Here is a 144,179-nt window from a genome sequence, read left to right as displayed (position 1 = left end):
TGATGTCACAATGAATCATTTGATTCTTGGCCTCCATGGTGACATAATAGATCCTTGCTTCTATTGGTCCCCGTGCTGTAACAATTCATCCCTGGCCCTTTTTATAGCCCCTGGTGCCACAAGGGATCATTAGATTGTTAGCCTGCATTGGGTCACAATGGTTCCTTGCTTCTCTTAACCTCTGTGGTGTCACAATGCATCCCATGCCCTTTTAGGCCACTTGGTCTTACAATGAACCATTTGATTCTTGGCCTTCATGGTGTCATAATGGTTCCTTGTTTCTATTGGTCCCCATGCTGTCACAATTCATCCCTGGCCCTTTTACGCCCCCTGGTGTCAAATGGGATCCTGGGATTATTAGCCTCCATTGGGTCACAATGGATCCTTGCTTCTCTTAACCCCTGTGGTGTCACAATGCATCCCATGCCCTTTTAGGCCACTGGATGTCACAATGAATCATTTGAGTCTTGGCCTTCATGGTGGCATAATTGTACCAGGTTTTAATTGGGCCCCATGCTTTCACAATTCATCCCTGGCCCTTTTAGGCCCATTGGTGTCACAAGGGACCATTAGATTGTTAGCCTCCATTGGGTAACAATGGTTCCTTGCTTCTCTTAACCTCTGTGGTGTCACAATGCATTCCATGCCATTTTAGGCCACTTGATGTCACAATGAATCATTTGATTCTTGGCCTCCATGGTGTCATAATGGTTCCTTGTTTCTATTGGGCCCCATGCTGTCACAATTCATCCCTGGCCCTTTTGCGCCCCCTGGTGTCAAATGGGATCCTGGGATTATTAGCCTCCATTGGGTCACAATGGATCCTTGTTTCTCTTAACCCCTGTGGTGTCACAATGCATCCCATGCCCTTTTAGGCCACTTGATGTCACAATGAATCATTAGATTCTTGGCCTCCATGGTGGCATAATAGATCCTTGCTTCTATTGGTCCCCGTGCTGTAACAATCCATCCCTGGCCATTTTAGGCCCCCTGGTGTCACAAGGGATCATTAGATTGTTAGCAAGCATTGGGTCACAATGGTTCCTTGCTTCTCTTAACCTCTGTGGTGTCACAATGCATCCCATGCCCTTTTAGGCCACTTGATGTCACAATGAATCATTTGATTCTTGGCCTCCATGGTGACATAATAGACCGTTGCTTCTATTGGTCCCCGTGCTGTAACAATTCATCCCTGGCCCTTTTTATACCCCCTGGTGCCACAAGGGATCATTAGATTGTTAGCCTGCATTGGGTCACAATGGTTCCTTGCTTCTCTTAACCTCTGTGGTGTCACAATGCATTCCAAGCCCTTTTAGGCCACTTGGTCTTACAATGAACCATTTGATTCTTGGCCTTCATGGTGTCATAATGGTTCCTTGTTTCTATTGGTCCCCATGCTGTCACAATTCATCCCTGGCCCTTTTACGCCCCCTGGTGTCAAATGGGATCCTGGGATTATTAGCCTCCATTGGGTCACAATGGATCCTTGCTTCTCTGAACCCCTGTGGTGTCACAATGCATCCCATGCCCTTTTAGGCCACTTGATGTCACAATGAATCATTTGATTCTTGGCCTCCATGGTGGCATAATAGATCCTTGCTTCTATTGGTCCCCGTGCTGTAACAATCCATCCCTGGCCATTTTAGGCCCCCTGGTGTCACAAGGGATCATTAGATTTTTAGCCTGCTTTGGGTCACAATGGTTCCTTGGTTCTCTTAACCCCTGTGGTGTCACAATGCATCCCATGCCCTTTTAGGCCACTTGATTTCACAATGAATCATTTGATTCTTGGCCTCCATGGTGACATAATAGATCCTTGCTTCTATTGGTCCCCGTGCTGTAACAATTCATCCCTGGCCCTTTTTATACCCCATGGTGCCACAAAGGATCATTAGATTGTTAGCCTGCATTGGGTCACAATGGTTCCTTGCTTCTCTTAACCTCTGTGGTGTCACAATGCATTCCAAGCCCTTTTAGGCCACTTGGTCTTACAATGAAACATTTGATTCTTGGCCTTCATGGTGTCATAATGGTTCCTTGTTTCTATTGGTCCCCATGCTGTCACAATTCATCCCTGGCCCTTTTAAGCCCCCTGGTGCCAAATGGGATCCTGGGATTATTAGCCTCCATTGGGTCACAATGGATCCTTGCTTCTCTGAACCCCTGTGGTGTCACAATGCATCCCATGCCCTTTTAGGCCACTTGATGTCACAATGAATCATTTGATTCTTGGCCTCCATGGTGGCATAATTGTACCAGGTTTTAATTGGGCCCCATGCTTTCACAATTCATCCCTGGCCCTTTTAGGCCCATTGGTGTCACAAGGGACCATTAGATTGTTAGCCTCCATTGGGTAACAATGGTTCCTTGCTTCTCTTAACCTCTGTGGTGTCACAATGCATTCCATGCCATATTAGGCCACTTGATGTCACAATGAATCATTTGATTCTTGGCCTCCATGGTGTCATAATGGTTCCTTGTTTCTATTGGGCCCCATGCTGTCACAATTCATCCCTGGCCCTTTTACGCCCCCTGGTGTCAAATGGGATCCTGGGATTATTAGCCTCCATTGGGTCACAATGGATCCTTGCTTCTCTTAACCCCTGTGGTGTCACAATGCATCCCATGCCCTTTTAGGCCACTTGATGTCACAATGAATCATTTGATTCTTGGCCTCCATGGTGGCATAATAGATCCTTGCTTCTATTGGTCCCCGTGCTGTAACAATCCATCCCTGGCCATTTTAGGCCCCCTGGTGTCACAAGGGATCATTAGATTGTTAGCCTGCATTGGGTCACAATGGTTCCTTGCTTCTCTTAACCCCTGTGGTGTCACAATGCATCCCATGCCCTTTTAGGCCACTTGATGTCACAATGAATCATTTCATTTTTGGCCTCCATGGTGGCATAATTGTACCAGGTTTTAATTGGGCCCCATGCTTTCACAATCCATCCCTGGCCCTTTTAGGCCCATTGGTGTCACAAGGAACCATTAGATTGTTAGCCTCCATTGGGTAACAATGGTTCCTTGCTTCTCTTAACCTCTGTGGTGTCACAATGCATTCCATTGCATTTTAGGCCTCTTGATGTCACAATGAATCATTTGATTCTTGGCCTCCATGGTGTCATAATGGTTCCTTGTTTCTATTGGTCCCCATGCTGTCACAATTCATCCCTGGCCCTTTTACGCCCCCTGGTGCCAAATGGGATCCTGGGATTATTAGCCTCCATTGGGTCACAATGGATCCTTGCTTCTCTTAACCCCTGTGGTGTCACAATGCATCCCATGCCCTTTTAGGCCACTTGATGTCACAATGAATCATTTGATTCTTGGCCTCCATGGTGGCATAATCGATCCTTGCTTCTATTGGTCCCCGTGCTGTAACAATCCATCCCTGGCCATTTTAGGCCCCCTGGTGTCACAAGGGATCATTAGATTTTTAGCAAGCATTGGGTCACAATGGTTCCTTGCTTCTCTTAACCTCTGTGGTGTCACAATGCATCCCATGCCCTTTTAGGCCACTTGATGTCACAATGAATCATTTGATTCTTGGCCTCCATGGTGACATAATAGATCCTTGCTTCTATTGGTCCCCGTGCTGTTACAATTCATCCCTGGCCCTTTTTATAGCCCCTGGTGCCACAAGGGATCATTAGATTGTTAGCCTGCATTGGGTCACAATGGTTCCTTGCTTCTCTTAACCTCTGTGGTGTCACAATGCATCCCATGCCCTTTTAGGCCACTTGGTCTTACAATGAACCATTTGATTCTTGGCCTTCATGGTGTCATAATGGTTCCTTGTTTCTATTGGTCCCCATGCTGTCACAATTCATCCCTGGCCCTTTTACGCCCCCTGGTGTCAAATGGGATCCTGGGATTATTAGCCTCCATTGGGTCACAATGGATCCTTGCTTCTCTTAACCCCTGTGGTGTCACAATGCATCCCATGCCCTTTTAGGCCACTGGATGTCACAATGAATCATTTGAGTCTTGGCCTCCATGGTGGCATAATTGTACCAGGTTTTAATTGGGCCCCATGCTTTCACAATTCATCCCTGGCCCTTTTAGGCCCATTGGTGTCACAAGGGACCATTAGATTGTTAGCCTCCATTGGGTAACAATGGTTCCTTGCTTCTCTTAACCTCTGTGGTGTCACAATGCATTCCATGCCATTTTAGGCCACTTGATGTCACAATGAATCATTTGATTCTTGGCCTCCATGGTGTCATAATGGTTCCTTGTTTCTATTGGGCCCCATGCTGTCACAATTCATCCCTGGCCCTTTTACGCCCCCTGGTGTCAAATGGGATCCTGGGATTATTAGCCTCCATTGGGTCACAATGGATCCTTGTTTCTCTTAACCCCTGTGGTGTCACAATGCATCCCATGCCCTTTTAGGCCACTTGATGTCACAATGAATCATTTGATTCTTGGCCTCCGTGGTGACATAATAGATCCTTGCTTCTATTGGTCCCCGTGCTGTTACAATTCATCCCTGGCCCTTTTTATAGCCCCTGGTGCCACAAGGGATCATTAGATTGTTAGCCTGCATTGGGTCACAATGGTTCCTTGCTTCTCTTAACCCCTGTGGTGTCACAATGCATCCCATGCCCTTTTAGGCCACTTGATGTCACAATGAATCATTTGATTCTTGGCCTCCGTGGTGGCATAATAGATCCTTGCTTCTATTGGTCCCCGTGCTGTAACAATCCATCCCTGGCCATTTTAGGCCCCCTGGTGTCACAAGGGATCATTAGATTGTTAGCCTGCATTGGGTCACAATGGTTCCTTGCTTCTCTTAACCTCTGTGGTGTCACAATGCATCCCATGCCCTTTTAGGCCACTGGATGTCACAATGAACCATTTGATTTTTGGCCTCCATGGTGGCATAATTTTACCAGGTTTTAATTGGGCCCCATGCTTTCACAATCCATCCCTGGCCCTTTTAGGCCCATTGGTGTCACAAGGAACCATTAGATTGTAAGCCTCCATTGGGTAACAATGGTTCCTTGCTTCTCTTAACCTCTGTGGTGTCACAATGCATTCCATGCCATTTTAGGCCACTTGATGTCACAATGAATCATTTGATTCTTGGCCTCCATGGTGTCATAATGGTTCCTTGTTTCTATTGGTCCCCATGCTGTCACAATTCATCCCTGGCCCTTTTACGCCCCCTGGTGCCAAATGGGATCCTGGGATTATTAGCCTCCATTGGGTCACAATGGATCCTTGCTTCTCTGAACCCCTGTGGTGTCACAATGCATCCCATGCCCTTTTAGGCCACTTGATGTCACAATGAATCATTTGATTTTTGGCCTCCATGGTGGCATAATTGTACCAGGTTTTAATTGGGCCCCATGCTTTCACAATCCATCCCTGGCCCTTTTAGGCCCATTGGTGTCACAAGAGACCATTAGATTGTTAGCCTCCATTGTGTAACAATGGTTCCTTTCTTGTCTTAACCTCTGTGGTGTCACAATGCATTCCATGCCATTTTAGGCCACTTGATGTCACAATGAATCATTTGATTCTTGGCCTCCATGGTGTCATAATGGTTCCTTGTTTCTATTGGTCCCCGTGCTGTAACAATTCATCCCTGGCCCTTTTTATAGCCCCTGGTGCCACAAGGGATCATTAGATTGTTAGCCTGCATTGGGTCACAATGGTTCCTTGCTTCTCTTAACCTCTGTGGTGTCACAATGCATTCCAAGCCCTTTTAGGCCACTTGGTCTTACAATGAACCATTTGATTCTTGGCCTTCATGGTGTCATAATGGTTCCTTGTTTCTATTGGTCCCCATGCCGTCACAATTCATCCCTGGCCCTTTTATGCCCCCTGGTGTCAAATGGGATCCTGGGATTATTAGCCTCCATTGGGTCACAATGGATCCTTGCTTCTCTGAACCCCTGTGGTGTCACAATGCATCCCATGCCCTTTTAGGCCACTTGATGTCACAATGAATCATTTGATTCTTGGCGTCCATGGTGGCGTAATAGATCCTTGCTTCTATTGGTCCCCGTGCTGTAACAATCCATCCCTGGCCATTTTAGCCCCCCTGGTGTCACAAGGGATCATTAGATTGTTAGCCTGCATTGGGTCACAATGGTTCCTTGCTTCTCTTAGCCCCTGAGGTGTAACAATGCATCCCATGCCCTTTTAGGCCACTTGATTTCACAATGAATCATTTGATTCTTGGCCTCCATGGTGACATAATAGATCCTTGCTTCTATTGGTCCCCGTGCTGTAACAATTCATCCCTGGCCCTTTTTATACCCCATGGTGCCACAAGGGATCATTAGATTGTTAGCAAGCATTGGGTCACAATGGTTCCTTGCTTCTCTTAACCTCTGTGGTGTCACAATGCATTCCAAGCCCTTTTAGGCCACTTGGTCTTACAATGAACCATTTGATTCTTGGCCTTCATGGTGTCATAATGGTTCCTTGTTTCTATTGGTCCCCATGCTGTCACAATTCATCCCTGGCCCTTTTACGCCCCCTGGTGTCAAATGGGATCCTGGGATTATTAGCCTCCATTGGGTCACAATGGATCCTTGCTTCTCTGAACCCCTGTGGTGTCACAATGCATCCCATGCCCTTTTAGGCCACTTGATGTCACAATGAATCATTTGATTCTTGGCCTCCATGGTGGCATAATTGTACCAGGTTTTAATTGGGCCCCATGCTTTCACAATTCATCCCTGGCCCTTTTAGGCCCATTGGTGTCACAAGGGACCATTAGATTGTTAGCCTCCATTGGGTAACAATGGTTCCTTGCTTCTCTTAACCTCTGTGGTGTCACAATGCATTCCATGCCATATTAGGCCACTTGATGTCACAATGAATCATTTGATTCTTGGCCTCCATGGTGTCATAATGGTTCCTTGTTTCTATTGGGCCCCATGCTGTCACAATTCATCCCTGGCCCTTTTACGCACCCTGGTGTCAAATGGGATCCTGGGATTATTAGCCTCCATTGGGTCACAATGGATCCTTGCTTCTCTTAACCCCTGTGGTGTCACAATGCATCCCATGCCCTTTTAGGCCACTTGATGTCACAATGAATCATTTGATTCTTGGCCTCCATGGTGGCATAATAGATCCTTGCTTCTATTGGTCCCCGTGCTGTAACAATCCATCCCTGGCCATTTTAGGCCCCCTGGTGTCACAAGGGATCATTAGATTGTTAGCAAGCATTGGGTCACAATGGTTCCTTGCTTCTCTTAACCTCTGTGGTGTCACAATGCATCCCATGCCCTTTTAGGCCACTTGATGTCACAATGAATCATTTGATTCTTGGCCTCCATGGTGACATAATAGATCCTTGCTTCTATTGGTCCCCGTGCTGTAACAATTCATCCCTGGCCCTTTTTATAGCCCCTGGTGCCACAAGGGATCATTAGATTGTTAGCCTGCATTGGGTCACAATGGTTCCTTGCTTCTCTTAACCTCTGTGGTGTCACAATGCATCCCATGCCCTTTTAGGCCACTTGGTCTTACAATGAACCATTTGATTCTTGGCCTTCATGGTGTCATAATGGTTCCTTGTTTCTATTGGTCCCCATGCTGTCACAATTCATCCCTGGCCCTTTTACGCCCCCTGGTGTCAAATGGGATCCTGGGATTATTAGCCTCCATTGGGTCACAATGGATCCTTGCTTCTCTTAACCCCTGTGGTGTCACAATGCATCCCATGCCCTTTTAGGCCACTGGATGTCACAATGAATCATTTGAGTCTTGGCCTCCATGGTGGCATAATTGTACCAGGTTTTAATTGGGCCCCATGCTTTCACAATTCATCCCTGGCCCTTTTAGGCCCATTGGTGTCACAAGGGACCATTAGATTGTTAGCCTCCATTGGGTAACAATGGTTCCTTGCTTCTCTTAACCTCTGTGGTGTCACAATGCATTCCATGCCATTTTAGGCCACTTGATGTCACAATGAATCATTTGATTCTTGGCCTCCATGGTGTCATAATGGTTCCTTGTTTCTATTGGTCCCCATGCTGTCACAATTCATCCCTGGCCCTTTTACGCCCCCTGGTGCCAAATGGGATCCTGGGATTATTAGCCTCCATTGGGTCACAATGGATCCTTGCTTCTCTTAACCCCTGTGGTGTCACAATGCATCCCATGCCCTTTTAGGCCACTTGATGTCACAATGAATCATTTGATTCTTGGCCTCCATGGTGGCATAATAGATCCTTGCTTCTATTGGTCCCCGTGCTGTAACAATCCATCCCTGGCCATTTTAGGCCCCCTGGTGTCACAAGGGATCATTAGATTTTTAGCAAGCATTGGGTCACAATGGTTCCTTGCTTCTCTTAACCTCTGTGGTGTCACAATGCATCCCATGCCCTTTTAGGCCACTTGATGTCACAATGAATCATTTGATTCTTGGCCTCCATGGTGGCATAATAGATCCTTGCTTCTATTGGTCCCCGTGCTGTAACAATCCATCCCTGGCCATTTTAGGCCCCCTGGTGTCACAAGGGATCATTAGATTGTTAGCCTGCATTGGGTCACAATGGTTCCTTGCTTCTCTTAACCTCTGTGGTGTCACAATGCATCCCATGCCCTTTTAGGCCACTGGATGTCACAATGAACCATTTGATTTTTGGCCTCCATGGTGGCATAATTTTACCAGGTTTTAATTGGGCCCCATGCTTTCACAATCCATCCCTGGCCCTTTTAGGCCCATTGGTGTCACAAGGAACCATTAGATTGTTAGCCTCCATTGGGTAACAATGGTTCCTTGCTTCTCTTAACCTCTGTGGTGTCACAATGCATTCCATGCCATTTTAGGCCACTTGATGTCACAATGAATCATTTGATTCTTGGCCTCCATGGTGTCATAATGGTTCCTTGTTTCTATTGGTCCCCATGCTGTCACAATTCATCCCTGGCCCTTTTACGCCCCTTGGTGCCAAATGGGATCCTGGGATTATTAGCCTCCATTGGGTCACAATGGATCCTTGCTTCTCTTAACCCCTGTGGTGTCACAATGCATCCCATGCCCTTTTAGGCCACTTGATGTCACAATGAATCATTTGATTCTTGGCCTCCATGGTGGCATAATTGATCCTGGCTTCTATTGGTCCCCGTGCTGTAACAATTCATCCCTGGCCCTTTTAGGCCCCCTGGTGTCACAAGGGATCATTAGATTTTTAGCAAGCATTGGGTCACAATCGTTCCTTGTTTCTCTTAACCCCTGTGGTGTCACAATGCATCCCATGCCCTTTTAGGCCACTTGATGTCACAATGAATCATTTGATTCTTGGCCTCCATGGTGACATAATAGATCCTTGCTTCTATTGGTCCCCGAGCTGTAACAATTCATCCCTGGCCCTTTTTATAGCCCCTGGTGCCACAAGGGATCATTAGATTGTTAGCCTGCATTGGGTCACAATGGTTCCTTGCTTCTCTTAACCTCTGTGGTGTCACAATTCATTCCATGCCATTTTAGGCCACTTGATGTCACAATGAATCATTTGATTCTTGGCCTCCATGGTGTCATAATGGTTCCTTGTTTCTATTGCTCCCCATGCTGTCACAATTCATCCCTGGCCCTTTTACGCCCCCTGGTGCCAAATGGGATCCTGGGATTATTAGCCTCCATTGGGTCACAATGGATCCTTGCTTCTCTTAACCCCTGTGGTGTCACAATGCATCCCATGCCCTTTTAGGCCACTTGATGTCACAATGAATCATTTGATTCTTGGCCTCCATGGTGGCATAATAGATCCTTGCTCCTATTGGTCCCCGTGCTGTAACAATCCATCCCTGGCCATTTTAGGCCCCCTGGTGTCACAAGGGATCATTAGATTGTTAGCCTGCATTGGGTCACAATGGTTCCTTGCTTCTCTTAACCTCTGTGGTGTCACAATGCATCCCATGCCCTTTTAGGCCACTGGATGTCACAATGAACCATTTGATTTTTGGCCTCCATGGTGGCATAATTTTACCAGGTTTAATTGGGCCCCATGCTTTCACAATCCATCCCTGGCCCTTTTAGGCCCATTGGTGTCACAAGAGACCATTAGATTGTTAGCCTCCATTGTGTAACAATGGTTCCTTTCTTGTCTTAACCTCTGTGGTGTCACAATGCATTCCATGCCATTTTAGGCCACTTGATGTCACAATGAATCATTTGATTCTTGGCCTCCATGGTGTCATAATGGTTCCTTGTTTCTATTGGTCCCCGTGCTGTAACAATTCATCCCTGGCCCTTTTTATAGCCCCTGGTGCCACAAGGGATCATTAGATTGTTAGCCTGCATTGGGTCACAATTGTTCCTTGCTTCTCTTAACCTCTGTGGTGTCACAATGCATTCCAAGCCCTTTTAGGCCACTTGGTCTTACAATGAACCATTTGATTCTTGGCCTTCATGGTGTCATAATGGTTCCTTGTTTCTATTGGTCCCCATGCTGTCACAATTCATCCCTGGCCCTTTTATGCCCCCTGGTGTCAAATGGGATCCTGGGATTATTAGCCTCCATTGGGTCACAATGGATCCTTGCTTCTCTGAACCCCTGTGGTGTCACAATGCATCCCATGCCCTTTTAGGCCACTTGATGTCACAATGAATCATTTGATTCTTGGCGTCCATGGTGGCGTAATAGATCCTTGCTTCTATTGGTCCCCGTGCTGTAACAATCCATCCCTGGCCATTTTAGCCCCCCTGGTGTCACAAGGGATCATTAGATTGTTAGCCTGCATTGGGTCACAATGGTTCCTTGCTTCTCTTAGCCCCTGAGGTGTAACAATGCATCCCATGCCCTTTTAGGCCACTTGATTTCACAATGAATCATTTGATTCTTGGCCTCCATGGTGACATAATAGATCCTTGCTTCTATTGGTCCCCGTGCTGTAACAATTCATCCCTGGCCCTTTTTATACCCCATGGTGCCACAAGGGATCATTAGATTGTTAGCAAGCATTGGGTCACAATGGTTCCTTGCTTCTCTTAACCTCTGTGGTGTCACAATGCATTCCAAGCCCTTTTAGGCCACTTGGTCTTACAATGAACCATTTGATTCTTGGCCTTCATGGTGTCATAATGGTTCCTTGTTTCTATTGGTCCCCATGCTGTCACAATTCATCCCTGGCCCTTTTACGCCCCCTGGTGTCAAATGGGATCCTGGGATTATTAGCCTCCATTGGGTCACAATGGATCCTTGCTTCTCTGAACCCCTGTGGTGTCACAATGCATCCCATGCCCTTTTAGGCCACTTGATGTCACAATGAATCATTTGATTCTTGGCCTCCATGGTGGCATAATTGTACCAGGTTTTAATTGGGCCCCATGCTTTCACAATTCATCCCTGGCCCTTTTAGGCCCATTGGTGTCACAAGGGACCATTAGATTGTTAGCCTCCATTGGGTAACAATGGTTCCTTGCTTCTCTTAACCTCTGTGGTGTCACAATGCATTCCATGCCATATTAGGCCACTTGATGTCACAATGAATCATTTGATTCTTGGCCTCCATGGTGTCATAATGGTTCCTTGTTTCTATTGGGCCCCATGCTGTCACAATTCATCCCTGGCCCTTTTACGCCCCCTGGTGTCAAATGGGATCCTGGGATTATTAGCCTCCATTGGGTCACAATGGATCCTTGCTTCTCTTAACCCCTGTGGTGTCACAATGCATCCCATGCCCTTTTAGGCCACTTGATGTCACAATGAATCATTTGATTCTTGGCCTCCATGGTGGCATAATAGATCCTTGCTTCTATTGGTCCCCGTGCTGTAACAATCCATCCCTGGCCATTTTAGGCCCCCTGGTGTCACAAGGGATCATTAGATTGTTAGCCTGCATTGGGTCACAATGGTTCCTTGCTTCTCTTAACCCCTGTGGTGTCACAATGCATCCCATGCCCTTTTAGGCCACTGGATGTCACAATGAATCATTTGATTTTTGGCCTCCATGGTGGCATAATTTTACCAGGTTTTAATTGGGCCCCATGCTTTCACAATCCATCCCTGGCCCTTTTAGGCCCATTGGTGTCACAAGAGACCATTAGATTGTTAGCCTGCATTGGGTCACAATGGTTCCTTGCTTCTCTTAACCTCTGTGGTGTCACAATGCATTCCATGCCATTTTAGGCCACTTGATGTCACAATGAATCATTTGATTCTTGGCCTCCATGGTGTCATAATGGTTCCTTGTTTCTATTGGTCCCCATGCTGTCACAATTCATCCCTGGCCCTTTTACGCCCCCTGGTGCCAAATGGGATCCTGGGATTATTAGCCTCCATTGGGTCACAATGGATCCTTGCTTCTCTTAACCCCTGTGGTGTCACAATGCATCCCATGCCCTTTTAGGCCACTTGATGTCACAATGAATCATTTGATTCTTGGCCTCCATGGTGGCATAATAGATCCTTGCTTCTATTGGTCCCCGTGCTGTAACAATCCATCCCTGGCCATTTTAGGCCCCCTGGTGTCACAAGGGATCATTAGATTTTTAGCAAGCATTGGGTCACAATGGTTCCTTGCTTCTCTTAACCTCTGTGGTGTCACAATGCATCCCATGCCCTTTTAGGCCACTTGATGTCACAATGAATCATTTGATTCTTGGCCTCCATGGTGACATAATAGATCCTTGCTTCTATTGGTCCCCGTGCTGTAACAATTCATCCCTGGCCCTTTTTATAGCCCCTGGTGCCACAAGGGATCATTAGATTGTTAGCCTGCATTGGGTCACAATGGTTCCTTGCTTCTCTTAACCTCTGTGGTGTCACAATGCATCCCATGCCCTTTTGGGCCACTTGGTCTTACAATGAACCATTTGATTCTTGGCCTTCATGGTGTCATAATGGTTCCTTGTTTCTATTGGTCCCCATGCTGTCACAATTCATCCCTGGCCCTTTTACGCCCCCTGGTGTCAAATGGGATCCTGGGATTATTAGCCTCCATTGGGTCACAATGGATCCTTGCTTCTCTTAACCCCTGTGGTGTCACAATGCATCCCATGCCCTTTTAGGCCACTGGATGTCACAATGAATCATTTGAGTCTTGGCCTCCATGGTGGCATAATTGTACCAGGTTTTAATTGGGCCCCATGCTTTCACAATTCATCCCTGGCCCTTTTAGGCCCATTGGTGTCACAAGGGACCATTAGATTGTTAGCCTCCATTGGGTAACAATGGTTCCTTGCTTCTCTTAACCTCTGTGGTGTCACAATGCATTCCATGCCATTTTAGGCCACTTGATGTCACAATGAATCATTTGATTCTTGGCCTCCATGGTGTCATAATGGTTCCTTGTTTCTATTGGGCCCCATGCTGTCACAATTCATCCCTGGCCCTTTTACGCCCCCTGGTGTCAAATGGGATCCTGGGATTATTAGCCTCCATTGGGTCACAATGGATCCTTGTTTCTCTTAACCCCTGTGGTGTCACAATGCATCCCATGCCCTTTTAGGCCACTTGATGTCACAATGAATCATTTGATTCTTGGCCTCCGTGGTGACATAATAGATCCTTGCTTCTATTGGTCCCCGTGCTGTTACAATTCATCCCTGGCCCTTTTTATAGCCCCTGGTGCCACAAGGGATCATTAGATTGTTAGCCTGCATTGGGTCACAATGGTTCCTTGCTTCTCTTAACCCCTGTGGTGTCACAATGCATCCCATGCCCTTTTAGGCCACTTGATGTCACAATGAATCATTTGATTCTTGGCCTCCATGGTGGCATAATAGATCCTTGCTTCTATTGGTCCCCGTGCTGTAACAATCCATCCCTGGCCATTTTAGGCCCCCTGGTGTCACAAGGGATCATTAGATTGTTAGCCTGCATTGGGTCACAATGGTTCCTTGCTTCTCTTAACCTCTGTGGTGTCACAATGCATCCCATGCCCTTTTAGGCCACTGGATGTCACAATGAACCATTTGATTTTTGGCCTCCATGGTGGCATAATTTTACCAGGTTTTAATTGGGCCCCATGCTTTCACAATCCATCCCTGGCCCTTTTAGGCCCATTGGTGTCACAAGGAACCATTAGATTGTTAGCCTCCATTGGGTAACAATGGTTCCTTGCTTCTCTTAACCTCTGTGGTGTCACAATGCATTCCATGCCATTTTAGGCCACTTGATGTCACAATGAATCATTTGATTCTTGGCCTCCATGGTGTCATAATGGTTCCTTGTTTCTATTGGTCCCCATGCTGTCACAATTCATCCCTGGCCCTTTTACGCCCCCTGGTGCCAAATGGGATCCTGGGATTATTAGCCTCCATTGGGTCACAATGGATCCTTGCTTCTCTTAACCCCTGTGGTGTCACAATGCATCCCATGCCCTTTTAGGCCACTTGATGTCACAATGAATCATTTGATTCTTGGCCTCCATGGTGGCATAATAGATCCTTGCTTCTATTGGTCCCCGTGCTGTAACAATCCATCCCTGGCCATTTTAGGACCCCTGGTGTCACAAGGGATCATTAGATTTTTAGCAAGCATTGGGTCACAATGGTTCCTTGCTTCTCTTAACCTCTGTGGTGTCACAATGCCTCCCATGCCCTTTTAGGCCACTGGATGTCACAATGAACCATTTGATTTTTGGCCTCCATGGTGGCATAATTTTACCAGGTTTTAATTGGGCCCCATGCTTTCACAATCCATCCCTGGCCCTTTTAGGCCCATTGGTGTCACAAGAGACCATTAGATTGTTAGCCTCCATTGTGTAACAATGGTTCCTTTCTTGTCTTAACCTCTGTGGTGTCACAATGCATTCCATGCCATTTTAGGCCACTTGATGTCACAATTAATCATTTGATTCTTGGCCTCCATGGTGTCATAATGGTTCCTTGTTTCTATTGGTCCCCGTGCTGTAACAATTCATCCCTGGCCCTTTTTATAGCCCCTGGTGCCACAAGGGATCATTAGATTGTTAGCCTGCATTGGGTCACAATTGTTCCTTGCTTCTCTTAACCTCTGTGGTGTCACAATGCATTCCAAGCCCTTTTAGGCCACTTGGTCTTACAATGAACCATTTGATTCTTGGCCTTCATGGTGTCATAATGGTTCCTTGTTTCTATTGGTCCCCATGCTGTCACAATTCATCCCTGGCCCTTTTATGCCCCCTGGTGTCAAATGGGATCCTGGGATTATTAGCCTCCATTGGGTCACAATGGATCCTTGCTTCTCTGAACCCCTGTGGTGTCACAATGCATCCCATGCCCTTTTAGGCCACTTGATGTCACAATGAATCATTTGATTCTTGGCGTCCATGGTGGCGTAATAGATCCTTGCTTCTATTGGTCCCCGTGCTGTAACAATCCATCCCTGGCCATTTTAGCCCCCCTGGTGTCACAAGGGATCATTAGATTGTTAGCCTGCATTGGGTCACAATGGTTCCTTGCTTCTCTTAGCCCCTGAGGTGTAACAATGCATCCCATGCCCTTTTAGGCCACTTGATTTCACAATGAATCATTTGATTCTTGGCCTCCATGGTGACATAATAGATCCTTGCTTCTATTGGTCCCCGTGCTGTAACAATTCATCCCTGGCCCTTTTTATACCCCATGGTGCCACAAGGGATCATTAGATTGTTAGCAAGCATTGGGTCACAATGGTTCCTTGCTTCTCTTAACCTCTGTGGTGTCACAATGCATTCCAAGCCCTTTTAGGCCACTTGGTCTTACAATGAACCATTTGATTCTTGGCCTTCATGGTGTCATAATGGTTCCTTGTTTCTATTGGTCCCCATGCTGTCACAATTCATCCCTGGCCCTTTTACGCCCCCTGGTGTCAAATGGGATCCTGGGATTATTAGCCTCCATTGGGTCACAATGGATCCTTGCTTCTCTGAACCCCTGTGGTGTCACAATGCATCCCATGCCCTTTTAGGCCACTTGATGTCACAATGAATCATTTGATTCTTGGCCTCCATGGTGGCATAATTTTACCAGGTTTTAATTGGTCCCCATGCTTTCACAATTCATCCCTGGCCCTTTTAGGCCCATTGGTGTCACAAGGGACCATTAGATTGTTAGCCTCCATTGGGTAACAATGGTTCCTTGCTTCTCTTAACCTCTGTGGTGTCACAATGCATTCCATGCCATATTAGGCCACTTGATGTCACAATGAATCATTTGATTCTTGGCCTCCATGGTGTCATAATGGTTCCTTGTTTCTATTGGGCCCCATGCTGTCACAATTCATCCCTGGCCCTTTTACGCCCCCTGGTGTCAAATGGGATCCTGGGATTATTAGCCTCCATTGGGTCACAATGGATCCTTGCTTCTCTTAACCCCTGTGGTGTCACAATGCATCCCATGCCCTTTTAGGCCACTTGATGTCACAATGAATCATTTGATTCTTGGCCTCCATGGTGGCATAATAGATCCTTGCTTCTATTGGTCCCCGTGCTGTAACAATCCATCCCTGGACATTTTAGGCCCCCTGGTGTCACAAGGGATCATTAGATTGTTAGCCTGCATTGGGTCACAATGGTTCCTTGCTTCTCTTAACCCCTGTGGTGTCACAATGCATCCCATGCCCTTTTAGGCCACTGGATGTCACAATGAATCATTTGATTTTTGGCCTCCATGGTGGCATAATTTTACCAGGTTTTAATTGGGCCCCATGCTTTCACAATCCATCCCTGGCCCTTTTAGGCCCATTGGTGTCACAAGAGACCATTAGATTGTTAGCCTGCATTGGGTCACAATGGTTCCTTGCTTCTCTTAACCTCTGTGGTGTCACAATGCATTCCATGCCATTTTAGGCCACTTGATGTCACAATGAATCATTTGATTCTTGGCCTCCATGGTGTCATAATGGTTCCTTGTTTCTATTGGTCCCCATGCTGTCACAATTCATCCCTGGCCCTTTTACGCCCCCTGGTGCCAAATGGGATCCTGGGATTATTAGCCTCCATTGGGTCACAATGGATCCTTGCTTCTCTGAACCCCTGTGGTGTCACAATGCATCCCATGCCCTTTTAGGCCACTTGATGTCACAATGAATCATTTGATTCTTGGCCTCCATGGTGGCATAATAGATCCTTGCTTCTATTGGTCCCCGTGCTGTAACAATCCATCCCTGGCCATTTTAGGCCCCCTGGTGTCACAAGGGATCATTAGATTTTTAGCAAGCATTGGGTCACAATGGTTCCTTGCTTCTCTTAACCTCTGTGGTGTCACAATGCATCCCATGCCCTTTTAGGCCACTTGATGTCACAATGAATCATTTGATTCTTGGCCTCCATGGTGACATAATAGATCCTTGCTTCTATTGGTCCCCGTGCTGTAACAATTCATCCCTGGCCCTTTTTATAGCCCCTGGTGCCACAAGGGATCATTAGATTGTTAGCCTGCATTGGGTCACAATGGTTCCTTGCTTCTCTTAACCTCTGTGGTGTCACAATGCATCCCATGCCCTTTTAGGCCACTTGGTCTTACAATGAACCATTTGATTCTTGGCCTTCATGGTGTCATAATGGTTCCTTGTTTCTATTGGTCCCCATGCTGTCACAATTCATCCCTGGCCCTTTTACGCCCCCTGGTGTCAAATGGGATCCTGGGATTATTAGCCTCCATTGGGTCACAATGGATCCTTGCTTCTCTTAACCCCTGTGGTGTCACAATGCATCCCATGCCCTTTTAGGCCACTGGATGTCACAATGAATCATTTGAGTCTTGGCCTCCATGGTGGCATAATTGTACCAGGTTTTAATTGGGCCCCATGCTTTCACAATTCATCCCTGGCCCTTTTAGGCCCATTGGTGTCACAAGGGACCATTAGATTGTTAGCCTCCATTGGGTAACAATGGTTCCTTGCTTCTCTTAACCTCTGTGGTGTCACAATGCATTCCATGCCATTTTAGGCCACTTGATGTCACAATGAATCATTTGATTCTTGGCCTCCATGGTGTCATAATGGTTCCTTGTTTCTATTGGGCCCCATGCTGTCACAATTCATCCCTGGCCCTTTTACGCCCCCTGGTGTCAAATGGGATCCTGGGATTATTAGCCTCCATTGGGTCACAATGGATCCTTGTTTCTCTTAACCCCTGTGGTGTCACAATGCATCCCATGCCCTTTTAGGCCACTTGATGTCACAATGAATCATTTGATTCTTGGCCTCCGTGGTGACATAATAGATCCTTGCTTCTATTGGTCCCCGTGCTGTTACAATTCATCCCTGGCCCTTTTTATAGCCCCTGGTGCCACAAGGGATCATTAGATTGTTAGCCTGCATTGGGTCACAATGGTTCCTTGCTTCTCTTAACCCCTGTGGTGTCACAATGCATCCCATGCCCTTTTAGGCCACTTGATGTCACAATGAATCATTTGATTCTTGGCCTCCATGGTGGCATAATAGATCCTTGCTTCTATTGGTCCCCGTGCTGTAACAATCCATCCCTGGCCATTTTAGGCCCCCTGGTGTCACAAGGGATCATTAGATTGTTAGCCTGCATTGGGTCACAATGGTTCCTTGCTTCTCTTAACCTCTGTGGTGTCACAATGCATCCCATGCCCTTTTAGGCCACTGGATGTCACAATGAACCATTTGATTTTTGGCCTCCATGGTGGCATAATTTTACCAGGTTTTAATTGGGCCCCATGCTTTCACAATCCATCCCTGGCCCTTTTAGGCCCATTGGTGTCACAAGGAACCATTAGATTGTTAGCCTCCATTGGGTAACAATGGTTCCTTGCTTCTCTTAACCTCTGTGGTGTCACAATGCATTCCATGCCATTTTAGGCCACTTGATGTCACAATGAATCATTTGATTCTTGGCCTCCATGGTGTCATAATGGTTCCTTGTTTCTATTGGTCCCCATGCTGTCACAATTCATCCCTGGCCCTTTTACGCCCCCTGGTGCCAAATGGGATCCTGGGATTATTAGCCTCCATTGGGTCACAATGGATCCTTGCTTCTCTTAACCCCTGTGGTGTCACAATGCATCCCATGCCCTTTTAGGCCACTTGATGTCACAATGAATCATTTGATTCTTGGCCTCCATGGTGGCATAATAGATCCTTGCTTCTATTGGTCCCCGTGCTGTAACAATCCATCCCTGGCCATTTTAGGCCCCCTGGTGTCACAAGGGATCATTAGATTTTTAGCAAGCATTGGGTCACAATGGTTCCTTGCTTCTCTTAACCTCTGTGGTGTCACAATGCATCCCATGCCCTTTTAGGCCACTTGATGTCACAATGAATCATTTGATTCTTGGCCTCCATGGTGACATAATAGATCCTTGCTTCTATTGGTCCCCGTGCTGTAACAATTCATCCCTGGCCCTTTTTATAGCCCCTGGTGCCACAAGGGATCATTAGATTGTTAGCCTGCATTGGGTCACAATGGTTCCTTGCTTCTCTTAACCTCTGTGGTGTCACAATGCATTCCATGCCATTTTAGGCCACTTGATGTCACAATGAATCATTTGATTCTTGGCCTCCATGGTGTCATAATGGTTCCTTGTTTCTATTGGTCCCCATGCTGTCACAATTCATCCCTGGCCCTTTTACGCCCCCTGGTGTCAAATGGGATCCTGGGATTATTAGCCTCCATTGGGTCACAATGGATCCTTGCTTCTCTTAACCCCTGTGGTGTCACAATGCATCCCATGCCCTTTTAGGCCACTGGATGTCACAATGAACCATTTGAGTCTTGGCCTCCATGGTGGCATAATTTTACCAGGTTTTAATTGGGCCCCATGCTTTCACAATCCATCCCTGGCCCTTTTAGGCCCATTGGTGTCACAAGGAACCATTAGATTGTTAGCCTCCATTGGGTAACAATGGTTCCTTGCTTCTCTTAACCTCTGTGGTGTCACAATGCATTCCATGCCATTTTAGGCCACTTGATGTCACAATGAATCATTTGATTCTTGGCCTCCATGGTGTCATAATGGTTCCTTGTTTCTATTGGTCCCCATGCTGTCACAATTCATCCCTGGCCCTTTTACGCCCCCTGGTGTCAAATGGGATCCTGGGATTATTAGCCTCCATTGGGTCACAATGGATCCTTGCTTCTCTTAACCCCTGTGGTGTCACAATGCATCCCATGCCCTTTTAGGCCACTTGATGTCACAATGAATCATTTGATTCTTGGCCTCCATGGTGGCATAATTGATCCTGGCTTCTATTGGTCCCCGTGCTGTAACAATTCATCCCTGGCCCTTTTAGGCCCCCTGGTGTCACAAGGGATCATTAGATTTTTAGCAAGCATTGGGTCACAATCGTTCCTTGTTTCTCTTAACCCCTGTGGTGTCACAATGCATCCCATGCCCTTTTAGGCCACTTGATGTCACAATGAATCATTTGATTCTTGGCCTCCATGGTGACATAATAGATCCTTGCTTCTATTGGTCCCCGAGCTGTAACAATTCATCCCTGGCCCTTTTTATAGCCCCTGGTGCCACAAGGGATCATTAGATTGTTAGCCTGCATTGGGTCACAATGGTTCCTTGCTTCTCTTAACCTCTGTGGTGTCACAATTCATTCCATGCCATTTTAGGCCACTTGATGTCACAATGAATCATTTGATTCTTGGCCTCCATGGTGTCATAATGGTTCCTTGTTTCTATTGCTCCCCATGCTGTCACAATTCATCCCTGGCCCTTTTACGCCCCCTGGTGCCAAATGGGATCCTGGGATTATTAGCCTCCATTGGGTCACAATGGATCCTTGCTTCTCTTAACCCCTGTGGTGTCACAATGCATCCCATGCCCTTTTAGGCCACTTGATGTCACAATGAATCATTTGATTCTTGGCCTCCATGGTGGCATAATAGATCCTTGCTCCTATTGGTCCCCGTGCTGTAACAATCCATCCCTGGCCATTTTAGGCCCCCTGGTGTCACAAGGGATCATTAGATTGTTAGCCTGCATTGGGTCACAATGGTTCCTTGCTTCTCTTAACCTCTGTGGTGTCACAATGCATTCCAAGCCCTTTTAGGCCACTTGGTCTTACAATGAACCATTTGATTCTTGGCCTCCATGGTGTCATAATGGTTCCTTGTTTCTATTGGTCCCCATGCTGTCACAATTCATCCCTGGCCCTTTTACGCCCCCTGGTGTCAAATGGGATCCTGGGATTATTAGCCTCCATTGGGTCACAATGGATCCTTGCTTCTCTGAACCCCTGTGGTGTCACAATGCATCCCATGCCCTTTTAGGCCACTTGATGTCACAATGAATCATTTGATTCTTGGCCTCCATGGTGGCATAATAGATCCTTGCTTCTATTGGTCCCCGTGCTGTAACAATCCATCCCTGGCCATTTTAGGCCCCCTGGTGTCACAAGGGACCATTAGATTTTTAGCCTGCATTGGGTCACAATGGTTCCTTGCTTCTCTTAACCCCTGTGGTGTCACAATGCATCCCATGCCCTTTTAGGCCACTTGATGTCACAATGAATCATTTGATTCTTGGCCTCCATGGTGACATAATAGATCCTTGCTTCTATTGGTCCCCGTGCTGTAACAATTCATCCCTGGCCCTTTTTATAGCCCCTGGTGCCACAAGGGATCATTAGATTGTTAGCCTGCATTGGGTCACAATGGTTCCTTGCTTCTCTTAACCTCTGTGGTGTCACAATGCATTCCAAGCCCTTTTAGGCCACTTGGTCTTACAATGAACCATTTGATTCTTGGCCTTCATGGTGTCATAATGGTTCCTTGTTTCTATTGGTCCCCATGCTGTCACAATTCATCCCTGGCCCTTTTACGCCCCCTGGTGTCAAATGGGATCCTGGGATTATTAGCCTCCATTGGGTCACAATGGATCCTTGCTTCTCTTAACCCCTGTGGTGTCACAATGCATCCCATGCCCTTTTAGGCCACTTGATGTCACAATGAATCATTTGATTTTTGGCCTCCATGGTGGCATAATTGTACCGGGTTTTAATTGGGCCCCATGCTGTAACAATTCATCCCTGGCCCTTTTAGGCCCATTGGTGTCACAAGGGACCATTAGATTGTTAGTCTCCTTTGGGTAACAATGGTTCCTTGCTTCTCTTAACCTCTGTGGTGTCACAATGCATTCCATGCCATTTTAGGCCACTAGATGTCACAATGAAGCATTTGATTCTTGGCCTCCATGGTGTCATAATGGTTCCTTGTTTCTATTGGGCCCCATGCTGTCACAATTCATCCCTGGCCCTTTTACGCCCCCTGGTGTCAAATGGGATCCTGGGATTATTAGCCTCCATTGGGTCACAATGGATCCTTGCTTCTCTGAACCCCTGTGGTGTCACAATGCATCCCATGCCCTTTTAGGCCACTTGATGTCACAATGAATCATTTGATTCTTGGCCTCCGTGGTGACATAATAGATCCTTGCTTCTATTGGTCCCCGTGCTGTTACAATTCATCCCTGGCACTTTTTATAGCCCCTGGTGCCACAAGGGATCATTAGATTGTTAGCCTGCTTTGGGTCACAATGGTTCCTTGCTTCTCTTAACCTCTGTGGTGTCACAATGCATCCCATGCCCTTTTAGGCCACTTGTTGTCACAATGAATCATTTGATTCTTGGCCTCCATGGTGGCATAATAGATCCTTGCTTCTTTTGGTCCCCGTGCTGTAACAATCCATCCCTGGCCATTTTAGGCCCCCTGGTGTCACAAGGGATCATTAGATTGTTAGCCTGCATTGGGTCACAATGGTTCCTTGCTTCTCTTAACCTCTGTGGTGTCACAATGCATCCCATGCCCTTTTAGGCCACTGGATGTCACAATGAACCATTTGATTTTTGGCCTCCATGGTGGCATAATTTTACCAGGTTTAATTGGGCCCCATGCTTTCACAATCCATCCCTGGCCCTTTTAGGCCCATTGGTGTCACAAGAGACCATTAGATTGTTAGCCTCCATTGTGTAACAATGGTTCCTTTCTTGTCTTAACCTCTGTGGTGTCACAATGCATTCCATGCCATTTTAGGCCACTTGATGTCACAATGAATCATTTGATTCTTGGCCTCCATGGTGTCATAATGGTTCCTTGTTTCTATTGGTCCCCGTGCTGTAACAATTCATCCCTGGCCCTTTTTATAGCCCCTGGTGCCACAAGGGATCATTAGATTGTTAGCCTGCATTGGGTCACAATTGTTCCTTGCTTCTCTTAACCTCTGTGGTGTCACAATGCATTCCAAGCCCTTTTAGGCCACTTGGTCTTACAATGAACCATTTGATTCTTGGCCTTCATGGTGTCATAATGGTTCCTTGTTTCTATTGGTCCCCATGCTGTCACAATTCATCCCTGGCCCTTTTATGCCCCCTGGTGTCAAATGGGATCCTGGGATTATTAGCCTCCATTGGGTCACAATGGATCCTTGCTTCTCTGAACCCCTGTGGTGTCACAATGCATCCCATGCCCTTTTAGGCCACTTGATGTCACAATGAATCATTTGATTCTTGGCGTCCATGGTGGCGTAGTAGATCCTTGCTTCTATTGGTCCCCGTGCTGTAACAATCCATCCCTGGCCATTTTAGCCCCCCTGGTGTCACAAGGGATCATTAGATTGTTAGCCTGCATTGGGTCACAATGGTTCCTTTCTTCTCTTAACCTCTGTGGTGTCACAATGCATCCCATGCCCTTTTAGGCCACTTGATGTCACAATGAATCATTTGATTCTTGGCCTCCATGGTGACATAATAGATCCTTGCTTCTATTGGTCCCCGTGCTGTAACAATTCATCCCTGGCCCTTTTTATACCCCATGGTGCCACAAGGGATCATTAGATTGTTAGCAAGCATTGGGTCACAATGGTTCCTTGCTTCTCTTAACCTCTGTGGTGTCACAATGCATTCCAAGCCCTTTTAGGCCACTTGGTCTTACAATGAACCATTTGATTCTTGGCCTTCATGGTGTCATAATGGTTCCTTGTTTCTATTGGTCCCCATGCTGTCACAATTCATCCCTGGCCCTTTTACGCCCCCTGGTGTCAAATGGGATCCTGGGATTATTAGCCTCCATTGGGTCACAATGGATCCTTGCTTCTCTGAACCCCTGTGGTGTCACAATGCATCCCATGCCCTTTTAGGCCACTGGATGTCACAATGAATCATTTGATTCTTGGCCTCCATGGTGGCATAATTTTACCAGGTTTTAATTGGGCCCCATGCTGTAACAATTCATCCCTGGCCCTTTTAGGCCCATTGGTGTCACAAGGGACCATTAGATTGTTAGTCTCCTTTGGGTAACAATGGTTCCTTGCTTCTCTTAACCTCTGTGGTGTCACAATGCATTCCATGCCATTTTAGGCCACTAGATGTCACAATGAAGCATTTGATTCTTGGCCTCCATGGTGTCATAATGGTTCCTTGTTTCTATTGGGCCCCATGCTGTCACAATTCATCCCTGGCCCTTTTACGCCCCCTGGTGTCAAATGGGATCCTGGGATTATTAGCCTCCATTGGGTCACAATGGATCCTTGCTTCTCTGAACCCCTGTGGTGTCACAATGCATCCCATGCCCTTTTAGGCCACTTGATGTCACAATGAATCATTTGATTCTTGGCCTCCGTGGTGACATAATAGATCCTTGCTTCTATTGGTCCCCGTGCTGTTACAATTCATCCCTGGCACTTTTTATAGCCCCTGGTGCCACAAGGGATCATTAGATTGTTAGCCTGCTTTGGGTCACAATGGTTCCTTGCTTCTCTTAACCTCTGTGGTGTCACAATGCATCCCATGCCCTTTTAGGCCACTTGTTGTCACAATGAATCATTTGATTCTTGGCCTCCATGGTGGCATAATAGATCCTTGCTTCTTTTGGTCCCCGTGCTGTAACAATCCATCCCTGGCCATTTTAGGCCCCCTGGTGTCACAAGGGATCATTAGATTGTTAGCCTGCATTGGGTCACAATGGTTCCTTGCTTCTCTTAACCTCTGTGGTGTCACAATGCATCCCATGCCCTTTTAGGCCACTGGATGTCACAATGAACCATTTGATTTTTGGCCTCCATGGTGGCATAATTTTACCAGGTTTAATTGGGCCCCATGCTTTCACAATCCATCCCTGGCCCTTTTAGGCCCATTGGTGTCACAAGAGACCATTAGATTGTTAGCCTCCATTGTGTAACAATGGTTCCTTTCTTGTCTTAACCTCTGTGGTGTCACAATGCATTCCATGCCATTTTAGGCCACTTGATGTCACAATGAATCATTTGATTCTTGGCCTCCATGGTGTCATAATGGTTCCTTGTTTCTATTGGTCCCCGTGCTGTAACAATTCATCCCTGGCCCTTTTTATAGCCCCTGGTGCCACAAGGGATCATTAGATTGTTAGCCTGCATTGGGTCACAATTGTTCCTTGCTTCTCTTAACCTCTGTGGTGTCACAATGCATTCCAAGCCCTTTTAGGCCACTTGGTCTTACAATGAACCATTTGATTCTTGGCCTTCATGGTGTCATAATGGTTCCTTGTTTCTATTGGTCCCCATGCTGTCACAATTCATCCCTGGCCCTTTTATGCCCCCTGGTGTCAAATGGGATCCTGGGATTATTAGCCTCCATTGGGTCACAATGGATCCTTGCTTCTCTGAACCCCTGTGGTGTCACAATGCATCCCATGCCCTTTTAGGCCACTTGATGTCACAATGAATCATTTGATTCTTGGCGTCCATGGTGGCGTAGTAGATCCTTGCTTCTATTGGTCCCCGTGCTGTAACAATCCATCCCTGGCCATTTTAGCCCCCCTGGTGTCACAAGGGATCATTAGATTGTTAGCCTGCATTGGGTCACAATGGTTCCTTTCTTCTCTTAACCTCTGTGGTGTCACAATGCATCCCATGCCCTTTTAGGCCACTTGATGTCACAATGAATCATTTGATTCTTGGCCTCCATGGTGACATAATAGATCCTTGCTTCTATTGGTCCCCGTGCTGTAACAATTCATCCCTGGCCCTTTTTATACCCCATGGTGCCACAAGGGATCATTAGATTGTTAGCAAGCATTGGGTCACAATGGTTCCTTGCTTCTCTTAACCTCTGTGGTGTCACAATGCATTCCAAGCCCTTTTAGGCCACTTGGTCTTACAATGAACCATTTGATTCTTGGCCTTCATGGTGTCATAATGGTTCCTTGTTTCTATTGGTCCCCATGCTGTCACAATTCATCCCTGGCCCTTTTACGCCCCCTGGTGTCAAATGGGATCCTGGGATTATTAGCCTCCATTGGGTCACAATGGATCCTTGCTTCTCTGAACCCCTGTGGTGTCACAATGCATCCCATGCCCTTTTAGGCCACTGGATGTCACAATGAATCATTTGATTCTTGGCCTCCATGGTGGCATAATTTTACCAGGTTTTAATTGGGCCCCATGCTTTCACAATTAATCCCTGGCCCTTTTAGGCCCATTGGTGTCACAAGGGACCATTAGATTGTTAGCCTCCATTGGGTAACAATGGTTCCTTGCTTCTCTTAACCTCTGTGGTGTCACAATGCATTCCATGCCATATTAGGCCACTTGATGTCACAATGAATCATTTGATTCTTGGCCTCCATGGTGTCATAATGGTTCCTTGTTTCTATTGGGCCCCATGCTGTCACAATTCATCCCTGGCCCTTTTACGCCCCCTGGTGTCAAATGGGATCCTGGGATTATTAGCCTCCATTGGGTCACAATGGATCCTTGCTTCTCTTAACCCCTGTGGTGTCACAATGCATCCCATGCCCTTTTAGGCCACTTGATGTCACAATGAATCATTTGATTCTTGGCCTCCATGGTGGCATAATAGATCCTTGCTTCTATTGGTCCCCGTGCTGTAACAATCCATCCCTGGCCATTTTAGGCCCCCTGGTGTCACAAGGGATCATTAGATTGTTAGCCTGCATTGGGTCACAATGGTTCCTTGCTTCTCTTAACCCCTGTGGTGTCACAATGCATCCCATGCCCTTTTAGGCCACTGGATGTCACAATGAATCATTTGATTTTTGGCCTCCATGGTGGCATAATTTTACCAGGTTTTAATTGGGCCTCATGCTTTCACAATCCATCCCTGGCCCTTTTAGGCCCATTGGTGTCACAAGAGACCATTAGATTGTTAGCCTGCATTGGGTCACAATGGTTCCTTGCTTCTCTTAACCTCTGTGGTGTCACAATGCATTCCATGCCATTTTAGGCCACTTGATGTCACAATGAATCATTTGATTCTTGGCCTCCATGGTGTCATAATGGTTCCTTGTTTCTATTGGTCCCCATGCTGTCACAATTCATCCCTGGCCCTTTTACGCCCCCTGGTGTCAAATGGGATCCTGGGATTATTAGCCTCCATTGGGTCACAATGGATCCTTGCTTCTCTGAACCCCTGTGGTGTCACAATGCATCCCATGCCCTTTTAGGCCACTTGATGTCACAATGAATCATTTGATTCTTGGCCTCCATGGTGGCATAATAGATCCTTGCTTCTATTGGTCCCCGTGCTGTAACAATCCATCCCTGGCCATTTTAGGCCCCCTGGTGTCACAAGGGACCATTAGATTTTTAGCCTGCATTGGGTCACAATGGTTCCTTGCTTCTCTTAACCCCTGTGGTGTCACAATGCATCCCATGCCCTTTTAGGCCACTTGATGTCACAATGAATCATTTGATTCTTGGCCTCCATGGTGACATAATAGATCCTTGCTTCTATTGGTCCCCGTGCTGTAACAATTCATCCCTGGCCCTTTTTATAGCCCCTGGTGCCACAAGGGATCATTAGATTGTTAGCCTGCATTGGGTCACAATGGTTCCTTGCTTCTCTTAACCTCTGTGGTGTCACAATGCATTCCAAGCCCTTTTAGGCCACTTGGTCTTACAATGAACCATTTGATTCTTGGCCTTCATGGTGTCATAATGGTTCCTTGTTTCTATTGGTCCCCATGCTGTCACAATTCATCCCTGGCCCTTTTACGCCCCCTGGTGTCAAATGGGATCCTGGGATTATTAGCCTCCATTGGGTCACAATGGATCCTTGCTTCTCTTAACCCCTGTGGTGTCACAATGCATCCCATGCCCTTTTAGGCCACTTGATGTCACAATGAATCATTTGATTTTTGGCCTCCATGGTGGCATAATTGTACCGGGTTTTAATTGGGCCCCATGCTGTAACAATTCATCCCTGGCCCTTTTAGGCCCATTGGTGTCACAAGGGACCATTAGATTGTTAGTCTCCTTTGGGTAACAATGGTTCCTTGCTTCTCTTAACCTCTGTGGTGTCACAATGCATTCCATGCCATTTTAGGCCACTAGATGTCACAATGAAGCATTTGATTCTTGGCCTCCATGGTGTCATAATGGTTCCTTGTTTCTATTGGGCCCCATGCTGTCACAATTCATCCCTGGCCCTTTTACGCCCCCTGGTGTCAAATGGGATCCTGGGATTATTAGCCTCCATTGGGTCACAATGGATCCTTGTTTCTCTTAACCCCTGTGGTGTCACAATGCATCCCATGCCCTTTTAGGCCACTTGATGTCACAATGAATCATTTGATTCTTGGCCTCCGTGGTGACATAATAGATCCTTGCTTCTATTGGTCCCCGTGCTGTTACAATTCATCCCTGGCACTTTTTATAGCCCCTGGTGCCACAAGGGATCATTAGATTGTTAGCCTGCTTTGGGTCACAATGGTTCCTTGCTTCTCTTAACCTCTGTGGTGTCACAATGCATCCCATGCCCTTTTAGGCCACTTGTTGTCACAATGAATCATTTGATTCTTGGCCTCCATGGTGGCATAATAGATCCTTGCTTCTTTTGTTCCCCGTGCTGTAACAATCCATCCCTGGCCATTTTAGGCCCCCTGGTGTCACAAGGGATCATTAGATTGTTAGCCTGCATTGGGTCACAATGGTTCCTTGCTTCTCTTAACCTCTGTGGTGTCACAATGCATCCCATGCCCTTTTAGGCCACTGGATGTCACAATGAACCATTTGATTTTTGGCCTCCATGGTGGCATAATTTTACCAGGTTTAATTGGGCCCCATGCTTTCACAATCCATCCCTGGCCCTTTTAGGCCCATTGGTGTCACAAGAGACCATTAGATTGTTAGCCTCCATTGTGTAACAATGGTTCCTTTCTTGTCTTAACCTCTGTGGTGTCACAATGCATTCCATGCCATTTTAGGCCACTTGATGTCACAATGAATCATTTGATTCTTGGCCTCCATGGTGTCATAATGGTTCCTTGTTTCTATTGGTCCCCGTGCTGTAACAATTCATCCCTGGCCCTTTTTATAGCCCCTGGTGCCACAAGGGATCATTAGATTGTTAGCCTGCATTGGGTCACAATTGTTCCTTGCTTCTCTTAACCTCTGTGGTGTCACAATGCATTCCAAGCCCTTTTAGGCCACTTGGTCTTACAATGAACCATTTGATTCTTGGCCTTCATGGTGTCATAATGGTTCCTTGTTTCTATTGGTCCCCATGCTGTCACAATTCATCCCTGGCCCTTTTATGCCCCCTGGTGTCAAATGGGATCCTGGGATTATTAGCCTCCATTGGGTCACAATGGATCCTTGCTTCTCTGAACCCCTGTGGTGTCACAATGCATCCCATGCCCTTTTAGGCCACTTGATGTCACAATGAATCATTTGATTCTTGGCGTCCATGGTGGCGTAGTAGATCCTTGCTTCTATTGGTCCCCGTGCTGTAACAATCCATCCCTGGCCATTTTAGCCCCCCTGGTGTCACAAGGGATCATTAGATTGTTAGCCTGCATTGGGTCACAATGGTTCCTTTCTTCTCTTAACCTCTGTGGTGTCACAATGCATCCCATGCCCTTTTAGGCCACTTGATGTCACAATGAATCATTTGATTCTTGGCCTCCATGGTGACATAATAGATCCTTGCTTCTATTGGTCCCCGTGCTGTAACAATTCATCCCTGGCCCTTTTTATACCCCATGGTGCCACAAGGGATCATTAGATTGTTAGCAAGCATTGGGTCACAATGGTTCCTTGCTTCTCTTAACCTCTGTGGTGTCACAATGCATTCCAAGCCCTTTTAGGCCACTTGGTCTTACAATGAACCATTTGATTCTTGGCCTTCATGGTGTCATAATGGTTCCTTGTTTCTATTGGTCCCCATGCTGTCACAATTCATCCCTGGCCCTTTTACGCCCCCTGGTGTCAAATGGGATCCTGGGATTATTAGCCTCCATTGGGTCACAATGGATCCTTGCTTCTCTGAACCCCTGTGGTGTCACAATGCATCCCATGCCCTTTTAGGCCACTGGATGTCACAATGAATCATTTGATTCTTGGCCTCCATGGTGGCATAATTTTACCAGGTTTTAATTGGGCCCCATGCTTTCACAATTAATCCCTGGCCCTTTTAGGCCCATTGGTGTCACAAGGGACCATTAGATTGTTAGCCTCCATTGGGTAACAATGGTTCCTTGCTTCTCTTAACCTCTGTGGTGTCACAATGCATTCCATGCCATATTAGGCCACTTGATGTCACAATGAATCATTTGATTCTTGGCCTCCATGGTGTCATAATGGTTCCTTGTTTCTATTGGGCCCCATGCTGTCACAATTCATCCCTGGCCCTTTTACGCCCCCTGGTGTCAAATGGGATCCTGGGATTATTAGCCTCCATTGGGTCACAATGGATCCTTGCTTCTCTTAACCCCTGTGGTGTCACAATGCATCCCATGCCCTTTTAGGCCACTTGATGTCACAATGAATCATTTGATTCTTGGCCTCCATGGTGGCATAATAGATCCTTGCTTCTATTGGTCCCCGTGCTGTAACAATCCATCCCTGGCCATTTTAGGCCCCCTGGTGTCACAAGGGATCATTAGATTGTTAGCCTGCATTGGGTCACAATGGTTCCTTGCTTCTCTTAACCCCTGTGGTGTCACAATGCATCCCATGCCCTTTTAGGCCACTGGATGTCACAATGAATCATTTGATTTTTGGCCTCCATGGTGGCATAATTTTACCAGGTTTTAATTGGGCCCCATGCTTTCACAATCCATCCCTGGCCCTTTTAGGCCCATTGGTGTCACAAGAGACCATTAGATTGTTAGCCTGCATTGGGTCACAATGGTTCCTTGCTTCTCTTAACCTCTGTGGTGTCACAATGCATTCCATGCCATTTTAGGCCACTTGATGTCACAATGAATCATTTGATTCTTGGCCTCCATGGTGTCATAATGGTTCCTTGTTTCTATTGGTCCCCATGCTGTCACAATTCATCCCTGGCCCTTTTACGCCCCCTGGTGCCAAATGGGATCCTGGGATTATTAGCCTCCATTGGGTCACAATGGATCCTTGCTTCTCTTAACCCCTGTGGTGTCACAATGCATCCCATGCCCTTTTAGGCCACTTGATGTCACAATGAATCATTTGATTCTTGGCCTCCATGGTGGCATAATAGATCCTTGCTTCTATTGGTCCCCGTGCTGTAACAATCCATCCCTGGCCATTTTAGGCCCCCTGGTGTCACAAGGGATCATTAGATTTTTAGCAAGCATTGGGTCACAATGGTTCCTTGCTTCTCTTAACCTCTGTGGTGTCACAATGCATCCCATGCCCTTTTAGGCCACTGGATGTCACAATGAATCATTTGATTCTTGGCCTCCATGGTGTCATAATGGTTCCTTGTTTCTATTGGTCCCCGTGCTGTAACAATTCATCCCTGGCCCTTTTTATAGCCCCTGGTGCCACAAGGGATCATTAGATTGTTAGCCTGCATTGGGTCACAATTGTTCCTTGCTTCTCTTAACCTCTGTGGTGTCACAATGCATTCCAAGCCCTTTTAGGCCACTTGGTCTTACAATGAACCATTTGATTCTTGGCCTTCATGGTGTCATAATGGTTCCTTGTTTCTATTGGTCCCCATGCTGTCACAATTCATCCCTGGCCCTTTTATGCCCCCTGGTGTCAAATGGGATCCTGGGATTATTAGCCTCCATTGGGTCACAATGGATCCTTGCTTCTCTGAACCCCTGTGGTGTCACAATGCATCCCATGCCCTTTTAGGCCACTTGATGTCACAATGAATCATTTGATTCTTGGCGTCCATGGTGGCGTAGTAGATCCTTGCTTCTATTGGTCCCCGTGCTGTAACAATCCATCCCTGGCCATTTTAGCCCCCCTGGTGTCACAAGGGATCATTAGATTGTTAGCCTGCATTGGGTCACAATGGTTCCTTGCTTCTCTTAGCCCCTGAGGTGTAACAATGCATCCCATGCCCTTTTAGGCCACTTGATTTCACAATGAATCATTTGATTCTTGGCCTCCATGGTGACATAATAGATCCTTGCTTCTATTGGTCCCCGTGCTGTAACAATTCATCCCTGGCCCTTTTTATACCCCATGGTGCCACAAGGGATCATTAGATTGTTAGCAAGCATTGGGTCACAATGGTTCCTTGCTTCTCTTAACCTCTGTGGTGTCACAATGCATTCCAAGCCCTTTTAGGCCACTTGGTCTTACAATGAACCATTTGATTCTTGGCCTTCATGGTGTCATAATGGTTCCTTGTTTCTATTGGTCCCCATGCTGTCACAATTCATCCCTGGCCCTTTTACGCCCCCTGGTGTCAAATGGGATCCTGGGATTATTAGCCTCCATTGGGTCACAATGGATCCTTGCTTCTCTGAACCCCTGTGGTGTCACAATGCATCCCATGCCCTTTTAGGCCACTTGATGTCACAATGAATCATTTGATTCTTGGCCTCCATGGTGGCATAATTTTACCAGGTTTTAATTGGGCCCCATGCTTTCACAATTAATCCCTGGCCCTTTTAGGCCCATTGGTGTCACAAGGGACCATTAGATTGTTAGCCTCCATTGGGTAACAATGGTTCCTTGCTTCTCTTAACCTCTGTGGTGTCACAATGCATTCCATGCCATATTAGGCCACTTGATGTCACAATGAATCATTTGATTCTTGGCCTCCATGGTGTCATAATGGTTCCTTGTTTCTATTGGGCCCCATGCTGTCACAATTCATCCCTGGCCCTTTTACGCCCCCTGGTGTCAAATGGGATCCTGGGATTATTAGCCTCCATTGGGTCACAATGGATCCTTGCTTCTCTTAACCCCTGTGGTGTCACAATGCATCCCATGCCCTTTTAGGCCACTTGATGTCACAATGAATCATTTGATTCTTGGCCTCCATGGTGGCATAATAGATCCTTGCTTCTATTGGTCCCCGTGCTGTAACAATCCATCCCTGGCCATTTTAGGCCCCCTGGTGTCACAAGGGATCATTAGATTGTTAGCCTGCATTGGGTCACAATGGTTCCTTGCTTCTCTTAACCCCTGTGGTGTCACAATGCATCCCATGCCCTTTTAGGCCACTGGATGTCACAATGAATCATTTGATTTTTGGCCTCCATGGTGGCATAATTTTACCAGGTTTTAATTGGGCCCCATGCTTTCACAATCCATCCCTGGCCCTTTTAGGCCCATTGGTGTCACAAGAGACCATTAGATTGTTAGCCTGCATTGGGTCACAATGGTTCCTTGCTTCTCTTAACCTCTGTGGTGTCACAATGCATTCCATGCCATTTTAGGCCACTTGATGTCACAATGAATCATTTGATTCTTGGCCTCCATGGTGTCATAATGGTTCCTTGTTTCTATTGGTCCCCATGCTGTCACAATTCATCCCTGGCCCTTTTACGCCCCCTGGTGCCAAATGGGATCCTGGGATTATTAGCCTCCATTGGGTCACAATGGATCCTTGCTTCTCTTAACCCCTGTGGTGTCACAATGCATCCCATGCCCTTTTAGGCCACTTGATGTCACAATGAATCATTTGATTCTTGGCCTCCATGGTGGCATAATAGATCCTTGCTTCTATTGGTCCCCGTGCTGTAACAATCCATCCCTGGCCATTTTAGGCCCCCTGGTGTCACAAGGGATCATTAGATTTTTAGCAAGCATTGGGTCACAATGGTTCCTTGCTTCTCTTAACCTCTGTGGTGTCACAATGCATCCCATGCCCTTTTAGGCCACTTGATGTCACAATGAATCATTTGATTCTTGGCCTCCATGGTGACATAATAGATCCTTGCTTCTATTGGTCCCCGTGCTGTAACAATTCATCCCTGGCCCTTTTTATAGCCCCTGGTGCCACAAGGGATCATTAGATTGTTAGCCTGCATTGGGTCACAATGGTTCCTTGCTTCTCTTAACCTCTGTGGTGTCACAATGCATCCCATGCCCTTTTAGGCCACTTGGTCTTACAATGAACCATTTGATTCTTGGCCTTCATGGTGTCATAATGGTTCCTTGTTTCTATTGGTCCCCATGCTGTCACAATTCATCCCTGGCCCTTTTACGCCCCCTGGTGTCAAATGGGATCCTGGGATTATTAGCCTCCATTGGGTCACAATGGATCCTTGCTTCTCTTAACCCCTGTGGTGTCACAATGCATCCCATGCCCTTTTAGGCCACTGGATGTCACAATGAATCATTTGAGTCTTGGCCTCCATGGTGGCATAATTGTACCAGGTTTTAATTGGGCCCCATGCTTTCACAATTCATCCCTGGCCCTTTTAGGCCCATTGGTGTCACAAGGGACCATTAGATTGTTAGCCTCCATTGGGTAACAATGGTTCCTTGCTTCTCTTAACCTCTGTGGTGTCACAATGCATTCCATGCCATTTTAGGCCACTTGATGTCACAATGAATCATTTGATTCTTGGCCTCCATGGTGTCATAATGGTTCCTTGTTTCTATTGGGCCCCATGCTGTCACAATTCATCCCTGGCCCTTTTACGCCCCCTGGTGTCAAATGGGATCCTGGGATTATTAGCCTCCATTGGGTCACAATGGATCCTTGTTTCTCTTAACCCCTGTGGTGTCACAATGCATCCCATGCCCTTTTAGGCCACTTGATGTCACAATGAATCATTTGATTCTTGGCCTCCGTGGTGACATAATAGATCCTTGCTTCTATTGGTCCCCGTGCTGTTACAATTCATCCCTGGCCCTTTTTATAGCCCCTGGTGCCACAAGGGATCATTAGATTGTTAGCCTGCATTGGGTCACAATGGTTCCTTGCTTCTCTTAACCCCTGTGGTGTCACAATGCATCCCATGCCCTTTTAGGCCACTTGATGTCACAATGAATCATTTGATTCTTGGCCTCCATGGTGGCATAATAGATCCTTGCTTCTATTGGTCCCCGTGCTGTAACAATCCATCCCTGGCCATTTTAGGCCCCCTGGTGTCACAAGGGATCATTAGATTGTTAGCCTGCATTGGGTCACAATGGTTCCTTGCTTCTCTTAACCTCTGTGGTGTCACAATGCATCCCATGCCCTTTTAGGCCACTGGATGTCACAATGAACCATTTGATTTTTGGCCTCCATGGTGGCATAATTTTACCAGGTTTTAATTGGGCCCCATGCTTTCACAATCCATCCCTGGCCCTTTTAGGCCCATTGGTGTCACAAGGAACCATTAGATTGTTAGCCTCCATTGGGTAACAATGGTTCCTTGCTTCTCTTAACCTCTGTGGTGTCACAATGCATTCCATGCCATTTTAGGCCACTTGATGTCACAATGAATCATTTGATTCTTGGCCTCCATGGTGTCATAATGGTTCCTTGTTTCTATTGGTCCCCATGCTGTCACAATTCATCCCTGGCCCTTTTACGCCCCCTGGTGCCAAATGGGATCCTGGGATTATTAGCCTCCATTGGGTCACAATGGATCCTTGCTTCTCTTAACCCCTGTGGTGTCACAATGCATCCCATGCCCTTTTAGGCCACTTGATGTCACAATGAATCATTTGATTCTTGGCCTCCATGGTGGCATAATAGATCCTTGCTTCTATTGGTCCCCGTGCTGTAACAATCCATCCCTGGCCATTTTAGGACCCCTGGTGTCACAAGGGATCATTAGATTTTTAGCAAGCATTGGGTCACAATGGTTCCTTGCTTCTCTTAACCTCTGTGGTGTCACAATGCATCCCATGCCCTTTTAGGCCACTTGATGTCACAATGAATCATTTGATTCTTGGCCTCCATGGTGACATAATAGATCCTTGCTTCTATTGGTCCCCGTGCTGTAACAATTCATCCCTGGCCCTTTTTATAGCCCCTGGTGCCACAAGGGATCATTAGATTGTTAGCCTGCATTGGGTCACAATGGTTCCTTGCTTCTCTTAACCTCTGTGGTGTCACAATGCATCCCATGCCCTTTTAGGCCACTGGATGTCACAATGAACCATTTGATTTTTGGCCTCCATGGTGGCATAATTTTACCAGGTTTTAATTGGGCCCCATGCTTTCACAATCCATCCCTGGCCCTTTTAGGCCCATTGGTGTCACAAGAGACCATTAGATTGTTAGCCTCCATTGTGTAACAATGGTTCCTTTCTTGTCTTAACCTCTGTGGTGTCACAATGCATTCCATGCCATTTTAGGCCACTTGATGTCACAATGAATCATTTGATTCTTGGCCTCCATGGTGTCATAATGGTTCCTTGTTTCTATTGGTCCCCGTGCTGTAACAATTCACCCCTGGCTTTTTTTATAGCCCCTGGTGCCACAAGGGATCATTAGATTGTTAGCCTGCATTGGGTCACAATTGTTCCTTGCTTCTCTTAACCTCTGTGGTGTCACAATGCATTCCAAGCCCTTTTAGGCCACTTGGTCTTACAATGAACCATTTGATTCTTGGCCTTCATGGTGTCATAATGGTTCCTTGTTTCTATTGGTCCCCATGCTGTCACAATTCATCCCTGGCCCTTTTATGCCCCCTGGTGTCAAATGGGATCCTGGGATTATTAGCCTCCATTGGGTCACAATGGATCCTTGCTTCTCTGAACCCCTGTGGTGTCACAATGCATCCCATGCCCTTTTAGGCCACTTGATGTCACAATGAATCATTTGATTCTTGGCGTCCATGGTGGCGTAATAGATCCTTGCTTCTATTGGTCCCCGTGCTGTAACAATCCATCCCTGGCCATTTTAGCCCCCCTGGTGTCACAAGGGATCATTAGATTGTTAGCCTGCATTGGGTCACAATGGTTCCTTGCTTCTCTTAGCCCCTGAGGTGTAACAATGCATCCCATGCCCTTTTAGGCCACTTGATTTCACAATGAATCATTTGATTCTTGGCCTCCATGGTGACATAATAGATCCTTGCTTCTATTGGTCCCCGTGCTGTAACAATTCATCCCTGGCCCTTTTTATACCCCATGGTGCCACAAGGGATCATTAGATTGTTAGCAAGCATTGGGTCACAATGGTTCCTTGCTTCTCTTAACCTCTGTGGTGTCACAATGCATTCCAAGCCCTTTTAGGCCACTTGGTCTTACAATGAACCATTTGATTCTTGGCCTTCATGGTGTCATAATGGTTCCTTGTTTCTATTGGTCCCCATGCTGTCACAATTCATCCCTGGCCCTTTTACGCCCCCTGGTGTCAAATGGGATCCTGGGATTATTAGCCTCCATTGGGTCACAATGGATCCTTGCTTCTCTGAACCCCTGTGGTGTCACAATGCATCCCATGCCCTTTTAGGCCACTTGATGTCACAATGAATCATTTGATTCTTGGCCTCCATGGTGGCATAATTTTACCAGGTTTTAATTGGGCCCCATGCTTTCACAATTCATCCCTGGCCCTTTTAGGCCCATTGGTGTCACAAGGGACCATTAGATTGTTAGCCTCCATTGGGTAACAATGGTTCCTTGCTTCTCTTAACCTCTGTGGTGTCACAATGCATTCCATGCCATATTAGGCCACTTGATGTCACAATGAATCATTTGATTCTTGGCCTCCATGGTGTCATAATGGTTCCTTGTTTCTATTGGGCCCCATGCTGTCACAATTCATCCCTGGCCCTTTTACGCCCCCTGGTGTCAAATGGGATCCTGGGATTATTAGCCTCCATTGGGTCACAATGGATCCTTGCTTCTCTTAACCCCTGTGGTGTCACAATGCATCCCATGCCCTTTTAGGCCACTTGATGTCACAATGAATCATTTGATTCTTGGCCTCCATGGTGGCATAATAGATCCTTGCTTCTATTGGTCCCCGTGCTGTAACAATCCATCCCTGGCCATTATAGGCCCCCTGGTGTCACAAGGGATCATTAGATTGTTAGCCTGCATTGGGTCACAATGGTTCCTTGCTTCTCTTAACCCCTGTGGTGTCACAATGCATCCCATGCCCTTTTAGGCCACTGGATGTCACAATGAATCATTTGATATTTGGCCTCCATGGTGGCATAATTTTACCAGGTTTTAATTGGGCCCCATGCTTTCACAATCCATCCCTGGCCCTTTTAGGCCCATTGGTGTCACAAGAGACCATTAGATTGTTAGCCTGCATTGGGTCACAATGGTTCCTTGCTTCTCTTAACCTCTGTGGTGTCACAATGCATTCCATGCCATTTTAGGCCACTTGATGTCACAATGAATCATTTGATTCTTGGCCTCCATGGTGTCATAATGGTTCCTTGTTTCTATTGGTCCCCATGCTGTCACAATTCATCCCTGGCCCTTTTACGCCCCCTGGTGCCAAATGGGATCCTGGGATTATTAGCCTCCATTGGGTCACAATGGATCCTTGCTTCTCTTAACCCCTGTGGTGTCACAATGCATCCCATGCCCTTTTAGGCCACTTGATGTCACAATGAATCATTTGATTCTTGGCCTCCATGGTGGCATAATAGATCCTTGCTTCTATTGGTCCCCGTGCTGTAACAATCCATCCCTGGCCATTTTAGGCCCCCTGGTGTCACAAGGGATCATTAGATTTTTAGCAAGCATTGGGTCACAATGGTTCCTTGCTTCTCTTAACCTCTGTGGTGTCACAATGCATCCCATGCCCTTTTAGGCCACTTGATGTCACAATGAATCATTTGATTCTTGGCCTCCATGGTGACATAATAGATCCTTGCTTCTATTGGTCCCCGTGCTGTAACAATTCATCCCTGGCCCTTTTTATAGCCCCTGGTGCCACAAGGGATCATTAGATTGTTAGCCTGCATTGGGTCACAATGGTTCCTTGCTTCTCTTAACCTCTGTGGTGTCACAATGCATCCCATGCCCTTTTAGGCCACTTGGTCTTACAATGAACCATTTGATTCTTGGCCTTCATGGTGTCATAATGGTTCCTTGTTTCTATTGGTCCCCATGCTGTCACAATTCATCCCTGGCCCTTTTACGCCCCCTGGTGTCAAATGGCATCCTGGGATTATTAGCCTCCATTGGGTCACAATGGATCCTTGTTTCTCTTAACCCCTGTGGTGTCACAATGCATCCCATGCCCTTTTAGGCCACTGGATGTCACAATGAATCATTTGAGTCTTGGCCTCCATGGTGGCATAATTGTACCAGGTTTTAATTGGGCCCCATGCTTTCACAATTCATCCCTGGCCCTTTTAGGCCCATTGGTGTCACAAGGGACCATTAGATTGTTAGCCTCCATTGGGTAACAATGGTTCCTTGCTTCTCTTAACCTCTGTGGTGTCACAATGCATTCCATGCCATTTTAGGCCACTTGATGTCACAATGAATCATTTGATTCTTGGCCTCCATGGTGTCATAATGGTTCCTTGTTTCTATTGGGCCCCATGCTGTCACAATTCATCCCTGGCCCTTTTACGCCCCCTGGTGTCAAATGGGATCCTGGGATTATTAGCCTCCATTGGGTCACAATGGATCCTTGTTTCTCTTAACCCCTGTGGTGTCACAATGCATCCCATGCCCTTTTAGGCCACTTGATGTCACAATGAATCATTTGATTCTTGGCCTCCGTGGTGACATAATAGATCCTTGCTTCTATTGGTCCCCGTGCTGTTACAATTCATCCCTGGCCCTTTTTATAGCCCCTGGTGCCACAAGGGATCATTAGATTGTTAGCCTGCATTGGGTCACAATGGTTCCTTGCTTCTCTTAACCCCTGTGGTGTCACAATGCATCCCATGCCCTTTTAGGCCACTTGATGTCACAATGAATCATTTGATTCTTGGCCTCCATGGTGGCATAATAGATCCTTGCTTCTATTGGTCCCCGTGCTGTAACAATCCATCCCTGGCCATTTTAGGCCCCCTGGTGTCACAAGGGATCATTAGATTGTTAGCCTGCATTGGGTCACAATGGTTCCTTGCTTCTCTTAACCTCTGTGGTGTCACAATGCATCCCATGCCCTTTTAGGCCACTGGATGTCACAATGAACCATTTGATTTTTGGCCTCCATGGTGGCATAATTTTACCAGGTTTTAATTGGGCCCCATGCTTTCACAATCCATCCCTGGCCCTTTTAGGCCCATTGGTGTCACAAGGAACCATTAGATTGTTAGCCTCCATTGGGTAACAATGGTTCCTTGCTTCTCTTAACCTCTGTGGTGTCACAATGCATTCCATGCCCTTTTAGGCCACTTGATGTCACAATGAATCATTTGATTCTTGGCCTCCATGGTGTCATAATGGTTCCTTGTTTCTATTGGTCCCCATGCTGTCACAATTCATCCCTGGCCCTTTTACGCCCCCTGGTGCCAAATGGGATCCTGGGATTATTAGCCTCCATTGGGTCACAATGGATCCTTGCTTCTCTTAACCCCTGTGGTGTCACAATGCATCCCATGCCCTTTTAGGCCACTTGATGTCACAATGAATCATTTGATTCTTGGCCTCCATGGTGGCATAATAGATCCTTGCTTCTATTGGTCCCCGTGCTGTAACAATCCATCCCTGGCCATTTTAGGCCCCCTGGTGTCACAAGGGATCATTAGATTTTTAGCAAGCATTGGGTCACAATGGTTCCTTGCTTCTCTTAACCTCTGTGGTGTCACAATGCATCCCATGCCCTTTTAGGCCACTTGATGTCACAATGAATCATTTGATTCTTGGCCTCCATGGTGACATAATAGATCCTTGCTTCTATTGGTCCCCGTGCTGTAACAATTCATCCCTGGCCCTTTTTATAGCCCCTGGTGCCACAAGGGATCATTAGATTGTTAGCCTGCATTGGGTCACAATGGTTCCTTGCTTCTCTTAACCTCTGTGGTGTCACAATGCATTCCATGCCATTTTAGGCCACTTGATGTCACAATGAATCATTTGATTCTTGGCCTCCATGGTGTCATAATGGTTCCTTGTTTCTATTGGTCCCCATGCTGTCACAATTCATCCCTGGCCCTTTTACGCCCCCTGGTGTCAAATGGGATCCTGGGATTATTAGCCTCCATTGGGTCACAATGGATCCTTGCTTCTCTTAACCCCTGTGGTGTCACAATGCATCCCATGCCCTTTTAGGCCACTGGATGTCACAATGAACCATTTGAGTCTTGGCCTCCATGGTGGCATAATTTTACCAGGTTTTAATTGGGCCCCATGCTTTCACAATCCATCCCTGGCCCTTTTAGGCCCATTGGTGTCACAAGGAACCATTAGATTGTTAGCCTCCATTGGGTAACAATGGTTCCTTGCTTCTCTTAACCTCTGTGGTGTCACAATGCATTCCATGCCATTTTAGGCCACTTGATGTCACAATGAATCATTTGATTCTTGGCCTCCATGGTGTCATAATGGTTCCTTGTTTCTATTGGTCCCCATGCTGTCACAATTCATCCCTGGCCCTTTTACGCCCCCTGGTGTCAAATGGGATCCTGGGATTATTAGCCTCCATTGGGTCACAATGGATCCTTGCTTCTCTTAACCCCTGTGGTGTCACAATGCATCCCATGCCCTTTTAGGCCACTTGATGTCACAATGAATCATTTGATTCTTGGCCTCCATGGTGGCATAATAGATCCTTGCTTCTATTGGTCCCCGTGCTGTAACAATCCATCCCTGGCCATTTTAGGCCCCCTGGTGTCACAAGGGATCATTAGATTTTTAGCAAGCATTGGGTCACAATGGTTCCTTGTTTCTCTTAACCCCTGTGGTGTCACAATGCATCCCATGCCCTTTTAGGCCACTTGATGTCACAATGAATCATTTGATTCTTGGCCTCCATGGTGACATAATAGACCCTTGCTTCTATTGGTCCCCGTGCTGTAACAATTCATCCCTGGCCCTTTTTATAGCCCCTGGTGCCACAAGGGATCATTAGATTGTTAGCCTGCATTGGGTCACAATGGTTCCTTGCTTCTCTTAACCTCTGTGGTGTCACAATGCATTCCAAGCCCTTTTAGGCCACTTGGTCTTACAATGAACCATTTGATTCTTGGCCTTCATGGTGTCATAATGGTTCCTTGTTTCTATTGGTCCCCATGCTGTCACAATTCATCCCTGGCCCTTTTACGCCCCCTGGTGTCAAATGGGATCCTGGGATTATTAGCCTCCATTGGGTCACAATGGATCCTTGCTTCTCTGAACCCCTGTGGTGTCACAATGCATCCCATGCCCTTTTAGGCCACTTGATGTCACAATGAATCATTTGATTCTTGGCCTCCATGGTGGCATAATAGATCCTTGCTTCTATTGGTCCCCGTGCTGTAACAATCCATCCCTGGCCATTTTAGGCCCCCTGGTGTCACAAGGGACCATTAGATTTTTAGCCTGCATTGGGTCACAATGGTTCCTTGCTTCTCTTAACCCCTGTGGTGTCACAATGCATCCCATGCCCTTTTAGGCCACTTGATGTCACAATGAATCATTTGATTCTTGGCCTCCATGGTGACATAATAGATCCTTGCTTCTATTGGTCCCCGTGCTGTAACAATTCATCCCTGGCCCTTTTTATAGCCCCTGGTGCCACAAGGGATCATTAGATTGTTAGCCTGCATTGGGTCACAATGGTTCCTTGCTTCTCTTAACCTCTGTGGTGTCACAATGCATTCCAAGCCCTTTTAGGCCACTTGGTCTTACAATGAACCATTTGATTCTTGGCCTTCATGGTGTCATAATGGTTCCTTGTTTCTATTGGTCCCCATGCTGTCACAATTCATCCCTGGCCCTTTTACGCCCCCTGGTGTCAAATGGGATCCTGGGATTATTAGCCTCCATTGGGTCACAATGGATCCTTGCTTCTCTTAACCCCTGTGGTGTCACAATGCATCCCATGCCCTTTTAGGCCACTTGATGTCACAATGAATCATTTGATTTTTGGCCTCCATGGTGGCATAATTGTACCGGGTTTTAATTGGGCCCCATGCTTTCACAATTCATCCCTGGCCCTTTTAGGCCCATTGGTGTCACAAGGGACCATTAGATTGTTAGTCTCCATTGGGTAACAATGGTTCCTTGCTTCTCTTAACCTCTGTGGTGTCACAATGCATTCCATGCCATTTTAGGCCACTTGTTGTCACAATGAATCATTTGATTCTTGGCCTCCATGGTGGCATAATAGATCCTTGCTTCTTTTGGTCCCCGTGCTGTAACCATCCATCCCTGGCCATTTTAGGCCCCCTGGTGTCACAAGGGATCATTAGATTGTTAGCCTGCATTGGGTCACAATGGTTCCTTGCTTCTCTTAACCTCTGTGGTGTCACAATGCATCCCATGCCCTTTTAGGCCACTGGATGTCACAATGAATCATTTGATTCTTGGCCTCCATTGTGGCATAATTTTACCAGGTTTTAATTGGGCCCCATGCTTTCACAATCCATCCCTGGCCCTTTTAGGCCCATTGGTGTCACAAGAGACCATTAGATTGTTAGCCTCCATTGTGTAACAATGGTTCCTTTCTTGTCTTAACCTCTGTGGTGTCACAATGCATTCCATGCCATTTTAGGCCACTTGATGTCACAATGAATCATTTGATTCTTGGCCTCCATGGTGTCATAATGGTTCCTTGTTTCTATTGGTCCCCGTGCTGTAACAATTCATCCCTGGCCCTTTTTATAGCCCCTGGTGCCACAAGGGATCATTAGATTGTTAGCCTGCATTGGGTCACAATTGTTCCTTGCTTCTCTTAACCTCTGTGGTGTCACAATGCATTCCAAGCCCTTTTAGGCCACTTGGTCTTACAATGAACCATTTGATTCTTGGCCTTCATGGTGTCATAATGGTTCCTTGTTTCTATTGGTCCCCATGCTGTCACAATTCATCCCTGGCCCTTTTATGCCCCCTGGTGTCAAATGGGATCCTGGGATTATTAGCCTCCATTGGGTCACAATGGATCCTTGCTTCTCTGAACCCCTGTGGTGTCACAATGCATCCCATGCCCTTTTAGGCCACTTGATGTCACAATGAATCATTTGATTCTTGGCGTCCATGGTGGCGTAATAGATCCTTGCCTCTATTGGTCCCCGTGCTGTAACAATCCATCCCTGGCCATTCTAGCCCCCCTGGTGTCACAAGGGATCATTAGATTGTTAGCCTGCATTGGGTCACAATGGTTCCTTGCTTCTCTTAGCCCCTGAGGTGTAACAATGCATCCCATGCCCTTTTAGGCCACTTGATTTCACAATGAATCATTTGATTCTTGGCCTCCATGGTGACATAATAGATCCTTGCTTCTATTGGTCCCCGTGCTGTAACAATTCATCCCTGGCCCTTTTTATACCCCATGGTGCCACAAGGGATCATTAGATTGTTAGCCTGCTTTGGGTCACAATGGTTCCTTGCTTCTCTTAACCTCTGTGGTGTCACAATGCATTCCAAGCCCTTTTAGGCCACTTGGTCTTACAATGAACCATTTGATTCTTGGCCTTCATGGTGTCATAATGGTTCCTTGTTTCTATTGGTCCCCATGCTGTCACAATTCATCCCTGGCCCTTTTACGCCCCCTGGTGTCAAATGGGATCCTGGGATTATTAGCCTCCATTGGGTCACAATGGATCCTTGCTTCTCTGAACCCCTGTGGTGTCACAATGCATCCCATGCCCTTTTAGGCCACTTGATGTCACAATGAATCATTTGATTCTTGGCCTCCATGGTGGCATAATTGTACCAGGTTTTAATTGGGCCCCATGCTTTCACAATTCATCCCTGGCCCTTTTAGGCCCATTGGTGTCACAAGGGACCATTAGATTGTTAGCCTCCATTGGGTAACAATGGTTCCTTGCTTCTCTTAACCTCTGTGGTGTCACAATGCATTCCATGCCATATTAGGCCACTTGATGTCACAATGAATCATTTGATTCTTGGCCTCCATGGTGTCATAATGGTTCCTTGTTTCTATTGGGCCCCATGCTGTCACAATTCATCCCTGGCCCTTTTACGCCCCCTGGTGTCAAATGGGATCCTGGGATTATTAGCCTCCATTGGGTCACAATGGATCCTTGCTTCTCTTAACCCCTGTGGTGTCACAATGCATCCCATGCCCTTTTAGGCCACTTGATGTCACAATGAATCATTTGATTCTTGGCCTCCATGGTGGCATAATAGATCCTTGCTTCTATTGGTCCCCGTGCTGTAACAATCCATCCCTGGCCATTTTAGGCCCCCTGGTGTCACAAGGGATCATTAGATTGTTAGCCTGCATTGGGTCACAATGGTTCCTTGCTTCTCTTAACCCCTGTGGTGTCACAATGCATCCCATGCCCTTTTAGGCCACTTGATGTCACAATGAATCATTTGATTCTTGGCCTCCATGGTGGCATAATAGATCCTTGCTTCTATTGGTCCCCGTGCTGTAACAATCCATCCCTGGCCATTTTAGGCCCCCTGGTGTCACAAGGGATCATTAGATTTTTAGCAAGCATTGGGTCACAATGGTTCCGTGCTTCTCTTAACCTCTGTGGTGTCACAATGCATCCCATGCCCTTTTAGGCCACTTGATGTCACAATGAATCATTTGATTCTTGGCCTCCATGGTGACATAATAGATCCTTGCTTCTATTGGTCCCCGTGCTGTAACAATTCATCCCTGGCCCTTTTTATAGCCCCTGGTGCCACAAGGGATCATTAGATTGTTAGCCTGCATTGGGTCACAATGGTTCCTTGCTTCTCTTAACCTCTGTGGTGTCACAATGCATCCCATGCCCTTTTAGGCCACTTGGTCTTACAATGAACCATTTGATTCTTGGCCTTCATGGTGTCATAATGGTTCCTTGTTTCTATTGGTCCCCATGCTGTCACAATTCATCCCTGGCCCTTTTACGCCCCCTGGTGCCAAATGGGATCCTGGGATTATTAGCCTCCATTGGGTCACAATGGATCCTTGCTTCTCTTAACCCCTGTGGTGTCACAATGCATCCCATGCCCTTTTAGGCCACTTGATGTCACAATGAATCATTTGATTCTTGGCCTCCATGGTGGCATAATAGATCCTTGCTTCTATTGGTCCCCGTGCTGTAACAATCCATCCCTGGCCATTTTAGGCCCCCTGGTGTCACAAGGGATCATTAGATTGTTAGCCTGCATTGGGTCACAATGGTTCCTTGCTTCTCTTAACCTCTGTGGTGTCACAATGCATCCCATGCCCTTTTAGGCCACTTGATTTCACAATGAATCATTTGATTCTTGGCCTCCATGGTGACATAATAGACCCTTGCTTCTATTGGTCCCCGTGCTGTAACAATTCATCCCTGGCCCTTTTTATAGCCCCTGGTGCCACAAGGGATCATTAGATTGTTAGCCTGCATTGGGTCACAATGGTTCCTTGCTTCTCTTAACCTCTGTGGTGTCACAATGCATTCCAAGCCCTTTTAGGCCACTTGGTCTTACAATGAACCATTTGATTCTTGGCCTTCATGGTGTCATAATGGTTCCTTGTTTCTATTGGTCCCCATGCTGTCACAATTCATCCCTGGCCCTTTTACGCCCCCTGGTGTCAAATGGGATCCTGGGATTATTAGCCTCCATTGGGTCACAATGGATCCTTGCTTCTCTGAACCCCTGTGGTGTCACAATGCATCCCATGCCCTTTTAGGCCACTTGATGTCACAATGAATCATTTGATTCTTGGCCTCCATGGTGGCATAATAGATCCTTGCTTCTATTGGTCCCCGTGCTGTAACAATCCATCCCTGGCCATTTTAGGCCCCCTGGTGTCACAAGGGACCATTAGATTTTTAGCCTGCATTGGGTCACAATGGTTCCTTGCTTCTCTTAACCCCTGTGGTGTCACAATGCATCCCATGCCCTTTTAGGCCACTTGATGTCACAATGAATCATTTGATTCTTGGCCTCCATGGTGACATAATAGATCCTTGCTTCTATTGGTCCCCGTGCTGTAACAATTCATCCCTGGCCCTTTTTATAGCCCCTGGTGCCACAAGGGATCATTAGATTGTTAGCCTGCATTGGGTCACAATGGTTCCTTGCTTCTCTTAACCTCTGTGGTGTCACAATGCATTCCAAGCCCTTTTAGGCCACTTGGTCTTACAATGAACCATTTGATTCTTGGCCTTCATGGTGTCATAATGGTTCCTTGTTTCTATTGGTCCCCATGCTGTCACAATTCATCCCTGGCCCTTTTACGCCCCCTGGTGCCAAATGGGATCCTGGGATTATTAGCCTCCATTGGGTCACAATGGATCCTTGCTTCTCTGAACCCCTGTGGTGTCACAATGCATCCCATGCCCTTTTAGGCCACTTGATGTCACAATGAATCATTTGATTTTTGGCCTCCATGGTGGCATAATTGTACCGGGTTTTAATTGGGCCCCATGCTTTCACAATTCATCCCTGGCCCTTTTAGGCCCATTGGTGTCACAAGGGACCATTAGATTGTTAGTCTCCATTGGGTAACAATGGTTCCTTGCTTCTCTTAACCTCTGTGGTGTCACAATGCATTCCATGCCATTTTAGGCCACTTGATGTCACAATGAAGCATTTGATTCTTGGCCTCCATGGTGTCATAATGGTTCCTTGTTTCTATTGGGCCCCATGCTGTCACAATTCATCCCTGGCCCTTTTACGCCCCCTGGTGTCAAATGGGATCCTGGGATTATTAGCCTCCATTGGGTCACAATGGATCCTTGCTTCTCTGAACCCCTGTGGTGTCACAATGCATCCCATGCCCTTTTAGGCCACTTGATGTCACAATGAATCATTTGATTCTTGGCCTCCGTGGTGACATAATAGATCCTTGCTTCTATTGGTCCCCGTGCTGTTACAATTCATCCCTGGCACTTTTTATAGCCCCTGGTGCCACAAGGGATCATTAGATTGTTAGCCTGCTTTGGGTCACAATGGTTCCTTGCTTCTCTTAACCTCTGTGGTGTCACAATGCATCCCATGCCCTTTTAGGCCACTTGTTGTCACAATGAATCATTTGATTCTTGGCCTCCATGGTGGCATAATAGATCCTTGCTTCTTTTGGTCCCCGTGCTGTAACAATCCATCCCTGGCCATTTTAGGCCCCCTGGTGTCACAAGGGATCATTAGATTGTTAGCCTGCATTGGGTCACAATGGTTCCTTGCTTCTCTTAGCCCCTGAGGTGTAACAATGCATCCCATGCCCTTTTAGGCCACTTGATTTCACAATGAATCATTTGATTCTTGGCCTCCATGGTGACATAATAGATCCTTGCTTCTATTGGTCCCCGTGCTGTAACAATTCATCCCTGGCCCTTTTTATACCCCATGGTGCCACAAGGGATCATTAGATTGTTAGCAAGCATTGGGTCACAATGGTTCCTTGCTTCTCTTAACCTCTGTGGTGTCACAATGCATTCCAAGCCCTTTTAGGCCACTTGGTCTTACAATGAACCATTTGATTCTTGGCCTTCATGGTGTCATAATGGTTCCTTGTTTCTATTGGTCCCCATGCTGTCACAATTCATCCCTGGCCCTTTTACGCCCCCTGGTGTCAAATGGGATCCTGGGATTATTAGCCTCCATTGGGTCACAATGGATCCTTGCTTCTCTGAACCCCTGTGGTGTCACAATGCATCCCATGCCCTTTTAGGCCACTTGATGTCACAATGAATCATTTGATTCTTGGCCTCCATGGTGGCATAATTGTACCAGGTTTAATTGGGCCCCATGCTTTCACAATTCATCCCTGGCCCTTTTAGGCCCCCTGGTGTCACAAGGGACCATTAGATTGTTAGCCTCCATTGGGTAACAATGGTTCCTTGCTTCTCTTAACCTCTGTGGTGTCACAATGCATTCCATGCCATATTAGGCCACTTGATGTCACAATGAATCATTTGATTCTTGGCCTCCATGGTGTCATAATGGTTCCTTGTTTCTATTGGTCCCCATGCTGTCACAATTCATCCCTGGCCCTTTTACGCCCCCTGGTGTCAAATGGGATCCTGGGATTATTAGCCTCCATTGGGTCACAATGGATCCTTGCTTCTCTTAACCCCTGTGGTGTCACAATGCATCCCATGCCCTTTTAGGCCACTTGATGTCACAATGAATCATTTGATTCTTGGCCTCCATGGTGGCATAATAGATCCTTGCTTCTATTGGTCCCCGTGCTGTAACAATCCATCCCTGGCCATTTTAGGCCCCCTGGTGTCACAAGGGATCATTAGATTGTTAGCCTGCATTGGGTCACAATGGTTCCTTGCTTCTCTTAACCCCTGTGGTGTCACAATGCATCCCATGCCCTTTTAGGCCACTGGATGTCACAATGAATCATTTGATTTTTGGCCTCCATGGTGGCATAATTTTACCAGGTTTTAATTGGGCCCCATGCTTTCACAATCCATCCCTGGCCCTTTTAGGCCCATTGGTGTCACAAGAAACCATTAGATTGTTAGCCTCCATTGGGTAACAATGGTTCCTTGCTTCTCTTAACCTCTGTGGTGTCACAATGCATTCCATGCCATTTTAGGCCACTTGATGTCACAATGAATCATTTGATTCTTGGCCTCCATGGTGTCATAATGGTTCCTTGTTTCTATTGGTCCCCATGCTGTCACAATTCATCCCTGGCCCTTTTACGCCCCCTGGTGCCAAATGGGATCCTGGGATTATTAGCCTCCATTGGGTCACAATGGATCCTTGCTTCTCTTAACCCCTGTGGTGTCACAATGCATCCCATGCCCTTTTAGGCCACTTGATGTCACAATGAATCATTTGATTCTTGGCCTCCATGGTGGCATAATAGATCCTTGCTTCTATTGGTCCCCGTGCTGTAACAATCCATCCCTGGCCATTTTAGGCCCCCTGGTGTCACAAGGGATCATTAGATTTTTAGCAAGCATTGGGTCACAATGGTTCCTTGCTTCTCTTAACCTCTGTGGTGTCACAATGCATCCCATGCCCTTTTAGGCCACTTGATGTCACAATGAATCATTTGATTCTTGGCCTCCATGGTGACATAATAGATCCTTGCTTCTATTGGTCCCCGTGCTGTAACAATTCATCCCTGGCCCTTTTTATAGCCCCTGGTGCCACAAGGGATCATTAGATTGTTAGCCTGCATTGGGTCACAATGGTTCCTTGCTTCTCTTAACCTCTGTGGTGTCACAATGCATCCCATGCCCTTTTAGGCCCCTTGGTCTTACAATGAACCATTTGATTCTTGGCCTTCATGGTGTCATAATGGTTCCTTGTTTCTATTGGTCCCCATGCTGTCACAATTCATCCCTGGCCCTTTTACGCCCCCTGGTGTCAAATGGGATCCTGGGATTATTAGCCTCCATTGGGTCACAATGGATCCTTGCTTCTCTTAACCCCTGTGGTGTCACAATGCATCCCATGCCCTTTTAGGCCACTGGATGTCACAATGAATCATTTGAGTCTTGGCCTCCATGGTGGCATAATTGTACCAGGTTTTAATTGGGCCCCATGCTTTCACAATTCATCCCTGGCCCTTTTAGGCCCATTGGTGTCACAAGGGACCATTAGATTGTTAGCCTCCATTGGGTAACAATGGTTCCTTGCTTCTCTTAACCTCTGTGGTGTCACAATGCATTCCATGCCATTTTAGGCCACTTGATGTCACAATGAATCATTTGATTCTTGGCCTCCATGGTGTCATAATGGTTCCTTGTTTCTATTGGGCCCCATGCTGTCACAATTCATCCCTGGCCCTTTTACGCCCCCTGGTGTCAAATGGGATCCTGGGATTATTAGCCTCCATTGGGTCACAATGGATCCTTGTTTCTCCTAACCCCTGTGGTGTCACAATGCATCCCATGCCCTTTTAGGCCACTTGATGTCACAATGAATCATTTGATTCTTGGCCTCCGTGGTGACATAATAGATCCTTGCTTCTATTGGTCCCCGTGCTGTTACAATTCATCCCTGGCCCTTTTTATAGCCCCTGGTGCCACAAGGGATCATTAGATTGTTAGCCTGCATTGGGTCACAATGGTTCCTTGCTTCTCTTAACCCCTGTGGTGTCACAATGCATCCCATGCCCTTTTAGGCCACTTGATGTCACAATGAATCATTTGATTCTTGGCCTCCATGGTGGCATAATAGATCCTTGCTTCTATTGGTCCCCGTGCTGTAACAATCCATCCCTGGCCATTTTAGGCCCCCTGGTGTCACAAGGGATCATTAGATTGTTAGCCTGCATTGGGTCACAATGGTTCCTTGCTTCTCTTAACCTCTGTGGTGTCACAATGCATCCCATGCCCTTTTAGGCCACTGGATGTCACAATGAACCATTTGATTTTTGGCCTCCATGGTGGCATAATTTTACCAGGTTTTAATTGGGCCCCATGCTTTCACAATCCATCCCTGGCCCTTTTAGGCCCATTGGTGTCACAAGGAACCATTAGATTGTTAGCCTCCATTGGGTAACAATGGTTCCTTGCTTCTCTTAACCTCTGTGGTGTCACAATGCATTCCATGCTATTTTAGGCCACTTGATGTCACAATGAATCATTTGATTCTTGGCCTCCATGGTGTCATAATGGTTCCTTGTTTCTATTGGTCCCCATGCTGTCACAATTCATCCCTGGCCCTTTTACGCCCCCTGGTGCCAAATGGGATCCTGGGATTATTAGCCTCCATTGGGTCACAATGGATCCTTGCTTCTCTTAACCCCTGTGGTGTCACAATGCATCCCATGCCCTTTTAGGCCACTTGATGTCACAATGAATCATTTGATTCTTGGCCTCCATGGTGGCATAATAGATCCTTGCTTCTATTGGTCCCCGTGCTGTAACAATCCATCCCTGGCCATTTTAGGCCCCCTGGTGTCACAAGGGATCATTAGATTTTTAGCAAGCATTGGGTCACAATGGTTCCTTGCTTCTCTTAACCTCTGTGGTGTCACAATGCATCCCATGCCCTTTTAGGCCACTTGATGTCACAATGAATCATTTGATTCTTGGCCTCCATGGTGACATAATAGATCCTTGCTTCTATTGGTCCCCGTGCTGTAACAATTCATCCCTGGCCCTTTTTATAGCCCCTGGTGCCACAAGGGATCATTAGATTGTTAGCCTGCATTGGGTCACAATGGTTCCTTGCTTCTCTTAACCTCTGTGGTGTCACAATGCATTCCATGCCATTTTAGGCCACTTGATGTCACAATGAATCATTTGATTCTTGGCCTCCATGGTGTCATAATGGTTCCTTGTTTCTATTGGTCCCCATGCTGTCACAATTCATCCCTGGCCCTTTTACGCCCCCTGGTGCCAAATGGGATCCTGGGATTATTAGCCTCCATTGGGTCACAATGGATCCTTGCTTCTCTTAACCCCTGTGGTGTCACAATGCATCCCATGCCCTTTTAGGCCACTTGATGTCACAATGAATCATTTGATTCTTGGCCTCCATGGTGGCATAATAGATCCTTGCTTCTATTGGTCCCCGTGCTGTAACAATCCATCCCTGGCCATTTTAGGCCCCCTGGTGTCACAAGGGATCATTAGATTTTTAGCAAGCATTGGGTCACAATGGTTCCTTGCTTCTCTTAACCTCTGTGGTGTCACAATGCATCCCATGCCCTTTTAGGCCACTTGATGTCACAATGAATCATTTGATTCTTGGCCTCCATGGTGACATAATAGATCCTTGCTTCTATTGGTCCCCGTGCTGTAACAATTCATCCCTGGCCCTTTTTATAGCCCCTGGTGCCACAAGGGATCATTAGATTGTTAGCCTGCATTGGGTCACAATGGTTCCTTGCTTCTCTTAACCTCTGTGGTGTCACAATGCATCCCATGCCCTTTTAGGCCACTTGGTCTTACAATGAACCATTTGATTCTTGGCCTTCATGGTGTCATAATGGTTCCTTGTTTCTATTGGTCCCCATGCTGTCACAATTCATCCCTGGCCCTTTTACGCCCCCTGGTGCCAAATGGGATCCTGGGATTATTAGCCTCCATTGGGTCACAATGGATCCTTGCTTCTCTTAACCCCTGTGGTGTCACAATGCATCCCATGCCCTTTTAGGCCACTTGATGTCACAATGAATCATTTGATTTTTGGCCTCCATGGTGGCATAATTGTACCGGGTTTTAATTGGGCCCCATGCTTTCACAATTCATCCCTGGCCCTTTTAGGCCCATTGGTGTCACAAGGGACCATTAGATTGTTAGTCTCCATTGGGTAACAATGGTTCCTTGCTTCTCTTAACCTCTGTGGTGTCACAATGCATTCCATGCCATTTTAGGCCACTTGATGTCACAATGAAGCATTTGATTCTTGGCCTCCATGGTGTCATAATGGTTCCTTGTTTCTATTGGGCCCCATGCTGTCACAATTCATCCCTGGCCCTTTTACGCCCCCTGGTGTCAAATGGGATCCTGGGATTATTAGCCTCCATTGGGTCACAATGGATCCTTGTTTCTCTTAACCCCTGTGGTGTCACAATGCATCCCATGCCCTTTTAGGCCACTTGATGTCACAATGAATCATTTGATTCTTGGCCTCCGTGGTGACATAATAGATCCTTGCTTCTATTGGTCCCCGTGCTGTTACAATTCATCCCTGGCACTTTTTATAGCCCCTGGTGCCACAAGGGATCATTAGATTGTTAGCCTGCTTTGGGTCACAATGGTTCCTTGCTTCTCTTAACCTCTGTGGTGTCACAATGCATCCCATGCCCTTTTAGGCCACTTGTTGTCACAATGAATCATTTGATTCTTGGCCTCCATGGTGGCATAATAGATCCTTGCTTCTTTTGGTCCCCGTGCTGTAACAATCCATCCCTGGCCATTTTAGGCCCCCTGGTGTCACAAGGGATCATTAGATTGTTAGCCTGCATTGGGTCACAATGGTTCCTTGCTTCTCTTAGCCCCTGAGGTGTAACAATGCATCCCATGCCCTTTTAGGCCACTTGATTTCACAATGAATCATTTGATTCTTGGCCTCCATGGTGACATAATAGATCCTTGCTTCTATTGGTCCCCGTGCTGTAACAATTCATCCCTGGCCCTTTTTATACCCCATGGTGCCACAAGGGATCATTAGATTGTTAGCAAGCATTGGGTCACAATGGTTCCTTGCTTCTCTTAACCTCTGTGGTGTCACAATGCATTCCAAGCCCTTTTAGGCCACTTGGTCTTACAATGAACCATTTGATTCTTGGCCTTCATGGTGTCATAATGGTTCCTTGTTTCTATTGGTCCCCATGCTGTCACAATTCATCCCTGGCCCTTTTACGCCCCCTGGTGTCAAATGGGATCCTGGGATTATTAGCCTCCATTGGGTCACAATGGATCCTTGCTTCTCTGAACCCCTGTGGTGTCACAATGCATCCCATGCCCTTTTAGGCCACTTGATGTCACAATGAATCATTTGATTCTTGGCCTCCATGGTGGCATAATTGTACCAGGTTTAATTGGGCCCCATGCTTTCACAATTCATCCCTGGCCCTTTTAGGCCCCCTGGTGTCACAAGGGACCATTAGATTGTTAGCCTCCATTGGGTAACAATGGTTCCTTGCTTCTCTTAACCTCTGTGGTGTCACAATGCATTCCATGCCATATTAGGCCACTTGATGTCACAATGAATCATTTGATTCTTGGCCTCCATGGTGTCATAATGTTTCCTTGTTTCTATTGGTCCCCATGCTGTCACAATTCATCCCTGGCCCTTTTACGCCCCCTGGTGTCAAATGGGATCCTGGGATTATTAGCCTCCATTGGGTCACAATGGATCCTTGCTTCTCTTAACCCCTGTGGTGTCACAATGCATCCCATGCCCTTTTAGGCCACTTGATGTCACAATGAATCATTTGATTCTTGGCCTCCATGGTGGCATAATAGATCCTTGCTTCTATTGGTCCCCGTGCTGTAACAATCCATCCCTGGCCATTTTAGGCCCCCTGGTGTCACAAGGGATCATTAGATTGTTAGCCTGCATTGGGTCACAATGGTTACTTGCTTCTCTTAACCTCTGTGGTGTCACAATGCATCCCATGCCCTTTTAGGCCACTGGATGTCACAATGAACCATTTGATTTTTGGCCTCCATGGTGGCATAATTTTACCAGGTTTTAATTGGGCCCCATGCTTTCACAATCCATCCCTGGCCCTTTTAGGCCCATTGGTGTCACAAGGAACCATTAGATTGTTAGCCTCCATTGGGTAACAATGGTTCCTTGCTTCTCTTAACCTCTGTGGTGTCACAATGCATTCCATGCCATTTTAGGCCACTTGATGTCACAATGAATCATTTGATTCTTGGCCTCCATGGTGTCATAATGGTTCCTTGTTTCTATTGGGCCCCATGCTGTCACAATTCATCCCTGGCCCTTTTACGCCCCCTGGTGCCAAATGGGATCCTGGGATTATTAGCCTCCATTGGGTCACAATGGATCCTTGCTTCTCTTAACCCCTGTGGTGTCACAATGCATCCCATGCCCTTTTAGGCCACTTGATGTCACAATGAATCATTTGATTCTTGGCCTCCATGGTGGCATAATAGATCCTTGCTTCTATTGGTCCCCGTGCTGTAACAATCCATCCCTGGCCATTTTAGGCCCCCTGGTGTCACAAGGGATCATTAGATTTTTAGCAAGCATTGGGTCACAATGGTTCCTTGCTTCTCTTAACCTCTGTGGTGTCACAATGCATCCCATGCCCTTTTAGGCCACTTGATGTCACAATGAATCATTTGATTCTTGGCCTCCATGGTGACATAATAGATCCTTGCTTCTATTGGTCCCCGTGCTGTAACAATTCATCCCTGGCCCTTTTTATAGCCCCTGGTGCCACAAGGGATCATTAGATTGTTAGCCTGCATTGGGTCACAATGGTTCCTTGCTTCTCTTAACCTCTGTGGTGTCACAATGCATTCCATGCCATTTTAGGCCACTTGATGTCACAATGAATCATTTGATTCTTGGCCTCCATGGTGTCATAATGGTTCCTTGTTTCTATTGGTCCCCATGCTGTCACAATTCATCCCTGGCCCTTTTACGCCCCCTGGTGCCAAATGGGATCCTGGGATTATTAGCCTCCATTGGGTCACAATGGATCCTTGCTTCTCTTAACCCCTGTGGTGTCACAATGCATCCCATGCCCTTTTAGGCCACTTGATGTCACAATGAATCATTTGATTCTTGGCCTCCATGGTGGCATAATAGATCCTTGCTTCTATTGGTCCCCGTGCTGTAACAATCCATCCCTGGCCATTTTAGGCCCCCTGGTGTCACAAGGGATCATTAGATTTTTAGCAAGCATTGGGTCACAATGGTTCCTTGCTTCTCTTAACCTCTGTGGTGTCACAATGCATCCCATGCCCTTTTAGGCCACTTGATGTCACAATGAATCATTTGATTCTTGGCCTCCATGGTGACATAATAGATCCTTGCTTCTATTGGTCCCCGTGCTGTAACAATTCATCCCTGGCCCTTTTTATAGCCCCTGGTGCCACAAGGGATCATTAGATTGTTAGCCTGCATTGGGTCACAATGGTTCCTTGCTTCTCTTAACCTCTGTGGTGTCACAATGCATCCCATGCCCTTTTAGGCCACTTGGTCTTACAATGAACCATTTGATTCTTGGCCTTCATGGTGTCATAATGGTTCCTTGTTTCTATTGGTCCCCATGCTGTCACAATTCATCCCTGGCCCTTTTACGCCCCCTGGTGTCAAATGGGATCCTGGGATTATTAGCCTCCATTGGGTCACAATGGATCCTTGCTTCTCTTAACCCCTGTGGTGTCACAATGCATCCCATGCCCTTTTAGGCCACTGGATGTCACAATGAATCATTTGAGTCTTGGCCTCCATGGTGGCATAATTGTACCAGGTTTTAATTGGGCCCCATGCTTTCACAATTCATCCCTGGCCCTTTTAGGCCCATTGGTGTCACAAGGGACCATTAGATTGTTAGCCTCCATTGGGTAACAATGGTTCCTTGCTTCTCTTAACCTCTGTGGTGTCACAATGCATTCCATGCCATTTTAGGCCACTTGATGTCGCAATGAATCATTTGATTCTTGGCCTCCATGGTGTCATAATGGTTCCTTGTTTCTATTGGGCCCCATGCTGTCACAATTCATCCCTGGCCCTTTTACGCCCCCTGGTGTCAAATGGGATCCTGGGATTATTAGCCTCCATTGGGTCACAATGGATCCTTGTTTCTCTTAACCCCTGTGGTGTCACAGTGCATCCCATGCCCTTTTAGGCCACTTGATGTCACAATGAATCATTTGATTCTTGGCCTCCATGGTGGCATAATAGATCCTTGCTTCTATTGGTCCCCGTGCTGTAACAATCCATCCCTGGCCATTTTAGGCCCCCTGGTGTCACAAGGGATCATTAGATTTTTAGCAAGCATTGGGTCACAATGGTTCCTTGCTTCTCTTAACCTCTGTGGTGTCACAATGCATCCCATGCCCTTTTAGGCCACTTGATGTCACAATGAATCATTTGATTCTTGGCCTCCATGGTGACATAATAGATCCTTGCTTCTATTGGTCCCCGTGCTGTAACAATTCATCCCTGGCCCTTTTTATAGCCCCAGGTGCCACAAGGGATCATTAGATTGTTAGCCTGCATTGGGTCACAATGGTTCCTTGCTTCTCTTAACCTCTGTGGTGTCACAATGCATTCCATGCCATTTTAGGCCACTTGATGTCACAATGAATCATTTGATTCTTGGCCTCCATGGTGTCATAATGGTTCCTTGTTTCTATTGGTCCCCATGCTGTCACAATTCATCCCTGGCCCTTTTACGCCCCCTGGTGCCAAATGGGATCCTGGGATTATTAGCCTCCATTGGGTCACAATGGATCCTTGCTTCTCTTAACCCCTGTGGTGTCACAATGCATCCCATGCCCTTTTAGGCCACTTGATGTCACAATGAATCATTTGATTCTTGGCCTCCATGGTGGCATAATAGATCCTTGCTTCTATTGGTCCCCGTGCTGTAACAATCCATCCCTGGCCATTTTAGGCCCCCTGGTGTCACAAGGGATCATTAGATTTTTAGCAAGCATTGGGTCACAATGGTTCCTTGCTTCTCTTAACCTCTGTGGTGTCACAATGCATCCCATGCCCTTTTAGGCCACTTGATGTCACAATGAATCATTTGATTCTTGGCCTCCATGGTGACATAATAGATCCTTGCTTCTATTGGTCCCCGTGCTGTAACAATTCATCCCTGGCCCTTTTTATAGCCCCTGGTGCCACAAGGGATCATTAGATTGTTAGCCTGCATTGGGTCACAATGGTTCCTTGCTTCTCTTAACCTCTGTGGTGTCACAATGCATCCCATGCCCTTTTAGGCCACTTGGTCTTACAATGAACCATTTGATTCTTGGCCTTCATGGTGTCATAATGGTTCCTTGTTTCTATTGGTCCCCATGCTGTCACAATTCATCCCTGGCCCTTTTACGCCCCCTGGTGTCAAATGGGATCCTGGGATTATTAGCCTCCATTGGGTCACAATGGATCCTTGCTTCTCTTAACCCCTGTGGTGTCACAATGCATCCCATGCCCTTTTAGGCCACTGGATGTCACAATGAATCATTTGAGTCTTGGCCTCCATGGTGGCATAATTGTACCAGGTTTTAATTGGGCCCCATGCTTTCACAATTCATCCCTGGCCCTTTTAGGCCCATTGGTGTCACAAGGGACCATTAGATTGTTAGCCTCCATTGGGTAACAATGGTTCCTTGCTTCTCTTAACCTCTGTGGTGTCACAATGCATTCCATGCCATTTTAGGCCACTTGATGTCGCAATGAATCATTTGATTCTTGGCCTCCATGGTGTCATAATGGTTCCTTGTTTCTATTGGGCCCCATGCTGTCACAATTCATCCCTGGCCCTTTTACGCCCCCTGGTGTCAAATGGGATCCTGGGATTATTAGCCTCCATTGGGTCACAATGGATCCTTGTTTCTCTTAACCCCTGTGGTGTCACAATGCATCCCATGCCCTTTTAGGCCACTTGATGTCACAATGAATCATTTGATTCTTGGCCTCCGTGGTGACATAATAGATCCTTGCTTCTATTGGTCCCCGTGCTGTTACAATTCATCCCTGGCCCTTTTTATAGCCCCTGGTGCCACAAGGGATCATTAGATTGTTAGCCTGCATTGGGTCACAATGGTTCCTTGCTTCTCTTAACCCCTGTGGTGTCACAATGCATCCCATGCCCTTTTAGGCCACTTGATGTCACAATGAATCATTTGATTCTTGGCCTCCATGGTGGCATAATAGATCCTTGCTTCTATTGGTCCCCGTGCTGTAACAATCCATCCCTGGCCATTTTAGACCCCCTGGTGTCACAAGGGATCATTAGATTGTTAGCCTGCATTGGGTCACAATGGTTCCTTGCTTCTCTTAACCCCTGTGGTGTCACAATGCATCCCATGCCCTTTTAGGCCACTGGATGTCACAATGAATCATTTGATTTTTGGCCTCCATGTGGCATAATTGTACCAGGTTTTAATTGGGCCCCATGCTTTCACAATCCATCCCTGGCCCTTTTAGGCCCATTGGTGTCACAAGAGACCATTAGATTGTTAGCCTCCATGGGGTAACAATGGTTCCTTGCTTCTCTTAACCTCTGTGGTGTCACAATGCATTCCATGCCTTTTTAGGCCACTTGATGTCACAATGAATCATTTGATTCTTGGCCTCCATGGTGTCATAATGGTTCCTTGTTTCTATTGGGCCCCATGCTGTCACAATTCATCCCTGGCCCTTTTACGACCCCTGGTGTCAAATGGGATCCTGGGATTATTAGCCTCCATTGGGTCACAATGGATCCTTGCTTCTCTTAACCCCTGTGGTGTCACAATGCATCCCATGCCCTTTTAGGCCACTTGATGTCACAATGAATCATTTGATTCTTGGCCTCCATGGTGGCATAATTGATCCTTGCTTCTATTGGTCCCCGTGCTGTAACAATCCATCCCTGGCCATTTTTATAGCCCCTGGTGCCACAAGGGATCATTAGATTGTTAGCCTGCATTGGGTCACAATGGTTCCTTGCTTCTCTTAACCTCTGTGGTGTCACAATGCATTCCAAGCCCTTTTAGGCCACTTGGTCTTACAATGAACCATTTGATTCTTGGCCTTCATGGTGTCATAATGGTTCCTTGTTTCTATTGGTCCCCATGCTGTCACAATTCATCCCTGGCCCTTTTACGCCCCCTGGTGTCAAATGGGATCCTGGGATTATTAGCCTCCATTGGGTCACAATGGATCCTTGCTTCTCTGAACCCCTGTGGTGACACAATGCATCCCATGCCATTTTAGGCCACTTGATGTCACAATGAATCATTTGATTCTTGGCCTCCATGGTGGCATAATAGATCCTTGCTTCTATTGGTCCCCGTGCTGTAACAATCCATCCCTGGCCATTTTAGGCCCCCTGGTGTCACAAGGGACCATTAGATTTTTAGCAAGCATTGGGTCACAATGGTTCCTTGCTTCTCTTAACCTCTGTGGTGTCACAATGCATCCCATGCCCTTTTAGGCCACTTGATGTCACAATGAATCATTTGATTCTTGGCCTCCATGGTGACATAATAGATCCTTGCTTCTATTGGTCCCCGTGCTGTAACAATTCATCCCTGGCCCTTTTTATACCCCCTGGTGCCACAAGGGATCATTAGATTGTTAGCCTGCATTGGGTCACAATGGTTCCTTGCTTCTCTTAACCTCTGTGGTGTCACAATGCATTCCAAGCCCTTTTAGGCCACTTGGTCTTACAATGAACCATTTGATTCTTGGCCTTCATGGTGTCATAATGGTTCCTTGTTTCTATTGGTCCCCATGCTGTCACAATTCATCCCTGGCCCTTTTACGCCCCCTGGTGCCAAATGGGATCCTGGGATTATTAGCCTCCATTGGGTCACAATGGATCCTTGCTTCTCTTAACCCCTGTGGTGTCACAATGCATCCCATGCCCTTTTAGGCCACTTGATGTCACAATGAATCATTTGATTTTTGGCCTCCATGGTGGCATAATTGTACCGGGTTTTAATTGGGCCCCATGCTTTCACAATTCATCCCTGGCCCTTTTAGGCCCATTGGTGTCACAAGGGACCATTAGATTGTTAGTCTCCATTGGGTAACAATGGTTCCTTGCTTCTCTTAACCTCTGTGGTGTCACAATGCATTCCATGCCATTTTAGGCCACTTGATGTCACAATGAAGCATTTGATTCTTGGCCTCCATGGTGTCATAATGGTTCCTTGTTTCTATTGGGCCCCATGCTGTCACAATTCATCCCTGGCCCTTTTACGCCCCGTGGTGTCAAATGGGATCCTGGGATTATTAGCCTCCATTGGGTCACAATGGATCCTTGTTTCTCTTAACCCCTGTGGTGTCACAATGCATCCCATGCCCTTTTAGGCCACTTGATGTCACAATGAATCATTTGATTCTTGGCCTCCGTGGTGACATAATAGATCCTTGCTTCTATTGGTCCCCGTGCTGTTACAATTCATCCCTGGCACTTTTTATAGCCCCTGGTGCCACAAGGGATCATTAGATTGTTAGCCTGCTTTGGGTCACAATGGTTCCTTGCTTCTCTTAACCTCTGTGGTGTCACAATGCATCCCATGCCCTTTTAGGCCACTTGTTGTCACAATGAATCATTTGATTCTTGGCCTCCATGGTGGCATAATAGATCCTTGCTTCTTTTGGTCCCCGTGCTGTAACAATCCATCCCTGGCCATTTTAGGCCCCCTGGTGTCACAAGGGATCATTAGATTGTTAGCCTGCATTGGGTCACAATGGTTCCTTGCTTCTCTTAGCCCCTGAGGTGTAACAATGCATCCCATGCCCTTTTAGGCCACTTGATTTCACAATGAATCATTTGATTCTTGGCCTCCATGGTGACATAATAGATCCTTGCTTCTATTGGTCCCCGTGCTGTAACAATTCATCCCTGGCCCTTTTTATACCCCATGGTGCCACAAGGGATCATTAGATTGTTAGCAAGCATTGGGTCACAATGGTTCCTTGCTTCTCTTAACCTCTGTGGTGTCACAATGCATTCCAAGCCCTTTTAGGCCACTTGGTCTTACAATGAACCATTTGATTCTTGGCCTTCATGGTGTCATAATGGTTCCTTGTTTCTATTGGTCCCCATGCTGTCACAATTCATCCCTGGCCCTTTTACGCCCCCTGGTGTCAAATGGGATCCTGGGATTATTAGCCTCCATTGGGTCACAATGGATCCTTGCTTCTCTGAACCCCTGTGGTGTCACAATGCATCCCATGCCCTTTTAGGCCACTTGATGTCACAATGAATCATTTGATTCTTGGCCTCCATGGTGGCATAATTGTACCAGGTTTAATTGGGCCCCATGCTTTCACAATTCATCCCTGGCCCTTTTAGGCCCCCTGGTGTCACAAGGGACCATTAGATTGTTAGCCTCCATTGGGTAACAATGGTTCCTTGCTTCTCTTAACCTCTGTGGTGTCACAATGCATTCCATGCCATATTAGGCCACTTGATGTCACAATGAATCATTTGATTCTTGGCCTCCATGGTGTCATAATGGTTCCTTGTTTCTATTGGTCCCCATGCTGTCACAATTCATCCCTGGCCCTTTTACGCCCCCTGGTGTCAAATGGGATCCTGGGATTATTAGCCTCCATTGGGTCACAATGGATCCTTGCTTCTCTTAACCCCTGTGGTGTCACAATGCATCCCATGCCCTTTTAGGCCACTTGATGTCACAATGAATCATTTGATTCTTGGCCTCCATGGTGGCATAATAGATCCTTGCTTCTATTGGTCCCCGTGCTGTAACAATCCATCCCTGGCCATTTTAGGCCCCCTGGTGTCACAAGGGATCATTAGATTGTTAGCCTGCATTGGGTCACAATGGTTCCTTGCTTCTCTTAACCCCTGTGGTGTCACAATGCATCCCATGCCCTTTTAGGCCACTGGATGTCACAATGAATCATTTGATTTTTGGCCTCCATGGTGGCATAATTTTACCAGGTTTTAATTGGGCCCCATGCTTTCACAATCCATCCCTGGCCCTTTTAGGCCCATTGGTGTCACAAGAAACCATTAGATTGTTAGCCTCCATTGGGTCACAATGGTTCCTTGCTTCTCTTAACCTCTGTGGTGTCACAATGCATTCCATGCCCTTTTAGGCCACTTGATGTCACAATGAATCATTTGATTCTTGGCCTCCATGGTGTCATAATGGTTCCTTGTTTCTATTGGTCCCCATGCTGTCACAATTCATCCCTGGCCCTTTTACGCCCCCTGGTGCCAAATGGGATCCTGGGATTATTAGCCTCCATTGGGTCACAATGGATCCTTGCTTCTCTTAACCCCTGTGGTGTCACAATGCATCCCATGCCCTTTTAGGCCACTTGATGTCACAATGAATCATTTGATTCTTGGCCTCCATGGTGGCATAATAGATCCTTGCTTCTATTGGTCCCCGTGCTGTAACAATCCATCCCTGGCCATTTTAGGCCCCCTGGTGTCACAAGGGATCATTAGATTTTTAGCAAGCATTGGGTCACAATGGTTCCTTGCTTCTCTTAACCTCTGTGGTGTCACAATGCATCCCATGCCCTTTTAGGCCACTTGATGTCACAATGAATCATTTGATTCTTGGCCTCCATGGTGACATAATAGATCCTTGCTTCTATTGGTCCCCGTGCTGTAACAATTCATCCCTGGCCCTTTTTATAGCCCCTGGTGCCACAAGGGATCATTAGATTGTTAGCCTGCATTGGGTCACAATGGTTCCTTGCTTCTCTTAACCTCTGTGGTGTCACAATGCATCCCATGCCCTTTTAGGCCACTTGGTCTTACAATGAACCATTTGATTCTTGGCCTTCATGGTGTCATAATGGTTCCTTGTTTCTATTGGTCCCCATGCTGTCACAATTCATCCCTGGCCCTTTTACGCCCCCTGGTGTCAAATGGGATCCTGGGATTATTAGCCTCCATTGGGTCACAATGGATCCTTGCTTCTCTTAACCCCTGTGGTGTCACAATGCATCCCATGCCCTTTTAGGCCACTGGATGTCACAATGAATCATTTGAGTCTTGGCCTCCATGGTGGCATAATTGTACCAGGTTTTAATTGGGCCCCATGCTTTCACAATTCATCCCTGGCCCTTTTAGGCCCATTGGTGTCACAAGGGACCATTAGATTGTTAGCCTCCATTGGGTAACAATGGTTCCTTGCTTCTCTTAACCTCTGTGGTGTCACAATGCATTCCATGCCATTTTAGGCCACTTGATGTCACAATGAATCATTTGATTCTTGGCCTCCATGGTGTCATAATGGTTCCTTGTTTCTATTGGGCCCCATGCTGTCACAATTCATCCCTGGCCCTTTTACGCCCCCTGGTGTCAAATGGGATCCTGGGATTATTAGCCTCCATTGGGTCACAATGGATCCTTGCTTCTCTTAACCCCTGTGGTGTCACAATGCATCCCATGCCCTTTTAGGCCACTTGATGTCACAATGAATCATTTGATTCTTGGCCTCCGTGGTGACATAATAGATCCTTGCTTCTATTGGTCCCCGTGCTGTTACAATTCATCCCTGGCCCTTTTTATAGCCCCTGGTGCCACAAGGGATCATTAGATTGTTAGCCTGCATTGGGTCACAATGGTTCCTTGCTTCTCTTAACCCCTGTGGTGTCACAATGCATCCCATGCCCTTTTAGGCCACTTGATGTCACAATGAATCATTTGATTCTTGGCCTCCATGGTGGCATAATAGATCCTTGCTTCTATTGGTCCCCGTGCTGTAACAATCCATCCCTGGCCATTTTAGGCCCCCTGGTGTCACAAGGGATCATTAGATTGTTAGCCTGCATTGGGTCACAATGGTTACTTGCTTCTCTTAACCTCTGTGGTGTCACAATGCATCCCATGCCCTTTTAGGCCACTGGATGTCACAATGAACCATTTGATTTTTGGCCTCCATGGTGGCATAATTTTACCAGGTTTTAATTGGGCCCCATGCTTTCACAATCCATCCCTGGCCCTTTTAGGCCCATTGGTGTCACAAGGAACCATTAGATTGTTAGCCTCCATTGGGTCACAATGGTTCCTTGCTTCTCTTAACCTCTGTGGTGTCACAATGCATTCCATGCCATTTTAGGCCACTTGATGTCACAATGAATCATTTGATTCTTGGCCTCCATGGTGTCATAATGGTTCCTTGTTTCTATTGGTCCCCATGCTGTCACAATTCATCCCTGGCCCTTTTACGCCCCCTGGTGCCAAATGGGATCCTGGGATTATTAGCCTCCATTGGGTCACAATGGATCCTTGCTTCTCTTAACCCCTGTGGTGTCACAATGCATCCCATGCCCTTTTAGGCCACTTGATGTCACAATGAATCATTTGATTCTTGGCCTCCATGGTGGCATAATAGATCCTTGCTTCTATTGGTCCCCGTGCTGTAACAATCCATCCCTGGCCATTTTAGGCCCCCTGGTGTCACAAGGGATCATTAGATTTTTAGCAAGCATTGGGTCACAATGGTTCCTTGCTTCTCTTAACCTCTGTGGTGTCACAATGCATCCCATGCCCTTTTAGGCCACTTGATGTCACAATGAATCATTTGATTCTTGGCCTCCATGGTGACATAATAGATCCTTGCTTCTATTGGTCCCCGTGCTGTAACAATTCATCCCTGGCCCTTTTTATAGCCCCTGGTGCCACAAGGGATCATTAGATTGTTAGCCTGCATTGGGTCACAATGGTTCCTTGCTTCTCTTAACCTCTGTGGTGTCACAATGCATTCCATGCCATTTTAGGCCACTTGATGTCACAATGAATCATTTGATTCTTGGCCTCCATGGTGTCATAATGGTTCCTTGTTTCTATTGGTCCCCATGCTGTCACAATTCATCCCTGGCCCTTTTACGCCCCCTGGTGCCAAATGGGATCCTGGGATTATTAGCCTCCATTGGGTCACAATGGATCCTTGCTTCTCTTAACCCCTGTGGTGTCACAATGCATCCCATGCCCTTTTAGGCCACTTGATGTCACAATGAATCATTTGATTCTTGGCCTCCATGGTGGCATAATAGATCCTTGCTTCTATTGGTCCCCGTGCTGTAACAATCCATCCCTGGCCATTTTAGGCCCCCTGGTGTCACAAGGGATCATTAGATTTTTAGCAAGCATTGGGTCACAATGGTTCCTTGCTTCTCTTAACCTCTGTGGTGTCACAATGCATCCCATGCCCTTTTAGGCCACTTGATGTCACAATGAATCATTTGATTCTTGGCCTCCATGGTGACATAATAGATCCTTGCTTCTATTGGTCCCCGTGCTGTAACAATTCATCCCTGGCCCTTTTTATAGCCCCTGGTGCCACAAGGGATCATTAGATTGTTAGCCTGCATTGGGTCACAATGGTTCCTTGCTTCTCTTAACCTCTGTGGTGTCACAATGCATCCCATGCCCTTTTAGGCCACTTGGTCTTACAATGAACCATTTGATTCTTGGCCTTCATGGTGTCATAATGGTTCCTTGTTTCTATTGGTCCCCATGCTGTCACAATTCATCCCTGGCCCTTTTACGCCCCCTGGTGTCAAATGGGATCCTGGGATTATTAGCCTCCATTGGGTCACAATGGATCCTTGCTTCTCTTAACCCCTGTGGTGTCACAATGCATCCCATGCCCTTTTAGGCCACTGGATGTCACAATGAATCATTTGAGTCTTGGCCTCCATGGTGGCATAATTGTACCAGGTTTTAATTGGGCCCCATGCTTTCACAATTCATCCCTGGCCCTTTTAGGCCCATTGGTGTCACAAGGGACCATTAGATTGTTAGCCTCCATTGGGTAACAATGGTTCCTTGCTTCTCTTAACCTCTGTGGTGTCACAATGCATTCCATGCCATTTTAGGCCACTTGATGTCGCAATGAATCATTTGATTCTTGGCCTCCATGGTGTCATAATGGTTCCTTGTTTCTATTGGGCCCCATGCTGTCACAATTCATCCCTGGCCCTTTTACGCCCCCTGGTGTCAAATGGGATCCTGGGATTATTAGCCTCCATTGGGTCACAATGGATCCTTGTTTCTCTTAACCCCTGTGGTGTCACAGTGCATCCCATGCCCTTTTAGGCCACTTGATGTCACAATGAATCATTTGATTCTTGGCCTCCGTGGTGACATAATAGATCCTTGCTTCTATTGGTCCCCGTGCTGTTACAATTCATCCCTGGCCCTTTTTATAGCCCCTGGTGCCACAAGGGATCATTAGATTGTTAGCCTGCATTGGGTCACAATGGTTCCTTGCTTCTCTTAACCCCTGTGGTGTCACAATGCATCCCATGCCCTTTTAGGCCACTTGATGTCACAATGAATCATTTGATTCTTGGCCTCCATGGTGGCATAATAGATCCTTGCTTCTATTGGTCCCCGTGCTGTAACAATCCATCCCTGGCCATTTTAGACCCCCTGGTGTCACAAGGGATCATTAGATTGTTAGCCTGCATTGGGTCACAATGGTTCCTTGCTTCTCTTAACCCCTGTGGTGTCACAATGCATCCCATGCCCTTTTAGGCCACTGGATGTCACAATGAATCATTTGATTTTTGGCCTCCATGTGGCATAATTGTACCAGGTTTTAATTGGGCCCCATGCTTTCACAATCCATCCCTGGCCCTTTTAGGCCCATTGGTGTCACAAGAGACCATTAGATTGTTAGCCTCCATGGGGTAACAATGGTTCCTTGCTTCTCTTAACCTCTGTGGTGTCACAATGCATTCCATGCCTTTTTAGGCCACTTGATGTCACAATGAATCATTTGATTCTTGGCCTCCATGGTGTCATAATGGTTCCTTGTTTCTATTGGGCCCCATGCTGTCACAATTCATCCCTGGCCCTTTTACGACCCCTGGTGTCAAATGGGATCCTGGGATTATTAGCCTCCATTGGGTCACAATGGATCCTTGCTTCTCTTAACCCCTGTGGTGTCACAATGCATCCCATGCCCTTTTAGGCCACTTGATGTCACAATGAATCATTTGATTCTTGGCCTCCATGGTGGCATAATTGATCCTTGCTTCTATTGGTCCCCGTGCTGTAACAATCCATCCCTGGCCATTTTAGGCCCCCTGGTGTCACAAGGGATCATTAGATTTTTAGCAAGCATTGGGTCACAATGGTTCCTTGCTTCTCTTAACCTCTGTGGTGTCACAATGCATCCCATGCCCTTTTAGGCCACTGGATGTCACAATGAATCATTTGATTCTTGGCCTCCATGGTGACATAATAGACCCTTGCTTCTATTGGTCCCCGTGCTGTAACAATTCATCCCTGGCCCTTTTTATAGCCCCTGGTGCCACAAGGGACCATTAGATTGTTAGCCTGCATTGGGTCACAATGGTTCCTTGCTTCTCTTAGCCCCTGTGGTGTCACAATGCATCCCATGCCCTTTTAGGCCACTTGATGTCACAATGAATCATTTGATTCTTGGCCTCCATGGTGACATAATAGATCCTTGCTTCTATTGGTCCCCGTGCTGTCACAATTCATCCCTGGCCCTTTTACGCCCCCTGGTGTCAAATGGGATCCTGGGATTATTAGCTTCCATTGGGTCACAATGGATCCTTGCTTCTCTTAACCCCTGTGGTGTCACAATGCATCCCATGCCATTTTAGGCCACTTGATGTCACAATGAATCATTTGATTCTTGGCCTCCATGGTGTCATAATGGTTCCTTGTTTCTATTGGTCCCCATGCTGTCACAATTAATCCCTGGCCCTTTTACGCCCCCTGGTGTCAAATGGGATCCTGGGATTATTAGCCTCCATTGGGTCACAATGGATCCTTGCTTCTCTGAACCCCTGTGGTGTCACAATGCATCCCATGCCCTTTTAGGCCACTTGATGTCACAATGAATCATTTGAGTCTTGGCGTCCATGGTGGCATAATGGTTCCTTGCTTCTATTGGTCCCCGTGCTGTAACAATCCATCCCTGGCCATTTTAGCCCCCCTGGTGTCACAAGGGATCATTAGATTTTTAGCAAGCATTGGGTCACAATGGTTCCTTGCTTCTCTTAACCTCTGTGGTGTCACAATGCATCCCATGCCCTTTTAGGCCACTGGATGTCACAATGAATCATTTGATTCTTGGCCTCCATGGTGACATAATAGACCCTTGCTTCTATTGGTCCCCGTGCTGTAACAATTCATCCCTGGCCCTTTTTATACCCCCTGGTGCCACAAGGGATCATTAGATTGTTAGCCTGCATTGGTTCACAATGGTTCCTTGCTTCTCTTAACCTCTGTGGTGTCACAATGCATTCCAAGCCCTTTTAGGCCACTTGGTCTTACAATGAACCATTTGATTCTTGGCCTTCATGGTGTCATAATGGTTCCTTGTTTCTATTGGTCCCCATGCTGTCACAATTCATCCCTGGCCCTTTTACGCCCCCTGGTGTCAAATGGGATCCTGGGATTATTAGCCTCCATTGGGTCACAATGGATCCTTGCTTCTCTTAACCCCTGTGGTGTCACAATGCATCCCATGCCCTTTTAGGCCACTGGATGTCACAATGAATCATTTGAGTCTTGGCCTCCATGGTGGCATAATTGTACCAGGTTTTAATTGGGCCCCATGCTTTCACAATTCATCCCTGGCCCTTTTAGGCCCATTGGTGTCACAAGGGACCATTAGATTGTTAGCCTCCATTGGGTAACAATGGTTCCTTGCTTCTCTTAACCTCTGTGGTGTCACAATGCATTCCATGCCATTTTAGGCCACTTGATGTCGCAATGAATCATTTGATTCTTGGCCTCCATGGTGTCATAATGGTTCCTTGTTTCTATTGGGCCCCATGCTGTCACAATTCATCCCTGGCCCTTTTAGGACCCCTGGTGTCAAATGGGATCCTGGGATTATTAGCCTCCATTGGGTCACAATGGATCCTTGCTTCTCTGAACCCCTGTGGTGTCACAATGCATCCCATGCCCTTTTAGGCCACTTGATGTCACAATGAATCATTTGAGTCTTGGCCTCCATGGTGACATAATAGATCCTTGCTTCTATTGGTCCCCGTGCTGTAACAATTCGTCCCTGGCCCTTTTTATAGCCCCTGGTGCCACAAGGGATCATTAGATTGTTAGCCTGCATTGGGTCATAATGGTTCCTTGCTTCTCTTAACCTCTGTGGTGTCACAATGCATCCCATGCCCTTTTAGGCCACTTGATGTCACAATGAATCATTTGATTCTTGGCCTCCATGGTGGCATAATAGATCCTTGCTTCTATTGGTCCCCGTGCTGTAACAATCCATCCCTGGCCATTTTAGGACCCTGGTGTCACAAAGGATAATTAGATTGTTAGCCTGCATTGGGTCACAATGGTTCCTTGCTTCTCTTTACCCCTGTGGTGTCACAATGCATCCCATGCCCTTTTAGGCCACTTGATGTCACAATGAATCATTTGATTCTTGGCCTCCATGGTGACATAATAGATCCTTGCATCCATTGGTCCCCGTGGTGTTACAATCCATCCCTGGCCATTTTAGGCCCCCTGGTGTCACAAGGGATCATTAGATTTTTAGCAAGCATTGGGTCACAATGGTTCCTTGCTTCTCTTAACCTCTGTGGTGTCACAATGCATCCCATGCCATTTTAGGCCACTTGATGTCACAATGAATCATTTGATTCTTGGCCTCCATGGTGACATAATAGACCGTTGCTTCTATTGGTCCCCGTGCTGTAACAATTCATCCCTGGCCCTTTTTATACCCCCTGGTGCCACAAGGGATCATTAGATTGTTAGCATGCATTGGGTCACAATGGTTCCTTGCTTCTCTTAACCTCTGTGGTGTCACAATGCATTCCAAGCCCTTTTAGGCCACTTGGTCTTACAATGAACCATTTGATTCTTGGCCTTCATGGTGTCATAATGGTTCCTTGTTTCTATTGGTCCCCATGCTGTCACAATTTATCCCTGGCCCTTTTATGCCCCCTGGTGTCAAATGGGATCCTGGGATTATTAGCCTCCATTGGGTCACAATGGATCCTTGCTTCTCTGAACCCCTGTGGTGTCACAATGCATCCCATGCCCTTTTAGGCCACTTGATGTCACAATGAATCATTTGATTCTTGGCCTCCATGGTGGCATAATAGATCCTTGCTTCTATTGGTCCCCGTGCTGTAACAATCCATCCCTGGCCCTTTTACGCCCCCTGGTGTCACAAGGGATCATTAGATTGTTAGCCTGCATTGGGTCACAATGGTTCCTTGCTTCTCTTAACCCCTGTGGTGTCACAATGCATCCCATGCCCTTTTAGGCCACTTGATGTCACAATGAATCATTTGATTTTTGGCCTCCATGGTGACATAATAGATCCTTGTTTCTATTGGTCCCCGTGCTGTAACAATTCATCCCTGGCCCTTTTTATAGCCCCTGGTGCCACAAGGGATCATTAGATTGTTAGCCTGCATTGGGTCACAATGGTTCCTTGCTTCTCTTAACCTCTGTGGTGTCACAATGCATTCCAAGCCCTTTTAGGCCACTTGGTCTTACAATGAACCATTTGATTCTTGGCCTTCATGGTGTCATAATGGTTCCTTGTTTCTATTGGTCCCCATGCTGTCACAATTCATCCCTGGCCCTTTTACGCCCCCTGGTGTCAAATGGGATCCTGGGATTATTAGCCTCCATTGGGTCACAATGGATCCTTGCTTCTCTTAACCCCTGTGGTGTCACAATGCATCCCATGCCCTTTTAGGCCACTTGATGTCAATGAATCATTTGATTCTTGGCCTCCATGGTGACATAATAGATCCTTGCTTCTATTGGTCCCCGTGCTGTAACAATCCATCCCTGGCCATTTTAGGCCCCCTGGTGTCACAAGGGATCATTAGATTGTTAGCCTGCATTGGGTCACAATGGTTCCTTGGTTCTCTTAGCCCCTGTGGTGTCACAATGCATCCCATGCCCTTTTAGGCCACTTGATGTCACAATGAATCATTTGAGTCTGGGTGTCTATTGTTTCGTAATATTTCCATGTTTTATTGTGCCCCATGCTTTCACAATTCATCCCTGGCCCGATTGCAACCTCTGGTGTCACAATGGATCATTAGATTGTTAGCCTCCATTGGGTAACAATGGTTCCTTGCTTCTCTTAACCTCTGTGGTGTCACAATGCATTCCAAGCCCTTTTAGGCCACTTGGTCTTACAATGAACCATTTGATTCTTGGCCTTCATGGTGTCATAATGGTTCCTTGTTTCTATTGGTCCCCATGCTGTCACAATTCATCCCTGGCCCTTTTACGCCCCCTGGTGTCAAATGGGATCCTGGGATTATTAGCCTCCATTGGGTCACAATGGATCCTTGCTTCTCTTAACCCCTGTGGTGTCACAATGCATCCCATGCCCTTTTAGGCCACTTGATGTCAATGAATCATTTGATTCTTGGCCTCCATGGTGACATAATAGATCCTTGCTTCTATTGGTACCCGTGCTGTAACAATCCATCCCTGGCCATTTTAGGCCCCCTGGTGTCACAAGGGATCATTAGATTGTTAGCCTGCATTGGGTCACAATGGTTCCTTGGTTCTCTTAGCCCCTGTGGTGTCACAATGCATCCCATGCCCTTTTAGGCCACTTGATGTCACAATGAATCATTTGAGTCTGGGTGTCTATTGTTTCGTAATATTTCCATGTTTTATTGTGCCCCATGCTTTCACAATTCATCCCTGGCCCGATTGCAACCTCTGGTGTCACAATGGATCATTAGATTGTTAGCCTCCATTGGGTAACAATGGTTCCTTGCTTCTCTTAACCTCTGTGGTGTCACAATGCATTCCATGCCATTTTAGGCCACTTGTTGTCACAATGAATCATTTGATTCATGGCCTCCATGGTGTCATAATGGTTCCTTGTTTCTATTGGTCCCCATGCTGTCACAATTCATCCCTGGCCCTTTTACTCCCCCTGGTGCCAAATGGGATCCTGGGATTATTAGCCTCCATTGGGTCACAATGGATCCTTGCTTCTCTTAACCCCTGTGGTGTCACAATGCATCCCATGCCCTTTTAGGCCACTTGATGTCACAATGAATCATTTGATTCTTGGCCTCCATGGTGACATAATAGACCCTTGCTTCTATTGGTCCCCGTGCTGTAACAATCCATCCCGGGCCATTTTAGGCCCCCTGGTGTCACAAGGGACCATTAGATTTTTAGCCTGCATTGGGTCACAATGGTTCCTTGCTTCTCTTAACCTCTGTGGTGTCACAATGCATTCCATGCCATTTTAGGCCACTTGATGTCACAATGAATCATTTGATTCTTGGCCTCCATGGTGTCATAATGGTTCCTTGTTTCTATTGGTCCCCATGCTGTCACAATTCATCCCTGGCCCTTTTACGCCCCCTGGTGCCAAATGGGATCCTGGGATTATTAGCCTCAATTGGGTCACAATGGATCCTTGCTTCTCTTAACCCCTGTGGTGTCACAATGCATCCCATGCCCTTTTAGGCCACTTGATGTCACAATGAATCATTTGATTCTTGGCGTCCATGGTGGCATAATAGATCCTTGCTTCTATTGGTCCCCGTGCTGTAACAATCCATCCCTGGCCATTTTAGGCCCCCTGGTGTCACAAGGGATCATTAGATTTTTAGCAAGCATTGGGTCACAATGGTTCCTTGCTTCTCTTAACCTCTGTGGTGTCACAATGCATCCCATGCCCTTTTAGGCCACTTGATGTCACAATGAATCATTTGATTCTTGGCCTCCATGGTGACATAATAGACCCTTGCTTCTATTGGTCCCCGTGCTGTAACAATCCATCCCTGGCCCTTTTTATACCCCCTGGTGCCACACGGGATCATTAGATTTTTAGCCTGCATTGGGTCACAATGGTTCCTTGCTTCTCTTAACCTCTGTGGTGTCACAATGCATTCCAAGCCCTTTTAGGCCACTTGGTCTTACAATGAACCATTTGATTCTTGGCCTTCATGGTGTCATAATGGTTCCTTGTTTCTATTGGTCCCCATGCTGTCACAATTCATCCCTGGCCCTTTTAGGCCCATTGGTGTCTCAAGGAACCATTAGATTGTTAGCCTCCATTGGGTCACAATGGATCCTTGCTTCTCTTAACCCCTGTGGTGTCACAATGCATCCCATGCCCTTTTAGGCCACTTGATGTCACAATGAATCATTTGATTCTTGGCCTCCATGGTGGCATAATAGACCCTTGCTTCTTTTGGTCCCCGTGCTGTAACAATTCATCCCTGGCCCTTTTTATACCCCCTGGTGCCACAAGGGATCATTAGATTGTTAGCCTGCTTTGGGTCACAATGGTTCCTTGCTTCTCTTAACCTCTGTGGTGTCACAATGCATCCCATGCCCTTTTAGGCCACTTGATGTCACAATGAATCATTTGATTCTTGGCCTCCATGGTGACATAATAGACCCTTGCTTCTATTGGTCCCCGTGCTGTAACAATTCATCCCTGGCCCTTTTTATACCCCCTGGTGCCACAAGGGATCATTAGATTGTTAGCCTCCATTGGGTAACAATGGTTCCTTGCTTCTCTTAACCTCTGTGGTGTCACAATGCATTCCATGCCATTTTAGGCCACTTGATGTCACAATGAATCATTTGATTCTTGGCCTCCATGGTGTCATAATGGTTCCTTGTTTCTATTGGTCCCCATGCTGTCACAATTCATCCCTGGCCCTTTTACGCCCCCTGGTGTCAAATGGGATCCTGGGATTATTAGCCTCCATTGGGTCACAATGGATCCTTGCTTCTCTTAACCCCTGTGGTGTCACAATGCATCCCATGCCCTTTTAGGCCACTTGATGTCACAATGAATCATTTGATTCTTGGCGTCCATGGTGGCATAATAGATCCTTGCTCCTATTGGTCCCCGTGCTGTAACAATCCAAACCCTGGCCATTTTAGGCCCCCTGGTGTCACAAGGGATCATTAGATTTTTAGCAAGCATTGGGTCACAATGGTTCCTTGCTTCTCTTAACCTCTGTGGTGTCACAATGCATCCCATGCCCTTGTAGGCCACTTGATGTCACAATGAATCATTTGATTCTTGGCCTCCATGGTGACATAATAGATCCTTGCTTCTATTGGTCCCCGTGCTGTAACAATTCATCCCTGGCCCTTTTTATAGCCCCTGGTGCCACAAGGGATCATTAGATTGTTAGCCTGCATTGGGTCACAATGGTTCCTTGCTTCTCTTAACCTCTGTGGTGTCACAATGCATTCCAAGCCCTTTTAGGCCACTTGGTCTTACAATGACCCATACGATTCTTGGCCTTCATGGTGTCATAATGGTTCCTTGTTTCTATTGGTCCCCATGCTGTCACAATTCATCCCTGGCCCTTTTACGCCCCCTGGTGTCAAATGGGATCCTGGGATTATTAGCCTCCATTGGGTCACAATGGATCCTTGCTTCTCTGAACCCCTGTGGTGTCACAATGCATTCCATGCCCTTTTAGGCCACTTGATGTCACAATGAATCATTTGATTCTTGGCCTCCATGGTGGCATAATAGACCCTTGCTTCTATTGGTCCCCGTGCTGTAACAATTCATCCCTGGCCCTTTTTATACCCCCTGGTGCCACAAGGGATCATTAGATTGTTAGCCTGCTTTGGGTCACAATGGTTCCTTGCTTCTCTTAACCTCTGTGGTGTCACAATGCATCCCATGCCCTTTTAGGCCACTTGATGTCACAATGAATCATTTGATTCTTGGCCTCCATGGTGGCATAATAGATCCTTGCTTCTTTTGGTCCCCGTGCTGTAACAATCCATCCCTGGCCATTTTAGGCCCCCTGGTGTCACAAGGGATCATTAGATTGTTAGCCTGCATTGGGTCACAATGGTTCCTTGCTTCTCTTAACCCCTGTGGTGTCACAATGCATCCCATGCCCTTTTAGGCCACTTGATGTCACAATGAATCATTTGATTTTTGGCCTCCATGGTGGCATAATTGTACCAGGTTTTAATTGGGCCCCATGCTTTCACAATTCATCCCTGGCCCTTTTAGGCCCATTGGTGTCACAAGGAACCATTAGATTGTTAGCCTCCATTGGGTAACAATGGTTCCTTGCTTCTCTTAACCTCTGTGGTGTCACAATGCATTCCATGCCATTTTAGGCCACTTGATGTCACAATGAATCATTTGATTCTTGGCCTCCATGGTGTCATAATGGTTCCTTGTTTCTATTGGTCCCCATGCTGTCACAATTCATCCCTGGCCCTTTTACGCCCCCTGGTGCCAAATGGGATCCTGGGATTATTAGCCTCCATTGGGTCACAATGGATCCTTGCTTCTCTTAACCCCTGTGGTGTCACAATGCATCCCATGCCCTTTTAGGCCACTTGATGTCACAATGAATCATTTGATTCTTGGCCTCCATGGTGGCATAATAGATCCTTGATTCTATTGGTCCCTGTGCTGTAACAATCCATCCCTGGCCATTTTAGGCCCCCTGGTGTCACAAGGGATCATTAGATTTTTAGCAAGCATTGGGTCACAATGGTTCCTTGCTTCTCTTAACCTCTGTGGTGTCACAATGCATCCCATGCCCTTTTAGGCCACTTGATGTCACAATGAATCATTTGATTCTTGGCCTCCATGGTGACATAATAGATCCTTGCTTCTATTGGTCCCCGTGCTGTAACAATTCATCCCTGGCCCTTTTTATAGCCCCTGGTGCCACAAGGGATCATTAGATTGTTAGCCTGCTTTGGGTCACAATGGTTCCTTGCTTCTCTTAACCTCTGTGGTGTCACAATGCATTCCAAGCCCTTTTAGGCCACTTGGTCTTACAATGAACCATTTGATTCTTGGCCTTCATGGTGTCATAATGGTTCCTTGTTTCTATTGGTCCCCATGCTGTCACAATTCATCCCTGGCCCTTTTACGCCCCCTGGTGTCAAATGGGATCCTGGGATTATTAGCCTCCATTGGGTCACAATGGATCCTTGCTTCTCTTAACCCCTGTGGTGTCACAATGCATCCCATGCCCTTTTAGGCCACTTGATGTCACAATGAATCATTTGATTCTTGGCCTCCGTGGTGACATAATAGATCCTTGCTTCTATTGGTCCCCGTGCTGTTACAATTCATCCCTGGCCCTTTTTATAGCCCCTGGTGCCACAAGGGATCATTAGATTGTTAGCCTGCATTGGGTCACAATGGTTCCTTGCTTCTCTTAACCTCTGTGGTGTCACAATGCATCCCATGCCCTTTTAGGCCACTTGATGTCACAATGAATCATTTGATTCTTGGCCTCCATGGTGGCATAATAGATCCTTGCTTCTTTTGGTCCACGTGCTGTAACAATCCATCCCTGGCCATTTTAGGCCCCCTGGTGTCACAAGGGATCATTAGATTGTTAGCCTGCATTGGGTCACAATGGTTCCTTGCTTCTCTTAACCTCTGTGGTGTCACAATGCATCCCATGCCCTTTTAGGCCACTTGATGTCACAATGAACCATTTGATTTTTGGCCTCCATGGTGGCATAATTTTACCAGGTTTTAATTGGGCCCGATGCTTTCACAATCCATCCCTGGCCCTTTTACGCCCCCTGGTGCCAAATGGGATCCTGGGATTATTAGCCTCCATTGGGTCACAATGGATCCTTGCTTCTCTTAACCCCTGTGGTGTCACAATGCATCCCATGCCCTTTTAGGCCACTTGATGTCACAATGAATCATTTGATTCTTGGCCTCCATGGTGACATAATAGACCCTTGCTTCTATTGGTCCCCGTGCTGTAACAATTCATCCCTGGCCCTTTTTATACCCCCTGGTGCCACAAGGGATAATTAGATTGTTAGCCTGCTTTGGGTCACAATGGTTCCTTGATTCTCTTAACCTCTGTGGTGTCACAATGCATTCCAAGCCCTTTTAGGCCACTTGGTCTTACAATGAACCATTTGATTCTTGGCTTTCATGGTGTCATAATGGTTCCTTGTTTCTATTGGTCCCCATGCTGTCACAATTCATCCCTGGCCCTTTTACGCCCCCTGGTGTCAAATGGGATCCTGGGATTATTAGCCTCCATTGGGTCACAATGGATCCTTGCTTCTCTGAACCCCTGTGGTGTCACAATGCATCCCATGCCCTTTTAGGCCACTTGATGTCACAATGAATCATTTGATTCTTGGCCTCCATGGTGGCATAATAGATCCTTGCTTCTATTGGTCCCCGTGCTGTAACAATCCAAACCCTGGTCATTTTAGGCCCCCTGGTGTCACAAGGGCTCATTAGATTTTTAGCAAGCATTGGGTCACAATGGTTCCTTGCTTCTCTTAACCTCTGTGGTGTCACAATGCATCCCATGCCCTTTTAGGCCACTTGATGTCACAATGAATCATTTGATTCTTGGCCTCCATGGTGACATAATAGATCCTTGCTTCTATTGGTCCCCGTGCTGTAACAATTCATCCCTGGCCCTTTTTATAGCCCCTGGTGCCACAAGGGATCATTAGATTGTTAGCCTGCATTGGGTCACAATGGTTCCTTGCTTCTCTTAACCTCTGTGGTGTCACAATGCATTCCAAGCCCTTTTAGGCCACTTGGTCTTACAATGACCCATATGATTCTTGGCCTTCATGGTGTCATAATGGTTCCTTGTTTCTATTGGTCCCCATGCTGTCACAATTCATCCCTGGCCCTTTTACGCCCCCTGGTGTCAAATGGGATCCTGGGATTATTAGCCTCCATTGGGTCACAATGGATCCTTGCTTCTCTTAACCCCTGTGGTGTCACAATGCATCCCATGCCCTTTTAGGCCACTTGATGTCACAATGAATCATTTGATTCTTGGCCTCCATGGTGGCATGATATATCCTTGCTTCTATTGGTCCCCGTGCTGTAACAATCCATCCCTGGCCATTTTAGGCCCCCTGGTGTCACAAGGGACCATTAGATTTTTAGCCTGCATTGGGTCACAATGGTTCCTTGCTTCTCTTAACCTCTGTGGTGTCACAATGCATTCCATGCCATTTTAGGCCACTTGATGTCACAATGAATCATTTGATTCTTGGCCTCCATGGTGTCATAATGGTTCCTTGTTTCTATTGGTCCCCTGCTGTCACAATTCATCCCTGGCCCTTTTACGCCCCCTGGTGCCAAATGGGATCCTGGGATTATTAGCCTCCATTGGGTCACAATGGATCCTTGCTTCTCTTAACCCCTGTGGTGTCACAATGCATCCCATGCCCTTTTAGGCCACTTGATGTCACAATGAATCATTTGATTCTTGGCCTCCATGGTGGCATAATAGATCCTTGCTTCTATTGGTCCCCGTGCTGTAACAATCCATCCCTGGCCATTTTAGGCCCCCTGGTGTCACAAGGGATCATTAGATTTTTAGCAAGCATTGGGTCACAATGGTTCCTTGCTTCTCTTAACCTCTGTGGTGTCACAATGCATCCCATGCCCTTTTAGGCCACTTGATGTCACAATGAATCATTTGATTCTTGGCCTCCATGGTGGCATAATAGACCCTTGCTTTTATTGGTCCCCGTGCTGTAACAATTCATCCCTGGCCCTTTTTATAGCCCCTGGTGCCACAAGGGATCATTAGATTGTTAGCCTCCATTGGGTCACAATGGTTCCTTGCTTCTCTTAACCTCTGTGGTGTCACAATGCATTCCAAGCCCTTTTAGGCCACTTGGTCTTACAATGAACCATTTGATTCTTGGCCTTCATGGTGTCATAATGGTTCCTTGTTTCTATTGGGCCCCATGCTGTCACAATTCATCCCTGGCCCTTTTACGCCCCCTGGTGTCAAATGGGATCCTGGGATTATTAGCCTCCATTGGGTCACAATGGATCCTTGCTTCTCTGAACCCCTGTGGTGTCACAATGCATCCCATGCCCTTTTAGGCCACTTGATGTCACAATGAATCATTTGATTCTTGGCCTCCATGGTGGCATAATAGATCCTTGCTTCTATTGGTCCCCGTGCTGCAACAATCCATCCCTGGCCCTTTTAGGCCCCCTGGTGTCACAAGGGACCATTAGATTTTTAGCCTGCATTGGGTCACAATGGTTCCTTGCTTCTCTTAACCCCTGTGGTGTCACAATGCATCCCATGCCCTTTTAGGCCACTTGATGTCACAATGAATCATTTGATTCTTGGCCTCCATGGTGGCATAATTGTACCAGGTTTTAATTGGGCCCCATGCTTTCACAATTCATCCCTGGCCCTTTTAGGCCCCCTGGTGTCACAAGGAACCATTAGATTGTTAGCCTCCATTGGGTAACAATGGTTCCTTGCTTCTCTTAACCTCTGTGGTGTCACAATGCATTCCATGCCATTTTAGGCCACTTGATGTCACAATGAATCATTTGATTCTTGGCCTCCATGGTGTCATAATGGTTCCTTGTTTCTATTGGTCCCCATGCTGTCACAATTCATCCCTGGCCCTTTTACGCCCCCTGGTGCCAAATGGGATCCTGGGATTATTAGCCTCCATTGGGTCACAATGGATCCTTGCTTCTCTTAACCCCTGTGGTGTCACAATGCATCCCATGCCCTTTTAGGCCACTTGATGTCACAATGAATCATTTGATTCTTGGCATCCATGGTGACATAATAGATCCTTGCTTCTATTGGTCCCCGTGCTGTAACAATTCATCCCTGGCCCTTTTTATAGCCCCTGGTGCCACAAGGGATCATTAGATTGTTAGCCTGCTTTGGGTCACAATGGTTCCTTGCTTCTCTTAACCTCTGTGGTGTCACAATGCATTCCAAGCCCTTTTAGGCCACTTGGTCTTACAATGAACCATTTGATTCTTGGCCTTCATGGTGTCATAATGGTTCCTTGTTTCTATTGGTCCCCATGCTGTCACAATTCATCCCTGGCCCTTTTACGCCCCCTGGTGTCAAATGGGATCCTGGGATTATTAGCCTCCATTGGGTCACAATGGATCCTTGCTTCTCTTAACCCCTGTGGTGTCACAATGCATCCCATGCCCTTTTAGGCCACTTGATGTCACAATGAATCATTTGATTCTTGGCCTCCATGGTGACATAATAGATCCTTCCTTCTATTGGTCCCCGTGCTGTTACAATTCATCCCTGGCCCTTTTTATAGCCCCTGGTGCCACAAGGGATCATTAGATTGTTAGCCTGAATTGGGTCACAATTGTTCCTTGCTTCTCTTAACCTCTGTGGTGTCACAATGCATCCCATGCCCTTTTAGGCCACTTGATGTCACAATGAATCATTTGATTCTTGGCCTCCATGGTGGCATAATAGATCCTTGCTTCTTTTAGTCCACGTGCTGTAACAATCCATCCCTGGCCATTTTAGGCCCCCTGGTGTCACAAGGGATCATTAGATTGTTAGCCTGCATTGGGTCACAATGGTTCCTTGCTTCTCTTAACCTCTGTGGTGTCACAATGCATCCCATGCCCTTTTAGGCCACTTGATGTCACAATGAACCATTTGATTTTTGGCCTCCATGGTGGCATAATTTTACCAGGTTTTAATTGGGCCCCATGCTTTCACAATCCATCCCTGGCCCTTTTACGCCCCCTGGTGCCAAATGGGATCCTGGGATTATTAGCCTCCATTGGGTCACAATGGATCCTTGCTTCTCTTAACCCCTGTGGTGTCACAATGCATCCCATGCCCTTTTAGGCCACTTGATGTCACAATGAATCATTTGATTCTTGGCCTCCATGGTGACATAATAGACCCTTGCTTCTATTGGTCCCCGTGCTGTAACAATTCATCCCTGGCCCTTTTTATACCCCCTGGTGCCACAAGGGATCATTAGATTGTTAGCCTGCTTTGGGTCACAATGGTTCCTTGATTCTCTTAACCTCTGTGGTGTCACAATGCATTCCAAGACCTTTTAGGCCACTTGGTCTTACAATGAACCATTTGATTCTTGGCCTTCATGGTGTCATAATGGTTCCTTGTTTCTATTGGTCCCCATGCTGTCACAATTCATCCCTGGCCCTTTTACGCCCCCTGGTGTCAAATGGGATCCTGGGATTATTAGCCTCCATTGGGTCACAATGGATCCTTGCTTCTCTGAACCCCTGTGGTGTCACAATGCATCCCATGCCCTTTTAGGCCACTTGATGTCACAATGAATCATTTGATTCTTGGCCTCCATGGTGGCATAATAGATCCTTGCTTCTATTGGTCCCCGTGCTGTTACAATCCATCCCTGGCCATTTTAGGCCCCCTGGTGTCACAAGGGATCATTAGACTGTTAGCAAGCATTGGGTCACAATGGTTCCTTGCTTCTCTTAGCCCCTGTGGTGTCACAATGCATCCCATGCCCTTTTAGGCCACTTGATGTCACAATGAATAATTTGAGTCTTGGCCTCCATGGTGACATAATAGATCCTTGCTTCTATTGGTCCCCGTGATGTAACAATTCATCCCTGGCCCTTTTTATACCCCCTGGTGCCACAAGGGATCATTAGATTGTTAGCCTGCATTGGGTCACAATGGTTCCTTGCTTCTCTTAACCTCTGTGGTGTCACAATGCATTCCAAGCCCTTTTAGGCCACTTGGTCTTACAATGAACCATTTGATTCTTGGCCTTCATGGTGTCATAATGGTTCCTTGTTTCTATTGGTCCCCATGCTGTCACAATTCATCCCTGGCCCTTTTACGCCCCCTGGTGCCAAATGGGATCCTGGGATTATTAGCCTCCATTGGGTCACAATGGATCCTTGCATCTCTTAACCCCTGTGGTGTCACAATGCATCCCATGCCCTTTTAGGCCACTTGATGTCACAATGAATCATTTGATTCTTGGCCTCCATGGTGGCATAATAGATCCTTGCTTCTATTGGTCCCCGTGCTGTAACAATCCATCCCTGGCCATTTTAGGCCCCCTGGTGTCACAAGGGATCATTAGACTGTTAGCAAGCATTGGGTCACAATGGTTCCTTGCTTCTCTTAGCCCCTGTGGTGTCACAATGCATCCCATGCCCTTTTAGGCCACTTGATGTCACAATGAATAATTTGAGTCTTGGCCTCCATGGTGACATAATAGATCCTTGCTTCTATTGGTCCCCGTGATGTAACAATTCATCCCTGGCCCTTTTTATAGCCCCTGGTGCCACAAGGGATCATTAGATTGTTAGCCTGCATTGGGTCACAATGGTTCCTTGCTTCTCTTAACCTCTGTGGTGTCACAATGCATTCCAAGCCCTTTTAGGCCACTTGGTCTTACAATGAACCATTTGATTCTTGGCCTTCATGGTGTCATAATGGTTCCTTGTTTCTATTGGTCCCCATGCTGTCACAATTCATCCCTGGCCCTTTTACGCCCCCTGGTGCCAAATGGGATCCTGGGATTATTAGCCTCCATTGGGTCACAATGGATCCTTGCTTCTCTTAACCCCTGTGGTGTCACAATGCATCCCATGCCCTTTTAGGCCACTTGATGTCACAATGAATCATTTGATTCTTGGCCTCCATGGTGGCATAATAGATCCTTGATTCTATTGGTCCCCGTGCTGTAACAATCCATCCCTGGCCATTTTAGGCCCCCTGGTGCCACAAGGGATCATTAGATTGTTAGCCTGCATTGGGTCACAATGGTTCCTTGCTTCTCTTAACCTCTGTGGTGTCACAATGCATCCCATGCCCTTTTAGGCCACTTGATGTCACAATGAATCATTTGATTCTTGGCCTCCATGGTGACATAATAGATCCTTGCTTCTATTGGTCCCCGTGCTGTAACAATTCATCCCTGGCCCTTTTTATAGCCCCTGGTGCCACAAGGGACCATTAGATTGTTAGCCTGCATTGGGTCACAATGGTTCCTTGCTTCTCTTAACCTCTGTGGTGTCACAATGCATTCCAAGCCCTTTTAGGCCACTTGGTCTTACAATGAACCATTTGATTCTTGGCCTTCATGGTGTCATAATGGTTCCTTGTTTCTATTGGTCCCCATGCTGTCACAATTCATCCCTGGCCCTTTTACGCCCCCTGGTGTCAAATGGGATCCTGGGATTATTAGCCTCCATTGGGTAACAATGGATCCTTGCTTCTCTTAACCCCTGTGGTGTCACAATGCATCCCATGCCCTTTTAGGCCACTTGATGTCACAATGAATCATTTGATTCTTGGCCTCCATGGTGACATAATAGATCCTTGCTTCTATTGGTCCCCGTGCTGTAACAATTCATCCCTGGCCCTTTTTATAGCCCCTGGTGCCACAAGGGATCATTAGATTGTTAGCCTGCATTGGGTCACAATGGTTCCTTGCTTCTCTTAACCTCTGTGGTGTCACAATGCATTCCAAGCCCTTTTAGGCCACTTGGTCTTACAATGAACCATTTGATTCTTGGCCTTCATGGTGTCATAATGGTTCCTTGTTTCTATTGGTCCCCATGCTGTCACAATTCATCCCTGGCCCTTTTACGCCCCCTGGTGTCAAATGGGATCCTGGGATTATTAGCCTCCATTGGGTCACAATGGATCCTTGCTTCTCTTAACCCCTGTGGTGTCACAATGCATCCCATGCCCTTTTAGGCCACTTGATGTCACAATGAATCATTTGATTCTTGGCCTCCGTGGTGACATAATAGATCCTTGCTTCTATTGGTCCCCATGCTGTTACAATTCATCCCTGGCCCTTTTTATAGCCCCTGGTGCCACAAGGGATCATTAGATTGTTAGCCTGCATTGGGTCACAATGGTTCCTTGCTTCTCTTAACCTCTGTGGTGTCACAATGCATCCCATGCCCTTTTAGGCCACTTGATGTCACAATGAATCATTTGATTCTTGGCCTCCATGGTGGCATAATAGATCCTTGCTTCTTTTGGTCCACGTGCTGTAACAATCCATCCCTGGCCATTTTAGGCCCCCTGGTGTCACAAGGGATCATTAGATTGTTAGCCTGCATTGGGTCACAATGGTTCCTTGCTTCTCTTAACCTCTGTGGTGTCACAATGCATCCCATGCCCTTTTAGGCCACTTGATGTCACAATGAACCATTTGATTTTTGGCCTCCATGGTGGCATAATTTTACCAGGTTTTAATTGGGCCCCATGCTTTCACAATCCATCCCTGGCCCTTTTACGCCCCCTGGTGCCAAATGGGATCCTGGGATTATTAGCCTCCATTGGGTCACAATGGATCCTTGCTTCTCTTAACCCCTGTGGTGTCACAATGCATCCCATGCCCTTTTAGGCCACTTGATGTCACAATGAATCATTTGATTCTTGGCCTCCATGGTGACATAATAGACCCTTGCTTCTATTGGTCCCCGTGCTGTAACAATTCATCCCTGGCCCTTTTTATACCCCCTGGTGCCACAAGGGATCATTAGATTGTTAGCCTGCATTGGGTCACAATGGTTCCTTGATTCTCTTAACCTCTGTGGTGTCACAATGCATTCCAAGACCTTTTAGGCCACTTGGTCTTACAATGAACCATTTGATTCTTGGCCTTCATGGTGTCATAATGGTTCCTTGTTTCTATTGGTCCCCATGCTGTCACAATTCATCCCTGGCCCTTTTACGCCCCCTGGTGTCAAATGGGATCCTGGGATTATTAGCCTCCATTGGGTCACAATGGATCCTTGCTTCTCTGAACCCCTGTGGTGTCACAATGCATCCCATGCCCTTTTAGGCCACTTGATGTCACAATGAATAATTTGAGTCTTGGCCTCCATGGTGACATAATAGATCCTTGCTTCTATTGGTCCCCGTGCTGTAACAATTCATCCCTGGCCCTTTTTATACCCCCTGGTGCCACAAGGGATCATTAGATTGTTAGCCTGCATTGGGTCACAATGGTTCCTTGCTTCTCTTAACCTCTGTGGTGTCACAATGCATTCCAAGCCCTTTTAGGCCACTTGGTCTTACAATGAACCATTTGATTCTTGGCCTTCATGGTGTCATAATGGTTCCTTGTTTCTATTGGTCCCCATGCTGTCACAATTCATCCCTGGCCCTTTTACGCCCCCTGGTGCCAAATGGGATCCTGGGATTATTAGCCTCCATTGGGTCACAATGGATCCTTGCTTCTCTTAACCCCTGTGGTGTCACAATGCATCCCATGCCCTTTTAGGCCACTTGATGTCACAATGAATCATTTGATTCTTGGCCTCCATGGTGGCATAATAGATCCTTGATTCTATTGGTCCCCGTGCTGTAACAATCCATCCCTGGCCATTTTAGGCCCCCTGGTGTCACAAGGGATCATTAGATTTTTAGCAAGCATTGGGTCACAATGGTTCCTTGCTTCTCTTAACCTCTGTGGTGTCACAATGCATCCCATGCCCTTTTAGGCCACTTGATGTCACAATGAATCATTTGATTCTTGGCCTCCATGGTGACATAATAGATCCTTGCTTCTATTGGTCCCCGTGCTGTAACAATTCATCCCTGGCCCTTTTTATAGCCCCTGGTGCCACAAGGGACCATTAGATTGTTAGCCTGCATTGGGTCACAATGGTTCCTTGCTTCTCTTAACCTCTGTGGTGTCACAATGCATTCCAAGCCCTTTTAGGCCACTTGGTCTTACAATGAACCATTTGATTCTTGGCCTTCATGGTGTCATAATGGTTCCTTGTTTCTATTGGTCCCCATGCTGTCACAATTCATCCCTGGCCCTTTTACGCCCCCTGGTGTCAAATGGGATCCTGGGATTATTAGCCTCCATTGGGTCACAATGGATCCTTGCTTCTCTTAACCCTTGTGGTGTCACAATGCATCCCATGCCCTTTTAGGCCACTTGATGTCACAATGAATCATTTGATTCTTGGCCTCCGTGGTGACATAATAGATCCTTGCTTCTATTGGTCCCCGTGCTGTAACAATTCATCCCTGGCCCTTTTTATAGCCCCTGGTGCCACAAGGGATCATTAGATTGTTAGCCTGCATTGGGTCACAATGGTTCCTTGCTTCTCTTAACCTTTGTGGTGTTCCAATGCATTCCAAGCCCTTTTAGGCCACTTGGTCTTACAATGAACCATTTGATTCTTGGCCTTCATGGTGTCATAATGGTTCCTTGTTTCTATTGGTCCCCATGCTGTCACAATTCATCCCTGGCCCTTTTACGCCCCCTGGTGTCAAATGGGATCCTGGGATTATTAGCCTCCATTGGGTCACAATGGATCCTTGCTTCTCTGAACCCCTGTGGTGTCACAATGCATCCCATGCCCTTTTAGGCCACTTGATGTCACAATGAATCATTTGATTCTTGGCCTCCATGGTGGCATAATAGATCCTTGCTTCTATTGGTCCCCGTGCTGTAACAATCCATCCCTGGCCATTTTAGGCCCCCTGGTGTCACAAGGGATCATTAGATTGTTAGCCTGCATTGGGTCACAATGGTTCCTTGCTTCTCTTAACCCCTGTGGTGTCACAATGCATCCCATGCCCTTTTAGGCCACTGGATGTCACAATGAATCATTTGATTTTTGGCCTCCATGGTGGCATAATTTTACCAGGTTTTAATTGGGCCCCATGCTTTCACAATCCATCCCTGGCCCTTTTAGGCCTATTGGTGTCACAAGAAACCATTAGATTGTTAGCCTCCATTGGGTAACAATGGTTCCTTGCTTCTCTTAACCTCTGTGGTGTCACAATGCATTCCATGCCATTTTAGGCCACTTGATGTCACAATGAATCATTTGATTCTTGGCCTCCATGGTGTCATAATGGTTCCTTGTTTCTATTGGTCCCCATGCTGTCACAATTCATCCCTGGCCCTTTTACGCCCCCTGGTGTCAAATGGGATCCTGGGATTATTAGCCTCCATTGGGTCACAATGGATCCTTGCTTCTCTTAACCCCTGTGGTGTCACAATGCATCCCATGCCCTTTTAGGCCACTTGATGTCACAATGAATCATTTGATTCTTGGCCTCCATGGTGGCATAATAGATCCTTGCTTCTATTGGTCCCCGTGCTGTAACAATCCATCCCTGGCCATTTTAGGCCCCCTGGTGTCACAAGGGATCATTAGATTTTTAGCCTGCATTGGGTCACAATGGTTCCTTGCTTCTCTTAACCTCTGTGGTGTCACAATGCATCCCATGCCCTTTTAGGCCACTTGATGTCACAATGAATCATTTGATTCTTGGCCTCCATGGTGACATAATAGATCCTTGCTTCTATTGGTCCCCGTGCTGTAACAATTCATCCCTGGCCCTTTTTATAGCCCCTGGTGCCACAAGGGATCATTAGATTGTTAGCCTGCATTGGGTCACAATGGTTCCTTGCTTCTCTTAACCTCTGTGGTGTCACAATGCATCCCATGCCCTTTTAGGCCACTTGGTCTTACAATGAACCATTTGATTCTTGGCCTTCATGGTGTCATAATGGTTCCTTGTTTCTATTGGTCCCCATGCTGTCACAATTCATCCCTGGCCCTTTTACGCCCCCTGGTGTCAAATGGGATCCTGGGATTATTAGCCTCCATTGGGTCACAATGGATCCTTGCTTCTCTTAACCCCTGTGGTGTCACAATGCATCCCATGCCCTTTTAGGCCACTGGATGTCACAATGAATCATTTGAGTCTTGGCCTCCATGGTGGCATAATTTTACCAGGTTTTAATTGGGCCCCATGCTTTCACAATTCATCCCTGGCCCTTTTAGGCCCATTGGTGTCCCAAGGGACCATTAGATTGTTAGCCTCCATTGGGTAACAATGGTTCCTTGCTTCTCTTAACCTCTGTGGTGTCACAATGCATTCCATGCCATTTTAGGCCACTTGATGTCACAATGAATCATTTGATTCTTGGCCTCCATGGTGTCATAATGGTTCCTTGTTTCTATTGGGCCCCATGCTGTCACAATTCATCCCTGGCCCTTTTACGCCCCCTGGTGTCAAATGGGATCCTGGGATTATTAGCCTCCATTGGGTCACAATGGATCCTTGCTTCTCTTAACCCCTGTGGTGTCACAATGCATCCCATGCCCTTTTAGGCCACTTGATGTCACAATGAATCATTTGATTCTTGGCCTCCGTGGTGACATAATAGATCCTTGCTTCTATTGGTCCCCGTGCTGTTACAATTCATCCCTGGCCCTTTTTATAGCCCCTGGTGCCACAAGGGATCATTAGATTGTTAGCCTGCATTGGGTCACAATGGTTCCTTGCTTCTCTTAACCCCTGTGGTGTCACAATGCATCCCATGCCCTTTTAGGCCACTTGATGTCACAATGAATCATTTGATTCTTGGCCTCCATGTTGGCATAATAGATCCTTGCTTCTATTGGTCCCCGTGCTGTAACAATCCATCCCTGGCCATTTTAGGCCCCCTGGTGTCACAAGGGATCATTAGATTGTTAGCCTGCATTGGGTCACAATGGTTACTTGCTTCTCTTAACCTCTGTGGTGTCACAATGCATCCCATGCCCTTTTAGGCCACTGGATGTCACAATGAACCATTTGATTTTTGGCCTCCATGGTGGCATAATTTTACCAGGTTTTAATTGGGCCCCATGCTTTCACAATCCATCCCTGGCCCTTTTAGGCCCATTGGTGTCACAAGGAACCATTAGATTGTTAGCCTCCATTGGGTAACAATGGTTCCTTGCTTCTCTTAACCTCTGTGGTGTCACAATGCATTCCATGCCATTTTAGGCCACTTGATGTCACAATGAATCATTTGATTCTTGGCCTCCATGGTGTCATAATGGTTCCTTGTTTCTATTGGTCCCCATGCTGTCACAATTCATCCCTGGCCCTTTTACGCCCCCTGGTGCCAAATGGGATCCTGGGATTATTAGCCTCCATTGGGTCACAATGGATCCTTGCTTCTCTTAACCCCTGTGGTGTCACAATGCATCCCATGCCCTTTTAGGCCACTTGATGTCACAATGAATCATTTGATTCTTGGCCTCCATGGTGGCATAATAGATCCTTGCTTCTATTGGTCCCCGTGCTGTAACAATCCATCCCTGGCCATTTTAGGCCCCCTGGTGTCACAAGGGATCATTAGATTTTTAGCCTGCATTGGGTCACAATGGTTCCTTGCTTCTCTTAACCTCTGTGGTGTCACAATGCATCCCATGCCCTTTTAGGCCACTTGATGTCACAATGAATCATTTGATTCTTGGCCTCCATGGTGACATAATAGATCCTTGCTTCTATTGGTCCCCGTGCTGTAACAATTCATCCCTGGCCCTTTTTATAGCCCCTGGTGCCACAAGGGATCATTAGATTGTTAGCCTGCATTGGGTCACAATGGTTCCTTGCTTCTCTTAACCTCTGTGGTGTCACAATGCATTCCATGCCATTTTAGGCCACTTGATGTCACAATGAATCATTTGATTCTTGGCCTCCATGGTGTCATAATGGTTCCTTGTTTCTATTGGTCCCCATGCTGTCACAATTCATCCCTGGCCCTTTTACGCCCCCTGGTGCCAAATGGGATCCTGGGATTATTAGCCTCCATTGGGTCACAATGGATCCTTGCTTCTCTTAACCCCTGTGGTGTCACAATGCATCCCATGCCCTTTTAGGCCACTTGATGTCACAATGAATCATTTGATTCTTGGCGTCCATGGTGGCATAATAGATCCTTGCTTCTATTGGTCCCCGTGCTGTAACAATCCATCCCTGGCCATTTTAGGCCCCCTGGTGTCACAAGGGATCATTAGATTTTTAGCAAGCATTGGGTCACAATGGTTCCTTGCTTCTCTTAACCTCTGTGGTGTCACAATGCATCCCATGCCCTTTTAGGCCACTTGATGTCACAATGAATCATTTGATTCTTGGCCTCCATGGTGACATAATAGATCCTTGCTTCTATTGGTCCCCGTGCTGTAACAATTCATCCCTGGCCCTTTTTATAGCCCCTGGTGCCACAAGGGATCATTAGATTGTTAGCCTGCATTGGGTCACAATGGTTCCTTGCTTCTCTTAACCTTTGTGGTGTTCCAATGCATACCAAGCCCTTTTAGGCCACTTGGTCTTACAATGAACCATTTGATTCTTGGCCTTCATGGTGTCATAATGGTTCCTTGTTTCTATTGGTCCCCATGCTGTCACAATTCATCCCTGGCCCTTTTACGCCCCCTGGTGTCAAATGGGATCCTGGGATTATTAGCCTCCATTGGGTCACAATGGATCCTTGCTTCTCTTAACCCCTGTGGTGTCACAATGCATCCCATGCCCTTTTAGGCCACTTGATGTCACAATGAATCATTTGATTTTTGGCCTCCATGGTGGCATAATTGTACCGGGTTTTAATTGGGCCCCATGCTTTCACAATTCATCCCTGGCCCTTTTAGGCCCATTGGTGTCACAAGGGACCATTAGATTGTTAGTCTCCTTTGGGTAACAATGGTTCCTTGCTTCTCTTAACCTCTGTGGTGTCACAATGCATTCCATGCCATTTTAGGCCACTTGATGTCACAATGAAGCATTTGATTCTTGGCCTCCATGGTGTCATAATGGTTCCTTGTTTCTATTGGGCCCCATGCTGTCACAATTCATCCCTGGCCCTTTTACGCCCCCTGGTGTCAAATGGGATCCTGGGATTATTAGCCTCCATTGGGTCACAATGGATCCTTGTTTCTCTTAACCCCTGTGGTGTCACAATGCATCCCATGCCCTTTTAGGCCACTTGATGTCACAATGAATCATTTGATTCTTGGCCTCCGTGGTGACATAATAGATCCTTGCTTCTATTGGTCCCCGTGCTGTTACAATTCATCCCTGGCCCTTTTTATAGCCCCTGGTGCCACAAGGGATCATTAGATTGTTAGCCTGCATTGGGTCACAATTGTTCCTTGCTTCTCTTAACCTCTGTGGTGTCACAATGCATTCCAAGCCCTTTTAGGCCACTTGGTCTTACAATGAACCATTTGATTCTTGGCCTTCATGGTGTCATAATGGTTCCTTGTTTCTATTGGTCCCCATGCTGTCACAATTCATCCCTGGCCCTTTTATGCCCCCTGGTGTCAAATGGGATCCTGGGATTATTAGCCTCCATTGGGTCACAATGGATCCTTGCTTCTCTGAACCCCTGTGGTGTCACAATGCATCCCATGCCCTTTTAGGCCACTTGATGTCACAATGAATCATTTGATTCTTGGCCTCCATGGTGGCATAATAGATCCTTGCTTCTATTGGTCCCCGTGCTGTAACAATCCATCCCTGGCCATTTTAGGCCCCCTGGTGTCACAAGGGATCATTAGACTGTTAGCCTGCATTGGGTCACAATGGTTCCTTGCTTCTCTTAGCCCCTGTGGTGTCACAATGCATCCCATGCCCTTTTAGGCCACTTGATGTCACAATGAATAATTTGAGTCTTGGCCTCCATGGTGACATAATAGATCCTTGCTTCTATTGGTCCCCGTGCTGTAACAATTCATCCCTGGCCCTTTTTATACCCCCTGGTGCCACAAGGGATCATTAGATTGTTAGCCTGCATTGGGTCACAATGGTTCCTTGCTTCTCTTAACCTCTGTGGTGTCACAATGCATTCCAAGCCCTTTTAGGCCACTTGGTCTTACAATGAACCATTTGATTCTTGGCCTTCATGGTGTCATAATGGTTCCTTGTTTCTATTGGTCCCCATGCTGTCACAATTCATCCCTGGCCCTTTTACGCCCCCTGGTGTCAAATGGGATCCTGGGATTATTAGCCTCCATTGGGTCACAATGGATCCTTGCTTCTCTTAACCCCTGTGGTGTCACAATGCATCCCATGCCCTTTTAGGCCACTTGATGTCACAATGAATCATTTGATTCTTGGCCTCCATGGTGGCATAATAGATCCTTGATTCTATTGGTCCCCGTGCTGTAACAATCCATCCCTGGCCATTTTAGGCCCCCTGGTGTCACAAGGGATCATTAGATTGTTAGCCTGCATTGGGTCACAATGGTTCCTTGCTTCTCTTAACCTCTGTGGTGTCACAATGCATCCCATGCCCTTTTAGGCCACTTGATGTCACAATGAATCATTTGATTCTTGGCCTCCATGGTGACATAATAGATCCTTGCTTCTATTGGTCCCCGTGCTGTAACAATTCATCCCTGGCCCTTTTTATAGCCCCTGGTGCCACAAGGGATCATTAGATTGTTAGCCTGCATTGGGTCACAATGGTTCCTTGCTTCTCTTAACCTCTGTGGTGTCACAATGCATTCCATGCCATTTTAGGCCACTTGATGTCACAATGAATCATTTGATTCTTGGCCTCCATGGTGTCATAATGGTTCCTTGTTTCTATTGGTCCCCATGCTGTCACAATTCATCCCTGGCCCTTTTACGCCCCCTGGTGCCAAATGGGATCCTGGGATTATTAGCCTCCATTGGGTCACAATGGATCCTTGCTTCTCTTAACCCCTGTGGTGTCACAATGCATCCCATGCCCTTTTAGGCCACTTGATGTCACAATGAATCATTTGATTCTTGGCCTCCATGGTGGCATAATAGATCCTTGCTTCTATTGGTCCCCGTGCTGTAACAATCCATCCCTGGCCATTTTAGGCCCCCTGGTGTCACAAGGGATCATTAGATTTTTAGCAAGCATTGGGTCACAATGGTTCCTTGCTTCTCTTAACCTCTGTGGTGTCACAATGCATCCCATGCCCTTTTAGGCCACTTGATGTCACAATGAATCATTTGATTCTTGGCCTCCATGGTGACATAATAGATCCTTGCTTCTATTGGTCCCCGTGCTGTAACAATTCATCCCTGGCCCTTTTTATAGCCCCTGGTGCCACAAGGGATCATTAGATTGTTAGCCTGCATTGGGTCACAATGGTTCCTTGCTTCTCTTAACCTCTGTGGTGTCACAATGCATCCCATGCCCTTTTAGGCCACTTGGTCTTACAATGAACCATTTGATTCTTGGCCTTCATGGTGTCATAATGGTTCCTTGTTTCTATTGGTCCCCATGCTGTCACAATTCATCCCTGGCCCTTTTACGCCCCCTGGTGTCAAATGGGATCCTGGGATTATTAGCCTCCATTGGGTCACAATGGATCCTTGCTTCTCTTAACCCCTGTGGTGTCACAATGCATCCCATGCCCTTTTAGGCCACTGGATGTCACAATGAATCATTTGAGTCTTGGCCTCCATGGTGGCATAATTGTACCAGGTTTTAATTGGGCCCCATGCTTTCACAATTCATCCCTGGCCCTTTTAGGCCCATTGGTGTCACAAGGGACCATTAGATTGTTAGCCTCCATTGGGTAACAATGGTTCCTTGCTTCTCTTAACCTCTGTGGTGTCACAATGCATTCCATGCCATTTTAGGCCACTTGATGTCACAATGAATCTTTTGATTCTTGGCCTCCATGGTGGCATAATAGATCCTTGCTTCTATTGATCCCCGTGCTGTAACAATCCATCCCTGGCCATTTTAGGCCCCCTGGTGTCACAAGGGACCATTAGATTTTTAGCCTGCATTGGGTCACAATGGTTCCTTGCTTCTCTTAACCCCTGTGGTGTCACAATGCATCCCATGCCCTTTTAGGCCACTTGATGTCACAATGAATCATTTGATTCTTGGCCTCCATGGTGACATAATAGATCCTTGCTTCTATTGGTCCCCGTGCTGTAACAATTCATCCCTGGCCCTTTTTATACCCCCTGGTGCCACAAGGGATCATTAGATTGTTAGCCTGCATTGGGTCACAATGGTTCCTTGCTTCTCTTAACCTCTGTGGTGTCACAATGCATTCCAAGCCCTTTTAGGCCACTTGGTCTTACAATGAACCATTTGATTCTTGGCCTTCATGGTGTCATAATGGTTCCTTGTTTCTATTGGTCCCCATGCTGTCACAATTCATCCCTGGCCCTTTTACGCCCCCTGGTGTCAAATGGGATCCTGGGATTATTAGCCTCCATTGGGTCACAATGGATCCTTGCTTCTCTTAACCCCTGTGGTGTCACAATGCATCCCATGCCCTTTTAGGCCACTTGATGTCACAATGAATCATTTGATTTTTGGCCTCCATGGTGGCATAATTGTACCGGGTTTTAATTGGGCCCCATGCTTTCACAATTCATCCCTGGCCCTTTTAGGCCCATTGGTGTCACAAGGGACCATTAGATTGTTAGTCTCCATTGGGTAACAATGGTTCCTTGCTTCTCTTAACCTCTGTGGTGTCACAATGCATTCCATGCCATTTTAGGCCACTTGATGTCACAATGAAGCATTTGATTCTTGGCCTCCATGGTGTCATAATGGTTCCTTGTTTCTATTGGGCCCCATGCTGTCACAATTCATCCCTGGCCCTTTTACGCCCCCTGGTGTCAAATGGGATCCTGGGATTATTAGCCTCCATTGGGTCACAATGGATCCTTGTTTCTCTTAACCCCTGTGGTGTCACAATGCATCCCATGCCCTTTTAGGCCACTTGATGTCACAATGAATCATTTGATTCTTGGCCTCCGTGGTGACATAATAGATCCTTGCTTCTATTGGTCCCCGTGCTGTTACAATTCATCCCTGGCACTTTTTATAGCCCCTGGTGCCACAAGGGATCATTAGATTGTTAGCCTGCTTTGTGTCACAATGGTTCCTTGCTTCTCTTAACCTCTGTGGTGTCACAATGCATCCCATGCCCTTTTAGGCCACTTGTTGTCACAATGAATCATTTGATTCTTGGCCTCCATGGTGGCATAATAGATCCTTGCTTCTTTTGGTCCCCGTGCTGTAACAATCCATCCCTGGCCATTTTAGGCCCCCTGGTGTCACAAGGGATCATTAGATTGTTAGCCTGCATTGGGTCACAATGGTTCCTTGCTTCTCTTAGCCCCTGAGGTGTAACAATGCATCCCATGCCCTTTTAGGCCACTTGATTTCACAATGAATCATTTGATTCTTGGCCTCCATGGTGACATAATAGATCCTTGCTTCTATTGGTCCCCGTGCTGTAACAATTCATCCCTGGCCCTTTTTATACACCATGGTGCCACAAGGGATCATTAGATTGTTAGCAAGCATTGGGTCACAATGGTTCCTTGCTTCTCTTAACCTCTGTGGTGTCACAATGCATTCCAAGCCCTTTTAGGCCCCTTGGTCTTACAATGAACCATTTGATTCTTGGCCTTCATGGTGTCATAATGGTTCCTTGTTTCTATTGGTCCCCATGCTGTCACAATTCATCCCTGGCCCTTTTACGCCCCCTGGTGTCAAATGGGATCCTGGGATTATTAGCCTCCATTGGGTCACAATGGATCCTTGCTTCTCTGAACCCCTGTGGTGTCACAATGCATCCCATGCCCTTTTAGGCCACTTGATGTCACAATGAATCATTTGATTCTTGGCCTCCATGGTGGCATAATTGTACCAGGTTTAATTGGGCCCCATGCTTTCACAATTCATCCCTGGCCCTTTTAGGCCCATTGGTGTCACAAGGGACCATTAGATTGTTAGCCTCCATTGGGTAACAATGGTTCCTTGCTTCTCTTAACCTCTGTGGTGTCACAATGCATTCCATGCCATTTTAGGCCACTTGATGTCACAATGAATCATTTGATTCTTGGCCTCCATGGTGTCATAATGGTTCCTTGTTTCTATTGGGCCCCATGCTGTCACAATTCATCCCTGGCCCTTTTACGCCCCCTGGTGTCAAATGGGATCCTGGGATTATTAGCCTCCATTGGGTCACAATGGATCCTTGCTTCTCTTAACCCCTGTGGTGTCACAATGCATCCCATGCCCTTTTAGGCCACTTGATGTCACAATGAATCATTTGATTCTTGGCGTCCATGGTGGCATAATAGATCCTTGCTTCTATTGGTCCCCGTGCTGTAACAATCCATCCCTGGCCATTATAGGCCCCCTGGTGTCACAAGGGATCATTAGATTGTTAGCCTGCATTGGGTCACAATGGTTCCTTGCTTCTCTTAACCCCTGTGGTGTCACAATGCATCCCATGCCCTTTTAGGCCACTGGATGTCACAATGAATCATTTGATTTTTGGCCTCCATGGTGGCATAATTTTACCAGGTTTTAATTGGGCCCCATGCTTTCACAATCCATCCCTGGCCCTTTTAGGCCCATTGGTGTCACAAGAAACCATTAGATTGTTAGCCTCCATTGGGTAACAATGGTTCCTTGCTTCTCTTAACCTCTGTGGTGTCACAATGCATTCCATGCCATTTTAGGCCACTTGATGTCACAATGAATCATTTGATTCTTGGCCTCCATGGTGTCATAATGGTTCCTTGTTTCTATTGGTCCCCATGCTGTCACAATTCATCCCTGGCCCTTTTACGCCCCCTGGTGCCAAATGGGATCCTGGGATTATTAGCCTCCATTGGGTCACAATGGATCCTTGCTTCTCTTAACCCCTGTGGTGTCACAATGCATCCCATGCCCTTTTAGGCCACTTGATGTCACAATGAATCATTTGATTCTTGGCCTCCATGGTGGCATAATAGATCCTTGATTCTATTGGTCCCCGTGCTGTAACAATCCATCCCTGGCCATTTTAGGCCCCCTGGTGTCACAAGGGATCATTAGATTTTTAGCAAGCATTGGGTCACAATGGTTCCTTGCTTCTCTTAACCTCTGTGGTGTCACAATGCATCCCATGCCCTTTTAGGCCACTTGATGTCACAATGAATCATTTGATTCTTGGCCTCCATGGTGACATAATAGATCCTTGCTTCTATTGGTCCCCGTGCTGTAACAATTCATCCCTGGCCCTTTTTATAGCCCCTGGTGCCACAAGGGATCATTAGATTGTTAGCCTGCATTGGGTCACAATGGTTCCTTGCTTCTCTTAACCTCTGTGGTGTCACAATGCATTCCATGCCATTTTAGGCCACTTGATGTCACAATGAATCATTTGATTCTTGGCCTCCATGGTGTCATAATGGTTCCTTGTTTCTATTGGTCCCCATGCTGTCACAATTCATCCCTGGCCCTTTTACGCCCCCTGGTGCCAAATGGGATCCTGGGATTATTAGCCTCCATTGGGTCACAATGGATCCTTGCTTCTCTTAACCCCTGTGGTGTCACAATGCATCCCATGCCCTTTTAGGCCACTTGATGTCACAATGAATCATTTGATTCTTGGCCTCCATGGTGGCATAATAGATCCTTGCTTCTATTGGTCCCCGTGCTGTAACAATCCATCCCTGGCCATTTTAGGCCCCCTGGTGTCACAAGGGATCATTAGATTTTTAGCAAGCATTGGGTCACAATGGTTCCTTGCTTCTCTTAACCTCTGTGGTGTCACAATGCATCCCATGCCCTTTTAGGCCACTTGATGTCACAATGAATCATTTGATTCTTGGCCTCCATGGTGACATAATAGATCCTTGCTTCTATTGGTCCCCGTGCTGTAACAATTCATCCCTGGCCCTTTTTATAGCCCCTGGTGCCACAAGGGATCATTAGATTGTTAGCCTGCATTGGGTCACAATGGTTCCTTGCTTCTCTTAACCTCTGTGGTGTCACAATGCATCCCATGCCCTTTTAGGCCACTTGGTCTTACAATGAACCATTTGATTCTTGGCCTTCATGGTGTCATAATGGTTCCTTGTTTCTATTGGTCCCCATGCTGTCACAATTCATCCCTGGCCCTTTTACGCCCCCTGGTGTCAAATGGGATCCTGGGATTATTAGCCTCCATTGGGTCACAATGGATCCTTGCTTCTCTTAACCCCTGTGGTGTCACAATGCATCCCATGCCCTTTTAGGCCACTGGATGTCACAATGAATCATTTGAGTCTTGGCCTCCATGGTGGCATAATTGTACCAGGTTTTAATTGGGCCCCATGCTTTCACAATTCATCCCTGGCCCTTTTAGGCCCATTGGTGTCACAAGGGACCATTAGATTGTTAGCCTCCATTGGGTAACAATGGTTCCTTGCTTCTCTTAACCTCTGTGGTGTCACAATGCATTCCATGCCATTTTAGGCCACTTGATGTCACAATGAATCATTTGATTCTTGGCCTCCATGGTGTCATAATGGTTCCTTGTTTCTATTGGGCCCCATGCTGTCACAATTCATCCCTGGCCCTTTTACGCCCCCTGGTGTCAAATGGGATCCTGGGATTATTAGCCTCCATTGGGTCACAATGGATCCTTGTTTCTCTTAACCCCTGTGGTGTCACAATGCATCCCATGCCCTTTTAGGCCACTTGATGTCACAATGAATCATTTGATTCTTGGCCTCCGTGGTGACATAATAGATCCTTGCTTCTATTGGTCCCCGTGCTGTTACAATTCATCCCTGGCCCTTTTTATAGCCCCTGGTGCCACAAGGGATCATTAGATTGTTAGCCTGCATTGGGTCACAATGGTTCCTTGCTTCTCTTAACCCCTGTGGTGTCACAATGCATCCCATGCCCTTTTAGGCCACTTGATGTCACAATGAATCATTTGATTCTTGGCCTCCATGGTGGCATAATAGATCCTTGCTTCTATTGGTCCCCGTGCTGTAACAATCCATCCCTGGCCATTTTAGGCCCCCTGGTGTCACAAGGGATCATTAGATTGTTAGCCTGCATTGGGTCACAATGGTTACTTGCTTCTCTTAACCTCTGTGGTGTCACAATGCATCCCATGCCCTTTTAGGCCACTGGATGTCACAATGAACCATTTGATTTTTGGCCTCCATGGTGGCATAATTTTACCAGGTTTTAATTGGGCCCCATGCTTTCACAATCCATCCCTGGCCCTTTTAGGCCCATTGGTGTCACAAGGAACCATTAGATTGTTAGCCTCCATTGGGTAACAATGGTTCCTTGCTTCTCTTAACCTCTGTGGTGTCACAATGCATTCCATGCCATTTTAGGCCACTTGATGTCACAATGAATCATTTGATTCTTGGCCTCCATGGTGTCATAATGGTTCCTTGTTTCTATTGGTCCCCATGCTGTCACAATTCATCCCTGGCCCTTTTACGCCCCCTGGTGCCAAATGGGATCCTGGGATTATTAGCCTCCATTGGGTCACAATGGATCCTTGCTTCTCTTAACCCCTGTGGTGTCACAATGCATCCCATGCCCTTTTAGGCCACTTGATGTCACAATGAATCATTTGATTCTTGGCCTCCATGGTGGCATAATAGATCCTTGCTTCTATTGGTCCCCGTGCTGTAACAATCCATCCCTGGCCATTTTAGGCCCCCTGGTGTCACAAGGGATCATTAGATTTTTAGCAAGCATTGGGTCACAATGGTTCCTTGCTTCTCTTAACCTCTGTGGTGTCACAATGCATCCCATGCCCTTTTAGGCCACTTGATGTCACAATGAATCATTTGATTCTTGACCTCCATGGTGACATAATAGATCCTTGCTTCTATTGGTCCCCGTGCTGTAACAATTCATCCCTGGCCCTTTTTATAGCCCCTGGTGCCACAAGGGATCATTAGATTGTTAGCCTGCATTGGGTCACAATGGTTCCTTGCTTCTCTTAACCTCTGTGGTGTCACAATGCATCCCATGCCATTTTAGGCCACTTGATGTCACAATGAATCATTTGATTCTTGGCCTCCATGGTGTCATAATGGTTCCTTGTTTCTATTGGTCCCCATGCTGTCACAATTCATCCCTGGCCCTTTTACGCCCCCTGGTGCCAAATGGGATCCTGGGATTATTAGCCTCCATTGGGTCACAATGGATCCTTGCTTCTCTTAACCCCTGTGGTGTCACAATGCATCCCATGCCCTTTTAGGCCACTTGATGTCACAATGAATCATTTGATTCTTGGCCTCCATGGTGGCATAATAGATCCTTGCTTCTATTGGTCCCCGTGCTGTAACAATCCATCCCTGGCCATTTTAGGCCCCCTGGTGTCACAAGGGATCATTAGATTTTTAGCAAGCATTGGGTCACAATGGTTCCTTGCTTCTCTTAACCTCTGTGGTGTCACAATGCATCCCATGCCCTTTTAGGCCACTTGATGTCACAATGAATCATTTGATTCTTGGCCTCCATGGTGACATAATAGATCCTTGCTTCTATTGGTCCCCGTGCTGTAACAATTCATCCCTGGCCCTTTTTATAGCCCCTGGTGCCACAAGGGATCATTAGATTGTTAGCCTGCATTGGGTCACAATGGTTCCTTGCTTCTCTTAACCTCTGTGGTGTCACAATGCATCCCATGCCCTTTTAGGCCACTTGGTCTTACAATGAACCATTTGATTCTTGGCCTTCATGGTGTCATAATGGTCCCTTGTTTCTATTGGTCCCCATGCTGTCACAATTCATCCCTGGCCCTTTTACGCCCCCTGGTGTCAAATGGGATCCTGGGATTATTAGCCTCCATTGGGTCACAATGGATCCTTGCTTCTCTTAACCCCTGTGGTGTCACAATGCATCCCATGCCCTTTTAGGCCACTGGATGTCACAATGAATCATTTGATTCTTGGCCTCCGTGGTGACATAATAGATCCTTGCTTCTATTGGTCCCCGTGCTGTTACAATTCATCCCTGGCCCTTTTTATAGCCCCTGGTGCCACAAGGGATCATTAGATTGTTAGCCTGCATTGGGTCACAATGGTTCCTTGCTTCTCTTAACCCCTGTGGTGTCACAATGCATCCCATGCCCTTTTAGGCCACTTGATGTCACAATGAATCATTTGATTCTTGGCCTCCATGGTGGCATAATAGATCCTTGCTTCTATTGGTCCCCGTGCTGTAACAATCCATCCCTGGCCATTTTAGGCCCCCTGGTGTCACAAGGGATCATTAGATTGTTAGCCTGCATTGGGTCACAATGGTTCCTTGCTTCTCTTAACCCCTGTGGTGTCACAATGCATCCCATGCCCTTTTAGGCCACTGGATGTCACAATGAATCATTTGATTTTTGGCCTCCATGTGGCATAATTGTACCAGGTTTTAATTGGGCCCCATGCTTTCACAATCCATCCCTGGCCCTTTTAGGCCCATTGGTGTCACAAGAGACCATTAGATTGTTAGCCTCCATGGGGTAACAATGGTTCCTTGCTTCTCTTAACCTCTGTGGTGTCACAATGCATCCCATGCCCTTTTAGGCCACTTGATGTCACAATGAATCATTTGATTCTTGGCCTCCATGGTGACATAATAGATCCTTGCTTCTATTGGTCCCCGTGCTGTAACAATTCATCCCTGGCCCTTTTTATAGCCCCTGGTGCCACAAGGGATCATTAGATTGCTAGCCTGCATTGGGTCACAATGGTTCCTTGCTTCTCTTAACCTCTGTGGTGTCACAATGCATTCCATGCCATTTTAGGCCACTTGATGTCGCAATGAATCATTTCATTCTTGGCCTCCATGGTGTCATAATGGTTCCTTGTTTCTATTGGGCCCCATGCTGTCACAATTCATCCCTGGCCCTTTTACGCCCCCTGGTGTCAAATGGGATCCTGGGATTATTAGCCTCCATTGGGTCACAATGGATCCTTGTTTCTCTTAACCCCTGTGGTGTCACAGTGCATCCCATGCCCTTTTAGGCCACTTGATGTCACAATGAATCATTTGATTCTTGGCCTCCGTGGTGACATAATAGATCCTTGCTTCTATTGGTCCCCGTGCTGTTACAATTCATCCCTGGCCCTTTTTATAGCCCCTGGTGCCACAAGGGATCATTAGATTGTTAGCCTGCATTGGGTCACAATGGTTCCTTGCTTCTCTTAACCCCTGTGGTGTCACAATGCATCCCATGCCCTTTTAGGCCACTTGTTGTCACAATGAATCATTTGATTCTTGGCCTCCATGGTGGCATAATAGATCCTTGCTTCTATTGGTCCCCGTGCTGTAACAATCCATCCCTGGCCATTTTAGGCCCCCTGGTGTCACAAGGGATCATTAGATTGTTAGCCTGCATTGGGTCACAATGGTTCCTTGCTTCTCTTAACCCCTGTGGTGTCACAATGCATCCCATGCCCTTTTAGGCCACTGGATGTCACAATGAACCATTTGATTTTTGGCCTCCATGTGGCATAATTGTACCAGGTTTTAATTGGGCCCCATGCTTTCACAATCCATCCCTGGCCCTTTTAGTCCCATTGGTGTCACAAGAGACCATTAGATTGTTAGCCTCCATGGGGTAACAATGGTTCCTTGCTTCTCTTAACCTCTGTGGTGTCACAATGCATTCCATGCCATTTTAGGCCACTTGATGTCACAATGAATCATTTGATTCTTGGCCTCCATGGTGTCATAATGGTTCCTTGTTTCTATTGGGCCCCATGCTGTCACAATTCATCCCTGGCCCTTTTACGACCCCTGGTGTCAAATGGGATCCTGGGATTATTAGCCTCCATTGGGTCACAATGGATCCTTGCTTCTCTTAACCCCTGTGGTGTCACAATGCATCCCATGCCCTTTTAGGCCACTTGATGTCACAATGAATCATTTGATTCTTGGCCTCCATGGTGGCATAATTGATCCTTGCTTCTATTGGTCCCCGTGCTGTAACAATCCATCCCTGGCCATTTTAGGCCCCCTGGTGTCACAAGGGATCATTAGATTTTTAGCAAGCATTGGGTCACAATGGTTCCTTGCTTCTCTTAACCTCTGTGGTGTCACAATGCATCCCATGCCCTTTTAGGCCACTGGATGTCACAATGAATCATTTGATTCTTGGCCTCCATGGTGACATAATAGACCCTTGCTTCTATTGGTCCCCGTGCTGTAACAATTCATCCCTGGCCCTTTTTATAGCCCCTGGCGCCACAAGGGACCATTAGATTGTTAGCCTGCATTGGGTCACAATGGTTCCTTGCTTCTCTTAGCCCCTGTGGTGTCACAATGCATCCCATGCCCTTTTAGGCCACTTGATGTCACAATGAATCATTTGATTCTTGGCCTCCATGGTGACATAATAGATCCTTGCTTCTATTGGTCCCCGTGCTGTCACAATTCATCCCTGGCCCTTTTACGCCCCCTGGTGTCAAATGGGATCCTGGGATTATTAGCCTGCATTGGGTCACAATGGATCCTTGCTTCTCTTAACCCCTGTGGTGTCACAATGCATCCCATGCCCTTTTAGGCCACTTGATGTCACAATGAATCATTTGATTCTTGGCCTCCATGGTGGCATAATAGATCCTTGCTTCTATTGGTCCCCGTGCTGTAACAATCCATCCCTGGCCCTTTTAGGCCCCCTGGTGTCACAAGGGATCATTAGATTGTTAGCCTGCATTGGGTCACAATGGTTCCTTGCTTCTCTTAACCCCTGTGGTGTCACAATGCATCCCATGCCCTTTTAGGCCACTTGATGTCACAATGAATCATTTGATTTTTGGCCTCCATGGTGGCATAATTTTACCCGGTTTTAATTGGGCCCCATGCTTTCACAATTCATCCCTGGCCGTTTTAGGCCCATTGGTGTCACAAGGGACCATTAGATTGTTAGCCTCCATTGGGTAACAATGGTTCCTTGCTTGTCTTATCCTCTGTGGTGTCACGATGCATTCCATGTCATTTTAGGCCACTTGATGTCACAATGAATCATTTGATTCTTGGCCTCCATGGTGTCATAATAGATCCTTGTTTCTATTGGTCCCCATGCTGTCACAATTCATCCCTGGCCCTTTTACGCCCCCTGGTGCCAAATGGGATCCTGGGATTATTAGCTTCCATTGGGTCACAATGGATCCTTGCTTCTCTTAACCCCTGTGGTGTCACAATGCATCCCATGCCATTTTAGGCCACTTGATGTCACAATGAATCATTTGATTCTTGGCCTCCATGGTGTCATAATGGTTCCTTGTTTCTATTGGTCCCCATGCTGTCACAATTCATCCCTGGCCCTTTTACGCCCCCTGGTGTCAAATGGGATCCTGGGATTATTAGCCTCCATTGGGTCACAATGGATCCTTGCTTCTCTGAACCCCTGTGGTGTCACAATGCATCCCATGCCGTTTTAGGCCACTTGATGTCACAATGAATCATTTGATTCTTGGCGTCCATGGTGGCATAATGGTTCCTTGCTTCTATTGGTCCCCGTGCTGTAACAATCCATCCCTGGCCATTTTAGCCCCCCTGGTGTCACAAGGGATCATTAGATTTTTAGCAAGCATTGGGTCACAATGGTTCCTTGCTTCTCTTAACCTCTGTGGTGTCACAATGCATCCCATGCCCTTTTAGGCCACTGGATGTCACAATGAATCATTTGATTCTTGGCCTCCATGGTGACATAATAGACCCTTGCTTCTATTGGTCCCCGTGCTGTAACAATTCATCCCTGGCCCTTTTTATAGCCCCTGGTGCCACAAGGGATCATTAGATTGTTAGCCTGCATTGGGTCACAATGGTTCCTTGCTTCTCTTAACCTCTGTGGTGTCACAATGCATTCCAAGCCCTTTTAGGCCACTTGGTCTTACAATGAACCATTTGATTCTTGGCCTTCATGGTGTCATAATGGTTCCTTGTTTCTATTGGTCCCCATGCTGTCACAATTCATCCCTGGCCCTTTTACGCCCCCTGGTGTCAAATGGGATCCTGGGATTATTAGCCTCCATTGGGTCACAATGGATCCTTGCTTCTCTTAACCCCTGTGGTGTCACAATGCATCCCATGCCCTTTTAGGCCACTGGATGTCACAATGAATCATTTGAGTCTTGGCCTCCATGGTGGCATAATTGTACCAGGTTTTAATTGGGCCCCATGCTTTCACAATTCATCCCTGGCCCTTTTAGGCCCATTGGTGTCACAAGGGACCATTAGATTGTTAGCCTCCATTGGGTAACAATGGTTCCTTGCTTCTCTTAACCTCTGTGGTGTCACAATGCATTCCATGCCATTTTAGGCCACTTGATGTCACAATGAATCATTTGATTCTTGGCCTCCATGGTGTCATAATGGTTCCTAGTTTCTATTGGGCCCCATGCTGTCACAATTAATCCCTGGCCCTTTTAGGACCCCTGGTGTCAAATGGGATCCTGGCATTATTAGCTTCCATTGGGTCACAATGGATCCTTGCTTCTCTTAACCCCTGTGGTGTCACAATGCATCCCATGCCCTTTTAGGCCACTTGATGTCACAATGAATCATTTGAGTCTTGGCCTCCATGGTGACATAATAAATCCTTGCTTCTATTGGTCCCCGTGCTGTTACAATTCATCCCTGGCCCTTTTTATACCCCCTGGTGCCACAAGGGTTCATTAGATTGTTAGCCTGCATTGGGTCATAATGGTTCCTTGCTTCTCTTAACCTCTGTGGTGTCACAATGCATCCCATGCCCTTTTAGGCCACTTGATGTCACAATGAATCATTTGATTCTTGGCCTCCATGGTGGCATAATAGATCCTTGCTTCTATTGGTCCCCGTGCTGTAACAATCCATCCCTGGCCATTTTAGGACCCTGGTGTCACAAAGGATCATTAGATTGTTAGCCTGCATTGGGTCACAATGGTTCCTTGCTTCTCTTAACCCCTGTGGTGTCACAATGCATCCCATGCCCTTTTAGGCCACTTGATGTCACAATGAATCATTTGATTCTTGGCCTCCATGGTGACATAATAGATCCTTGCATCCATTGGTCCCCGTGCTGTTACAATCCATCCCTGGCCATTTTAGGCCCCCTGGTGTCACAAGGGATCATTAGATTTTTAGCAAGCATTGGGTCACAATGGTTCCTTGCTTCTCTTAACCTCTGTGGTGTCACAATGCATCCCATGCCATTTTAGGCCACTTGATGTCACAATGAATCATTTGATTCTTGGCCTCCATGGTGACATAATAGACCGTTGCTTCTATTGGTCCCCGTGCTGTAACAATTCATCCCTGGCCCTTTTTATACCCCCTGGTGCCACAAGGGATCATTAGATTGTTAGCCTGCATTGGGTCACAATGGTTCCTTGCTTCTCTTAATCTCTGTGGTGTCACAATGCATTCCAAGCCCTTTTAGGCCACTTGGTCTTACAATGAACCATTTGATTCTTGGCCTTCATGGTGTCATAATGGTTCCTTGTTTCTATTGGTCCCCATGCTGTCACAATTCATCCCTGGCCCTTTTATGCCCCCTGGTGTCAAATGGGATCCTGGGATTATTAGCCTCCATTGGGTCACAATGGATCCTTGCTTCTCTGAACCCCTGTGGTGTCACAATGCATCCCATGCCCTTTTAGGCCACTTGATGTCACAATGAATCATTTGATTCTTGGCCTCCATGGTGACATAATAGATCCTTGCTTCTATTGGTCCCCGTGCTGTAACAATCCATCCCTGGCCCTTTTACGCCCCCTGGTGTCACAAGGGATCATTAGATTGTTAGCCTGCATTGGGTCAGAATGGTTCCTTGCTTCTCTTAGGCCCTGTGGTGTCACAATGCATCCCATGCCCTTTTAGGCCACTTGATTTCACAATGAATCATTTGATTCTTGGCCTCCATGGTGACATAATAGATCCTTGCTTCTATTGGTCCCCGTGCTGTAACAATTCATCCCTGGCCCTTTTTATACCCCCTGGTGCCACAAGGGATCATTAGATTGTTAGCCTGCATTGGGTCACAATGGTTCCTTGCTTCTCTTAACCTCTGTGGTGTCACAATTCATTCCAAGCCCTTTTAGGCCACTTGGTCTTACAATGAACCATTTGATTCTTGGCCTTCATGGTGTCATAATGGTTCCTTGTTTCTATTGGTCCCCATGCTGTCACAATTCATCCCTGGCCCTTTTACGCCCCCTGGTGTCAAATGGGATCCTGGGATTATTAGCCTCCATTGGGTCACAATGGATCCTTGCTTCTCTTAACCCCTGTGGTGTCACAATGCATCCCATGCCCTTTTAGGCCACTTGATGTCACAATGAATCATTTGAGTCTTGGCCTCCATGGTGACATAATAGATCCTTGCTTCTATTGGTCCCCGTGCTGTTACAATTCATCCCTGGCCCTTTTTATACCCCCTGGTGCCACAAGGGATCATTAGATTGTTAGCCTGCATTGGGTCATAATGGTTCCTTGCTTCTCTTAACCTCTGTGGTGTCACAATGCATCCCATGCCCTTTTAGGCCACTTGATGTCACAATGAATCATTTGATTCTTGGCCTCCATGGTGGCATAATAGATCCTTGCTTCTATTGGTCCCCGTGCTGTAACAATCCATCCCTGGCCATTTTAGGACCCTGGTGTCACAAAGGATCATTAGATTGTTAGCCTGCATTGGGTCACAATGGTTCCTTGCTTCTCTTAACCCCTGTGGTGTCACAATGCATCCCATGCCCTTTTAGGCCACTTGATGTCACAATGAATCATTTGATTCTTGGCCTCCATGGTGACATAATAGATCCTTGCATCCATTGGTCCCCGTGCTGTTACAATCCATCCCTGGCCATTTTAGGCCCCCTGGTGTCACAAGGGATCATTAGATTTTTAGCAAGCATTGGGTCACAATGGTTCCTTGCTTCTCTTAACCTCTGTGGTGTCACAATGCATCCCATGCCATTTTAGGCCACTTGATGTCACAATGAATCATTTGATTCTTGGCCTCCATGGTGACATAATAGACCGTTGCTTCTATTGGTCCCCGTGCTGTAACAATTCATCCCTGGCCCTTTTTATACCCCCTGGTGCCACAAGGGATCATTAGATTGTTAGCCTGCATTGGGTCACAATGGTTCCTTGCTTCTCTTAATCTCTGTGGTGTCACAATGCATTCCAAGCCCTTTTAGGCCACTTGGTCTTACAATGAACCATTTGATTCTTGGCCTTCATGGTGTCATAATGGTTCCTTGTTTCTATTGGTCCCCATGCTGTCACAATTCATCCCTGGCCCTTTTATGCCCCCTGGTGTCAAATGGGATCCTGGGATTATTAGCCTCCATTGGGTCACAATGGATCCTTGCTTCTCTGAACCCCTGTGGTGTCACAATGCATCCCATGCCCTTTTAGGCCACTTGATGTCACAATGAATCATTTGATTCTTGGCCTCCATGGTGGCATAATAGATCCTTGCTTCTATTGGTCCCCGTGCTGTAACAATCCATCCCTGGCCCTTTTACGCCCCCTGGTGTCACAAGGGATCATTAGATTGTTAGCCTGCATTGGGTCACAATGGTTCCTTGCTTCTCTTAGGCCCTGTGGTGTCACAATGCATCCCATGCCCTTTTAGGCCACTTGATTTCACAATGAATCATTTGATTCTTGGCCTCCATGGTGACATAATAGATCCTTGCTTTTATTGGTCCCCGTGCTGTAACAATTCATCCCTGGCCCTTTTTATACCCCCTGGTGCCACAAGGGATCATTAGATTGTTAGCCTGCATTGGGTCACAATGGTTCCTTGCTTCTCTTAACCTCTGTGGTGTCACAATGCATTCCAAGCCCTTTTAGGCCACTTGGTCTTACAATGAACCATTTGATTCTTGGCCTTCATGGTGTCATAATGGTTCCTTGTTTCTATTGGTCCCCATGCTGTCACAATTCATCCCTGGCCCTTTTACGCCCCCTGGTGTCAAATGGGATCCTGGGATTATTAGCCTCCATTGGGTCACAATGGATCCTTGCTTCTCTTAACCCCTGTGGTGTCACAATGCATCCCATGCCCTTTTAGGCCACTTGATGTCAATGAATCATTTGATTCTTGGCCTCCATGGTGACATAATAGATCCTTGCTTCTATTGGTCCCCGTGCTGTAACAATCCATCCCTGGCCATTTTAGGCCCCCTGGTGTCACAAGGGATCATTAGATTGTTAGCCTGCATTGGGTCACAATGGTTCCTTGGTTCTCTTAGCCCCTGTGGTGTCACAATGCATCCCATGCCCTTTTAGGCCACTTGGTGTTACAATGAATCATTTGAGTCTTGGTGTCTATTGTTTCATAATATTTCCATGATTTATTGTGCCCCATGCTTTCACAATTCATCCCTGGCCCGATTGCAACCTCTGGTGTCACAATGGATCATTAGATTGTTAGCCTCCATTGGGTAACAATGGTTCCTTGATTCTCTTAACCTCTGTGGTGTCACAATGCATTCCATGCCATTTTAGGCCACTTGTTGTCACAATGAATCATTTGATTCATGGCCTCCATGGTGTCATAATGGTTCCTAGTTTCTATTGGGCCCCATGCTGTCACAATTCATCCCTGGCCCTTTTACTCCCCCTGGTGCCAAATGGGATCCTGGGATTATTAGCCTCCATTGGGTCACAATGGATCCTTGCTTCTCTTAACCCCTGTGGTGTCACAATGCATCCCATGCCCTTTTATGCCACTTGATGTCACAATGAATCATTTGATTCTTGGCCTCCATGGTGACATAATAGACCCTTGCTTCTATTGGTCCCCGTGCTGTAACAATCCATCCCTGGCCATTTTAGGCCCCCTGGTGTCACAAGGGACCATTAGATTTTTAGCCTGCATTGGGTCACAATGGTTCCTTGCTTCTCTTAACCTCTGTGGTGTCACAATGCATTCCATGCCATTTTAGGCCACTTGATGTCACAATGAATCATTTGATTCTTGGCCTCCATGGTGTCATAATGGTTCCTTGTTTCTATTGGTCCCCATGCTGTCACAATTCATCCCTGGCCCTTTTACGCCCCCTGGTGCCAAATGGGATCCTGGGATTATTAGCCTCCATTGGGTCACAATGGATCCTTGCTTCTCTTAACCCCTGTGGTGTCACAATGCATCCGATGCCCTTTTAGGCCACTTGATGTCACAATGAATCATTTGATTCTTGGCGTCCATGGTGGCATAATAGATCCTTGCTTCTATTGGTCCCCGTGCTGTAACAATCCATCCCTGGCCATTTTAGGCCCCCTGGTGTCACAAGGGATCATTAGATTTTTAGCAAGCATTGGGTCACAATGGTTCCTTGCTTCTCTTAACCTCTGTGGTGTCACAATGCATCCCATGCCCTTTTAGGCCACTTGATGTCACAATGAATCATTTGATTCTTGGCCTCCATGGTGACATAATAGACCCTTGCTTCTATTGGTCCCCGTGCTGTAACAATTCATCCCTGGCCCTTTTTATACCCCCTGGTGCCACAAGGGATCATTAGATTGTTAGCCTGCTTTGGGTCACAATGGTTCCTTGCTTCTCTTAACCTCTGTGGTGTCACAATGCATTCCAAGCCCTTTTAGGCCACTTGGTCTTACAATGAACCATTTGATTCTTGGCCTTCATGGTGTCATAATGGTTCCTTGTTTCTATTGGTCCCCATGCTGTCACAATTCATCCCTGGCCCTTTTACGCCCCCTGGTGTCAAATGGGATCCTGGGATTATTAGCCTCCATTGGGTCACAATGGATCCTTGCTTCTCTGAACCCCTGTGGTGTCACAATGCATCCCATGCCCTTTTAGGCCACTTGATGTCACAATGAATCATTTGATTCTTGGCCTCCATGGTGGCATAATAGATCCTTGCTTCTATTGGTCCCCGTGCTGCAACAATCCATCCCTGGCCATTTTAGGCCCCCTGGTGTCACAAAGGATCATTAGATTGTTAGCCTGCATTGGGTCACAATGGTTCCTTGCTTCTCTTAACCCCTGTGGTGTCACAATGCATCCCATGCCCTTTTAGGCCACTTGATGTCACAATGAATCATTTGATTCTTGGCCTCCATGGTGACATAATAGATCCTTGCATCCATTGGTCCCCGTGGTGTTACAATCCATCCCTGGCCATTTTAGGCCCCCTGGTGTCACAAGGGATCATTAGATTTTTAGCAAGCATTGGGTCACAATGGTTCCTTGCTTCTCTTAACCACTGTGGTGTCACAATGCATCCCATGCCATTTTAGGCCACTTGATGTCACAATGAATCATTTGATTCTTGGCCTCCATGGTGACATAATAGACCGTTGCTTCTATTGGTCCCCGTGCTGTAACAATTCATCCCTGGCCCTTTTTATACCCCCTGGTGCCACAAGGGATCATTAGATTGTTAGCATGCATTGGGTCACAATGGTTCCTTGCTTCTCTTAACCTCTGTGGTGTCACAATGCATTCCAAGCCCTTTTAGGCCACTTGGTCTTACAATGAACCATTTGATTCTTGGCCTTCATGGTGTCATAATGGTTCCTTGTTTCTATTGGTCCCCATGCTGTCACAATTCATCCCTGGCCCTTTTATGCCCCCTGGTGTCAAATGGGATCCTGGGATTATTAGCCTCCATTGGGTCACAATGGATCCTTGCTTCTGTGAACCCCTGTGGTGTCACAATGCATCCCATGCCCTTTTAGGCCACTTGATGTCACAATGAATCATTTGATTCTTGGCCTCCATGGTGGCATAATAGATCCTTGCTTCTATTGGTCCCCGTGCTGTAACAATCCATCCCTGGCCCTTTTACGCCCCCTGGTGTCACAAGGGATCATTAGATTGTTAGCCTGCATTGGGTCACAATGGTTCCTTGCTTCTCTTAACCCCTGTGGTGTCACAATGCATCCCATGCCCTTTTAGGCCACTTGATGTCACAATGAATCATTTGATTTTTGGCCTCCATGGTGACATAATAGATCCTTGTTTCTATTGGTCCCCGTGCTGTAACAATTCATCCCTGGCCCTTTTTATACCCCCTGGTGCCACAAGGGATCATTAGATTGTTAGCCTGCATTGGGTCACAATGGTTCCTTGCTTCTCTTAACCTCTGTGGTGTCACAATGCATTCCAAGCCCTTTTAGGCCACTTGGTCTTACAATGAACCATTTGATTCTTGGCCTTCATGGTGTCATAATGGTTCCTTGTTTCTATTGGTCCCCATGCTGTCACAATTCATCCCTGGCCCTTTTACGCCCCCTGGTGTCAAATGGGATCCTGGGATTATTAGCCTCCATTGGGTCACAATGGATCCTTGCTTCTCTTAACCCCTGTGGTGTCACAATGCATCCCATGCCCTTTTAGGCCACTTGATGTCAATGAATCATTTGATTCTTGGCCTCCATGGTGACATAATAGATCCTTGCTTCTATTGGTCCCCGTGCTGTAACAATCCATCCCTGGCCATTTTAGGCCCCCTGGTGTCACAAGGGATCATTAGATTGTTAGCCTGCATTGGGTCACAATGGTTCCTTGGTTCTCTTAGCCCCTGTGGTGTCACAATGCATCCCATGCCCTTTTAGGCCACTTGATGTCACAATGAATCATTTGAGTCTTGGTGTCTATTGTTTCGTAATATTTCCATGTTTTATTGTGCCCCATGCTTTCACAATTCATCCCTGGCCCGATTGCAACCTCTGGTGTCACAATGGATCATTAGATTGTTAGCCTGCTTTGGGTCACAATGGTTCCTTGCTTCTCTTAACCTCTGTGGTGTCACAATGCATCCCATGCCCTTTTAGGCCACTTGATGTCACAATGAATCATTTGATTCTTGGCCTCCATGGTGACATAATAGACCCTTGCTTCTATTGGTCCCCGTGCTGTAACAATCCATCCCTGGCCATTTTAGGCCCCCTGGTGTCACAAGGGACCATTAGATTTTTAGCCTGCATTGGGTCACAATGGTTCCTTGTTTCTCTTAACCTCTGTGGTGTCACAATGCATTCCATGCCATTTTAGGCCACTTGATGTCACAATGAATCATTTGATTCTTGGCCTCCATGGTGTCATAATGGTTCCTTGTTTCTATTGGTCCCCATGCTGTCACAATTCATCCCTGGCCCTTTTACGCCCCCTGGTGCCAAATGGGATCCTGGGATTATTAGCCTCCATTGGGTCACAATGGATCCTTGCTTCTCTTAACCCCTGTGGTGTCACAATGCATCCCATGCCCTTTTAGGCCACTTGATGTCACAATGAATCATTTGATTCTTGGCGTCCATGGTGGCATAATAGATCCTTGCTTCTATTGGTCCCCGTGCTGTAACAATCCATCCCTGGCCATTTTAGGCCCCCTGGTGTCACAAGGGATCATTAGATTTTTAGCAAGCATTGGGTCACAATGGTTCCTTGCTTCTCTTAACCTCTGTGGTGTCACAATGCATCCCATGCCCTTTTAGGCCACTTGATGTCACAATGAATCATTTGATTCTTGGCCTCCATGGTGACATAATAGACCCTTGCTTCTATTGGTCCCCGTGCTGTAACAATTCATCCCTGGCCCTTTTTATACCTCCTGGTGCCACAAGGGATCATTAGATTGTTAGCCTGCTTTGGGTCACAATGGTTCCTTGCTTCTCTTAACCCCTGTGGTGTCACAATGCATCCCATGCCCTTTTAGGCCACTTGATGTCACAATGAATCATTTGATTTTTGGCCTCCGTGGTGGCATAATTGTACCAGGTTTTAATTGGGCCCCATGCTGTCACAATTCATCCCTGGCCCTTTTAGGCCCATTGGTGTCTCAAGGAACCATTAGATTGTTAGCCTCCATTGGGTAACAATGGTTCCTTGCTTCTCTTAACCTCTGTGGTGTCACAATGCATTCCATGCCATTTTAGGCCACTTGATGTCACAATGAATCATTTGATTCTTGGCCTCCATGGTGTCATAATGGTTCCTTGTTTCTATTGGTCCCCATGCTGTCACAATTCATCCCTGGCCCTTTTACGCCCCCTGGTGCCAAATGGGATCCTGGGATTATTAGCCTCCATTGGGTCACAATGGATCCTTGCTTCTCTTAACCCCTGTGGTGTCACAATGCATCCCATGCCCTTTTAGGCCACTTGATGTCACAATGAATCATTTGATTCTTGGCGTCCATGGTGGCATAATAGATCCTTGCTTCTATTGGTCCCCGTGCTGTAACAATCCAAACCCTGGCAATTTTAGGCCCCCTGGTGTCACAAGGGATCATTAGATTTTTAGCAAGCATTGGGTCACAATGGTTCCTTGCTTCTCTTAACCCCTGTGGTGTCACAATGCATCCCATGCCCTTTTAGGCCACTTGATGTCACAATGAATCATTTGATTCTTGGCCTCCATGGTGACATAATAGATCCTTGCTTCTATTGGTCCCCGTGCTGTAACAATTCATCCCTGGCCCTTTTTATAGCCCCTGGTGCCACAAGGGATCATTAGATTGTTAGCCTGCATTGGGTCACAATGGTTCCTTGCTTCTCTTAACCTCTGTGGTGTCACAATGCATTCCAAGCCCTTTTAGGCCACTTGGTCTTACAATGACCCATATGATTCTTGGCCTTCATGGTGTCATAATGGTTCCTTGTTTCTATTGGTCCCCATGCTGTCACAATTCATCCCTGGCCCTTTTACGCCCCCTGGTGTCAAATGGGATCCTGGGATTATTAGCCTCCATTGGGTCACAATGGATCCTTGTTTCTCTTAACCCCTGTGGTGTCACAATGCATCCCATGCCCTTTTAGGCCACTTGATGTCACAATGAATCATTTGATTCTTGGCCTCCGTGGTGACATAATAGATCCTTGCTTCTATTGGTCCCCGTGCTGTTACAATTCATCCCTGGCCCTTTTTATAGCCCCTGGTGCCACAAGGGATCATTAGATTGTTAGCCTGCATTCGGTCACAATGGTTCCTTGCTTCTCTTAACCCCTGTGGTGTCACAATGCATCCCATGCCCTTTTAGGCCACTTGATGTCACAATGAATCATTTGATTCTTGGCCTCCATGGTGGCATAATAGATCCTTGCTTCTATTGGTCCCCGTGCTGTAACAATCCATCCCTGGCCATTTTAGGCCCCCTGGTGTCACAAGGGATCATTAGATTGTTAGCCTGCATTGGGTCACAATGGTTACTTGCTTCTCTTAACCCCTGTGGTGTCACAATGCATCCCATGCCCTTTTAGGCCACTGGATGTCACAATGAACCATTTGATTTTTGGCCTCCATGGTGGCATAATTTTACCAGGTTTTAATTGGGCCCCATGCTTTCACAATCCATCCCTGGCCCTTTTAGGCCCATTGGTGTCACAAGGAACCATTAGATTGTTAGCCTCCATTGGGTAACAATGGTTCCTTGCTTCTCTTAACCCCTGTGGTGTCACAATGCATCCCATGCCCTTTTAGGCCACTTGATGTCACAATGAATCATTTGATTCTTGGCCTCCATGGTGTCATAATGGTTCCTTGTTTCTATTGGTCCCCATGCTGTCACAATTCATCCCTGGCCCTTTTACGCCCCCTGGTGCCAAATGGGATCCTGGGATTATTAGCCTCCATTGGGTCACAATGGATCCTTGCTTCTCTTAACCCCTGTGGTGTCACAATGCATCCCATGCCCTTTTAGGCCACTGGATGTCACAATGAATCATTTGAGTCTTGGCCTCCATGGTGGCATAATTGTACCAGGTTTTAATTGGGCCCCATGCTTTCACAATTCATCCCTGGCCCTTTTAGGCCCATTGGTGTCACAAGGGACCATTAGATTGTTAGCCTCCATTGGGTAACAATGGTTCCTTGCTTCTCTTAACCTCTGTGGTGTCACAATGCATTCCATGCCATTTTAGGCCACTTGATGTCACAATGAATCATTTGATTCTTGGCCTCCATGGTGGCATAATAGATCCTTGCTTCTATTGGTCCCCGTGCTGTAACAATCCATCCCTGGCCATTTTAGGCCCCCTGGTGTCACAAGGGACCATTAGATTTTTAGCCTGCATTGGGTCACAATGGTTCCTTGCTTCTCTTAACCCCTGTGGTGTCACAATGCATCCCATGCCCTTTTAGGCCACTTGATGTCACAATGAATCATTTGATTCTTGGCCTCCATGGTGACATAATAGATCCTTGCTTCTATTGGTCCCCGTGCTGTAACAATTCATCCCTGGCCCTTTTTATAGCCCCTGGTGCCACAAGGGATCATTAGATTGTTAGCCTGCATTGGGTCACAATGGTTCCTTGCTTCTCTTAACCTCTGTGGTGTCACAATGCATTCCAAGCCCTTTTAGGCCAGTTGGTCTTACAATGAACCATTTGATTCTTGGCCTTCATGGTGTCATAATGGTTCCTTGTTTCTATTGGTCCCCATGCTGTCACAATTCATCCCTGGCCCTTTTACGCCCCCTGGTGTCAAATGGGATCCTGGGATTATTAGCCTCCATTGGGTCACAATGGATCCTTGCTTCTCTTAACCCCTGTGGTGTCACAATGCATCCCATGCCCTTTTAGGCCACTTGATGTCACAATGAATCATTTGATTTTTGGCCTCCATGGTGGCATAATTGTACCGGGTTTTAATTGGGCCCCATGCTTTCACAATTCATCCCTGGCCCTTTTAGGCCCATTGGTGTCACAAGGGACCATTAGATTGTTAGTCTCCATTGGGTAACAATGGTTCCTTGCTTCTCTTAACCTCTGTGGTGTCACAATGCATTCCATGCCATTTTAGGCCACTTGATGTCACAATGAAGCATTTGATTTTTGGCCTCCATGGTGTCATAATGGTTCCTTGTTTCTATTGGGCCCCATGCTGTCACAATTCATCCCTGGCCCTTTTACGCCCCCTGGTGTCAAATGGGATCCTGGGATTATTAGCCTCCATTGGGTCACAATGGATCCTTGTTTCTCTTAACCCCTGTGGTGTCACAATGCATCCCATGCCCTTTTAGGCCACTTGATGTCACAATGAATCATTTGATTCTTGGCCTCCGTGGTGACATAATAGATCCTTGCTTCTATTGGTCCCCGTGCTGTTACAATTCATCCCTGGCACTTTTTATAGCCCCTGGTGCCACAAGGGATCATTAGATTGTTAGCCTGCTTTGGGTCACAATGGTTCCTTGCTTCTCTTAACCCCTGTGGTGTCACAATGCATCCCATGCCCTTTTAGGCCACTTGATGTCACAATGAATCATTTGATTCTTGGCCTCCATGGTGGCATAATAGATCCTTGCTTCTATTGGTCCCCGTGCTGTAACAATCCATCCCTGGCCATTTTAGGCCCCCTGGTGTCACAAGGGATCATTAGATTTTTAGCAAGCATTGGGTCACAATGGTTCCTTGCTTCTCTTAACCTCTGTGGTGTCACAATGCATCCCATGCCCTTTTAGGCCACTTGATGTCACAATGAATCATTTGATTCTTGGCCTCCATGGTTACATAATAGATCCTTGCTTCTATTGGTCCCCGTGCTGTAACAATTCATCCCTGGCCCTTTTTATAGCCCCTGGTGCCACAAGGGATCATTAGATTGTTAGCCTGCATTGGGTCACAATGGTTCCTTGCTTCTCTTAACCTCTGTGGTGTCACAATGCATCCCATGCCCTTTTAGGCCACTTGGTCTTACAATGAACCATTTGATTCTTGGCCTTCATGGTGTCATAATGGTTCCTTGTTTCTATTGGTCCCCATGCTGTCACAATTCATCCCTGGCCCTTTTACGCCCCCTGGTGTCAAATGGGATCCTGGGATTATTAGCCTCCATTGGGTCACAATGGATCCTTGCTTCTCTTAACCCCTGTGGTGTCACAATGCATCCCATGCCCTTTTAGGCCACTGGATGTCACAATGAATCATTTGAGTCTTGGCCTCCATGGTGGCATAATTGTACCAGGTTTTAATTGGGCCCCATGCTTTCACAATTCATCCCTGGCCCTTTTAGGCCCATTGGTGTCACAAGGGACCATTAGATTGTTAGCCTCCATTGGGTAACAATGGTTCCTTGCTTCTCTTAACCTCTGTGGTGTCACAATGCATTCCATGCCATTTTAGGCCACTTGATGTCACAATGAATCATTTGATTCTTGGCCTCCATGGTGGCATAATGGTTCCTTGTTTCTATTGGGCCCCATGCTGTCACAATTCATCCCTGGCCCTTTTTATAGCCCCTGGTGCCACAAGGGATCATTAGATTGTTAGCCTGCATTGGGTCACAATGGTTCCTTGCTTCTCTTAACCCCTGTGGTGTCACAATGCATCCCATGCCCTTTTAGGCCACTTGATGTCACAATGAATCATTTGATTCTTGGCCTCCATGGTGGCATAATAGATCCTTGCTTCTATTGGTCCCCGTGCTGTAACAATCCATCCCTGGCCATTTTAGGCCCCCTGGTGTCACAAGGGATCATTAGATTGTTAGCCTGCATTGGGTCACAATGGTTACTTGCTTCTCTTAACCTCTGTGGTGTCACAATGCATCCCATGCCCTTTTAGGCCACTGGATGTCACAATGAACCATTTGATTTTTGGCCTCCATGGTGGCATAATTTTACCAGGTTTTAATTGGGCCCCATGCTTTCACAATCCATCCCTGGCCCTTTTAGGCCCATTGGTGTCACAAGGAACCATTAGATTGTTAGCCTCCATTGGGTAACAATGGTTCCTTGCTTCTCTTAACCTCTGTGGTGTCACAATGCATTCCATGCCATTTTAGGCCACTTGATGTCACAATGAATCATTTGATTCTTGGCCTCCATGGTGTCATAATGGTTCCTTGTTTCTATTGGTCCCCATGCTGTCACAATTCATCCCTGGCCCTTTTACGCCCCCTGGTGCCAAATGGGATCCTGGGATTATTAGCCTCCATTGGGTCACAATGGATCCTTGCTTCTCTTAACCCCTGTGGTGTCACAATGCATCCCATGCCCTTTTAGGCCACTTGATGTCACAATGAATCATTTGATTCTTGGCCTCCATGGTGGCATAATAGATCCTTGCTTCTATTGGTCCCCGTGCTGTAACAATCCATCCCTGGCCATTTTAGGCCCCCTGGTGTCACAAGGGATCATTAGATTTTTAGCAAGCATTGGGTCACAATGGTTCCTTGCTTCTCTTAACCTCTGTGGTGTCACAATGCATCCCATGCCCTTTTAGGCCACTTGATGTCACAATGAATCATTTGATTCTTGGCCTCCATGGTGACATAATAGATCCTTGCTTCTATTGGTCCCCGTGCTGTAACAATTCATCCCTGGCCCTTTTTATAGCCCCTGGTGCCACAAGGGATCATTAGATTGTTAGCCTGCATTGGGTCACAATGGTTCCTTGCTTCTCTTAACCTCTGTGGTGTCACAATGCATTCCATGCCATTTTAGGCCACTTGATGTCACAATGAATCATTTGATTCTTGGCCTCCATGGTGTCATAATGGTTCCTTGTTTCTATTGGTCCCCATGCTGTCACAATTCATCCCTGGCCCTTTTACGCCCCCTGGTGCCAAATGGGATCCTGGGATTATTAGCCTCCATTGGGTCACAATGGATCCTTGCTTCTCTTAACCCCTGTGGTGTCACAATGCATCCCATGCCCTTTTAGGCCACTTGATGTCACAATGAATCATTTGATTCTTGGCCTCCATGGTGGCATAATAGATCCTTGCTTCTATTGGTCCCCGTGCTGTAACAATCCATCCCTGGCCATTTTAGGCCCCCTGGTGTCACAAGGGATCATTAGATTTTTAGCAAGCATTGGGTCACAATGGTTCCTTGCTTCTCTTAACCCCTGTGGTGTCACAATGCATCCCATGCCCTTTTAGGCCACTTGATGTCACAATGAATCATTTGATTCTTGGCCTCCATGGTGACATAATAGATCCTTGCTTCTATTGGTCCCCGTGCTGTAACAATTCATCCCTGGCCCTTTTTATAGCCCCTGGTGCCACAAGGGATCATTAGATTGTTAGCCTGCATTGGGTCACAATGGTTCCTTGCTTCTCTTAACCTCTGTGGTGTCACAATGCATCCCATGCCCTTTTAGGCCACTTGGTCTTACAATGAACCATTTGATTCTTGGCCTTCATGGTGTCATAATGGTTCCTTGTTTCTATTGGTCCCCATGCAGTCACAATTCATCCCTGGCCCTTTTACGCCCCCTGGTGTCAAATGGGATCCTGGGATTATTAGCCTCCATTGGGTCACAATGGATCCTTGCTTCTCTTAACCCCTGTGGTGTCACAGTGCATCCCATGCCCTTTTAGGCCACTTGATGTCACAATGAATCATTTGATTCTTGGCCTCCGTGGTGACATAATAGATCCTTGCTTCTATTGGTCCCCGTGCTGTTACAATTCATCCCTGGCCCTTTTTATAGCCCCTGGTGCCACAAGGGATCATTAGATTGTTAGCCTGCATTGGGTCACAATGGTTCCTTGCTTCTCTTAACCCCTGTGGTGTCACAATGCATCCCATGCCCTTTTAGGCCACTTGATGTCACAATGAATCATTTGATTCTTGGCCTCCATGGTGGCATAATAGATCCTTGCTTCTATTGGTCCCCGTGCTGTAACAATCCATCCCTGGCCATTTTAGGCCCCCTGGTGTCACAAGGGATCATTAGATTGTTAGCCTGCATTGGGTCACAATGGTTCCTTGCTTCTCTTAACCCCTGTGGTGTCACAATGCATCCCATGCCCTTTTAGGCCACTGGATGTCACAATGAATCATTTGATTTTTGGCCTCCATGTGGCATAATTGTACCAGGTTTTAATTGGGCCCCATGCTTTCACAATCCATCCCTGGCCCTTTTAGGCCCATTGGTGTCACAAGAGACCATTAGATTGTTAGCCTCCATTGGGTAACAATGGTTCCTTGCTTCTCTTAACCTCTGTGGTGTCACAATGCATCCCATGCCCTTTTAGGCCACTTGATGTCACAATGAATCATTTGATTCTTGGCCTCCATGGTGACATAATAGATCCTTGCTTCTATTGGTCCCCGTGCTGTAACAATTCATCCCTGGCCCTTTTTATAGCCCCTGGTGCCACAAGGGATCATTAGATTGTTAGCCTGCATTGGGTCACAATGGTTCCTTGCTTCTCTTAACCTCTGTGGTGTCACAATGCATTCCATGCCATTTTAGGCCACTTGATGTCACAATGAATCATTTGATTCTTGGCCTCCATGGTGTCATAATGGTTCCTTGTTTCTATTGGTCCCCATGCTGTCACAATTCATCCCTGGCCCTTTTACGCCCCCTGGTGCCAAATGGGATCCTGGGATTATTAGCCTCCATTGGGTCACAATGGACCCTTGCTTCTCTTAACCCCTGTGGTGTCACAATGCATCCCATGCCCTTTTAGGCCACTTGATGTCACAATGAATCATTTGATTCTTGGCCTCCATGGTGGCATAATAGATCCTTGCTTCTATTGGTCCCCGTGCTGTAACAATCCATCCCTGGCCATTTTAGGCCCCCTGGTGTCACAAGGGATCATTAGATTTTTAGCAAGCATTGGGTCACAATGGTTCCTTGCTTCTCTTAACCTCTGTGGTGTCACAATGCATCCCATGCCCTTTTAGGCCACTTGATGTCACAATGAATCATTTGATTCTTGGCCTCCATGGTGACATAATAGATCCTTGCTTCTATTGGTCCCCGTGCTGTAACAATTCATCCCTGGCCCTTTTTATAGCCCCTGGTGCCACAAGGGATCATTAGATTGTTAGCCTGCATTGGGTCACAATGGTTCCTTGCTTCTCTTAACCTCTGTGGTGTCACAATGCATCCCATGCCCTTTTAGGCCACTTGGTCTTACAATGAACCATTTGATTCTTGGCCTTCATGGTGTCATAATGGTTCCTTGTTTCTATTGGTCCCCATGCTGTCACAATTCATCCCTGGCCCTTTTATGCCCCCTGGTGCCAAATGGGATCCTGGGATTATTAGCCTCCATTGGGTCACAATGGATCCTTGCTTCTCTTAACCCCTGTGGTGTCACAATGCATCCCATGCCCTTTTAGGCCACTGGATGTCACAATGAATCATTTGAGTCTTGGCCTCCATGGTGGCATAATTGTACCAGGTTTTAATTGGGCCCCATGCTTTCACAATTCATCCCTGGCCCTTTTAGGCCCATTGGTGTCACAAGGGACCATTAGATTGTTAGCCTCCATTGGGTCACAATGGATCCTTGCTTCTCTTAACCCCTGTGGTGTCACAATGCATTCCATGCCATTTTAGGCCACTTGATGTCGCAATGAATCATTTGATTCTTGGCCTCCATGGTGTCATAATGGTTCCTTGTTTCTATTGGGCCCCATGCTGTCACAATTCATCCCTGGCCCTTTTACGACCCCTGGTGTCAAATGGGATCCTGGGATTATTAGCCTCCATTGGGTCACAATGGATCCTTGTTTCTCTTAACCCCTGTGGTGTCACAGTGCATCCCATGCCCTTTTAGGCCACTTGATGTCACAATGAATCATTTGATTCTTGGCCTCCGTGGTGACATAATAGATCCTTGCTTCTATTGGTCCCCGTGCTGTTACAATTCATCCCTGGCCCTTTTTATAGCCCCTGGTGCCACAAGGGATCATTAGATTGTTAGCCTGCATTGGGTCACAATGGTTCCTTGCTTCTCTTAACCCCTGTGGTGTCACAATGCATCCCATGCCCTTTTAGGCCACTTGATGTCACAATGAATCATTTGATTCTTGGCCTCCATGGTGGCATAATAGATCCTTGCTTCTATTGGTCCCCGTGCTGTAACAATCCATCCCTGGCCATTTTAGGCCCCCTGGTGTCACAAGGGATCATTAGATTGTTAGCCTGCATTGGGTCACAATGGTTCCTTGCTTCTCTTAACCCCTGTGGTGTCACAATGCATCCCATGCCCTTTTAGGCCACTGGATGTCACAATGAATCATTTGATTTTTGGCCTCCATGTGGCATAATTGTACCAGGTTTTAATTGGGCCCCATGCTTTCACAATCCATCCCTGGCCCTTTTAGGCCCATTGGTGTCACAAGAGACCATTAGATTGTTAGCCTCCATGGGGTAACAATGGTTCCTTGCTTCTCTTAACCTCTGTGGTGTCACAATGCATTCCATGCCTTTTTAGGCCACTTGATGTCACAATGAATCATTTGATTCTTGGCCTCCATGATGTCATAATGGTTCCTTGTTTCTATTGGGCCCCATGCTGTCACAATTCATCCCTGGCCCTTTTACGACCCCTGGTGTCAAATGGGATCCTGGGATTATTAGCCTCCATTGGGTCACAATGGATCCTTGCTTCTCTTAACCCCTGTGGTGTCACAATGCATCCCATGCCCTTTTAGGCCACTTGATGTCACAATGAATCATTTGATTCTTGGCCTCCATGGTGGCATAATTGATCCTTGCTTCTATTGGTCCCCGTGCTGTAACAATCCATCCCTGGCCATTTTAGGCCCCCTGGTGTCACAAGGGATCATTAGATTTTTAGCAAGCATTGGGTCACAATGGTTCCTTGCTTCTCTTAACCTCTGTGGTGTCACAATGCATCCCATGCCCTTTTAGGCCACTGGATGTCACAATGAATCATTTGATTCTTGGCCTCCATGGTGACATAATAGACCCTTGCTTCTATTGGTCCCCGTGCTGTAACAATTCATCCCTGGCCCTTTTTATAGCCCCTGGTGCCACAAGGGACCATTAGATTGTTAGCCTGCATTGGGTCACAATGGTTCCTTGCTTCTCTTAGCCCCTGTGGTGTCACAATGCATCCCATGCCCTTTTAGGCCACTTGATGTCACAATGAATCATTTGATTCTTGGCCTCCATGGTGACATAATAGATCCTTGCTTCTATTGGTCCCCGTGCTGTCACAATCCATCCCTGGCCCTTTTACGCCCCCTAGTGTCAAATGGGATCCTGGGATTATTAGCCTCCATTGGGTCACAATGGATCCTTGCTTCTCTTAACCCCTGTGGTGTCACAATGCATCCCATGCCCTTTTAGGCCACTTGATGTCACAATGAATCATTTGATTCTTGGCCTCCATGGTGGCATAATAGATCCTTGCTTCTATTGGTCCCCGTGCTGTAACAATCCATCCCTGGCCCTTTTAGGCCCCCTGGTGTCACAAGGGATCATTAGATTGTTAGCCTGCATTGGGTCACAATGGTTCCTTGCTTCTCTTAACCTCTGTGGTGTCACAATGCATTCCAAGCCCTTTTAGGCCACTTGGTCTTACAATGAACCATTTGATTCTTGGCCTTCATGGTGTCATAATGGTTCCTTGTTTCTATTGGTCCCCATGCTGTCACAATTCATCCCTGGCCCTTTTACGCCCCCTGGTGTCAAATGGGATCCTGGGATTATTAGCCTCCATTGGGTCACAATGGATCCTTGCTTCTCTTAACCCCTGTGGTGTCACAATGCATCCCATGCCCTTTTAGGCCACTTGATGTCACAATGAATCATTTGATTTTTGGCCTCCATGGTGGCATAATTTTACCCGGTTTTAATTGGGCCCCATGCTTTCACAATTCATCCCTGGCCGTTTTAGGCCCATTGGTGTCACAAGGGACCATTAGATTGTTAGCCTCCATTGGGTAACAATGGTTCCTTGCTTGTCTTATCCTCTGTGGTGTCACGATGCATTCCATGTCATTTTAGGCCACTTGATGTCACAATGAATCATTTGATTCTTGGCCTCCATGGTGTCATAATAGATCCTTGTTTCTATTGGTCCCCATGCTGTCACAATTCATCCCTGGCCCTTTTACGCCCCCTGGTGCCAAATGGGATCCTGGGATTATTAGCTTCCATTGGGTCACAATGGATCCTTGCTTCTCTTAACCCCTGTGGTGTCACAATGCATCCCATGCCATTTTAGGCCACTTGATGTCACAATGAATCATTTGATTCTTGGCCTCCATGGTGTCATAATGGTTCCTTGTTTCTATTGGTCCCCATGCTGTCACAATTAATCCCTGGCCCTTTTATGCCCCCTGGAGTCAAATGGGATCCTGGGATTATTAGCCTCCATTGGGTCACAATGGATCCTTGCTTCTCTTAACCTCTGTGGTGTCACAATGCATCCCATGCCCTTTTAGGCCACTTGATGTCACAATGAATCATTTGATTCTTGGCGTCCATGGTGGCATAATGGTTCCTTGCTTCTATTGGTCCCCGTGCTGTAACAATCCATCCCTGGCCATTTTAGCCCCCCTGGTGTCACAAGGGATCATTAGATTTTTAGCAAGCATTGGGTCACAATGGTTCCTTGCTTCTCTTAACCTCTGTGGTGTCACAATGCATCCCATGCCCTTTTAGGCCACTGGATGTCACAATGAATCATTTGATTCTTGGCCTCCATGGTGACATAATAGACCCTTGCTTCTATTGGTCCCCGTGCTGTAACAATTCATCCCTGGCCCTTTTTATATCCCCTGGTGCCTCAAGGGATCATTAGATTGTTAGCCTGCATTGGGTCACAATGGTTCCTTGCTTCTCTTAACCTCTGTGGTGTCACAATGCATTCCAAGCCCTTTTAGGCCACTTGGTCTTACAATGAACCATTTGATTCTTGGCCTTCATGGTGTCATAATGGTTCCTTGTTTCTATTGGTCCCCATGCTGTCACAATTCATCCCTGGCCCTTTTACGCCCCCTGGTGTCAAATGGGATCCTGGGATTATTAGCCTCCATTGGGTCACAATGGATCCTTGCTTCTCTTAACCCCTGTGGTGTCACAATGCATCCCATTCCCTTTTAGGCCACTGGATGTCACAATGAATCATTTGAGTCTTGGCGTCCATGGTGGCATAATTGTACCAGGTTTTAATTGGGCCCCATGCTGTCACAATTAATCCCTGGCCCTTTTAGGCCCATTGGTGTCACAAGGGACCATTAGATTGTTAGCCTCCATTGGGTAACAATGGTTCCTTGCTTCTCTTAACCTCTGTGGTGTCACAATGCATTCCATGCCATTTTAGGCCACTTGATGTCACAATGAATCATTTGATTCTTGGCCTCCATGGTGTCATAATGGTTCCTTGTTTCTATTGGGCCCCATGCTGTCACAATTAATCCCTGGCCCTTTTAGGACCCCTGGTGTCAAATGGGATCCTGGCATTATTAGCTTCCATTGGGTCACAATGGATCCTTGCTTCTCTTAACCCCTGTGGTGTCACAATGCATCCCATGCCCTTTTAGGCCACTTGATGTCACAATGAATCATTTGAGTCTTGGCCTCCATGGTGACATAATAGATCCTTGCTTCTATTGGTCCCCGTGCTGTTACAATTCATCCCTGGCCCTTTTTAGAGCCCCTGGTGCCACAAGGGATCATTAGATTGTTAGCCTGCATTGGGTCATAATGGTTCCTTGCTTCTCTTAACCTCTGTGGTGTCACAATGCATCCCATGCCCTTTTAGGCCACTTGATGTCACAATGAATCATTTGATTCTTGGCCTCCATGGTGGCATAATAGATCCTTGCTTCTATTGGTCCCCGTGCTGTAACAATCCATCCCTGGCCATTTTAGGACCCTGGTGTCACAAAGGATCATTAGATTGTTAGCAAGCATTGGGTCACAATGGTTCCTTGCTTCTCTTAACCCCTGTGGTGTCACAATGCATCCCATGCCCTTTTAGGCCACTTGATGTCACAATGAATCATTTGATTCTTGGCCTCCATGGTGACATAATAGATCCTTGCATCCATTGGTCCCCGTGCTGTTACAATCCATCCCTGGCCATTTTAGGCCCCCTGGTGTCACAAGGGATCATTAGATTTTTAGCAAGCATTGGGTCACAATGGTTCCTTGCTTCTCTTAACCTCTGTGGTGTCACAATGCATCCCATGCCATTTTAGGCCACTTGATGTCACAATGAATCATTTGATTCTTGGCCTCCATGGTGACATAATAGACCGTTGCTTCTATTGGTCCCCGTGCTGTAACAATTCATCCCTGGCCCTTTTTATACCCCCTGGTGCCACAAGGGATCATTAGATTGTTAGCCTGCATTGGGTCACAATGGTTCCTTGCTTCTCTTAACCTCTGTGGTGTCACAATGCATCCCATGCCCTTTTAGGCCACTTGGTCTTACAATGAACCATTTGATTCTTGGCCTTCATGGTGTCATAATGGTTCCTTGTTTCTATTGGGCCCCATGCTGTCACAATTCATCCCTGGCCCTTTTATGCCCCCTGGTGTCAAATGGGATCCTGGGATTATTAGCCTCCATTGGGTCACAATGGATCCTTGCTTCTCTGAACCCCTGTGGTGTCACAATGCATCCCATGCCCTTTTAGGCCACTTGATGTCACAATGAATCATTTGATTCTTGGCCTCCATGGTGGCATAATAGATCCTTGCTTCTATTGGTCCCCGTGCTGTAACAATTCATCCCTGGCCCTTTTACGCCCCCTGGTGTCACAAGGGATCATTAGATTGTTAGCCTGCATTGGGTCACAATGGTTCCTTGCTTCTCTTAGGCCCTGTGGTGTCACAATGCATCCCATGCCCTTTTAGGCCACTTGATTTCACAATGAATCATTTGATTCTTGGCCTCCATGGTGACATAATAGATCCTTGATTCTATTGGTCCCCGTGCTGTAACAATTCATCCCTGGCCCTTTTTATACCCCCTGGTGCCACAAGGGATCATTAGATTGTTAGCCTGCATTGGGTCACAATGGTTCCTTGCTTCTCTTAACCTCTGTGGTGTCACAATGCATTCCAAGCCCTTTTAGGCCACTTGGTCTTACAATGAACCATTTGATTCTTGGCCTTCATGGTGTCATAATGGTTCCTTGTTTCTATTGGTCCCCATGCTGTCACAATTCATCCCTGGCCCTTTTACGCCCCCTGGTGTCAAATGGGATCCTGGGATTATTAGCCTCCATTGGGTCACAATGGATCCTTGCTTCTCTTAACCCCTGTGGTGTCACAATGCATCCCATGCCCTTTTAGGCCACTTGATGTCAATGAATCATTTGATTCTTGGCCTCCATGGTGACATAATAGATCCTTGCTTCTATTGGTCCCCGTGCTGTAACAATCCATCCCTGGCCATTTTAGGCCCCCTGGTGTCACAAGGGATCATTAGATTGTTAGCCTGCATTGGGTCACAATGGTTCCTTGGTTCTCTTAGCCCCTGTGGTGTCACAATGCATCCCATGCCCTTTTAGGCCACTTGGTGTTACAATGAATCATTTGAGTCTTGGTGTCTATTGTTTCATAATATTTCCATGTTTTATTGTGCCCCATGCTTTCACAATTCATCCCTGGCCCGATTGCAACCTCTGGTGTCACAATGGATCATTAGATTGTTAGCCTCCATTGGGTAACAATGGTTCCTTGATTCTCTTAACCTCTGTGGTGTCACAATGCATTCCATGCCATTTTAGGCCACTTGTTGTCACAATGAATCATTTGATTCATGGCCTCCATGGTGTCATAATGGTTCCTTGTTTCTATTGGGCCCCATGCTGTCACAATTCATCCCTGGCCCTTTTACTCCCCCTGGTGCCAAATGGGATCCTGGGATTATTAGCCTCCATTGGGTCACAATGGATCCTTGCTTCTCTTAACCCCTGTGGTGTCACAATGCATCCCATGCCCTTTTAGGCCACTTGATGTCACAATGAATCATTTGATTCTTGGCCTCCATGGTGACATAATAGACCCTTGCTTCTATTGGTCCCCGTGCTGTAACAATCCATCCCTGGCCATTTTAGGCCCCCTGGTGTCACAAGGGACCATTAGATTTTTAGCCTGCATTGGGTCACAATGGTTCCTTGCTTCTCTTAACCTCTGTGGTGTCACAATGCATTCCATGCCATTTTAGGCCACTTGATGTCACAATGAATCATTTGATTCTTGGCCTCCATGGTGTCATAATGGTTCCTTGTTTCTATTGGTCCCCATGCTGTCACAATTCATCCCTGGCCCTTTTACGCCCCCTGGTGCCAAATGGGATCCTGGGATTATTAGCCTCCATTGGGTCACAATGGATCCTTGCTTCTCTTAACCCCTGTGGTGTCACAATGCATCCCATGCCCTTTTAGGCCACTTGATGTCACAATGAATCATTTGATTCTTGGCGTCCATGGTGGCATTATAGATCCTTGCTTCTATTGGTCTCCGTGCTGTAACAATCCATCCCTGGCCATTTTAGGCCCCCTGGTGTCACAAGGGATCATTAGATTTTTAGCAAGCATTGGGTCACAATGGTTCCTTGCTTCTCTTAACCTCTGTGGTGTCACAATGCATCCCATGCCCTTTTAGGCCACTTGATGTCACAATGAATCATTTGATTCTTGGCCTCCATGGTGACATAATAGACCCTTGCTTCTATTGGTCCCCGTGCTGTAACAATTCATCCCTGGCCCTTTTTATACCCCCTGGTGCCACAAGGGATCATTAGATTGTTAGCCTGCTTTGGGTCACAATGGTTCCTTGCTTCTCTTAACCTCTGTGGTGTCACAATGCATTCCAAGCCCTTTTAGGCCACTTGGTCTTACAATGAACCATTTGATTCTTGGCCTTCATGGTGTCATAATGGTTCCTTGTTTCTATTGGTCCCCATGCTGTCACAATTCATCCCTGGCCCTTTTACGCCCCCTGGTGTCAAATGGGATCCTGGGATTATTAGCCTCCATTGGGTCACAATGGATCCTTGCTTCTCTGAACCCCTGTGGTGTCACAATGCATCCCATGCCCTTTTAGGCCACTTGATGTCACAATGAATCATTTGATTCTTGGCCTCCATGGTGACATAATAGACCCTTGCTTCTATTGGTCCCCGTGCTGTAACAATCCATCCCTGGCCATTTTAGGCCCCCTGGTGTCACAAGGGACCATTAGATTTTTAGCCTGCATTGGGTCACAATGGTTCCTTGCTTCTCTTAACCTCTGTGGTGTCACAATGCATCCCATGCCATTTTAGGCCACTTGATGTCACAATGAATCATTTGATTCTTGGCCTCCATGGTGTCATAATGGTTCCTTGTTTCTATTGGTCCCCATGCTGTCACAATTCATCCCTGGCCCTTTTACGCCCCCTGGTGCCAAATGGGATCCTGGGATTATTAGCCTCCATTGGGTCACAATGGATCCTTGCTTCTCTTAACCCCTGTGGTGTCACAATGCATCCCATGCCCTTTTAGGCCACTTGATGTCACAATGAATCATTTGATTCTTGGCGTCCATGGTGGCATTATAGATCCTTGCTTCTATTGGTCTCCGTGCTGTAACAATCCATCCCTGGCCATTTTAGGCCCCCTGGTGTCACAAGGGATCATTAGATTTTTAGCAAGCATTGGGTCACAATGGTTCCTTGCTTCTCTTAACCTCTGTGGTGTCACAATGCATCCCATGCCCTTTTAGGCCACTTGATGTCACAATGAATCATTTGATTCTTGGCCTCCATGGTGACATAATAGACCCTTGCTTCTATTGGTCCCCGTGCTGTAACAATTCATCCCTGGCCCTTTTTATACCCCCTGGTGCCACAAGGGATCATTAGATTGTTAGCCTGCTTTGGGTCACAATGGTTCCTTGCTTCTCTTAACCTCTGTGGTGTCACAATGCATTCCAAGCCCTTTTAGGCCACTTGGTCTTACAATGAACCATTTGATTCTTGGCCTTCATGGTGTCATAATGGTTCCTTGTTTCTATTGGTCCCCATGCTGTCACAATTCATCCCTGGCCCTTTTACGCCCCCTGGTGTCAAATGGGATCCTGGGATTATTAGCCTCCATTGGGTCACAATGGATCCTTGCTTCTCTGAACCCCTGTGGTGTCACAATGCATCCCATGCCCTTTTAGGCCACTTGATGTCACAATGAATCATTTGATTCTTGGCCTCCATGGTGGCATAATAGATCCTTGCTTCTATTGGTCCCCGTGCTGCAACAATCCATCCCTGGCCATTTTAGGCCCCCTGGTGTCACAAAGGATCATTAGATTGTTAGCCTGCATTGGGTCACAATGGTTCCTTGCTTCTCTTAACCCCTGTGGTGTCACAATGCATCCCATGCCCTTTTAGGCCACTTGATGTCACAATGAATCATTTGATTCTTGGCCTCCATGGTGACATAATAGATCCTTGCATCCATTGGTCCCCGTGGTGTTACAATCCATCCCTGGCCATTTTAGGCCCCCTGGTGTCACAAGGGATCATTAGATTTTTAGCAAGCATTGGGTCACAATGGTTCCTTGCTTCTCTTAACCTCTGTGGTGTCACAATGCATCCCATGCCCTTTTAGGCCACTTGATGTCACAATGAATCATTTGATTTTTGGCCTCCATGGTGACATAATAGATCCTTGTTTCTATTGGTCCCCGTGCTGTAACAATTCATCCCTGGCCCTTTTTATAGCCCCTGGTGCCACAAGGGATCATTAGATTGTTAGCCTGCTTTGGGTCACAATGGTTCCTTGCTTCTCTTAACCTCTGTGGTGTCACAATGCATTCCAAGCCCTTTTAGGCCACTTGGTCTTACAATGAACCATTTGATTCTTGGCCTTCATGGTGTCATAATGGTTCCTTGTTTCTATTGGTCCCCATGCTGTCACAATTCATCCCTGGCCCTTTTACGCCCCCTGGTGTCAAATGGGATCCTGGGATTATTAGCCTCCATTGGGTCACAATGGATCCTTGCTTCTCTTAACCCCTGTGGTGTCACAATGCATCCCATGCCCTTTTAGGCCACTTGATGTCAATGAATCATTTGATTCTTGGCCTCCATGGTGACATAATAGATCCTTGCTTCTATTGGTCCCCGTGCTGTAACAATCCATCCCTGGCCATTTCAGGCCCCCTGGTGTCACAAGGGATCATTAGATTGTTAGCCTGCATTGGGTCACAATGGTTCCTTGGTTCTCTTAGCCCCTGTGGTGTCACAATGCATCCCATGCCCTTTTAGGCCACTTGATGTCACAATGAATCATTTGAGTCTTGGTGTCTATTGTTTCGTAATATTTCCATGTTTTATTGTGCCCCATGCTTCCACAATTCATCCCTGGCCCGATTGCAACCTCTGGTGTCACAATGGATCATTAGATTGTTAGCCTCCATTGGGTAACAATGGTTCCTTGCTTCTCTTAACCTCTGTGGTGTCACAATGCATTCCATGCCATTTTAGGCCACTTGTTGTCACAATGAATCATTTGATTCTTGGCCTCCATGGTGTCATAATGGTTCCTTGTTTCTATTGGTCCCCATGCTGTCACAATTCATCCCTGGCCCTTTTACGCCCCCTGGTGCCAAATGGGATCCTGGGATTATTAGCCTCCATTGGGTCACAATGGATCCTTGCTTCTCTTAACCCCTGTGGTGTCACAATGCATCCCATGCCCTTTTAGGCCACTTGATGTCACAATGAATCATTTGATTCTTGGCCTCCATGGTGACATAATAGACCCTTGCTTCTATTGGTCCCCGTGCTGTAACAATCCATCCCTGGCCATTTTAGGCCCCCTGGTGTCACAAGGGACCATTAGATTTTTAGCCTGCTTTGGGTCACAATGGTTCCTTGCTTCTCTTAACCTCTGTGGTGTCACAATGCATTCCATGCCATTTTAGGCCACTTGATGTCACAATGAATCATTTGATTCTTGGCCTCCATGGTGTCATAATGGTTCCTTGTTTCTATTGGTCCCCATGCTGTCACAATTCATCCCTGGCCCTTTTACGCCCCCTGGTGTCAAATGGGATCCTGGGATTATTAGCCTCCATTGGGTCACAATGGATCCTTGCTTCTCTTAACCCCTGTGGTGTCACAATGCATCCCATGCCCTTTTAGGCCACTTGATGTCACAATGAATCATTTGATTCTTGGCGTCCATGGTGGCATAATAGATCCTTGCTTCTATTGGTCCCCGTGCTGTAACAATCCATCCCTGGCCATTTTAGGCCCCCTGGTGTCACAAGGGATCATTAGATTTTTAGCAAGCATTGGGTCACAATGGTTCCTTGCTTCTCTTAACCTCTGTGGTGTCACAATGCATCCCATGCCCTTTTAGGCCACTTGATGTCACAATGAATCATTTGATTCTTGGCCTCCATGGTGACATAATAGACCCTTGCTTCTATTGGTCCCCGTGCTGTAACAATTCATCCCTGGCACTTTTTATACCCCCTGGTGCCACAAGGGATCATTAGATTGTTAGCCTGCTTTGGGTCACAATGGTTCCTTGCTTCTCTTAACCCCTGTGGTGTCACAATGCATCCCATGCCCTTTTAGGCCACTTGATGTCACAATGAATCATTTGATTTTTGGCCTCCATGGTGGCATAATTGTACCAGGTTTTAATTGGGCCCCATGCTGTCACAATTCATCCCTGGCCCTTTTAGGCCCATTGGTGTCTCAAGGAACCTTTAGATTGTTAGCCTCCATTGGGTAACAATGGTTCCTTGCTTCTCTTAACCTCTGTGGTGTCACAATGCATTCCATGCCATTTTAGGCCACTTGATGTCACAATGAATCATTTGATTCTTGGCCTCCATGGTGTCATAATGGTTCCTTGTTTCTATTGGTCCCCATGCTGTCACAATTCATCCCTGGCCCTTTTACGCCCCCTGGTGTCAAATGGGATCCTGGGATTATTAGCCTCCATTGGGTCACAATGGATCCTTGCTTCTCTTAACCCCTGTGGTGTCACAATGCATCCCATGCCCTTTTAGGCCACTTGATGTCACAATGAATCATTTGATTCTTGGCGTCCATGGTGGCATAATAGATCCTTGCTTCTATTGGTCCCCGTGCTGTAACAATCCATCCCTGGCCATTTTAGGCCCCCTGGTGTCACAAGGGATCATTAGATTTTTAGCAAGCATTGGGTCACAATGGTTCCTTGCTTCTCTTAACCTCTGTGGTGTCACAATGCATCCCATGCCGTTTTAGGCCACTTGATGTCACAATGAACCATTTGATTCTTGGCCTCCATGGTGACATAATAGACCCTTGCTTCTATTGGTCCCCGTGCTGTAACAATTCATCCCTGGCCCTTTTTATACCCCCTGGTGCCACAAGGGATCATTAGATTGTTAGCCTGCTTTGGGTCACAATGGTTCCTTGCTTCTCTTAACCTCTGTGGTGTCACAATGCATTCCAAGCCCTTTTAGGCCACTTGGTCTTACAATGAACCATTTGATTCTTGGCCTTCATGGTGTCATAATGGTTCCTTGTTTCTATTGGTCCCCATGCTGTCACAATTCATCCCTGGCCCTTTTACGCCCCCTGGTGTCAAATGGGATCCTGGGATTATTAGCCTCCATTGGGTCACAATGGATCCTTGCTTCTCTGAACCCCTGTGGTGTCACAATGCATCCCATGCCCTTTTAGGCCACTTGATGTCACAATGAATCATTTGATTCTTGGCCTCCATGGTGGCATAATAGATCCTTGCTTCTATTGGTCCCCGTGCTGCAACAATCCATCCCTGGCCATTTTAGGCCCCCTGGTGTCACAAAGGATCATTAGATTGTTAGCCTGCATTGGGTCACAATGGTTCCTTGCTTCTCTTAACCCCTGTGGTGTCACAATGCATCCCATGCCCTTTTAGGCCACTTGATGTCACAATGAATCATTTGATTCTTGGCCTCCATGGTGACATAATAGATCCTTGCATCCATTGGTCCCCGTGGTGTTACAATCCATCCCTGGCCATTTTAGGCCCCCTGGTGTCACAAGGGATCATTAGATTTTTAGCAAGCATTGGGTCACAATGGTTCCTTGCTTCTCTTAACCTCTGTGGTGTCACAATGCATCCCATGCCATTTTAGGCCACTTGATGTCACAATGAATCATTTGATTCTTGGCCTCCATGGTGACATAATAGACCGTTGCTTCTATTGGTCCCCGTGCTGTAACAATTCATCCCTGGCCCTTTTTATACCCCCTGGTGCCACAAGGGATCATTAGATTGTTAGCATGCATTGGGTCACAATGGTTCCTTGCTTCTCTTAACCTCTGTGGTGTCACAATGCATTCCAAGCCCTTTTAGGCCACTTGGTCTTACAATGAACCATTTGATTCTTGGCCTTCATGGTGTCATAATGGTACCTTGTTTCTCTTGGTCCCCATGCTGTCACAATTCATCCCTGGCCCTTTTATACCCCCTGGTGTCAAATGGGATCCTGGGATTATTAGCCTCCATTGGGTCACAATGGATCCTTGCTTCTCTGAACCCCTGTGGTGTCACAATGCATCCCATGCCCTTTTAGGCCACTTGATGTCACAATGAATCATTTGATTCTTGGCCTCCATGGTGGCATAATAGATCCTTGCTTCTATTGGTCCCCGTGCTGTAACAATCCATCCCTGGCCCTTTTACGCCCCCTGGTGTCACAAGGGATCATTAGATTGTTAGCCTGCATTGGGTCACAATGGTTCCTTGCTTCTCTTAACCCCTGTGGTGTCACAATGCATCCCATGCCCTTTTAGGCCACTTGATGTCACAATGAATCATTTGATTTTTGGCCTCCATGGTGACATAATAGATCCTTGCTTCTATTGGTCCCCGTGCTGTAACAATTCATCCCTGGCCCTTTTTATAGCCCCTGGTGCCACAAGGGATCATTAGATTGTTAGCCTGCTTTGGGTCACAATGGTTCCTTGCTTCTCTTAACCTCTGTGGTGTCACAATGCATTCCAAGCCCTTTTAGGCCACTTGGTCTTACAATGAACCATTTGATTCTTGGCCTTCATGGTGTCATAATGGTTCCTTGTTTCTATTGGTCCCCATGCTGTCACAATTCATCCCTGGCCCTTTTACGCCCCCTGGTGTCAAATGGGATCCTGGGATTATTAGCCTCCATTGGGTCACAATGGATCCTTGCTTCTCTTAACCCCTGTGGTGTCACAATGCATCCCATGCCCTTTTAGGCCACTTGATGTCAATGAATCATTTGATTCTTGGCCTCCATGGTGACATAATAGATCCTTGCTTCTATTGGTCCCCGTGCTGTAACAATCCATCCCTGGCCATTTTAGGCCCCCTGGTGTCACAAGGGATCATTAGATTGTTAGCCTGCATTGGGTCACAATGGTTCCTTGGTTCTCGTAGCCCCTGTGGTGTCACAATGCATCCCATGCCCTTTTAGGCCACTTGATGTCACAATGAATCATTTGAGTCTTGGTGTCTATTGTTTCGTAATATTTCCATGTTTTATTGTGCCCCATGCTTCCACAATTCATCCCTGGCCCGATTGCAACCTCTGGTGTCACAATGGATCATTAGATTGTTAGCCTCCATTGGGTAACAATGGTTCCTTGCTTCTCTTAACCTCTGTGGTGTCACAATGCATTCCATGCCATTTTAGGCCACTTGTTGTCACAATGAATCATTTGATTCTTGGCCTCCATGGTGTCATAATGGTTCCTTGTTTCTATTGGTCCCCATGCTGTCACAATTCATCCCTGGCCCTTTTACTCCCCCTGGTGCCAAATGGGATCCTGGGATTATTAGCCTCCATTGGGTCACAATGGATCCTTGCTTCTCTTAACCCCTGTGGTGTCACAATGCATCCCATGCCCTTTTAGGCCACTTGATGTCACAATGAATCATTTGATTCTTGGCCTCCATGGTGACATAATAGACCCTTGCTTCTATTGGTCCCCGTGCTGTCACAATCCATCCCTGGCCATTTTAGGCCCCCTGGTGTCACAAGGGACCATTAGATTTTTAGCCTGCATTGGGTCACAATGGTTCCTTGCTTCTCTTAACCTCTGTGGTGTCACAATGCATTCCATGCCATTTTAGGCCACTTGATGTCACAATGAATCATTTGATTCTTGGCCTCCATGGTGTCATAATGGTTCCTTGTTTCTATTGGTCCCCATGCTGTCACAATTCATCCCTGGCCCTTTTACGCCCCCTGGTGCCAAATGGGATCCTGGGATTATTAGCCTGCATTGGGTCACAATGGATCCTTGCTTCTCTTAACCCCTGTGGTGTCACAATGCATCCCATGCCCTTTTAGGCCACTTGATGTCACAATGAATCATTTGATTCTTGGCGTCCATGGTGGCATAATAGATCCTTGCTTCTATTGGTCCCCGTGCTGTAACAATCCATCCCTGGCCATTTTAGGCCCCCTGGTGTCACAAGGGATCATTAGATTGTTAGCCTGCATTGGGTCACAATGGTTCCTTGCTTCTCTTAACCTCTGTGGTGTCACAATGCATCCCATGCCCTTTTAGGCCACTTGATGTCACAATGAATCATTTGATTCTTGGCCTCCATGGTGACATAATAGACCCTTGCTTCTATTGGTCCCCGTGCTGTAACAATTCATCCCTGGCCCTTTTTATACCCCCTGGTGCCACAAGGGATCATTAGATTGTTAGCCTGCTTTGGGTCACAATGGTTCCTTGCTTCTCTTAACCCCTGTGGTGTCACAATGCATCCCATGCCCTTTTAGGCCACTTGATGTCACAATGAATCATTTGATTTTTGGCCTCCATGGTGGCATAATTGTACCAGGTTTTAATTGGGCCCCATGCTGTCACAATTCATCCCTGGCCCTTTTAGGCCCATTGGTGTCTCAAGGAACCATTAGATTGTTAGCCTCCATTGGGTAACAATGGTTCCTTGCTTCTCTTAACCTCTGTGGTGTCACAATGCATTCCATGCCATTTTAGGCCACTTGATGTCACAATGAATCATTTGATTCTTGGCCTCCATGGTGTCATAATGGTTCCTTGTTTCTATTGGTCCCCATGCTGTCACAATTCATCCCTGGCCCTTTTACGCCCCCTGGTGTCAAATGGGATCCTGGGATTATTAGCCTCCATTGGGTCACAATGGATCCTTGCTTCTCTTAACCCCTGTGGTGTCACAATGCATCCCATGCCCTTTTAGGCCACTTGATGTCACAATGAATCATTTGATTCTTGGCGTCCATGGTGGCATAATAGATCCTTGCTTCTATTGGTCCCCGTGCTGTAACAATCCAAACCCTGGCCATTTTAGGCCCCCTGGTGTCACAAGGGATCATTAGATTTTTAGCAAGCATTGGGTCACAATGGTTCCTTGCTTCTCTTAACCTCTGTGGTGTCACAATGCATCCCATGCCCTTTTAGGCCACTTGATGTCACAATGAATCATTTGATTCTTGGCCTCCATGGTGACATAATAGATCCTTGCTTCTATTGGTCCCCGTGCTGTAACAATTCATCCCTGGCCCTTTTTATACCCCCTGGTGCCACAAGGGATCATTAGATTGTTAGCCTGCATTGGGTCACAATGGTTCCTTGCTTCTCTTAACCTCTGTGGTGTCACAATGCATTCCAAGCCCTTTTAGGCCACTTGGTCTTACAATGAACCATTTGATTCTTGGCCTTCATGGTGTCATAATGGTTCCTTGTTTCTATTGGGCCCCATGCTGTCACAATTCATCCCTGGCCCTTTTACGCCCCCTGGTGTCAAATGGGATCCTGGGATTATTAGCCTCCATTGGGTCACAATGGATCCTTGCTTCTCTGAACCCCTGTGGTGTCACAATGCATCCCATGCCCTTTTAGGCCACTTGATGTCACAATGAATCATTTGATTCTTGGCCTCCATGGTGGCATAATTGATCCTTGCTTCTATTGGTCCCCGTGCTCCAACAGTCCATCCCTGGGCATTTTAGGCCCCCTGGTGTCACAAGGGACCATTACATTTTTAGCCTGCATTGGGCCGCAATGGTTCCTTGCTTCTCTTAACCCCTGTGGTGTCACAATGCATCCCATGCCCTTTTAGGCCACTTGATGTCACAATGAATCATTTGATTCTTGGCCTCCATGGTGGCATAATTGTACCAGGTTTTAATTGGGCCCCATGCTTTCACAATTCATCCCTGGCCCTTTTAGGCCCATTGGTGTCACAAGGAACCATTAGATTGTTAGCCTCCATTGGGTAACAATGGTTCCTTGCTTCTCTTAACCTCTGTGGTGTCACAATGCATTCCATGCCATTTTAGGCCACTTGATGTCACAATGAATCATTTGATTCTTGGCCTCCATGGTGTCATAATGGTTCCTTGTTTCTATTGGTCCCCATGCTGTCACAATTCATCCCTGGCCCTTTTACGCCCCCTGGTGCCAAATGGGATCCTGGGATTATTAGCCTCCATTGGGTCACAATGGATCCTTGCTTCTCTTAACCCCTGTGGTGTCACAATGCATCCCATGCCCTTTTAGGCCACTTGATGTCACAATGAATCATTTGATCCTTGGCCTCCATGGTGGCATAATAGATCCTTGATTCTATTGGTCCCCGTGCTGTAACAATCCATCCCTGGCCATTTTAGGCCCCCTGGTGTCACAAGGGATCATTAGATTTTTAGCAAGCATTGGGTCACAATGGTTCCTTGCTTCTCTTAACCTCTGTGGTGTCACAATGCATCCCATGCCCTTTTAGGCCACTTGATGTCACAATGAATCATTTGATTCTTGGCCTCCATGGTGACATAATAGATCCTTGCTTCTATTGGTCCCCATGCTGTAACAATTCATCCCTGGCCCTTTTTATAGCCCCTGGTGCCACAAGGGATCATTAGATTGTTAGCCTGCTTTGGGTCACAATGGTTCCTTGCTTCTCTTAACCTCTGTGGTGTCACAATGCATTCCAAGCCCTTTTAGGCCACTTGGTCTTACAATGAACCATTTGATTCTTGGCCTTCATGGTGTCATAATGGTTCCTTGTTTCTATTGGTCCCCATGCTGTCACAATTCATCCCTGGCCCTTTTACGCCCCCTGGTGTCAAATGGGATCCTGGGATTATTAGCCTCCATTGGGTCACAATGGATCCTTGCTTCTCTTAACCCCTGTGGTGTCACAATGCATCCCATGCCCTTTTAGGCCACTTGATGTCACAATGAATCATTTGATTCTTGGCCTCCGTGGTGACATAATAGATCCTTGCTTCTATTGGTCCCCGTGCTGTTACAATTCATCCCTGGCCCTTTTTATAGCCCCTGGTGCCACAAGGGATCATTAGATTGTTAGCCTGCATTGGGTCACAATGGTTCCTTGCTTCTCTTAACCTCTGTGGTGTCACAATGCATCCCATGCCCTTTTAGGCCACTTGATGTCACAATGAATCATTTGATTCTTGGCCTCCATGGTGGCATAATAGATCCTTGCTTCTTTTGGTCCACGTGCTGTAACAATCCATCCCTGGCCATTTTAGGCCCCCTGGTGTCACAAGGGATCATTAGATTGTTAGCCTGCATTGGGTCACAATGGTTCCTTGCTTCTCTTAACCTCTGTGGTGTCACAATGCATCCCATGCCCTTTTAGGCCACTTGATGTCACAATGAACCATTTGATTTTTGGCCTCCATGGTGGCATAATTTTACCAAGTTTTAATTGGGCCCCATGCTTTCACAATCCATCCCTGGCCCTTTTACGCCCCCTGGTGTCAAATGGGATCCTGGGATTATTAGACTCCATTGGGTCACAATGGATCCTTGCTTCTCTTAACCCCTGTGGTGTCACAATGCATCCCATGCCCTTTTAGGCCACTTGATGTCACAATGAATCATTTGATTCTTGGCCTCCATGGTGGCATAATAGATCCTTGCTTCTATTGGTCCCCGTGCTGTAACAATCCATCCCTGGCCATTTTAGGCCCCCTGGTGTCACAAGGGACCATTAGATTTTTAGCCTGCATTGGGTCACAATGGTTCCTTGCTTCTCTTAACCCCTGTGGTGTCACAATGCATCCCATGCCCTTTTAGGCCACTTGATGTCACAATGAATCATTTGATTTTTGGCCTCCATGGTGGCATAATTGTACCAGGTTTTAATTGGGCCCCATGCTTTCACAATTCATCCCTGGCCCTTTTAGGCCCATTGGTGTCACAAGGAACCATTAGATTGTTAGCCTCCATTGGGTAACAATGGTTCCTTGCTTCTCTTAACCTCTGTGGTGTCACAATGCATTCCATGCCATTTTAGGCCACTTGATGTCACAATGAATCATTTGATTCTTGGCCTCCATGGTGTCATAATGGTTCCTTGTTTCTATTGGGCCCCATGCTGTCACAATTCATCCCTGGCCCTTTTACGCCCCCTGGTGCCAAATGGGATCCTGGGATTATTAGCCTCCATTGGGTCACAATGGATCCTTGCTTCTCTGAACCCCTGTGGTGTCACAATGCATCCCATGCCCTTTTAGGCCACTTGATGTCACAATGAATCATTTGATTCTTGGCCTCCATGGTGGCATAATAGATCCTTGATTCTATTGGTCCCCGTGCTGTAACAATCCATCCCTGGCCATTTTAGGCCCCCTGGTGTCACAAGGGATCATTAGATTTTTAGCAAGCATTGGGTCACAATGGTTCCTTGCTTCTCTTAACCTCTGTGGTGTCACAATGCATCCCATGCCCTTTTAGGCCACTTGATGTCACAATGAATCATTTGATTCTTGGCCTCCATGGTGACATAATAGATCCTTGCTTCTATTGGTCCCCGTGCTGTAACAATTCATCCCTGGCCCTTTTTATAGCCCCTGGTGCCACAAGGGATCATTAGATTGTTAGCCTGCATTGGGTCACAATGGTTCCTTGCTTCTCTTAACCTCTGTGGTGTCACAATGCATTCCAAGCCCTTTTAGGCCACTTGGTCTTACAATGAACCATTTGATTCTTGGCCTTCATGGTGTCATAATGGTTCCTTGTTTCTATTGGTCCCCATGCTGTCACAATTCATCCCTGGCCCTTTTACGCCCCCTGGTGTCAAATGGGATCCTGGGATTATTAGCCTCCATTGGGTCACAATGGATCCTTGCTTCTCTTAACCCCTGTGGTGTCACAATGCATCCCATGCCCTTTTAGGCCACTTGATGTCACAATGAATCATTTGATTCTTGGCCTCCGTGGTGACATAATAGATCCTTGCTTCTATTGGTCCCCGTGCTGTTACAATTCATCCCTGGCCCTTTTTATAGCCCCTGGTGCCACAAGGGATCATTAGATTGTTAGCCTGCATTGGGTCACAATGGTTCCTTGCTTCTCTTAACCTCTGTGGTGTCACAATGCATCCCATGCCCTTTTAGGCCACTTGATGTCACAATGAATCATTTGATTCTTGGCCTCCATGGTGGCATAATAGATCCTTGCTTCTTTTGGTCCACGTGCTGTAACAATCCATCCCTGGCCATTTTAGGCCCCCTGGTGTCACAAGGGATCATTAGATTGTTAGCCTGCATTGGGTCACAATGGTTCCTTGCTTCTCTTAACCTCTGTGGTGTCACAATGCATCCCATGCCCTTTTAGGCCACTTGATGTCACAATGAACCATTTGATTTTTGGCCTCCATGGTGGCATAATTTTACCAGGTTTTAATTGGGCCCGATGCTTTCACATTCCATCCCTGGCCCTTTTACGCCCCCTGGTGCCAAATGGGATCCTGGGATTATTAGCCTCCATTGGGTCACAATGGATCCTTGCTTCTCTTAACCCCTGTGGTGTCACAATGCATCCCATGCCCTTTTAGGCCACTTGATGTCACAATGAATCATTTGATTCTTGGCCTCCATGGTGACATAATAGACCCTTGCTTCTATTGGTCCCCGTGCTGTAACAATTCATCCCTGGCCCTTTTTATACCCCCTGGTGCCACAAGGGATAATTAGATTGTTAGCCTGCTTTGGGTCACAATGGTTCCTTGATTCTCTTAACCTCTGTGGTGTCACAATGCATTCCAAGACTTTTTAGGCCACTTGGTCTTACAATGAACCATTTGATTCTTGGCCTTCATGGTGACATAATGGTTCCTTGTTTCTATTGGTCCCCATGCTGTCACAATTCATCCCTGGCCCTTTTACGCCCCCTGGTGTCAAATGGGATCCTGGGATTATTAGCCTCCATTGGGTCACAATGGATCCTTGCTTCTCTTAACCCCTGTGGTGTCACAATGCATCCCATGCCCTTTTAGGCCACTTGATGTCACAATGAATCATTTGATTCTTGGCCTTCATGGTGGCATAATAGATCCTTGCTTCTATTGGTCCCCGTGCTGTAACAATCCAAACCCTGGCCATTTTAGGCCCCCTGGTGTCACAAGGGATCATTAGATTTTTAGCAAGCATTGGGTCACAATGGTTCCTTGCTTCTCTTAACCTCTGTGGTGTCACAATGCATCCCATGCCCTTTTAGGCCACTTGATGTCACAATGAACCATTTGATTCTTGGCCTCCATGGTGACATAATAGATCCTTGCTTCTATTGGTCCCCGTGCTGTAACAATTCATCCCTGGCCCTTTTTATAGCCCCTGGTGCCACAAGGGATCATTAGATTGTTAGCCTGCATTGGGTCACAATGGTTCCTTGCTTCTCTTAACCTCTGTGGTGTCACAATGCATTCCAAGCCCTTTTAGGCCACTTGGTCTTACAATGACCCATATGATTCTTGGCCTTCATGGTGTCATAATGGTTCCTTGTTTCTATTGGTCCCCATGCTGTCACAATTCATCCCTGGCCCTTTTACGCCCCCTGGTGTCAAATGGGATCCTGGGATTATTAGCCTCCATTGGGTCACAATGGATCCTTGCTTCTCTTAACCCCTGTGGTGTCACAATGCATCCCATGCCCTTTTAGGCCACTTGATGTCACAATGAATCATTTGATTCTTGGCCTCCATGGTGGCATGATATATCCTTGCTTCTATTGGTCCCCGTGCTGTAACAATCCATCCCTGGCCATTTTAGGCCCCCTGGTGTCACAAGGGACCATTAGATTTTTAGCCTGCATTGGGTCACAATGGTTCCTTGCTTCTCTT

This window comes from Cinclus cinclus, unplaced genomic scaffold (genome assembly GCF_963662255.1).
Source record: "Cinclus cinclus unplaced genomic scaffold, bCinCin1.1 SCAFFOLD_44, whole genome shotgun sequence".
In the NCBI taxonomy this organism is placed as follows: domain Eukaryota; kingdom Metazoa; phylum Chordata; class Aves; order Passeriformes; family Cinclidae; genus Cinclus; species Cinclus cinclus.
Note: the sequence above shows the minus strand (reverse complement) of the source record.